This window comes from Pristis pectinata, chromosome 5, assembly GCF_009764475.1.
Source record: "Pristis pectinata isolate sPriPec2 chromosome 5, sPriPec2.1.pri, whole genome shotgun sequence".
Classification (NCBI taxonomy): Eukaryota; Metazoa; Chordata; class Chondrichthyes; order Rhinopristiformes; family Pristidae; genus Pristis; species Pristis pectinata.
In genome coordinates, this window is record NC_067409.1 from 54,666,336 (window position 1) to 54,810,514 (window position 144,179).

The following is a 144,179-nucleotide window of genomic DNA, read 5'->3' on the forward strand; positions in this document are numbered from 1 at the left end:
AAGAAATATTAATGAGTCTTTTTGTGCAGAAAGCAGTATCTTGTTAAATACTTGAAAGAATCCAAAAGAACTGAGTACTGTTTTAAAGCATTAATAATCAGGTTCAGTAATAAGCAATAAAAAAGTAATGCATCTTCACTCCTTTAAGGGCGAATTCACATGAAATCCCTGCTGATCAGTAAATGCTTCACAAATACATCACTAACTGAATTCCACTTAGGACTACAGAATTTCCCATTAACTAAATCTGATGTGCAGTCGGGGCAATCCATCATTTTACAAACTTCAAAACTAAACAATTTAGAGCAAAACTGAAGAGGTGAATTATATGCCAGCATGAGTATTCACCATCAAGTGATTTCAAAAACATTTAATTTGTATAATCTTCATGAAACAGACATGTTATTTAATTAATGTGAAATATATAATTGAAACCCGAGGAATGATGTAGTGGAGTGACTCACCATCCGAGCAAGCGAACCAGCTCGGTGGTCAGGTCGCGCGTCGTCAGAGCGGCGAGGCCCAAGATGGTGCTGGGCCTTCGTCTTCCCCGAGCGACGGAGAGAACCCATGCGCGGGAAAAGTTTGATGACGTAGCGCATACATCATTTCCATTTTCGGTGGGCGGGAACCGTTCCTCTTAAAAGGCCCACGCAAGGCGGGAAAATAAATCAGTTTTTGTTCTGCAACTCATCAACTAGTGTCTTACTTTCACATCGCGGTAGCAGCCGCTACATTGGTGACCCCGACGGTCCAAATGGATTTTGGACCCACACAATGGACAACAACGCAGCAGCCAACGCAGTGGCACTCAAGCTGCCCACCTTTTGAAAGCTTCGGCCCCGCATCTGGTTCGACCAGGCCGAAGCACAATTCCAACTTCAGCAGATCACCTCCGACTCCACACAGTACTACCACGTGGTCAGCTCCCTGGACCAGGAGACAGCTGCCCAGGTCGAAGACTTCATCCAGTCTCCTCCGGGGGAAGGCAAGTACCCGGCATTCAAAGACTTTCTTATTTGGACCTTCGGCCTCTCCCATCGCGAGCATGCCGCCCGCCTGCTTCATCTCGACGGCCTGGGGGACAGATCTCCATTGGCCCTGATGAACGAGATGCTGGCCTTGGCTGAGGGACACAAGTCCTGCCTGATGTTGGAACAGGCCTTCCTCGAACAACTACCCGACGACATTCACCTGCTGTTGGCTGACGCCGATTTCAGCAACCCACGTGAGGTAGCTGCCCGGGCAGATGTCCTGTGGAAGGCCAAACGCGAGAGCGGGTCGTCCGTCGGCCAAATCGCCAGACCGTGGGCCCAACGCCTACCTAAACCAGTCCCAGCAACCGAGCGACCACACCCCAGAAACACAGATGACGACACTGGCGACCAGCTGTGTTTCTACCATCAGAGGTGGGGCGCGGAGACCCGATGCTGCCCACCCTGCAAGTTTCAGGGAAACGCTAGGGCCAGCCGCCGCTGATGGCTACAGCGGCTGGCCACCAACACAGCCTCCTATTCGTTTGGGACAAGCAGTCTGGGCATCGTTTCCTCGTCGATACTGGAACAGAGGTCAGTGTTTTGCCCCCGACCGGCTGTGACACTCATAGCAGGCAACAGGGTCCTGCACTCAAAGCCGCAAACGGCACAACGATATGAACTTTCGGTACCCGTACAGTTCAATTACAATTTGGCGACAGCCGTTTTACCTGGAACTTTACCCTTGCCGCTGTCGCCCAGCCACTCCTGGGAGCCGATTTCCTTCGGGGCCACAGCCTGTTAGTCAACCTGCGAGGGAAGTGGCTAGTGCACTCCAGAACTTTCCAAACCTACTGCCTGGGAGAAGCCAGCCTACCAGCCCTGCGCCTGGACTCTGTTTCCCTGTCTGGCAACGAGTTCACCAAGCCCCTAGCCGAGTTCCCATTGGTTTTGGCACCTCAGTTTACAAATTCGATGCCCAAACACGGGGTGCGGCATCACATCATTACCACAGGGCCACCCCTTCATGCCCGAGCATGACAACTACCTCCAGACAAGCTCCGCCTGGCAAAGGAAGAGTTCCGTCGCATGAGGGAGCTGAGGATCGTTCGCAGGTCAGACAGCCCCTGGGCCTCCCCCCTGCACATGGTCCCCAAAGCCACCGGCGGGTGGAGGCCCTGCGGTGACTACCGCAGGCTGAATGACGCCACCACCCCAGACCGCTACCCCGTCCCTCACATCCAGGACTTCACAGCGAACCTACACGGGGCCAACATCTTCTCCAAGGTGGACCTTGTCCGGGGATACCACCAAATCCAGATCCACCCTGACGACATCCCCAAAACTGTGCTCATCACTCCATTCAGCCTCTTCAAATTCCTTCGAATGCCGTTCGGCCTTAAGAACGCCGCGCAGACCTTCCAGCAGTTGATGGACGTGGTAGGCTGCGACCTGGACTTCGTGTTCATTTATTTAGATGACTTACTAATTGCCAGCTATGACCGCCAAGAACACCTTTCCCACCTCCGCCAACTGTACTCCTGTCTCAGTGATTTTGACCTCACTATCAACCCGACCAAGTGCCAATTCGGACTCGACTCTATCGATTTCCTCGGCCACAGAATCACCAGCGAAGGAGCAACACCCCTACCCGCCAAGGTAGACGCTATTCGCCATTTTGCCCGTCCCAACACGGTCAAAGGCCTGCAAGAATTCCTGGGGATGGTCAACTTTTACCATCGGTTCATCCCTGCAGCAGCCCGTATCATGTGCCCTTTGTTCTCGCTGATGTCTGGCAAGGGCAAGAACATCACCTGGAACGATGAGGCCGCGGCTGCCCTCATTAAGGCCAAGGACTCCCTGACAGATGCCGCGATGCTGGTACACCCGAGGACAGATGTCCCAACCGCCCTCATGGTGGACGCATCCAACACCGCGGTTGGTGGGGTACTGGAACAACTAATCGAAGGCCGTTGGCAACCCTTGGCGTTTGTCAGCAGGCACCTTAGACCACCTGAACTGAAATACAGTGCTTTTGATCAGGAACTTCTAGCGCTGTACCTGGCGGTCCGGCATTTCTGGTACTTTTTAGAAGGCAGGCCTTTCACCGCTTTCATTGACCATAAGCCTTTGTCTTTCGCCTTCTCCAAGGTCTCCGATCCCTGGTCAGCTTGTCAGCAGTGACATTTGTCCTACATTTCTGAATTCACAACAGATATCCAACATGTCTCCGGAAAGGACAATGTCGTTGCTGACGTGCTTTCCAGACCGACCATCCACAGCCTGTCCCTGGGTGTAGACTACGCGGCCCTGGCTGACACACAGCAAGCCGACGACGAGCTGCCTAGCTACAGAACTGCAGTCTCGGGCCTGCAGCTCCAAGATTTCTTAGTCGGTCCAGGTCAGCAGACCCTCCTTTGCGATGTCGCAACAGGTCAGCCCCGCCCTATAGTTCCTGCAGCCTGGCGGAAACGCGTTTTTGACTCGGTACATGGGTTGGCACACCCGTCCATCAGATCAACCGTTCGACTGGTCGCCAGCAAGTTCGTCTGGCACGGCCTGCACAAACAGGTCAGGGAGTGGGCCAGGACTTGTCCACACTGCCAGACATCAAAAATCCAATGACACACCAAGGTCCCGCCACAGCAGTTTGAGCCTACCCGTAGAAGGTTCGACCACATCCACGTCGACCTCGTTGGTCCCCTGCCAGTTTCAAGAGGAGCCCGGTATCTCCTTACCATCGTGGACCGGTTCACGAGGTGGCCAGAGACAACCCCTCTATCCGACATCACGACTGATTCCTGCACCCGGGCACTGCTCACAACTTGGATCTCGCGTTTTGGTGTTCCGGCCCACATCACTTCAGACAGGGGCGCCCAGTTTACCTCCAGCCTATGGTCTGCATTAGTGAACATGCTAGGGACGCAGCTGCACACCACCACGGCCTACCACCCTCAATCAAACGGGTTGGTAGAACGTTTCCACCGCCATCTGAAATCAGCCCTGATGGCTCGCCTAAAAGGTCCTAACTGGGTCGACAAACTGCCTTGGGTCTTGCTCGGCATACGCACTGCCCCAAGGAAGATCTCCACGCTTCGTCAGCTGAACTTGTGTACGGTGCACCCCTGGTCATCCCAGGGGAGTTCATACCCGCCCTTGGGGGGGCAAGAGGAAAAACCCGCGGCAGTCCTGGAAAGACTGCGTGAGAGGCTTGGCAGCTTGGCACCGATTCCCACTTTGCGGCATGGTCAAGCCCCATCCTGTGAGCCCAAGGAACTACGAGACTGTAAGTTCATTTTGTTTGCAGGGGTACACCCCGGGCACCGTTGCAATGACCATACGAGGGGCCGTTCCGGGTCATCAGGAATAATGGGTCCACCTTTATTTTGGACATTGGGGGTAAGGAAGAAGTCTTCACGACGGACCGCCTCAAACCGGCCCACTTAGATCGACAACAACCGGTTGAGGTCCCAACACTGCGACGCAGAGGCTGACCTCCTAAGCAACGGCTAGCACAGCCCGCGAACCTTGGGGACCGTATTGCCAGTTCTGGGGGGGGCGGGGGGGGGGGCGGTGTTGTGTAGCGACTCACCATCCGAGCAAGCAAACCGGCTCGGCGGTCGGGTCGCGTGTCATCGGAGTGGCGAGGCCCAAGATGGCACTGGGCCTTCGTCTTCCCCGAGCGACGGGGAGAACCCGTGCGCAGGAAAAGTTTGATGACATAGCGCATATGTCATTTCTGTTTTCGGTGGGCGGGAACTGTTCCTCTTAAAAGGCCCACGCAAGGCAGGAAAATAAATCAGTTTTTGTTCTGAAACTCATCGACTAGTGCCTTACTTTCGCATCGCGGTAGCAGCCGCTACAGTAGACTATTTTTCTACTTCATTGCTCCTATTACACTGCCGGTCTACATACAGGAAATTTCTGCACTCACAGTATAAAATTTTAGTCATTAATATTAATCACAGACTAGGATTACACAATTCCTTGAGGAAAATATAGTTTGTACTGGCTTGGAATAAATATAAGATTGTGATGTCACTTCAGTTTAAACTAAAGGTCTCTTGTTACTATTACTTGCATCACTTGAATTCAAAATATTCTGAACACTTACATAAATAATAAGTTCTCAAAGAGCATTGGATAGTTTTTAACTCAAAACTGTTATCACCAATCAAACCAACTACCCCTGTGAACCAAAAAGTCAGCTGCAGGAAGATACTTATTTAATGTTAAGACCTATAAAATGTCATTCTTGGATTAGATTGATTCATTCAAAATAAACAAGAAAAATATGGTTACATCTGATTATCATGATGTCTATTTTTACTCATAGGTGCAGACATTAACATCTTACAACAGAATAATTATCTACTTAAGATCATGACTCTATAGAGAAACAAAATGAATATATGAACTATGGAGGACAAATTAATTGGTAATTGTTTTATTATTGTTACATGTACTGAGATACAGTGAAAAGCTCTGCATGCCATCCAAACAGATCATGCCAAACATAAGTACATTGAGGTAGTACAAAGAGAAAAGCAATAAATAAATGCAGAATATAGTGTTACAGTTACAGAGAAGGTGCAGTGCAGGTAGATAAGGCACAAGGGCCAGGACAAGAGTAGGTTGAGAGATCAAGAGTTCATCTTTATCATACAAGAGGTCAATTCAAGAGTCTTATAAAAGTGGGATAGAAGTTGTCCTTGAGTCTGTTGGTATGTGTTTTCAAGCTTTTGTATCTTCTGCCTGATGGAACAGGGGAGAAGAGAGGATGACTGGGGTGGGAGGGGTCTTTGATTATGCTGGCTGCTTTCTTGAGGCAGTGGAAAATGCAGACAGAGTCAATGGAGGGGAAGCTGGTTTCCGTGATAGAATGGGCTGTGTTCACAACTCTCTGTAATTTCTTGCAGCCTTGGGTAGAACAGTTGACATACCAAGCTCTGATGCACCTGGATACGTTGCAATCTATGGTGCATCTATAAAAATTGGTGAGGGTCAATGGGGACATGCTGAATTTCCTTAGTCTTCTGAGGAAGCAGAGGTGCTGGTATGCTTTCTTGGCCATAGCATCCATGTGATTGGGCCAGGACAAGTTACTGGTGATACTTACACTTAGGAACTTGAAGCTCTCAAAGTCAATGACCAGTTGCTTTGTTTTGCTGACATTGAGGGAAAGGTTGTTGTCTTGACACGATGCCACTAGGCTATCTCCTTCCTGTACTTGTTTGAGATCGGCCCACTACTGTGGTGTCATCTGCAAACTTGTAGGTGGAGTTAGAGCAGAATCTGGCCACACAGCCATGAGTGTATAAATTAATTATGAAAATGAAGTTACAAAGAGTGCATAAGAAAATATATTAATTGGTTACACAATAAGAACCTCAGAAGTCAATTCCAAACATGTAAGGAGCAAAAGGGGAGTCAAAGGAAATGTGGATATATCAGAAAAAATAAAGATATTTTGGAGGCAAAAGGCTGGGCTGATGAAGTAAAAACAAAACTGGCTTCTCAAAGGAAAAGGATACTATCGATGTCACAGTTAAAGAGAAGGCGGTAGACATTCAATGGAGCAGATGGACTTCTACAATTCTGTCATATCCAAATGCAAATGGATAATAGGTGGAGAAAACTCCATGAACCAACCTTCATCGGAGATGTTAGATCCCAGTTCCTGTGTGCAAAAGGCAAGGCTGAAGCATTTGGAACCATTTTCAGCCATAAGTGCCAAGCTGATGAATCATTTTGGCCTTCATCAGTGAACATGCCAATACAAATGTCAGTCTTCAGCCAATTCAGATCACTTCATGTCATGTAAGGAATGGCTGAGAGCACCGGATACAGCAAAGGCCATGGAAGCTGACAACATCCTGGCTGCACTGCTGAAGAGCTGGGATCCAGAACTAGCCATACCTCCAATCAAGCTGTTCCAATACAACTAAAACATTAGCATCCACCTGACAATCTACAAAATTCTTCAGGTATGTCTTGTCCATAAAAAAACAGGGAAAAAGTCACATATGGCTGATTACTTCCATGTCATTCTACTCCTAATCACTAACAAAGTGAGGGAAAGTACTGTTGAAAATGCTATTCAGTGGCACTTAGTCAGCAACAACTTACAGTTTGGGTTTTGCTGGGACCACTTGGACCCAGCCCTCTAAACATGGATCCAAGAGTGGAATTCCAGAAACAGTGTGAGAATGACAGCCCATGATGTCAAGGCTAAACTTGTATTGAGGAGCCTTCGTAAAACTGGGTGTTGAAGAAAACTCTGTTGGTTGGAGTCATACTGAGCATAAAGGAAGATTGGTGTTGTTGATGAAGATCAATCATTCTCGACGCTTGGACGTCTCTACAGTTGTCTTTTGGCCAAACAGCATTATGTTTCTTATGGCTGATCATCCCTTTCATCAAAAGACCAGATGATTACATGATGTTCATTTTACTTGCATTTCCTTGGATAACAAAGCAACCTGTGCCTGGAAAAATTTCAGGCTGGCACTGATAAATGGCAAGTAAGTGACAAGTGACAGGCAATGAACAATAACCAAGAGAGCATCTAACTATTCATACTCTCCTTCCTCTCCCAATTCAATCCTATTGCCATCACAGAATCCCTCCTTATCCACATCTTGGGGGACTGTACAGGAACTTATCTGGACCAGCCACACAAATATTGCACCAGAGGGCACATATCCTGCAGTTAATGTCTCATATCTTGATTCCCCAATGCCTTTCTACCATCTGCAAGATACAAGTCAGGAGTATGACTTGTCCACTTGCTTGGATGAGAGCAGCTCCAACAATACCATCAAAGGCAAAGCAATTCATCTGAATGGTACTACATCCACCACCCCTGCATCACCAGTGCCCTGTGGCTAAAGTGTGTGTCATCTGTAAGATCCACTTGGGAACTCACTAGGATTTCTTCAACGACACCATGCAAACCTGTGAGGACAGTGAGAACAAGAGCAGCAGGTAACACCATCATCTCCAGTTTACCTTCCAAGTTATATGCAATCATGCTGGAAATTTATTGTGTTTCTTTATTTTAGTACTGCTCAAAGTAAAAGAAAATCTTTATGTGCTTGGGCTTCACCCTATATTCCTGAAAGAGGAACGATAGAGCTGGTGGAGGATCTACTTGTAATCCTACAGTTTTTCTTAAATGTGGGAATGCCGCCAGAGGATTGGAACATTGCAGAGGTTGCATAACTCAAATAAAAGGAAGGTGAATAATTCTAGCAATTATGGGAGAGAGCCTAACATCGCTGGTGACAATAATCCAGCACAAAATTGTCATTTTGAAGGTTAATAACAGCCCGCACATATCTGTTGAAGACAAATTGTATTTGATGAAATTCATTTCTTTAAGTAATGGAGAAGATTGATAATGTGACTACAATATTATTGCCAGCAGGATGCATGGAGCAAGGGGTTGGGATAAGGAGGGGGCAGTAGAATAGCTGTGGGACCAAGAGATATGTAATATTTACTGAATAAATCCTTATAGATGGAAAGAATTTGAATCCTTCTTGTATATTCCAGGATTTCCTTGTCATCTTCTATTGAAATTCAGGTGGAAAGAATTTGATTTAGTCCTGGAAAATGTGGGAATAAATGGGGCTTCATTAAAAATGCAAAATGTGCCCCAAATATGTTACTTGCCAATGTTATATTTTTATGAAATACCACTTTCCCACTCCATCACATGATGTTACCTCACAAGCAGAGGCTGTGAGTATAATTGCACAGGAAAACATGATCCCACTTACAGGTGGAACTGGTCCTGCAGGTCCAGAGTCAGAACTTTAGAACAGATTTACATGGAATGTTGTGACTCACCAAATAACTTTAATGTATAATAGATGTTAAAACTCTTTGGGATAATAGGTGTTACAACTCACAGTAAATATTTCTTCTCTTCCCTTAGGCAGGTCCTTGCGTTCTGGGATGACTTGCTTACGCCGCATTTCTGTGGTGTCAAATAGGTCCGATGTGGGATCTATGGATTTCGCCATAGGTGGGGTAGATGAAACTTGATGGGGAAGGTGAGTGAGTTGTTTCAATCGTTGTATGCCAAGCTCTGAATGTTACCTAAAGTTAGAGGATAGTTGACCACAAAGAAGTATTGTAAACATTAAAAAGGACAAGTAGAGTAGACCAAAACAGCCACATGTCCATCAGTAATATCCATATATGGTTATATCAGTATCTGTTAATTGTCAATCATCTCCTGTCTCTAATTGTATATTAAAATCAGTGTATTCTAACAATTGAAAATCTCACATCAAAACTCTCCCTGCATTTTTGAATTCGTCAAATAGAGGATTAGTGTACTCTCAGTGGTGTTTGATTCAAAACAGTAGCCTAAGCAGATCAGCAGAAGCTGCCACAGATGCAATAACTGAAGCTTTAAGGACCATATGGGTGGATTGCTTGAATTGTTGCAAACTTCCTCTGTTTGTGTTTGGACTCCTTGTCCCCTAGAGTGTCCAGTTTCTTCTAAATGACTTTTTCCATTTTGCAGTGCCATGAGCTAGGAACTCCTACGAGTCAGTGAAGATGCTAAATTGTTTTTGAAGGAGGCATTGCAAACACCCTTGAAGCATCTTCTCTGTCCTTCTAGAAATGGCTTGCTGTGACAGGACTTGGAGCAGATTGCTTCTTTTGAGAATATGATGTCAGCCATTTAGAAGACATAGGCCACCCACCAGAACAGATTTTTTTTTAAATATATTCAATTTTGAGATCTGGGCATCAGCAGAAAGGTCAGCATTATTGTCCATCCCAAAGAGCTATTGAGAGGATGGTGGTAAGCCACCTTCATTAACTGCTGCAGTCCAAATGTAGTTGTATTTGTACAACTGAGTGACTTTCCAGGCCACTTCAGAGGACATTTAAGAGTGAACCTCACAGGGTAGGTCTGGAGTCACATTCAAGCCAGACCAATAAGGATGGCAAATTTCCTCCTCTGAAGGATATTAGTAAACCAATCTGGTAGTTTTCCTGGTTACCATTACTAAAGCTAGTTGCTGTGGTGGTCTTTGAACTGGGTCTCCAGATTATTAAAATTATCAATTCAGATTTCTGGATTGCTCGTCTGTCAATTTAACCGATGCTCCGTTCCCATAATTATGACAATAATCAGAGCCCTAATGCTGGTGATGTTAGCTTTGGAGGAAACATCGATAATAGTTCACTTATGCTGTCAATAGATTTGGAGGTGTTTGCAGAGACAGGATTCATAGCAATTTTCTAAACCTTTGAGGTGCCTATTGTAAATTGTCCGTATCTCTAAAGCATACAACCAGGCAAGAATTACTATTACGTGGCAGACTATGATCTTGGTGCCAGGGGAGTTTTAGAATCATACAGCATGAAAACAGGCCCTTCAGCCCAACTCATCCACGCCAACCAAGTTGTTTAACTGAGATAGTCCCATTTGCCTGTGTTTGGCCGATTTCCCTCTAAACCCTTCCTATCCATGTACCTGTCTAAATGTTTTTTAAGCATTGTAATTGTACCCACCTCCACAGCTTCATCTGGCAGCTCATACCATATATCCACCACCCTGTGTGAAAAAGTTACTCCTCAGGTCCCTTTTAAAATCTTTCCCTTCTCACCTTAAACCCATGCCCTCTAGTTTAAGACTTCCCTACCCTGGAAAAGGAATCTGATCTTTCACTTTACCCATGCCCATCATGATTTTATGCACCTCTATAAGATCACCCCTCAGCCTCCTACGCTCCGGGGAAAAACTTCCCAGCCTATTCAGTCTCCCCTTATAACTCAAGCCCCCTCAGTCCTGGTAGCATTCTCATATTTTCTGTACCCTTTCCACCTTAATTACATCCTTCCTATAGCTGAGCAACCAGAATTGCACACAATATTCCAAATGTAGTCTCACTAGTGACTTGTACAGTTGTAACATGACATCCCAACTCTTGTGCTCAGTGCCCTGAAGGTTGAAAGCAAGTGGGCCAAACACGTTCTTTACCACCCTGTCCACCTGTGGCACCACCTTCAAGGAACTATGTACATGTATCCCTAGATATTTCTGTTCCACAACACTCCCCAGGGCTCTACCATTTGCCGTGCAAGTCCTGCCCTGGTTTAACTTACCAAAGTGCAACACCTTCCACTTGTCCCAGTTAAATTCTATCTGCCATTGTTGGCTCACTTCCCCAGTTGATCTAGATCCTGTTGTAATCTTAGATAATCCTCTTAACTGTCCACTATACCACCAATTTTTTTGTCATTTGCAAACTAAGCCAACTGCATCCTCATCCAAATTGTTACTATAGATGACAAACAACAGAGGACCCGGCACTGATCCCTGTGGCACACCACTGGTCACAGGCCTCCAATCTGAAAAACAACCTTCCAGTACCATGCACTGACTCCTTCCACCGAGCTAATTTTGTAACCAATGGGCTAGCTCACCCTTGGATCCCATGTGATCAAACCTTCCAGACCAGCCTACAGTGTGGGACCTTGTCAAAGGCCCTGCTAACGCCTATGTAGACAACGTCTATTGCCCCACCCTCCTCAATCCTTTGTCACCTCTTCAAAGAAACACAATCAAATTTTCCAAGAGTTGATGGACATGTGGGTGAGACTAGGTTACAGGAAAATAACTGGGGGAAATGGGACTCATGGGAATGCTCTGAGGGCCGGCATGGACTCAATGGGCCGAAAGGACTCCTTCCCTGTCACTGAGAAATATTAACTCCACTTCCCTGTGAAGATTCTTGTCGTCGAGCTGCAACTTGGTGGCCAGACTGAGAAAACAGGGCGATGTCGCAGCCTTTGCCTGACGCCGGTCTCGGCCGAGAGCGGTTCACGGCGCGCCGGCGGCGAACGCCGGTCACCGACCAGCGGCTGCCACCAGGTGCTCAAGCCGCGTCCGTCAAATTGCCGTCTCCCTGACGACGCTTCAACATTCGGCTGGCTTCCGTCTTTGGCCCCGCCCGCTCCTGTCTCCGGGTGACGTCGGCGGCCGCAGTTCCGGGGTTGGTTGGCAGAGTTCGCGGCGGGACATGCGAGCGTGGTCGTTGTGACCCGGGGGGGCGGAGGTGGAGGTGGCTCGGTGACCGCAGGCCTGCTGCACCCCGACCCACCCCCCCGCCCCGGCGTGTGGCTCCAGAGCTCGGGGTCGGTGGCCGCTGCAGAGGACGATGGTGCTGGGCCGGCGGCGGCGCGCCAAGTCGTTCCTGCTGATCTTCTTCGGAATGATCGTCGTGGGCTTCGTGATCCTGAGCCGGAGCGGGCGGGAGGACGAGAAGGAGCGGGGAGCGGAGCGGCAAGTCCCCGCTGCGGCGGCGGCAGGAGGCGGCGGTGGCTACACCGACGCCGAGTACGAGCAGCTGAGGCGACCCGTTGACGAGAAGCCGCCGCTGGACGTGAACGCTTTGGGGGAGCTGGGCAAAGCGGTTCGCCTGGAGCTGCAGGGCGAAGAGAAGAAGAAGGAGGATGAGGCGATCAACAAACATCAGATCAACATATATGTGAGCGACAGGATCTCTCTGCGCCGCCGGCTGCCCGAGAGGTGGAACCCGCTGTGAGTAAGGAGCGGCCGGGGCTCTCATCTCCACCGGCCTTCCCAACAACTGGAGCCCACGGCTCCTCTCCCCATCATCCCTGAAGCCCACGGCTCCCCGCCCATCACACCTGCAAACCCTTAATCCCCCCCCCCTAAAAAAAAGGCTGGCAAGGAATCGATGGGCCAAATGGCCGCCTATGTTGTGACCATTTTATGCTTTGTACATTCTCGGCAACCCTCTCTGTGTTTGTATGCAAAACATTTGTGATTGTTTTGCAATTATGTTTGTCATTGAGAAATAAGTTTTATATGTCTTTGATACTAACTGAGTGGTGGTGAAGTTGGGAAAGAGAGTTTCCTGACTATTTAGAGTCTTAAAGCTTATCATTTTTTTAATTCAACGTTGTTATTTCACTAGTATATGTAGTGGAAAATTAAATTGCCTTTCAGCACTCTAATCAAATTATCTTTGCAAGGGTAAGCATAATTTGCAGTAAAACCTGGTGCATTTGTAATGCAGGTCTATATTGCAAAAACTGGTCATGGTATGTCAGTTGCTATGGTACTCTGATGCAGCCTCTTGCCAGGTTAGGATGACTTGCTTTCAATAGTGTTCTGTGATGAACAGACAAATGAGGATTAGGAGAAGGTCACTTGGACCCTCAAGCCTGCTCCAACGTTTATTAAGACTATGGCTGATCCAATTTTAATCTTAATTCCACATTCTTGTCTATGTGCAGAAATCTTTCACTTTGCTTAACAAGTGTCTACTTACCTCTCTAATAATCAAGAAGTTTACTTGCAATGTCCTTTGAGGAAGAGGGTTTCAAAGACACATGGTCCTCTGAGGAAAAGAAATTGCCTCATCACTTTAAATTGGTGACCATTTTTTTAAATTGTGATGCATTCTAGATTCTCCCTCAAGAGGAAACGTCCTCTCACTGCTAACCCTGTCAAGACCATTCAAGATCTTAAATTCCAGAGAGGTGACTGCTCACTCTTCTGAATTTATGTGGAGACAAGCCTAGCTTGTGCATCTTATTTTGAACCAGCCTGCCCATTCCAGGTGTAGGTCCTCGTTGATCTTTTCTGAACTGCATTAACATGCTCTTTAGATAATGAGGCCAATATTGTACTTGGTACTGCAGATAAGGTCTTGCCGATACTCATTGAACATGAAGCATGACCTTTCCACTTAAGCATTCACTTCCCTCACAATAAAATATAGCTTCCCAAGTTACTTACTGTTTCTGCATACTAGTCATTAGTGAGTCGTGCACTAATACACCAGATGCTCTGCAATCTCTCACCATTTAGATAATGTACCTTCCTGTCAAAATGAACAACTTAATTTTTCTGCATTATCCTTCATTTACCAGATCTTTTCCAATTCACATCATGTCTCTACATTGTTTGGAAGGCTCCATGTTCCCCTTTCACAATTTACTTTCCTCTCATCTTTTATATCTTTATCTGTCTGATATAAGTGTTTAAAAAAAAATTGGGACTCCTGTATTGATCTCTGTAGTACATCACTTGCTGCATCTTGTTAACTGGAAAATGACCTATTTGATCAAATTTCCTTCCAACACAAGTCTTTTTCAACCCATTGAGTCTGTGCTGGCTCACAGGGCAACCTCATTCTCCCAATAATGTTCCCTGTAACCTATTCTTCCCATTTTCCCATCAATTCCCCCTGAATGCCACCACTCATCTACACATGAAGGGCAATTGGCAGTGGCCAATTAACCTTCCAACCTGCATGTCATTGGGATGTGGGAGGAAAGCGGAGTATCTGGGGGGGGAAAACCGTGCAGTCAGAAGGAGAACATCCAAACTTCACATAGCACTGGTGGTCAGGATTGACCCTGAATTTCTGGAGTTGTGAGGCAGCATCTCTACTAGCTTTGCCGCCTTTTTCTGTAGGGATTTGTAGACACTGCCATAGGTGGAGCAGGTGATATTGATCAAGTGGATGCGTTGTCAGGAAATTTGGGATCAATTAGCCAGCTTTCCAGGACCTTCAAAACACATTTAAAAAGAAAATGTAAGAAAGTAAAGGAAGGGCTTGCAAAGATATTGGGAAGTAAAATCAAAGCAAATACAAAATATTTAACGTATATAAAAGAAGAAAACCATGGGGCTTATTAAGGACTACAAGGGAGACCAGTGCAGAAGGAGAGAAGATGGCAGTGTTTTTATTGGCAGAACTAGAAAAAAATAGCTTGGGGGAAACATTGGATAGACTAGAATTGTTTTCTTTGGCACAGAAGAAGCAGAAGGGGGACTTGGTTAAGGTGTTTTAATTGATTGGCTTGTTTAGAGTAAATAAGAAAGATCTATTTCCCTTTACTGAAGAATGGAAAGGCAAGCAGCATTGATTTAAAGTAATTGGTAGAAGGATTCCAGTGGCAATCAGGAAAATTTGTTGAATCCCAAGGGTGGCAATGTTCGAAACTTGAGTGATAGAGATGAAACATTTTACCACGTTTTAGAAACATTTTGGAAGAACTGTAACCTGCAAGGTTACGGTATTGGTTTATTATTGTCTTGCATACCAGTCGTACAGGTCAATTCATTGCACAGTGCAGTTACATTGAGTCAGTACAGAGTGCATTGATGTAGTACAGGTAAAAACAATAACAATACAAAGTGTCACAGCTACAGAGAAAGTGCAGTGCAATAAGGTGCAAGGTCACAACAAGGTAGATGGTGAGGTCATAGTCCATCTCATTGTATAAGGGAACCGTTCAATAGTCTTATCACAGTGGGGTAGAAGCTGTCCTTAAGTCTGGTGGTACGTGCCCTCAGACTCCTGTATCTGTATCTTCTACCCAATGGAAGAAGAGAGAATGACCCAGGTGGGTGTGGTCTTTGATTATGCTGGCTGCTTCACCAAGACAACAAGAGGTAAAGACAGAGTCCAAGGAGGGGAGGCTGGTGTCCGTGATGTGCTGGGCCTTGTCCATAACTCTCTGCAGTTTCTTGCGGTCCTGGGCAGAGCAGTTGCTGTGCCAATCAGTGATACATCCAGATAGGATGCTTTCTGTGGTGCATTGGTAAAAGTTGGTGAGAGTCAAAGGGGACAAACCAAACTTCTTTAGCCTCCTGAGGAAGTAGAGGTGCTGGTGAGCTTTCTTGGCCATGGCATCTGTGTGATTTGACCAGGACAGGCTGTTGGTGATGTTTACTCCCAGGAACTTGAAGTTCTCAACCTCAGCACCATTGATGTAGACAGGTGCGTGTACACCGCCTCCTTTCCTTAAGTCAATGACCAGCTCTTTTGTTTTGTTGACATTGAGGGAAAGATTATTGTCATGACACCATTCCACTAAGCTCTCTATCTCCTTCCTATACTCCGACTCATCGCTCTTTGAGATACGGCTTACAACAATGGTATCATCTGCAAACTTGCAGATGAGTTAGAGCAGAATCTGGCCACACAGTCATGAGTGTATAGGGAGTAGAGTAGAGGGCTGAGGATGCAGCCTTGTGGGGCACCAGTGTTGAGAATAATTGTGCCGAAGGTATTGCTGCCGATCCTCACTGATTGCGGTCTGTTGGTTAGAAAGTCAAGGATCCAGTTACAGAGGGAGGTGTTGAGTCCTAGGTCTCAGAGTTTGGTGACATGCTTGTTTGGGATTATTGTATTGAAGGCAGAGCTGAAGTCAATAAACAATAGTCTAATGAAGGTGAAATTAGGGTGCATAGCCCTTTTTTGGCTTGCACAGGCATGGTGGCCATATGGCCTTCTCTGTCATAGAATTTCTGATTCTGTTTATGATTCAATAGAATAGATCGATTGATTATAACCTTCCAAAAAATCTTTAGTTTTTGGAGTGGTACCAAGAAATTGGAAAATTGTTAATGTAATGCCCTTACTAAATAATAAAGTGGATGGAAAGAAATGTGTAAGTAGGCTTGTAAGCCTTGTCTTTATTAGAAACAATATTAGATTCAGTTACTAAGGAGGTAAAGGCAGAACGTTTGGGAAGTTATAATCTGATCAAATTGAGTTACATGGCTTCATGAATGGGAAAACAAATTTGTGTGACAAATGTATTAGTTGTTTGAGGAAGTATCAGCCAGAATGGATAGAGGGGAACAGCAAATGTAATGAATTTGGATCTTTCAAAATATGTTCAGGGTGCACGGAAAAGAGTGTAATTTTCAGGTTGGAAACTTTGGGATGTTGCACAGGTCAGTGCTTGGACTGTAGCTGTTTACAATATTTAGTGATTGGGAGGAAGGATGCAAATGTATTGTCAAGTTTGTGAATGGGTGTGTGGAAGGCAAACTGTGAGGAAGAAACAGTTTACAGAGATATCACTGAAGTAATTTGGGGGAATAAAAGTTGGCAAGCAGAATATAATGTCAAGTTTTTTTACTTTGGAGGGAAGAATGATAAAGCAAATTATTATTTAAACAGATAATGACTGCAGAAAGCTGTGGCACAAGGGGTATTGAGGGTTCTTGTTCCTGAAATGCAGGAAGCGAGTATACAGGTACAGCAGGTAACAGGAAATGCTGGCTTTTATTTCAGGTGGATTGTTTTAAATTTTCCTTCATCTACGTGTTCTCTTTCCCTCCCTCTCTCCACAAAATTGAATTTCCAAAGTTACAAAAGAACAACGTTCTGTCCATAGCTGAAATAAGAAGCAGAGGAGCCCATTTGGCCCCTTGGGCCAAAGTATTACAGCAACTTTACTCAGCACCAGGGAGACCACAACTATAGCACTGTGTATAGTTTTGGTTGTCTTATTTTAGAAAAGATGAATTATCTTTGGAGGGAGTTTAGTGTCACGAACCAGCAACAAAAGAAACACACTGAGCATGATTCAGTGTTAAAAACTATTTTATTAATCACTACTTATGATAATACGTAAAATAAAAGTAAAAATGTTAGTATGTTAGAATTCAAAAAATGTTAAACCTCCAACTTTAACCCCAAAAACGAAACTCTTCGTGTGTGTGTGTGTGTGTGTGTGTGTGTGTGTGTGTGTGTGTGTGTGTGTGTGGCAAAGTCCCAAACTCCAAGTTCCGGAATGGTTCTTAAAGTTCAGTTCCGCAAGCCATAAGGTGAAACATGAGCAAGGGCTTCTTCAACAACCACCGTTGTCTGAAGATAAGACGTAGATGTAGAGAACATAGAGAGAGTACATATGAAATCCAAATGTTCCACGATGGAACCCAAACGACACTCCAGTGTTTACTCGGTAGTGACTTCCTCCCCCCGAAAAGCATCCGAATCGTGGTCGTCCACACATAAATACCTGTTTCCTTCTACAGGTCAGCAACAAAGTGAACTCCACCGGATTACTTCCAACTTCCATACATGGATTTCAGTAGCAAACACAGTTATTGTTTCTCATCTATCGGTAGAGAAAACAAGCAGGCTGGTGTCTCTCTCCCTTCTCTCTCTCTATCTCCTTCTTCTTCTTCTAACTTCTTCAACAACGTCATTACGTCCTTTATCTTCTATTGACATAAGCACGCCCCACACACACATACACACACACTCTCTATCTTAAAGGGACTTTCACTGAGTCCGTAACATTAGAGAAAGTTCACAAGGATGATCCTCTATATGGAGGGATTGATTTATGAGGACAGATTGACCAGACACCCTGTCTGTTCATTGGAAGTTGGAAGAATGAGAGGCAATCTTATTGAGACATATAAGAATTTTGGGGGTCTTGACAGGGAAAATGCTGGGATAATTTCTGATCATTTCTAACCATTTCTGATTCTCATTGGAGAGTCCAGGGCCAATATAAGGAGACACAGATTTCAGACTTGGATGAAGATGAATTTCTTCTCTGAGGGTTGCAAGTCTTTGGAATTCCTTGCCCCAGAAAGCAATGGAGATTAAATCTTTGAATATATTCAAAGCTGAGAAAGATTTCTGATCAATAGGGGAAACAAGGGTTATGGAAATAGAGCAGGAAAGTAAACTTTAGGAAAGTTGGATTAGTCATCTTACAGAATGACAGAGTAGGCCTAAGGGGCCATTGGCCCATTCCTGTTCTTATTTCTTATGGTCTGACTCGTTGGCAATGGACAGGATGTTGTTCTTCTGCAACTTTGGAAATTCAGTTTTGTGGGAAGGGAGTGGGAAAAAGAATATATAGATGAGGGAAAGTTTAAAACAATCAACTGGTAACATCTTCCAAGACCGTAATCAGATTTCACCATAAAGATGTTACTAAACCTGCCCTGTCTTTGCTCTTCTGAAATGGTTTGTATTTACTCTGTTTCATTGCTTAATGACAATTGTACAGATCAAGGGCAATACTAATTTTAGTGCCTGAAAGTTGTAAGCTGCTACTGACAGGTGGAATACATTGAGTAATGTATCATAATTCTATACCAGGAGTTCAGTATTCTTCATGGACATCTCATCCACGATGTGATTGTTCTTTAAGCGCACTGAATTGGTTCTTTGTCTTCTTGCCTGACCTGAGATAGAGGAGAGCATGTAAATCGTGATTCAGACTGAGCTGATGGTGAAGCTTCCTGGTGAATTTTGGTGTTGAATAAAACATTTCTTGAGGGAGTCAGTGAGAGATGGGGAGAGACGGTTGCTGCATAGTAAGGAACTAAACTGCATACACATTGTCAAAGTTAGTGTGATATTTGACTCGTGTGTTGTTCATCTGGATAGGAAAACTATATCTTGGCTTCAAAATTATCAATCTCAAATTAATACACCTACCTTGTATGTGGGGTTTTATTCTAGCTTTGAAATTGGCAAAAGTTAATTGCAAATGCCAGCTGTGAGAGTGCACTCCCCCTTAATGTCTGAAGATATTGATCAGGAATGTTAACATTGACAAAATTTATAACTGAGCTATTAAAGCCAGGTGCAGTATTTCAGGTTTTCTAATGCTGCAATTGTGGCATTCTCTGTATGTGGCCAACTCACTGGATATCTTTCACAGATATATTTTACTAGGGAAAAGCTGGACATGTGACTTGAAAGGACCACTGCTAGACCAAGGGAATTGAATTTAGCAATGAACCAGTGACAATAGTGTAATATTAACATACATTACAAGAAATTTCAAATTTCCAGCATCTTCAGTTTTTTGATTGGCAAGAAACATTGTTGACCTAATGGTTCTTTAGTTCAAAGTAGTTGAGTTCAGCAAACTTACAGTTTGGGCTCAGTCAATAACGTACATTTCTCTTAAATTATGAAATTATGCCCAAAGCTCCATCTTCTCAGCAGTCCTTCAGATTGAGAATGATATATTTCCACTCTGATCATATGGGTTCTTGGGTGGCTGAGGCCATTGTGGGAACTGCAGACTTCACGAATGGGGCAGATGGTTTGGGTGGGTGTTTAGTTTAAGTGGTCTGCTTCTTCTGCTGCTTACGCAGGTGCCCTGTTGCAGGCCCTTGAGGTTCTTAATATCATCCTGAATGCTACTTCTCTACTTTGTAAATGAGACATTCCCAGAATTACTGGGAAAGAACCAAGGAGAGGGCTAGTTTTTACAAAGCCAGATTTGGCAAGATGGGCTGAATGGCTTCCTTGTATAGTATGTTTTTCTTGTTTTGCTCTCTGTATGACTGGAACAGCCTGGAAAGCCAAGTGTTCACATTACTTGTAATCATTCAGTGACTCCAGCTGGAAAATACAGCATGTGGATTTTATGGCCAGTAGTAAACAAAGCACTGTCCAGAGGAAGACTTATTCACATTTTGCAAATATGAACAGCTGCAAGGAGAATTTGTTTTATCTAACACTTAGGTTCCAGCTTATCACATCATAAGTGTTTAGCATTTGTGTACGTAATCTACCTTGTAGAGCACCTTTCAAGGTCCAGGAAACTGTTAGCTATAGTGCCTATTAATAAACGTTACATGTAATCCTGCTCAACAGTAATACCATGTAGTTGGTACAGATTGTATTACTGATAGTGTAGCCGTAAGTATTGATAATAGGAACAGATACAAGATTAAGTTAAATATCATGGATGGTAATATGGAAAGAGTGGTTATTCTGTGAAATTTGATAGTCATTAATTGAAAGCAGATTCAATGAATAAAGGGATTTCTACATATGAAACATCTATATGAGGAACTGAGTTCCAAGTGAGAAGTTTACAGGTCAGGAAAGTGGAATATTAATGCTATTTTTGTGTTCAATAAGTATTATGGTTTACTAGTAGTGGTTGAAGTGAAAAGACTTTCAAGCTATTTGAGCTGTTGTAGTCTTTTAGATGATTACTCGATTGAAAACAAACTATTCCCTACCTAAAATATCCTCTTTATTTGACACAGCAGTCCTTTAGTGTCAAGGACTCTGAAAGTAGCAGATGCATTCATTGCATGCATCATCTGTAATTTTATCATTTAGTTAATTTTTTGCTTAGTTTAGAACCATTTGACTACCCCTGTTTTTATGAAAGCCACAAAACCTGTTGTCTTTTAGAGGATGGTAGTCATAACATTGTCTACTGAAGTGCAAGATTAGTATAACTGTTCTGCACAGCAAACTGCATGGGTGACTTATCTGGTAAGTTTCTTGTGGACTTGTATTCGGTCCAGAAATTGATATAAAGATATAACAGTATATCATACTAGGAAATGGTAAATGTAGGAAATCTTCAGGAAAAGAAAATTTTGGAACTAAATGGTGATTGTCGGTAGCGAATGTTTTAAGTATGCTCACACTTTGCAGTAGGATAAATAAGACACAAATTGATCCCTTTATTTGAATTGAACTAACCCACTGGGGAAGAAAAGAGATGCGATTGAAAACTGAAACGAGTTAACCATTCTTGAAAGAAATAAAATGCAGTTTATTTTTTTTAAAAATCTGACCTGGTAATAAATAAGATCAAAGTTCATCAGTATTTATATATAGACACTGGAGGGCAGTAGTACTCTTTTTAACTCCAGTGCAGTCACTTTAGTTACAGATAAATAACTAAGCACTGTATTTTAAAAAAAATCCTCTCAGTAATAACAATTACCTGAATAAAGGTCCTATATAGATCTAGTATCAGATTTGCATATGCATTACCCTGGATTTTAAAAAAAAATCACTTGAGTTCTACAACCTCCCATGGCTTCTTAAACATTTTGCAGTGGTGCCTACTGTAAGTACTGGGAGTTTTTTTTTCTAGTGGTTAAGCAAGCATGCAAAGTTCCATTTATTGAAGATTAATAATGTAAAATTGCAAGGTCAAGAATTCAGACTAGGGTGCGGGGGCATTGGGTGGGAAAACAGAAAACCAATTTTGCAAATAAGAGCCTGCTTACATTAAATATGCTCAAACTGCTGGGTGCATCCACATGCATGAGATTCACCTTTGGTCAGCAGGTACTTTGTTCTTTTTGTCCTTGGTAATGAGTCTTAAGATAATTACTTCATCCTCTTTACAAGGTGAGTAATGCTTTTTACAAGATATTTTACAGGCAGGTACTAATGATAATGCTTCACTTAAAAAGTTTGTTGAGTCGAGGTGGCTGTATTTCCCAAGGAGCTGTATTAATCTATATGGTCTCTTTTTAAAGAGTATGACAGAGTTTTCCTCTGGAAAGCTGAACAGGGCTTTGTAGGGTAGTTAAAAGTCACTGTTGGCATTGTTAAATGATCATAATCTGTCACAAATATGTAGAAGTGATACACAACAGCCTTCTTGCAAGATCTTTCAAAGAGCCTGCCAAATTGATCCTTTTTAGCTCTGATTATATGAAAATGGGAAATGTACAATTCTATTAAGTCACAAGCGTATGACTTTCCTTCAGTTTCATAGCAACATATGTGCCAGTACTGCTCAGGGACTGACATACATGCTGCAGGATTTGCAGCTTGCAATAGAAGAATATTTGGTTTAATTCTGCTTAGAAGAAAAGCCATTGTAATATTAGCTGAAAGTCAGGAAAAGATTATTGAAAACAATTCAAACTTTGAAGGCCAAATAGTCAATTAGCTGGGTAATTAATCTTTTTGGCTTCATAGGGATGGGGCTGGATATTTTGGTAGGAAACAGTTTGACAAAAAAATTTGGCAGTGTCTGGACTCCCCCCAACCCCCAGAGTTAAAATAGCCTATTGCAATGAAGAAGCATTTAGGCAGACACGTGAACAGGCTGGGAATAGAGGGATATGGACCTTGCACAGCTGGGATTAATTTAGGTAGGCATCATAGTTGGTGCAGACATTGTTGGCAGAAGGGCCTGTTCTTGTGCTGTACTGTTCTATGCTGCTTCAAATTATAATCTGAAAATCTTGTGAAAACTTGACTTGTAGCCCAACTTTGAAATATGTGTTCATTGTCCAAAGATGAAAGAGCTTTGTTGCTGATTGTGAGGGTAGTTGTAGGAATGGAATGCAAGAAGTTGTGTTTGGAAGTATGTGAAGTATGATATCCATAGTTCCTTGGGCCTTGTAATATTGGAATATGAATCTGGTTGGAGTTGGCAGGATTTACAGCTTGTGATGAAAGGATGATCTTGGGCCATGTCACTGAGGAGGGAAATGGTAGGTATCCTGATGGATGGGAATGGTTGTGGGAAAAAGTGGCATTGAAAAAGGTAATAGTTACCTCAAGTAGTTTCTGCTTTGGACATCTTAAACACAATGTTTTTCACAGTATCAGCAATTATTTCCTTACTAAACATCAAGATCACTACTTTGAAGAAAAAATCATAGTTTTAAATAAAAATGCCAGTTGTGTAACTATATGTCTGGTAATGGAGAATTGCCAAGGAATAGTCAAACAAAGCTCTACAAAAATAAAAAAAGAAACTGCAGATTACTGAAATTTGAAATAAAAACAGAAAATGATGGAAACACTTAGCAGGTCAGGCAGCATCTGTGGAGTAAGAAATCAGGGTTGACATTTGACCATTAATCAGATCTTTGAACTGAAACGTTAACTCTTTCTTTTTCTACAGATGCTGTCTAACCTGCTGAGTGGTTCCAGCACTTTCTGTTTTTAATACAATTAATTTGTTGAATTGAAGTGAACTGTTTGCCTGTTCTCTTCAGGTAGCAGAATAAGGGCTGTATCAAACTGAAAAGTTTTGGCTGTGTCTTCATGCATCTTTAACGACTGCAATGTGAGGTTAACTAGGAAGTGAAAGGAACTGGACTGGTAGTGTAAGTCTGGGAGCACTAAATGCACTTCTGATTAGAGTGAAATTTCTTGAGTGGGGGAGGGGTTGCGTGCGGTGAGGTTGTGGTCTTGGCCCATTTTGGTTTAGCTTGCTTAGGAGTGTAAATTCAGTGTTGTGCTTAACCTGGTCTGTTAAATTTTCAAGCGTCTTTTCAATCTTTAAACCTGGTTTACCTTAGTTTAAAATTTTCAAGAATAGAAATTTCCACCCTTGGTGATCTCGGTATCTGCAACTTTTACTTTTTAAGTAAAAGAATCCTTAGGCTATAAATTGCAAATCAGGTTAAGGAAGTAATAATAAATTCAGTGAAGCAAGTTGCACTTGATATGGAATGTATAAATTTACATCCCTTTGATACAAACCTAAATGCATCAACTCAAAACTTAATTGAGGCTTTGATTTTTTTTTGCAGCCAAAATGCTTGTGCTTCATGCAATTCGTTTTAGTTCAAAACACTCACTTCACAATGGCAATTTCCCATTACCATAAGATATAGGAGCAGAATTAGGTCATTCAGCCTATTGAGTCTGCTCTGCCATTCAATCGTGGATGTTTTTTTTCAACCTCATTGTCCTGATTTCTCCTCATAACCCTTAAACCCCTTACCCCACCCCTCTGTGGCAATGAATTCCACAGATAAGAAATCCTTCCTTATCTTAGTAGATGCAGAAAGTGACAGAAGTGTCACTATATAAATGCACTATGTCTTTTGATGCTGGGGAGCAGCCTTTGTAATAGGACCCCAGCAGTAAAGAATTAAAAGCTATGTTCTTGGATATTAAAACCATTAAATATGTATTAAGCATTTAAGCTGGTGTGCTTGACAGCATGTTCAGTGAATGAAAGGTGGGGGGTTGGTGTTGGGAAAGAGGAGGAAATGGCAAGGCAAATCTTGTGTGGCGGATTTGATTTTTATAAGTCTACACAGGAGGTTTTGCTGTAGACAGGAAGACTACCTGCCATAATGACAGCTGAAAGAACCCCATGTGATGCAAGGACGTTAACTGGTAAGTTTGAGTCTTGTGACACAAAAAAGTATGGTGTTAGGATCCATGCACTCAGTAACTGTTGCTTGCTGGAGATAGACCATCTGCAAGATTTTTAAAATATTAGCTAATCTTCTATGATACTGTTTTAGGTATTTTGCAAGACACATGGATCTGTAATTAAGGTGTTGTGCCGTGAAAATTACAGTAACATATTGTGACTAAATAACATTTATTTTTAATTGCATTATACGTAGTGATTTGGTGGTTGAATCCCACAATGCCATTTTTCCATGAAAACTAAATAAAAAAGTTTGGATTTCTTTTGTGTATGTTTTCCTGACACAGTTTTATTGTGCTTTTTCTTTAACCCTACATTAGTCTTCTTGCTCACATTCAAGATGTCAAGCATAATATCTGCCCTATTTTTGTTCTGATTGGCAAGTGTAAGTTCAGAAAGCATAATCTTAAAAAAAATAAGAGCAAGAACACTTTATTATGAAACAAAAGATGGCAGAAGTTTGTCACTTTATTCCACAAGCTGCAGTCGATGCTGGGTCAGTTGTTAATTTGAAATTTGAAATTGATCAGTTTGAGAGGATACAGCCAAAGCTGAGTAAATGGAGTGAGATTGCAAATTGGCCTCATTCCTGTTGAATTTTGTGTGAGGCTCAAGGTACTGATTGCCTTGCCTTGGTCTCTGTTACTATGTTAGCAGTGTGTAGATTTTCAGAGTTATGCTTGTGTGTGGTGGTGGGGAGGCTTAGAGGGGAGAATTACACTTAGAACATAGAACAATTACAGCACAATTCAGGCCCTTCGGCTCACAAAGCTGCGCCGAACATGTCCCTACCCTAGAAATTACTAGGCTTACCCATAGCCCTCTATTTTACTCAGCTCCATATACCGATCTAACAGTCTCTTGAAAGACCCTATCGTATCAGCCTCCACCACCATTTCCGGCAGCCCATTCCACGCACTCGCCTCTCTCTGAGTAAAAAAAACTTACCCCTGACATCTCCTCTATATCTACTCCCCAGCACCTTAAACCTATGTCTTCTTGTGGCCACCAATTCAGCCCTGGGGAAAAGCCTCTGACTACCTACCCTATCAATACCTCTCATCATCTTATACACCTCTATCAGGTCCCCCCTCAACCTCCGTCTCTCCAAGGAGAAAAGGCCGAGTTCCCTCAACCTGCTTTCATAAGGCATGCTCTGCATCCCAGGCAGCATCCTTGTAGATCTCCTCTGCACCCTCTCTATAGCTTCCACATCTTTCCTGTAGTGAGGTGACCAGAACTGAGCACAGTACTCCAAGTGGGGTCTGACCAGGGACCTATATAGCTGCAACAATACCTCCCGGCTCCTAAATTCAATTCCCCGATTGATGACGGACAATACACCATATGCCTTCTTAACTACAGAGTCAAACTGTGCCGCCACTTTGAGCGTCCTATGGACTCGGACCCCAAGATCCCTCTGATCCTCCACACTGCCAAGAGTCCTACCATTAAAACTATATTCTGCCAACATATTTGACATACCAAAATGAACCACTTCACACTTATCTGGGTTGAACTGCATCTGCCACTTCTCAGCCCAACTCTGCATCCTATCTATATCCCTCTGTAACCTCTGACAGCCCTCCAAACTATCCACAACACCTCCAACCTTCGTGTCATCTGCAAACTTACTAACCCACCCCTCCACTTCCTCATCCAGGGCATTTATAAAAATCACAAATAGTAAGGGTCCCAGTACAGATCCCTGAGGTACACCACTGGTCACTGACCTCCACTCAGAATACGACCCCTCAATAACCACTCTTTGCCTTCTGTGGGCCAGCCAGTTCTGGATCCACTCTGCAATGTCCCCTTGGATCCCATGTCTCCTCACCTTCTCCATAAGCCTCGCATGGGGTACCTTATCAAACGCCTTGCTGAAATCCATATACACTACATCTACTGCTCTCCCTTCATCGATGTGCTTAGTCACATCCTCAAAAAATTCAATCAGGCTCGTAAGGCAGGACCTGCCCTTAACAAAGCCGTGCTGACTATTCCTAATCATATTATACCTCCCCAAATGTTCATAAATCCTACCTCTCAGGATCTTCTCCATCAGCTTATCAACCACTGAGGTAAAACTCACCAGTCTATAATTTCCTGGGCTATCCCTACTCCCCTTCTTGAGTAAGAGAACAACATCCGCAACCCTCCAATCTTCCGGAACCTCTCCCGTCTCCATGGACAACACAAAGATCATCGTCAGAGGTTCCACAATCTCCTCCCTCGCCTCCCACAGCAACCTGGGGTACATCTCATCCGGTCCCGGCGACTTATCTAACTTGATGCTTTCCAAAAGTTTCAGCACCACCTCTTTTCTAATATCTACATGCTCAAGCTTTTCAGGCCACTGCAAGTCCCCACTACAATCCCCCAGATCTTTTTCCGTGGTGAATACTGACGTAAAGTATTCATTAAGTACCTCCGCTATTTCTTCCGGATCCATACACATTTTCCCACAGCTGCACTTGATAGGCCCTATCCTTTCACATTTCATCCTCTTACTCTTCACATACTTGTAGAACGCCTTGAGGTTTTCCTTGATCCTGCCTGCCAAGGCCTTCTCATGTCCCCTTCTGGCTCTCCTAATCTCTTTCTTAAGTTCCTTCCTAGTGATAAAAGCACATATTCTTAAAAGCACACTTAGTGATAATTCTGAGAAATGGGTAAATAGGGATGAACATTCTTGAAAGCAGGCATGGTCAATCGAATTGGATGCATTGGTTTAGGTATCTTCAGTTTGCAGACCTGGGAAAAGGATTCTGAACATTTTGGAAGAGTACTTGCTTTTTAATGACTGGGGAGCCATTTGGCTCATGCGGTCTATACTGGCTCCTAACAGAGCAATCCCATCAGTGACATTCTCCCCCCCCCCCCCCCACCAATTATTTCCAAGTAGCCTTGCAACTTGTTCTCTCTCACCCATTAACTCTTTTTTTGATTCTTTTGCAACTTGCTTATACTGAAAGGTAATTTACAGTAGCTGGTTAACCTATCAGCATAAGTTTGGGATGTGGCAGGAAACAAGAGCACCTTGCAAGATCCCACATGGTAGGCAAACTCTATTAAGGCAACATCTGAGGTTTAAGTTTCAGAGGATTGATAGGACTTGGTGATAATTGGACTGGGGCACTATTGGAGGCTGATGTAATTTCAGTTTCTTACAGTTATTTAAACAGTTTGTGGATGTTAGCATGAAGAATAAAATGTTAATCACTGAAAGAACTAGGAATGAGCTGAAATTGTGCCCCATAACTCTAAGATAGATCAGAAAAGCTTCATGTTTTTAAAAATAAATCCCTTTAAGGAGAAGTGAATAATAATCGAGGTTGCACTGCAGTGGTTTCTGTTTAGACCTGTGGTATATAGTCATTCAGGTTCCAATAGTGTAGTTCGACACAGTTCAAACTTTTCACTATCTTCAGCAATAAGATTGAAGTTCACTTTTACCCTGACAATTTATTTTTCCATTTAAGGTATTGACTTATAACTTGGTTTTATTGCCACAAATACTCTGATGGGATAATTAACGTTAGACAGAACAAAGTTGAACTTAGAACCTTAATGGTCTCTGTGGCTCGGTTATGAACTGGATTAACTTGTTAGAAGAATTATTTCAAATATAGTTGAAGATGCAATAGTTAAGTTCCTGGAATTGCAACTGAGACCTGGAGTAATAAACCATTCACACATATGAATATCAACATAGCAATTTGCAGATCTGAGTTTACTTTTTCCAAAAAAAAGCTATTTTTATAAGGTGATCATGGAGTTCTCATATTGTGTTGCAAAAACTCAACATTTGAATTTCTTTTGAAGAAAGAATGCTGCCATCCATGCTCATCAAGCTTGCATCACAACAGTTCCAAAGCAGTACAGTTGACTTTTAATTGTACTCTGTGATAGTTCCACATTCTTGGAATAATGAGGGATGGCCTTTCATTCGAAGCTGGCTTGAATGTTTTTTGGGAAGTGGGTGGTGAATCATGCCTTAAGTGATCAGTTAAGATCGGAGAGCCTTTGACTTCAGGTTATAAATAACCTTTAGAAAGGGCAATTTTGTTGGGCCAAATGTCCTCTTGTTATGAATCTTGCAACATTGTTCATCTTTACCAATAAACTAAAACTGTTTGTTGATTAATACTAAAGTACTTGATAATGGTGTTTGCGGATTCTTGTGGTTACTGGGGTAAGAATTTCTCTTATTGATGTAACTTTTTGTAAGAGAGATGAGTAATCTTTTTGCTATCTCTGAAAAGTAAAACAAATGAAATTCTATAGATTTGTGTTCCATTTGATCTTAAAAGAATCTGTATGGTTGCAGATCAAAGCTGCACTAAGTGAAAACGATAACCGTTTTAAAAATAATTTTTGAACCAAATATTTCTAATACTGTTGAACATTTTGTCCTAAGGAAAAGAATGACAATTTATTTTTACTGAGAAAATTCTTTTCTCCAAAATAGTTATATTATGTAAGAAAAATAGTCTACGTCAGTGAATATATCAGGTTTTAGCAACGTTTTGCACTTCTACTGCAATTATGTGCTTTTAACATTTATCATGTTACATCTTCAGATGTAAAGAGAAGAAATATGATTATCGAAATCTTCCAACCACTTCTGTGGTAATTGCATTTTATAATGAGGCCTGGTCAACGCTCCTGCGGACAGTTCACAGTGTCCTTGATACTTCACCTGATATTCTATTGAAGGAGGTTATCCTAGTGGATGATTATAGTGAGCGAGGTATGTACAGCTTTATCAATTGTATTGTTTCTCTTTCTTATCTGGATGTTATGTTGAAACACATAGATGCAAGACACACATTTGATTTCTGCTTTTAAAGCAACTCAAACATTTTACTTGTATGTCCAGTCCAAGATGAATGATGGCATCTAGACTTTTTCCTCCCTCAATTTAATCCAAAAATATTCAAATAACTGTGAATGATATCTCAGGAAGTGGTATGCTTCTGTTGCCATTTTTGGCCAGCTGCAGATCTACCTAATGAAATTCACCAGTTTCCTTAATTTTGACTTAAAAATAAAATCTATATTCAGTGGATATTTGTGTAGCTTCACCCATTCTTTCCATGTCTGATGCAGCCAATTTTTCTATCATCCCCCAATATCTTGGTAAGTTCAAGGTTCTTTTAAAACTTTGACAGCATCTGATCTCTAATTATGGTTGATTAATTGTATAAAATCTCTCGCTTACTCTGCTCCAATTAACTTTGTGCTTTACTTTGCAGTTGCCCATTTTAAAGTGTTTACATTTTTCTGATAGACCTGATTTCTTTTCAAGAAGCATGTCTAATCTTTCCTTCCTTTGGGGCTTATTTTACTTGAAAAGAGATTACAGCACCAATGTTCTCGCCTGCTAGTGTACGCTTCCCAGTTTGCATTGATCTCTGCCAGTTCTACATAGCCCTGAATTCCTTCATCTTTCAAAAATTTATCTATTTCCTCTTTAAAGGTGCTTGGTGATCGAGAATTCCAGATATTTGCCTCTGTAAGAAGTTCCTTTGCACCTTGATTTTAAATGACTGTCCACTAATCGTGTAACTCTGTACCCTCATTCGAGATTTTCCTCAGAGGAAACGTCTGAACATCTACCCTAAGGATCTTGTATGATTCAGTAAGATTCTTGTGAACTCTATAGATGTAATTTCTTTAGTCATTTGTGGTAGGACAACCTGTTCATTCCAGAAATGAGCTCAGTGTATCTCTTTAGCACTGCCTCCAATACTAGGGTATCCTTTTTTGAATAAGAGTACTCCAGGTGTGTCCTCACTAGTACCCTGTACATTTGTAACAATACTGCCCTATTTCTAAACTCCAATCCCCTTGTAATAAGGGCCAATATGACATTTGCCACATCTGTCCACTAACTATTTTTGCAAATTGTGCATAAGAGCACCTATATCTCTCTACTTTGCTTATTTTCCTCCATTTAGATAATAGTCTGCCTTTAAGTTCCTCGTACTGAATCCTCTTGCTTTCCCACATAAATATCCTTTTGTCAAATGTTCACCCACTCACTCAATGCCTTGTGGGGGTCCAAAGCTGAGCTCATTTAGCAAACTAAATGAGCTCAGCTTTGGACCCCACAAGGCAATGTTTTTTTTGTGCCAAACACCAGGACATAAGCTGATAACATGAGCAAGTAACTTATTTTCAAAACCAGCATTTCGATTTTGTCATCTTTATTTCCCCAAAACTCAAATGGTCTTTCAATATGCGCACTCCAGAAATTTAATCTTTTTCAAACTCTTGTTTCATCCTTATTGTGTCTGTGCATCACCCGTATGGTTGTTTTTTAAAATATATATTGAACTTAAAGTGTATACAAAGACCTGCATGGTCACCACCCACGCTACTGCTACACCTTATTCTAGCCCTGTGTATCTAATCTCCAGCCTCCTGTTCTCCTTTGTTCCGGCATTGGCTGCCTCAGGACAGACACGTGAATGTTTGTACTTCTTCCTTTGTCATTAAATTATTTTAGAAGACTTTTCTCTTTACTCCCTCACTAAGTCTGGCCACCCAACTCTTTTATTGTGTAGTACCTGGGGAATTTATACTGCTTTGAAAACTTATACATGCAGATCCTCCCCAGGTTACGAAGCCTGAGTTATGGACAGCCTGTACGTACAAACAAGTGTTTGGGAGACGAGTGGGGATGGATTTGCTGGCTGCTGTGGGGAAACACATTCCTCCTTCTTTCTTCCTGCAGCACCCCCTCCCCTTCCCACCACCACCACCCCCCCCCCCCCCCCACCTGCTGAGCTGCAACAACTGAGTGGAGCAGAGCAGGGAGCGTTGATAAGATTCAATCACTCATTCACTGGTGGCTGCTGTTCCCGCGCCAGCTCACTCTCCCATCACAGCTGTTTCTGTGATCCTCTCCTACACACTTCTTGTTTGTTTCTGATTTAAGAACAGGATCTGTACAGTTGTGTGCAGATGTTTGTAAATGTAGTTGTTGCAGTTGATGGTTGCTGTATTACAATAATATCAACATGTAGAGAAGGCTAATGACAGTCATCTGGGACATTAAGTGTTCTGTTCTAAGTATGACACCCTAAGTTATGTCCATCTTTGTTCTTGAAGAGAAGAATTCATTTTTGTTGTTGTAAAACTGGGTTGAATTGTGGTGGCCCTGCAGTTCCAAGTAAAACATCATCATGTAACTACAACCATCAAAACTGAAGTTATTGCAGACTTGTGCACATTTAAAATTGCATTTAAATGGAGTTATTGGGGCACAGATTTAGGAGGCAGTAGGGATTCTAAGGTAGCTATAAAATCATTTTGCTGTTTTACGGAATCCAGCCTGATCAGTAGGATTTTTTACCTTCCTCCTCAGATCGTCAGAAATTTGTAAATGGAAATTTGTTTGCCACAAGTCATCCTCTTTGCACAATGAAATAGAAAACTGTAATGGAAGAATATTTTCTAAAAGGATTATATGTTGTTGTACATAGCATGGTACTAAAATTATGCAAAATATTAAACAAAAATAGAAGTCCACAAGCTCAACATTTTTTTATTCTTTTGACAGAGCACCTAAAGAAGCCTTTAGAAGATTATGTTGCTAATCTTCGCAAAGTTCGATTGATACGTGCACGAAAAAGGGAAGGCTTGGTTCGTGCACGATTGCTGGGTGCATCTATAACTACAGGTGATGTCTTGACTTTCCTGGACTGCCACTGTGAGTGCCACGTGGGTTGGCTGGAACCATTACTAGAGAGGTAAATTGAGGCCTCATTATTGGATATCACCACATGAAAGTGTTTGTCTTGCTTTTGGGATGATAATGATTTAGAATTGCATAGCATATATAGCACAGAAATGGGCTTTTTAGCTGAATCGGTCCAGGAAGGCACTTAAGCCTTCTCATGTTTTTTTCCTTGTAAAACTATAACCTTATTCCTTTATCTCGTGTCCCCTTTTGGATTTGGAGGACCATTTTTGGGTTGGAGTAGACGATATGTGCTGAATTTGTCAGACTTCCCTGTGCATGATACGATGGTGCACGGAGCCAGCAGAGTATGTGTGGTGACATCAAATGGTGTAAAAGCTTGTTTAACATTTGTGAGAGCTTCTATTTAATGAGCCCTGTGCAAGACAATTGGACTCCAGATAGAGAATTGAAGCCTAATGACATGAGGAGTAGACGCAAGTGTAGGACATTCTGCTCGCTGTGCTTACTCCACTGTTCAGTAAGATCATTGTTGATCTTTAATATCACACCAACTTCTCTGCCCTAGCAACTTGATTCCCCTAAAATCAAAGTCAAAAGTCAAAGTCGAGATTATTGTCATATGCACAAGTACATGTATGCACAGGTGCAATTAAAAAAAAACTTGCTTGCAGCAACATCACAGGCAAGTAGCATCATATAAGCAGCATTCACAAGAAAAACATAAATTATACACAATTTTTACAAGAAAACACAATTAAAATAAAACAGTCCATTTTAGTGCAAAGTAGTCAAAGTGGTCATAGTATCGCTAAACTGTAGTGATTAGGGTTTTGCCGGTTGGTTCAAGAACTGAATGGTTGAAGGGAGGTAGCTGTTCTTGAACTGGTGGTGTGGGACTTCAGGCTTCTGTACCTCCTGCCTGATGGTAGCTGCAAAAAGATGGCATGGCCCAGATCCAAAAATCCAAAAACCTTTTGAATATACTTCTCATTGGAGCCTCCAAAGCTTTCTCAGGTAGAAAATTCCAAAGATTCACTACTCTGGGATGAAGAAATTTCAATCTGTCCTGAATGGCCAAGCCTCAATTTTGATATTGAGAATTTGGTATGGGACACCAGCCAGGGGAAACATTATTCTTGCATCAATCATGCCAAGCTGCATAAGAATTTTGTAATGTTTCAATAAGATTACCTCTCATTCTCCTAAACTCTACACCAAGTCTGCTTTATCTTTCATCCATAGGACAAATCCCTCCATCCTGGGAATCAATCTGGTGGGTCGTGGTTGCACTTCCTTTATCACAAATAAATCCTTGGGTCAAGATATGGGATCTTTACATGCTATTCTGGCTGTGGTCTCACCAGTACTCTATCTAGCTGTATTAAGAGGTCTTTTGCTTGTACTTAAAATCCCTTACAATGAAGGCCAATGTTTGCCTTCTGACTTATTTGCTATATTTGGAAGTTAACTTTAAGTGATTCATTTACAGCGATACCCAGACTCTTGAACACCAACATTTTTCAATATCTTGTAAGTTTGAAAAGTGGAATTCTTTTCTATATTTACTTTCAAAGTGGATGCTCTTACAATTTTCCTCATGATATTTCATTTGCCTTGTTCTTGTCCGTGCACTTAGCTTGACTGTACCTTCCTGAAGTCTCTGTATTGTCCTCAAACTGACCCAGTTTTGTACTATCTGCAACTGAGGTATTACGCTTGATTCTCTCATCCACATCATTGTTATAGCTTGTGATCCCTGTGGCATATGATGTGCTCCTTGTCATAATTTTCTTAGGTTTCCCTTTACAAGAGCTTCAATTCCCATTCCCTTCAAGTTTATCAACAGTGGTGTTTATTTTAAGCCATTTCTTATGAACATACATACATAGAAATGAATGAATTAGGCTCAGGAATTGATCACCCAGCCCTTTAAACTTATTTTACCATTCAATAACATAATGGCTGATTTTGATTGCAATTCAATTCTGTATTCCTCTCTCTTCACCGACCCCACCCCAAAAGCCCTCGCCAGGAGTTATTTTCTTCTTAATGCTAAAGTATTCCTAGCCAAACTTACCTTTTAAAAAATATGATGTATAATAACTTGGATCAAATTCATCTGACCTGTCACTTTTCATTGGTGCTGATCGTGATGCCATATTGTGATTTTTACTCTGAATTTGTTTAACTGCTAGACTTGATTGCTAGACTACTTTTCAATTGTCCCAGATGCTAAATGCTTCAAAACTCTGAATCTGGCATTGTTCTCTTAGTAATAATCATTGATCTTTATTTGTCCTACCTTCTGTGTTCTATGTGAGCTCATTTTATTGTCAAATAAGTTGGCATATGCATTAGAGTTACTGTGCTTTGACTAATGACTTGCTCATTTTTGTCCTGTTTGCTTACAGTTTTAGTGTCGGTGTTGGCTCAGCTGGTAGCACCTTGCCTCTGTTTCAGATGGTTGCAGGTTCACTTCTCAATTCGGAGAGAGTTATTCTTGTATGCCATTATTTATTCCCTGGCAAACATCACTAAAAACAGTATCTCATGTTATCTTTGGGATTTGGATGCATTGTGGGATCTTGCTGTCATATTTCTTTACAACAGTGCCTGCAATTCTTTTCTAAAAAAATAGTTTGCTGGACTGCAAATTAAGTGAATTCTAATACTCTTCTGTAGTAGAACAAAAGTACCCTGTACACAAACTCAGCAGATGATAGTTTGCTAAGATTCTTGCTTGGGAGAAGGGTACTGCTGACCAGAGTTGCATGTGTGGGCTAAGCAGTGTGCATTTCTGGTGGATGCTACCAGTTTATTGTGGAAGGTACGTTACCAAAAGAGAGAGTGGTTGACTGAACGTCATCATTGGTTTCTCTCTTGTCCTACGGCAACTCTTCACATGGCAGAATTACTACAACAGACACAAGATGAGAAACAGGAGCAGGAATCAGCCCCTTTAAGCTACTCTGCCATTCGGTAAGATTGTGGGTGATCCATTCTTGGCGTTGCTGCTTTCTCTTGACTCCCTCCTGGTTTAAATGCCTGTTAATGCCTTGAATATATTCAAAGGCTCCCACCTCCACAGTTCACTTGGGTGGAGAATTACAATGATTCGCAACCCTTTGAGAGAACCCTCCCCTCTCCACAGGGATAACTCCCTTGACTGCTTGTCTCTCCCCACCAATTCCCCCTCCAAGCACTTATCCCTGCAATCACTCCAAATGTTCCCCCTGCCCCTACACTGCCTCCCCCACCACCATTCAGGGCCCTAAATGGTCCTTCCAGGTGAGGCAGTACTTCACATGTGAATCCATCGATGTCACTTATTGCATCTGGTGCTCCCAATGCAGCCTCCTCTACATCGGTGAGATCCAACATAGACTGAGGGTTTGCTTCATCGAGCACCTTCACTCTGTCCACTGCAACAGCCAGGATTTCCCAGTGGCCAGCACTTTTAATTCCACTTCCCATTCCACACTGACCATGCCTGCCTCTACTGCCAAGTTGAGGCTAGATGCAGATTAGAAGAACACCTCGTATTCCGTCTTGGTAGTCTCCAACCTGACAGCATCAACATCGCTTTCTCTAACCACTCTCCTCTGTTTGGTCCCCCCCCACCACCCTCCTCCATTTTGTTTTCCCTTATCCCTCTGACCCCTTTGCCCTTTCTCTTTCCTCTCCTCCACCTTCACGACCTGCCCATCACCCACACCTTCCTTCCTCTGGTTCCCCACCTCTTTCCCCTTTATTCCATGGTCCACCATCCTCTCCTATCTGATTCCATCTTCAGCCCTTTGCCTCTTCCCCCCCCCCATTACCTCCCAGCTTCTTGCATCATTCCCACTTCGCTGCCCCCATCCCCTACCTACCTATCTTCCCCCTCTCACCTGGATTCACTTACCACCTGCCAGCCCATGTTCCTCCCCCTCGCCCTCCGCCCTCCCCATCTGCCCTCTTTCTTTCCAGTCCCGATGAAGGGTCTTGGCCCAAAATGTCGACTGTTCATTTCCCACCATAGATGCTGTCTGGCCTCTGAGTTCCTCCAGCAATTTTTGTCGATTTGCTCCAGATTTCCAGCGTCTGCAGACTTTCTTGTATCTTCCTTTTGAGAGATGAAATTTGTCCTTATTCTGGAAATATGCCCCCTACTTCTCGATTTCTCCTATTTTCTCCAAATAATACTCCATCAGCCAACTTCTTGCCCGTGGACTTAATCTAGCTACATCCCTTTCCAGCCTTGTTATGTTCATCTCGTAGCTTGCCAACTCACCCATCTTTGTATCATCGGCAAATTTGGCTACAATGCACTTGGTCCCTCCATCCAAGTATTAATGTAAATTATAAATAGTGGAGGACACAGTACAGATCCCTGTGGCACCTCCCTGGTTACTGGTTGTCAATCCAAAATAGGCCCTTTTATCCCAACTGTTTATTGTTAACCCTTCCACTAACTGTGCCAAGATGTTACCCCTTAGCCTATGCATACTCGTCCAATAACCATTTATGTGGTGCCTTATCAAATGGCTTCCTAAAATTCAAATTTACTACTTTCAGTTCTCCTTTATCTGCACAGTTGCATTAAAACTCTAGCAAATCAGTCCACAAAATCTTACTTTCATAAAAGGCACATTGAGTCTGCTTAATTCTGATTTTCAAATGTCCTGCTATTATCTCCTTAATAATTTTCCCATTGACAGCTAACTGGCCTATAGTTTTCTGTTGTCTGTCTGTCTCCCTTCCTCTCTGTCTTGAATAATACCATTACATTTATGCAGTGTGAAAGTGATTACAAATTTATTGGGTATTGATTTACATACATTCTACTCCTGCACATCCTAGGTATCTATAATGACCTATATACAGGAGAATGTATTATGACTTTTAATGTTTTAACATGGTCTTAAGACTGAGAAAGATATTGAAAATGATCTCAAATAAATGGGAATTGCCTGTTCTACACATTGTTTTTAAAGTTGAGAGCCTTCATTTTTACCTTGGTCAGACAAATGTTTCATGAATGTTTGATTGTATCCTGTAAGCTTTATTTCCTTGCACTATATTTGACTCGGTACAAATCAATGCCATTTTTCTATACACTGGTTTATGTATGTAATGGAGCAGCTGGTGGAAAGGATGTTTTCATCATATTAACTTCACATACTGATTCGGTTAATTTGTTTCTCTAGTTCAGCTGCAATGCTTCCATCCCACATAATGGACTATATATTAAATATGCAGTGGTTCTAAATATTACATAAGAAATGGTAGTAGAAGCAGATCAACTAGCACTTCCAGCATGTTCTATATAACAAAATCATACCTGATCTTCTACCTTGTATTGTAATGTTATTTGGCAGTACCATAATTCAAAACAAGAATGTTTGCAATGTTTGAATGATTTACAGACTAATTTTGGAACATGTAATTTGAGTTTTTTTTCCTGTCAGAATCCATGAAGATGAATCTGCTGTAGTATGTCCTGTGATTGATGTCATTGCATGGAATACCTTTGAATTTCTGGGAAATCCTGGAGAGCCTCAGATTGGTGGGTTTGATTGGAGGCTAGTTTTCACCTGGCACACAATTCCTGATCATGAACGAAAACGAAGGCGATCTCCGATTGATGTTATCAGGTGAGTTTTAATCACTGGTCAATGAAGGTAAATGTCAAAGTTGATTAATTCAGTACCTTTTGTACAAGTCTAACTGTGTGATGTTATCCTCAAAAACAAATCAATCAGAATTTATTTTGCTTGGTTCATTTAAAAGAAAAGGCAGTTTTCTATAAATTATAAGTGCTTTGGACAATGAATAAAGTAGGATGTCAGCCTGAACACTTGACAAAATCCAGTTAATTTCAACTGCAAGAACAGGTATACTTCCAGATTAATTGTGCTGGGTTGCAAAGCTTATAATAGCACTGGAAAATTTGCTTTACAGGTCTAAAGGGTAAGGCTGTTGCCTTCATTAAGCCTGTGGCATCCTTCAAGGAAGCCCTTAGTGTATGAATAACTTTATTTGAACTTTTATGTAGCAGAGACCATTCAGACTGACTAGAAGAGTTTCATTTGCAGGCAAAATGGGGTTCACTGCTGCTGATGGGTGAATAATTTTTGATGAATACAATTGTAGAAAATGTTGTATTCCTGCCACACACAGGTATATTCAACCTTGAACAGAGTGAAAGTTTGTGATGGGTGTTCAGTCATGATTTTCTACAAGGTCAATACTTTGACTCTAATATAGTAAATTTTATCTGATGAATTGTATCTTAATTTTAGGCTTGCAGATAGTTTTCTTCTTGTAGTAGAACTACAAGTTGTTTGTTCAATATCCTATTAAATTCAAATTTTTCCAAACTGGAATGTGTTAGAACTTCTAAATATGAGCTTGATTCTTCAGAGAAATACTAAGCATTTTCTGTGTAGTGCAAATTTATTTCAGGGCTTAAGAGTAGCGTAAATGTGCATTTTTAAAAATGGGGTATCTTTGACTTCTAAGATTTTAAAGAAACTTTATTCTGGTTTAGTTGACTGCATGAATACTATTTTAAAAGCTCAATGAATTTCATAGTAAATTGTGAAAATGCTCAGCAGGTTAGTCGGCATCTGTGGAGAGCAAAACAGGATTAACTTTTCAGATCACTGACCAGTTTCTGATGAAAGATTTTTGTTTCTTCATAAATGCTACTTGACTTGCTGAGTTTTTTTATAAAATTCTCTTTATTTCAAACTTTCGCTTTTTCTTTATTTAAAGATTTGTAGAGTTATACAGCACAGAAACAGGCCCTTTGGTCTAACTTGTCCATGTTGACCAAGATGCCTATCCAAGCTAATCCTGTTTGGCCCATTTCCCTCCAAATCTTAACAATCCATGTACCTGTCCAAATGTGTTTTAAATGTTATGATTGTACCTGCCTTTGGCAGCTCACTTCACATACCCACGAACTTCTGTGCGAAAATGTCCCCTGGAGTTCCCTTTAAATCTTTCCCCTCTCGCAGTACTTGCCATAAAAACTCAAAAACTGAACCAAAATGGGAATTTTTAAAAACAAATTATGATACTGTATATACTTGTACATTTGATGTCAGTCTCAGGTTTTGCTGAATCTTGACGAAATGGGCAAATTACATTAACCAGGTAATTCCTTGTTTTATGAGTGTTCGATTTAAGAATTTTTGCTGTAATGCCATTGACTTTTTGGAATGCATGTTCTTGATTTCCAAAGCTATTTTTCACTATAATGAATAATACGCCACTCTCCATGCACAGGAATACACTGTATTGAAATACCCATGATGCTTTTTGTCCAGGCTTTTCGAATTACAAAATTCCACATAACAAAACATTTTCCAGCAATGCTTCCCTTTTTGTAAATCAAAAAATAATTATAGTTTTGTTTTTGTATCCTCCTTTGAAAAGTCTCTGACAATCAGCGAATGAGGACTTCTAATCTGTCTTTTGTGCAGCTTTCTATTCTGTCCATTGCGATAGATGTGGCCAAAGATACTTAATATAAGTTCTTAAGTACATCATCTTTTCCTTGTGTCATGAGGCCATTTTTGCTCAATAAGCATGGTTGTGCTTATGGAATACTGTTTATTGTGTTGTGCTCTGCAGCTAGGGTTTGTGGGTTTTCAATAAATGCCAAATGCACTTTATATTTATTGGATAGAATATAATTTGTAAACTTGTGTTTTTGTCAGCTACGTTTAGATTAGTACTGTAAATTCTATTTATTATTTAGTAGTTTAGAATGAGACCTTGTTTATTTAGAAAATATATCATTTCCAAAGTTGATGTGTGACAATTTAAATGAAATAGTAATAGTCATGGGTTTGTGCCACAACGAGGTCAATTCAGAGGATTACTAAACTTGCAGCACACCAGAATTTCTCATTGTCAGTGGCTACAAAGTGGTACAGACTCATGCAGTTTACTTGATGAATTGGAGAAGTAAAGATCAATAGATAGAGGAGGGAATTATTTATATTAAAAAAAAATTAAAACATTCATGAATCTGCTGAAAGCATTCATTTTAACTTGAGGTACCCATTTCTTAAAACAAAAGTCAAGAGTATGTCAATGTAGAGACTTGTAAAATAATAATTATCCCTCAAGCAATGTATGTTCAAACTATGGTCAGAAACTTGATTTGTACTATATATCCATTTGCATTGCTTAGATGGGGGTGATGTCAATTCATTTCAGATTGACTGTTGGTCAACTGGGAAAGTGGGCAGAGGAATGGCAGATGGAATTTAACTCGGAAAGGTGCAAAATAATTCATTATGGGAAGTTAACTGATGGCCAGGACCTACACACTGAATGGCAGGGTTGTTGAACAGAGACACCTGGGGGTACAGTACATAGTTCCCTGAAAGTGTCAATACAGGTAGGCATGGTGGTGAGAGAAGTGTATGGCTTGCTGGCTTTCATTGGCTGTGGCATTAAGTACAAGAGTTGGGATGTCATGTTACAGCTGTACAGGATGGTGGAGTAATGTTTGCAGTTCTGGTCACCATATCATAGGAAGGATGTGATTAATTTAGGGAGGGTGCAAAAATGATTCAGAAGGATATTGCTGGGACTGGAGAGACCGGATAGGTTGCGACTGTTTTCCCTGGAGCAAAGGAGCTAAGGGGTGATCTTATAGAGGTTTATAAAATCATGAGGGGCATTCGATAAGTTGAATGGCCACAGTCTTTTCCCCAGGGTAGGAGAGAGCCTATTTCTTAATGGCATTTTCTGATTTCTCTTTTGGGGACGTATGCTTTTGTTACCAGAAGTTTTTGTGATCATCAGTGATGTTTCCAATTTTATCCACATTACTAATTTATTTATTTTAATACTTCCTAATATTTGAATTCTTTTGGTAGAAGGGAAGGGGCAGATTATACAGGACCCCTTCTGTGGTTGTCCAAGCATAATAGCCCTGCAGGTTTACTGAGCTTCTGTGGCCATGGAGTTTCCAACAATCTTGAGTCATTGCCACCATGGCAGTTCTACGCAGTGAAGTGATCTGCATGTGGTGACTGGAACTTGGGCAGTGCACAGAAGTTCTGCTCACAGGCCATCCTGATGGCCTTTTTGTAGATTGTTCTGTCAAAAGGTTTTTCCACTGATTTCAAACATCTTGAAAAACAAGTGGGAAAAAATGTGAAAGATTATTTTTTTAAAAAATAAAGTACTAATAAAAAATTTTCATTGAAATATATTTAACAGAAGTAAATTAACTAAAATTTATAAATAACTATAAATAAAAACAAACCACTTAACATTTTCATGGGGTATATAGTTACTCTACTCAAATCTCTGGGACCACACATCTGACCTCCACATTGTCTTCCACAATGCAGTTTGCAGGGGTGCATTGTAGAGCATACTGGCATTAGTCCATGGTTCTGTATGTATCTAGTGCTAACTATCAATGTGATTCCTCCCATCATGTTCAATCCTAACACAAATTAAAATGCATCTTAATCGAAAATGAACTGTATATCTTTGTGTATACAGCATTAAGATCAAATCCATATAAAATTAACATCTATGATGGGGGTGTGTGTGAGAGAGAGGGAGGAAAATTTGTATTCTGAGCTGCAATGATGTCCCAGCAAACATTTGAATTTGATACTGTAATGGTGAAGAAAATAAGGTATGCACACAACAGTTCATGATCTTCACATAAAAAGCACATTCTCCAAGCAGCCTTTAACTAGAATGGCTAACATTTTAAATGAGTATTTAAAAATGAATAAATCTTGTTTTTTTTCTGGTATTTGTGCATTAATGATGTGTTTACTTGTACATGTTAACATTAATTTTCCAATATTTGCAACAATGCTGGAAATTAGTTAAAATTTACCTTTGACTTTTAAAATAGGAAGTGCTTCCTATGGCTGTACTATTTGCAATTTTTTATATTCAGAATATTTTCAATAGAAATGCAGTGGAACATTTTCTGTTTAAAAATAGAACACAGCCCACTAATATTAAAAAAAATAGAATATTTGCCTTTTTTATGCTATTGGATTGGGGAACGTTACAAGCCAGGAGAGTAGTTGAAGGTCTTCATGGAATTTGTTACAATAGTTAAAGTTAACTGGTTTATTTTCTGGTATTGTAATTCATTTCTATTTTTCTTAAAAGGTGATTTCTCTTGTAATGCATTCACATTGAATTTAGCATTAGAAGTTGTAGAATATAAAAATTTGTGGCACAGTTTAAAGCTATATGCTTCACTGGACTAAAGGTTAAACACACTTTCCGTCTATTGCCCTGCAGGTTATGCATCTTCCAGTGTTCGATGCTGCTTGTTAACAATTTTTTAATCTGTTTAAGGAGAATTGATTGCTTTATTCAGGCAGGTCCCAGTTAGCTTGCAGTGGATGCCTTGCCATTCTGGCACTTCAATTTACAGTAAATTTTGATGATATAAATCTCATTAAAAGTCTATGGCCTTGATCTTTGTCACTGAGAAAAAAAATGATGCTGCACATCAAGGCTGATGGTTCAAAAAGTCCTTCAGTTGAGTTTGACCATCCAATCCATCTCTACGTATCTGGTGGTGTTTGAATTGTAGATATTGGATCATTTTCCATTCCACCTACTGATTTGTGTTTATTTGCTGGAATGGATAAAGTGGAACACGGATTACATTAAGTGTAGGTCCAACCTTTTTAAAGCTATGCAAAAGCATGTAGAATTTTCATGAAAGGAATTGTGTTCTTTATTCTCCCTTTACATCTTTTAAGGAGTAATGGGTGGACTACAGTCACTCCCCTGCCCAATTTTTACCTTCTGTATATTAAGAAATGATCTCCAGTTTGTCTTTCATTGTATGAGGTTAAAACAAACTTTGGTTCAACTGGTTAGGATTTCTGCTTGTGCCAAATAATTGCTTGTAAAACTATCTCAAACTTTCTGTACACCTAGATATGGGATGACAAACACATTACAAATGTAGTTTTTAATCGAACATTAAGTTTGCCCTTTAAAACAAAATAATTCTAGGAGAAACAAACCACAATTTAATGGTTTTGGAAAAAGTTGAACCAAGCTTTCCATGGTTTCTATATCCATTTTATAATGTGATGATCCAGGTATGCTCTAGCTAAGGTTTAACAGAAACGTCATGTGCCAAAATTACTCTTCTAAATTTTATCCCTAACCCAAGGAATTGTTTACTTTTATTTACCTGATCTGTGTACTCATTTGTATTTCTAGAGTCCTTTACTGCACTTCCTCTTTTAGATTCTGACATTCTTATTTTTGTGCAAAACTTTAATACCTCTCAGTATTGAATTTCATGTGCCAACTTGCTGGCCATTCAATGGCTTCATCTGTATCTACCTATAATTTATTGTAGTTGTCAAAAGTATCCTAGTATTGATTGTAACCACACAATTTAGTAACACCAACATTATTGTGCTAATAAAAGCTGTGTACATTGGTGGTCACAGTACTGACTTGGAGGACCCACTTTCAATATGCTCTATCTCAATAATTACCATTCAAATCCACCTTCTGTTTTTGGTATTGCAGCCAACTTCCTGACAATTTTGTTACTCGTCCCCTGACTTTGCATGCTCCAAGATTCATTAGGATATTATGGTACCATACATTTGTGATACAGTATCAAAATTACATAATCTTATTGATTTCACTCAATCATAGTGTGCATGTATTTGCTCTTGTCTGTTAAATATAACCTAAAATTAACTATGAAATTAATATTTAAAAATATTCAATATAATCAGCATAATATATTCTTTGAAGGATTGGAATTTATGAACTTGCTCAACCAGGATAAAGATGGTCTTAAACAGATCAACAACACTTAGTTATTGTTACCTTGCTTTTCCTTTTTAGAATCAAGATCAAAAATTATTCCTAAATTATTAAAATATCTCTGTTTTAACAGGTCTCCAACCATGGCAGGTGGGCTGTTTGCTGTCAGTAAGAAATACTTTGAGTATCTGGGCACATATGATACTGGGATGGAGGTCTGGGGAGGAGAGAACCTGGAGTTCTCCTTCAGGGTAAGACTTTATTTTTAAAGTTCACGTTGAATGTCTAATTGAAGGTTTTTCCTTAGTGACGCTTTGTATGAAAGGTTTGGGCAGTCTTAGATTAGTTCCCTGGAAGAAAAGCCTTTTGAAAGAATACTGCTTTGATAATTGTCATGTTATGCATTTCATTTGCCTGTACAGTGCTGTATGAGGTAATGGAAAAAAAATGAAGGTGTTTAAATTCATTGCAAAATATCAGGTTGAAGGCTAAAACTGGTGATTATTTTTACCAATTGTGTTGGTAAAAATGGAACAAGATCTCTAAATTCATTTTCAGATATACTTTAATTCATTTAACTGTTGTCCCACTGATTCAACAACAAAGTTTTGAATAAGTCTTGTATATATAAAAAAATAATGAAGCATGCTAGACTTAAGGAATGAAAGTATAAAATAATCACTCTATACTCTTAAAACAACTTACCTTTTCCCTTTCCAGATTTGGCAGTGTGGGGGTTCCTTAGAAATACATCCCTGTTCTCACGTGGGCCATGTTTTCCCTAAACAAGCCCCTTATTCTAGGAGCAAAGCCCTGGCAAACAGTGTACGTGCTGCTGAAGTCTGGATGGATGAATATAAAATTCTGTACTATCACAGGAATCCACATGCTCGTTTGGTGAGTAATAGTCATCGGTAGAGTTCCTATGTGAAGAACGTACAATAGGGAATTTTAAAAATTGAAGCATTGTACCACTACTTGTTGAGAAAACTACTTTCTGATTCTGGATGATGATTTAATCTTTAAAATGCAGAAGCTAGAATCAACACAGGTCATAGTAAAACAAAAGTTTCCTTTACTACACTACTTTGATGAAGGATGTACTCTCAACACACCAGTCTCGGGTCAAAAACCTAAATGCAAATAAGGTTTTTAAATTTAAAAAAACTACAAAATAGTTTAGAACTGAAAGGAGCTATCAAAATATAAAGTTAGTTGAACAAATATATTAACCTGACTTTTTTAAAGGGCTGAAACATTTTTTCTTGTATACCTTCATTTGAACTTGATTATAAATATGCCCATAAAAAGGCATGGTTATTGTGTTAGAATTTTGTCTTGGATTTAATTCTTTTAACTACTCCAACAAAGCAGAAACTTATTTAAAAAGTGTTAATTTTGCAATTATCACATTTTGTTTCCCAGCAGTTAATTATATTTTTGAATTATGCATCCAATATTTTAGAACTGCTGTTTTGGAATGGTCTTGTTCTAGATTTTTGTTAAATATTCATTGCATCCAGGATTATTTCCTTGTACAGTCATTAAGAAATCTGGGCAAACTTGTTAAAAAAATGATAAGTTGTAGAAGAAAAGAGATTTTGGTTTTCAGTGAAGACTCTTGAAGTTACTTTGATATGGTTTTTGTTTTTTTTTCCAATCCTTACTGGTTTACAGGAGCCATATGGTGATGTGACAGAGAGAAGAAGACTGAGAGAGAAACTACAGTGTAAAAACTTCAAATGGTTTTTGGAGAATATTTACCCTGATATACATGTACCTGAAGACCGTCCAGGTTTCTTTGGAATGGTAAATATATTGTGCTGTATTTAGCTTAACCCCATCCCTAAATGTGAGGTAGTTTTCACCATCTGCTGTTGTCTTGTCTGAATCTAAACCCTTGCTTAACTTTTGCAGTGAAACTGTGTAAAGGACGGACTGCACTAGACTTTGGAGTGTTTGTCATCAACATATACTCTGCCCAGGCTAAGGTCTTGGTGTATACCATTGAGTGCTGAGCCATTGCCAAAAATATCTTCATTTTTTTGTTAAAAACTAAGCTCTTTGAATTCAGCCAACCACTAATGTTTTGATGGATTGTTACTGAAAGTTATTCTTGTGGTCCTGGGTAATGTTGCTCCTTAAACAGCACAATCCATCTCCCAAATACCCTTGCATTACCATTTTAGGAAGAGATTACTGCTAATTAATTTGTTTGAATTATAGTTAAATGAACTATCATAAAATTCTGCAATCTTTTATGTTAAGTAATAAGTTATCATCAACAGTATCATGACATTTTCTCAGGTTCAGCATGTACTTACCAAAAAAAACAGCTATTCATTCACGTTATAATTCTATAGTTTGCATTGTAATGTTAACCCATCTGGTCTCATAGAAAAAAGCTTGATCACAGTGTATGAACAATATAGCAAGGCTTCATTTGTGATATTTCCTTAAAGGATGAGGGTCCACTGCCTCAAACCATTACAAACTTTTTGATCATCCTGTAACATCTTTCTGCAATTAACCTCATATTGTCTATGTATGATTGCCTCTACAGAATTTTTTTAATATTAGTACAACTTCCTACCATGTTTTCTATGTTAAGTTGGAATAATATAGTCACTCTGTATGTTTTGTTCTCTTGCTATGCTCTTGGTTCTTTCCTTTTAGGAAAGATGATGTGACAGAGAAAGGAGATTCTCAAAAATGCAAGGTGCATTTCCTGTTGAGATTTGTAGGAAATATGTGCCCTTGGTTAGCTGGCTATTTCATCATATTGACAAGAAAATATAAATATTTTAAAAGCTAACATATCCTGAAGAGGTAATTTTTAAGCATCACACTATTTAAACAGTTGTTTTCAAATTGCCTCTTGAAGTTGAAATATCTCTGTTAAAACTTCATGAAGCCCTTATTTCATAAATGCATTAATAATATTCACCATTTTACAATTGTGTTTGCCTTTGGAAAGTGAAAAGCACAACAAGATCCTGACATCAGAGCTGCTATTAAACATCAAGAAACAAAGGACTGCAGATGCTGGAATCTAGATGAAAAATGCTATGATGCTAGAGGAACTCAGCAGGCCAGGCAGCATCCATGGAGAAAAGCAAGCCCTCTTTTCCTATCTTTAGTCCTGAAGAAGGGTCCTGACCTGAAACATTGACTGCCTGCTTTTCTCCATAGATGCTGCCTGGCCTGCTGAATTCCTCCAGCATCATAGTGTTTTTCTTGCTATTAAACATCAACTTAACAAAGAACACTGCAATAGAAAAGATTAATTTTTTTCATTTTCTAAAGCAGGATGCTTAATTTTACTGTCTTCTCTCCACAGCAATATAATCTAATATCCATGTATTGTATTTTTCAGCTAAAGAACAAGGGGATGTTGAAGTACTGCTTTGATTACAATCCACCAAATGAACACAATGTTGCAGGAGAAAAAATTGTTCTGTACCAGTGTCATGGTATGGGACAAAATCAAGTATGTAGTCTGTGACACAGTTTTTGACCTGAAATATTAACCCTCTTTCTCTTCTCACGTATGTGGCTCAACCTACTGAGTTTTTCCCAGTATTTTCTGCTTTTAAATGTGACAGCTTGTTTATTCAGTGTATAGGTGGATGGGTAGGATTATTGTCCACCCAATGGTCTCAAATGCTGTGGCGTTGTACTGATCTTCGAAATGTGGGTATAAGAATGTGAATCTCCAGTGCAAATTCTGATGTGGTTTAGATAGGATGTTATTCAGGGTTGTCTGGTCTGTTAACATTTGCTGCAGAGGAGGACAAATGACTATTGGACAGCATGGAAGCTATTGGTTTTTATTTAAATTCAATAAGGACTGCTCCATTATAGACAATTTAGTTTTGAAATGTTTAAGCCCTTCAGCTTTTTAGGTGGGTTCTTGGGATGATGGAAAGAGCTGGGCCATGAAGGGACTCTGCAAAAGATGAGGATTTTTACTTTAGGCAACTGGAAAGCCAGATTGGAGATATCAGAACTAGTGAGAAGGGAGATGAAGAAGTGAAAATGCTGCTGGATTAAAAGGTAGGGAGCAAGGTTTGGTGTCTAAGAATGGAAGATGGAATGCAGTTAGGAAAATGCTAATTTGTGTACTTTGGGAAGAATAAGAAAATTTATTTTGAATTATGAGAAACTCGTAAATGTTAGTGTACAGAGTGAACTTGGTGTACTGCTTCATGAATTGCATGAAGTAAATATTCAGGTACAGCCAGCAAATACGAAGTCAAGTTGTATGTTCATCTTTATTGCAAAGAGGTTGAAGTATGGTTTTGCTGAGATTGTACAGGCTTTGAAACCATATTTGGAATACTGTGTATAGTTTTAGCATGTGTATCAAAGGAACCATAGAACCATACAGCACAAAACAGACCCTTCGGCCCACCATGTTGTGCTGTCCATCAAACCACCCTCACACTATCTAACCCTTTCCTCCCGCATATCCCTTTATCTCACATTCATCCATATGCCTATCCAACAAACTCTTGAACCTGTCCAATGTATCTGCCTCCACCACCACCCCAGGCAAGTGCATTCCATGCACCAATCACTCTCTGGGTGAAAATCCTCCCCCTGACATCTCCTCTGAACCTCCCACCCATAACCTTAAAGCTATGCCCTCTTGTCTTGAGCATTGGTGCCCTGGGAAGGAGGCGCTGACTGTCTACTCTATCTATTCCTCTCAATATTTTATATACCTCTATCATGTCTCCTCTCATCCTCCTCCTTTCCAGTGAATAAAGCCCTAGCACCTTAAGCCTCTCCTCATATTCCATACGCTCTAATCCAGGCAACATCCTGGTAAATATCCTCTGCACCCTCTCCAACGCCTCCACATCTTTCTTATAATGCGGCGACCAAAACTGAACACAGCTACTCTAAGTGTGGTCTAACTAGAGTTTTGTAAAGCTTCATCATCACTTCGCGGCTCTTAAACTCAATCCCACGATTTATGAAAGCTAACATCCCATAGGCCTTCTTTACTGCTCTATCCACCTGTGAGGCAACTTTCAGTGAACTGTGAATATGAACCCCCAGATCCCTCTGCTCCTCTACACTGCCAAGTACCTTGCCATTTACCTTGTACTCTGCCCTGGAGTTTGTCCTTCCAAAGTGTTCCACCTCACACTTCTCCGGATTGAACTCCATCTGCCACTTGTCAGCCCGGCCCTGCATCCTATCGATATCCCTCTGTAAGTTCCGACAGCCCTCCACACTATCCACACCACCGCCAATCTTAGTGTCGTCCGCAAACTTACTAACCCAGCTTCCACCCCCTCATCTAAGTCATCTATAAATATCACAAAAAGTAGAAGTCCCAGAACTGATCCCTGCAGGACACCACTAGTCACTGCCCTCCAATCGAGGGCACTCCCTTCACCACAACCCTCTGCTTTTCTACAGGTAGGCTAATTCCTAATCCACACAGCCAAGCTTCCCTGGATCCCTTGGCCTCTGACCTTCTGAAGAAGCCTACCATGAGGAACCTTATCAAACGCCTTACTAAAATCCATATAGACCACATCCACTGCGCTACCCTCATCAATCTTCCTCGTCACCTCCTCAAAGAACTCTATCAGGCTTGAGAGGCAAGATCTTCCCTTCACAAAGCCATGCTGGCTATCTCTAATCAGTCCATGATTCTCTAGGTGTTCATAGATCCTATCCCTTAGGATCCTTTCTAACAGCTTACCCACCACAGACGTGAGACTCACTGGTCTGTAATTCCCTGAACTATCCCTACTACCTTTTTTGAATAAGGGGACAACATTCGCACCCCTCCAATCCTCCGGCACCATCCCCGTGGACAACGAGGACTCAAAGATCCTTACCAGCGGTTCAACAATCTCCTCCCTCGCCCCTCGAAGCAGCCTGGGGAAAATCCCGTCAGGCCCCAGAGATTTATCTGTCTTGATATTATTTAACAACTTCAACACATCCTCTCTCTTGATATCTACAACCTCGAGAACATTACCCTTACCAGCACTCCCTTCCGTGTCATCAAGACCTCACTCCTGGGTGAATACCGAAGAGAAGTATTCATTGAGAACTTCTCCCACTCCTGCCGCCTCCAGGCACGTTCTCCCACCTTTGTCTTTAATCGGACTACCTTTACCCTAGCCATCCTCCTACCCTTACGTACGTGAAAAAGGCCGTGGGATTTTCCTTAACCCTACTAGCCAATGCCTGTTCATGTCCCCTTCTAGCTCTCCTCAGCCCTTTCTTAAGTTCCTTCCTTGCTACTCTATATTCCTCACAGGCCCTGTCTGAACCTTGCTGCTTATACCTTATGTATGCTACCTTCTTCTCCCTAACTAGTCATTCCACCTCTCTCGTCACCCATGGTTCCTCCACCCTGCCATTCCTTCTCTGCCTCACCGGGACATATTTATCCCTAACATCCTGCATAAGATCCCTAACCATCGACCACATCTCCATGGTACATTTCCCTTCAAAAAGGACATCCCAACTTACACTCCCAAGTTCTCTCCTTACAGCCTCATAGTTCGCCCTTCCCCAATTAAATGTCTTCTTGTCCTCTCTGCACCTGTCCCTGTCCATGACAATTTTAAAGGTTATGGAACAATGGTCACTGTCCCCCAAATGCTCACCCACCAATAGATCCTTCACCTGTCCCGGTTCATTTCCTAAAACTAGATCTAACATGGCATTCCCTCTAGTCGGCCCTGTTGACATACTGCGTCAGGAATCCTCCTGGACACATTTAACAAATTCCGTCCCATCTAAACCTTTGCACTAAGCAGGTTCCAGTCTATATTTGGGAAGTTGAAGTCTCCCGTTATAACAACCCTGTATTATTTTGCTTCTCTCCAAACACTGCCTGCCAATCTGCTCCTCTATATCTCTACTGCTACCAGGGGTCCTATAGAATACTCCTAGTAGAGTAACTGCTCCTTTCTTGTTCATTACTTCCACCCATACGGACTCTAGAGATGATCCTTCTACAACATCCATCCTTTCTGTAGCCGTAACAGTGTCCCTGACCAGTATCGCCACCCCTCCTCCTCTTCTCCCCCCTTCCCTATCCCTCTTAAAACACTGAAAACCAAGAATATTCAATATCCACTCCTGCCCTGATGTCAGCCACGTCTCAGTAATAGCCACAATATCATAGTCCCCATACTTATCCAAGCCCTCAGTTCATCTCCCTTATTCCTGACACTTCTTGCATTTAAGTAAACACACTTCAGTCCATCTACCTTACTATTTTTATAACCTGTATTCTGCTTCTCCTTCCCCAAAGCCTCTCTACCTGTTTGATCTAACTTTTCCCCATCCCCTTCTTCCTCTGACCTACTCCCTGGTTCCCTTCCCCCTCGCAAACTAGTTTAAACCCTCCGAACCACCGTAGCAAACCTAGCTGCAAGGATATTGGCCCCCTTCTGGTTCAGGTGTAAAACCGTCCTCTCTGTACAGGTCCCACCTTCCTGAGAAGAGATCCCAATGGTCCAGAAATCTAAAACCCTCACTCCTGCACCAACTTTCTCAGCCACACATTTATCTGCCACCTCCTCCTGTTCCTGCCTTCACTATCACGTGTCACCGGCAGCAATCCCGAGATGCTACCCTTGAGGTCCTGTTCTTCAGTCTTCTGCCTAGCTCCCTGAACTCGTTCATCAGGACCTCATCCCCTTCCTACCTATGTCGTTGTGCAAACATGGACCCCAACTTCTGGCTGCTCTCCCTCTCGCTCAAGAATCCTGTGGACCTGATTAGTGACATCCTGGACCCTGGCACCTGGGAGGCAACATACCATCCGGGATTCATGCTCACTGCCACAGAACATCCTATCTGTATTCCCTGACTATCGAGTCCCCTATCACTACCACATGTCTCTTCCCACCCTTCCCTTCTGAGCAGCAGTACCAGTCCCAGTGCCAGAGACCTGGTTTACTGCAGCTAGGCCCCTGCAGGTCATCCCCCTCAACAGCCTCCAAGGTGGAAAACCTGTTACTGAGGAGAACAGCCTCTGGGGTTCCCTGCTCTGTCTGCCTGCCTGACTACTTCTTCCTTTTCTCTCCCCTGACGGTCACCATTCTATCTGCATCCTGAACCTCAGATGTACCTGCTTTAAGGGGGGTGACTGTCACCTGATGGACCTTGTCTACATAACTCTCTCCCTCCCTTATGCTGCGCAGTGTTTGTAGCTGCGACTCCAGCTCATCAACTCTGAGCCGAAGTTCCTCCAGCCTCAAGCACTTACTGCAGATGTGGCCATCTTGGACTGCAGCAAGGTTCACGAGTTCCCACATCAAACAGCTGCAGCATATGACCATGTCCTCCATCTGACTACCTTTTTTTTTCCCTAGTTAATCCCACCTACAAATCTATAATAGACAACAGGTAAACCTTACCTTTACCTACTTACCAGCTACTTACCCTCCTTGCCCCTTCACACCAAAGCCCAACCACTCTGCTGCTTCTCACTCCGCTGCCTGCTCTATAGGCTGTTTGCTTTTTTTTTTAAGCTGCCTGTGCAGTCCAGCCCCCACTCGACCAGTTAGAAAAAACTTTTAAACACTTACAAAAGCAAGTTATAAAAATCTAACTCTTACACTTAAAACCCTAACAAAAACTAACCCTTACACTTAAAACCCTAATAAAAGTGATAAACTGAAAACACTTAGCTGCTCCGAAGTCCTCCGAAGTTTTTTTTTCCTCTCTCCTTTTTTAACCTGCCCATGCCGCGCCTGCGCAGTCCAGCCCCCACTCGGAAGGATTGTATTGATTAGGAATCAGTGTAGTGAAGATATGCCAGGTTGAATCCTGGGATTGATGGTTGATTCCTGGGTTGATGGGTCAGCCAGTGAAGCAGGAATGAGGAAGCTAACCTGTACTTAAGTTTAGAAGAACAAGAGATGGTTTCATTGAGACGTACAAGATTCAGAAAAGGATTCAGTCCAAATTAAGGGTCTAGACCTGAAATGTCAACTGTCCATTTCCCTCCACAGGTGCTGACTGACCTGCTGAGTTCCTCCAGCAGCATTTTTTTTTGCTCTTGTGTATCCATCTTCAGAAAATGGTTGAGAGGGGAGATATCATAAAGCTATTTTGTCCAGATCAAGAGTATGGAGCTAAGGTGTATAGTTTCCGGGACAGAACTGAAGAAATTTTTGTTTCGAGGGTTGCAGATCCTGGAATTCTGTCAGCTAGTTCCCAATTCTTGCCAGTACATTACTCCAAATCCCTTGTGCTTTCATTTTGTACATTAACCTTTTAATGTGTGATCTTTTCAAAAAACTTTTTAAAAGTCAAATACATCACATTCACTGATTTGCCCCTTATGTATTCTACTAGCTACAACCTTAAACAAAAAAGCCTCCTAGATTTGTTAAGTTCTATTTCCCTTTCATAAACTCATTCTGTCCAATCCTGTTAATGTTTTACAACTGTTCTGTCATTACATCTTGCTGGTCAGTAATTCCCTGTTTGTTTTTCCCTGAGAACTATTTCTTTACAAATAAATGACAGAAGTTCATGTCTTGCCAATCCTGCTCCTACTATTTTTGTCCTAAAGAAGCAAAATAATTTGTCTGGTCTTTGTAACTGTTTACCTCATGCAAAGTGATTGCTTATAGATTAAAATTATTTACTTGTCCATAGCAATTAAATCCTTTGTGTATGAGGATCTCACTTATAATTGTCTTCAATAATTTTTTATGAAATTGTTTGGGGATTGCTTTTTGACTATTCTAAAGCTTGCACACAGTGACAGAGATTACATTGTATGTGCTTGCATAGCAATACAACACGATCTGCCAGTACTAGGTGTTAAAAGTTTTATCAGTGGATTCAAATGGCAGTTGTCAATTAGATTCTTACTGGCAATCCACTGTATTTTACTTTGAATGACATTTCTTTTCACTGGCTATGTGCTTATTTAAATATCTCTTCTAGTTAATTTGACAAAAAAAAATAACATATTTGCATTTTTTATATTGTCTTTTGTTTCATAATGCCTTGTCATAGTCCTTGGTTAAGAAGGCACTAATTAATTAACCCCTACCTTGAATAATCATTGACAGAAGTTTAGAATCCTTCATAGTGTCATCTAGTAGTTATAACAGTGGACTTTTTGTTATCACAAATTAAGCAAAGTTTATTTTTCTTCTTGTAATTCTAGTTTTTTGAATTCACTTCACACAATGAAATCCGTTATAATACTCGGCAGCCTGAGGCCTGTATTGCAGCAGATGCTAGCAATGATTACCTGACGATGTACCTTTGCCGAGAGAATAACCAGCCTGTGCCTGAAAACCAGCAATTCATTTTTAAGGAGGTAAAACTCATCTTAAACTATTATTAATGTACTCATTTGTAAATACAAATTTTACAGATGCACCCATGTTATTCATAGTGCATCTTCAAAATTGTGATCATTCATTTTTTTTATTTTTAAAAACTTTTCACTTTCATTAAGTGACAGCTATCTATGTAAAATAAACTGAGATTAACTATCAGATGTGGTTGATGAAAGACAAATGCCATACATAAGCAGTTATCCAGGATAAAGACTGTCAGTAAACTATACTGTTTTGTACAATAGAAACAGAAAATCATAACTCAAAGAAACATGCAGTCATAAAATCTGGGTGATGCAGCAGAATTATGACTTTTGAACACTTGCAGCATAGGCTGTGATTGCAAGACAGTATTCTGTTGGAACTATTTTAATTAGCTTCTGATCTTGATTATTGTTGCTTTTAATTTTTCTTCTCAGGATGGTTCTATCTACCACGTCCAGTCAAAGAAGTGTATAGAAGCTGTAGCCAATGCATTCAGTAAAGGTCATCCAGGGCCATTACTGCGACCGTGTTCCGATATTGATCATCAGAAATGGTTCTTTCAAGAAAGAAAATGATCTTTTTGTTTACGTCCATTAGCAGCCAGATGAACAGGAATCCATTGTCTTCAATAGTTTCAGAAAGCAACTATGACCAAAAAATGTAACAGATTTTTCTTGTGAAAAATGGGATCTTAATTTTTTAACATTGCCTTTAGAATTTAGTGTGGGATTTTAATATTTGTGTAATATTATGGCATATTTGTACCAACTTTTTCATTGAAGTCAATTTATCTTTAGTAATAATGCCTCAAATTTATATATAAAAAAACTTTAAATTTTCAAAGGATAATTTTTAAGTGCGAACTTATGCAAGTGGTAAGGAATCTGACTGCAAGTGTTTGTGTTGAATTTAAATGAAGAACCTCTGGGGTTTAGACTCTCCTTTGTGAAAGGCTTTAATGAAATCAGGTTTGGAAATGAAATTTGGATTTCATAAATGTTATTACCATTTGTGATCTGTGATATCACAGTTACAAGAAAGGATACAAAGTTGCCATTCTAATTCATTTAGAGTATGAGCAGAGAACTTTTCTTCACCAAGGATAAGGTTAAGGAAAGAGTAAGAAATTTAGGTGGTTTACTTATAACACTGCAGTTTTGATCTTATCTTTGTTCGGTGTACTTTAGGGAATATCATATTTTTTTATGTGAATTTCAAATTCTTTCTATTCCATAATCTTACCTCTCTTGTACTTCCAGTGTGTTATTAAAACTGACACTGATTGCAAGCAATCGGGTTTAAGCTAAAGATGGGGCATATCTTGGAAGTTCTTGTAAGACTTATTTAAAAGCATGACTTGAAGTGTTTAAAAATATCTTGGAAATATACATAGGGAATACAAGTAGAGAAAAATATTTCCAAGTGGTGCTGAATTTCTTTTATTGCTGAAATTTAACTGTGGGAAAAGGTTTGCCTTATTACGCGAATAAAAAAAAGTGAGGTCATGCACTCAGTGTATGGGACCAAAGTGAGCCCAAGAAACATTTGATCTGGTTTTGTAGGCTCAGTGAAATTTGCATTTATATTTTGTACTGTGCTTCATGATGAGAATTTTTTTAGCGCAAGCATCAGAGATGGATGATCTCTTAGTATTAGGACTGAATAGAGGGGTAAAGTTGGCCAGGATGTTGGGGAAAACTGCCAGCTGAACAGAGGTGAAGCTTTGAATGCCTTTTCTGAAAAGTAGCCCTCATGGTTGTACAGGAATATCAGTGTAGATTTCATGTTCAATCCTAGGATGAACTTGAAATCTGACTCAAAGGCTGCTATTGAAACAAGCCAGCCATTGAAATCTGCCATTGAAACAAACCAGCACTATTGCATGCATGAACTTGGCATCTGTCCAGCTTTTTCAATGTTTTTAACCTTTTTTAAAATGAAGGATCCCAAACTAAATTAGGTTGGGACGCTGGTGTAGCTAGTACAGCTGCTGCCTCACAGCCCCAGTGACTGGGGTTCAATCCTGACTTCCAGTCTTGTCTATGTAGAGTTTGCACATTCTCCCTGTGACTGCGTGGGTTTCTTTTGGGTTCTCCACTTTCCTCCCACATCCCCAAACATGTGCTGGTTGGTAGGTTAATTTGCCACTGTAAATTTCTTCTAGTATATAGATGAGTGGTAGCATTTGGTGTGGTTGATGGGAACGAGGGGAGAATAAAATGGGTAAGTGTTGGATTAGTATAATGGTGTTTACTGGTTGGCTTGGACTTGGTGGACTGAAGGTCCTGTTTCCATGTTGTGTATCTCTGTCTGAGTTAAATTGGGGCATGCATAATCATTATAATTAAATCTTGCTTTCCCATATTGCTGAATTTCACTGCACCGATTTGTCTTTGATTTAGAAATGACTATGCAAATGGGCATTGGGGCAAAATTTCAGCAGTGGACAAATTTTACATTTTTAAATAAGTCTGTACGTAGTTGTGGGTAATAAATATGATTCCTCCTGATGAGGTTATCTTTTTGAAATGCTTCAAAAGACTTTTGAACATTGAGTTAAGGTTGAAAGTCAAGGTTCATTTTGGGTGAATTTGTTTATATTCCCTCTTGTACTGGCTCATTCCTGCCAATGTAGCTGTGATATCATATGTTGCAATGAAAAGCAAGTGTACAATTGTTCATTTGAATACAGAAGTCTTTTATTTTGTTATAAGATTTGAAGGAGCTCTATTTTTGCACTCTAATTGCAAAATGTGATTTTTAGCAGCCTAGTATTGAGGATCACAATGTAGAAAATATGGTCTATTTTGTTTTTTTCAACCACAAAAAAGGCCAAAAAAGGTATATAAATTTACAAATGCTGCATATATGCACACATGGTCACTAAACTGTAGTAATACAGCAGAACACAGATGGCTGAATGGCTTCCCTGATCTATATATTTGACATACTAACTTTATCCTGAATGTGGGGGAATATAATTTTAAGTTGTTTTTGATAGATCCAGACAACAAATCACTGGAATGACTAAAGGGCCTTTAACTTTATAAAAAAATGTAATTATCTCTTGGGCTTCCATAATGTGTAATATTTGACTAAAACTATTTTTACATTCCTTTTGAAGGAACATCTTTTAATCTGTTCATGTTCCTGCAATGTCTTGACTTTGTAAGCATTTTTACGGGGTTTCTGAAGTTGAAGTGATAGATATATATAAATTCAGTTACTGCTGCCAAGCAGCCATGTAGGCTTTGGAATTGCATCCGATCCCAGTTGTTGAGAAAAAACATACTTTGGATATGAACTCAAAGGATTTCCTCTCAAATAATTGGTATTATTTTTGATTACGAAAAGGTAGATTAGAAAATTATTAGTTTAAATTATTGCATCATTGCTGTTCTCCAGCATCTTACTTGAGTCTCAACAAAGTGAATGCATAGAATGGTGGCTAAATTGTATATCACCTAGTTGCCCACAAATGCTTTGACATCAATGCAATGAAATAGGATATTTTTTGTTCTCCACTTGCTAGCTCGCTGGCGGGCTAACTAATTGTTAAATGCTGCTCAGAAGAAAATCATGTGACATTAATTTCTTCAAAAAAAGATTTTTCAGTAACATTTTGAGAATAGTCACAACAGCATTATCTGCTTCGTGTTGGTGAGATTTAAGAGAACACTCCTGAATTATCCATCTTACAATTTTTTTTCCAATAAGGCGTTGCTTGCACTTTACAAAATCCAATGCTCCTGAATCTGTTCTTGTGATGCTTTTGAGTATGTTGGTTGGACCTCTTTTATGGAAATTATTGTAATAAACTTGTAAAACACTGAATTTTTCTTCAGCAATAAAATTGTTGCAGGGAATTGTATGAAACCTTCAAAGCTGTGAGCTCTGTTATTTACCAGGTCTGTTGTGTAATCATGGGGATACTCTGGTGAACCTGTCTTTGTTAACTGCAGCTGAAATACTCTGAGCAAGTTTGAGTAAGGGGGCAATAGATTTGGGGCAATCTTACTTACCAGACTCAGAAATAATGCAGTCCAAGTGTTAACAGAAGAATTGCAAACAATGGTTTGGCAAAGAACTTAGGCTTGTTTTCATTTGAAAAGACTTCGAGCAATTCCCAAAGCAGATAATCTATTCCAGGCTCTGTCACAGGATGAGATTTCCAGGGGGACCAAGGAAAAGGTTCAAGGATGTTCTCAAAACCTCACTGAAGTGCAACATCCTACTAAACTGGAAATCCCTGAGCATGACCAGTCAGTGGAGAAGGAGCATTCAGAATGGCACTAGGAAGCTTGTACCTGGAGTATAGGGAAGTCTTGCATAAATGGTGGAATGAGAACATAACCTCACAGCCAAACCACTTGCCTGTCACTTTGGGCACCTCCTGCCCATCCATGATCAAGGCTGTGGGTTCCACAGTGGTCTCATCAGTCACTGCAGAACCCACAGAACTAGAGTGGAAGGAAGTCACCTTTGATTTGAAGGATTGCCTAAGAAGGAAGAGAAGTAATTGTCAATATTTTTTCTTCCAGTAAGAGAAAACCAAGATGAAGGAGCGATTCCAACACCAACAGCGGTTAAATCCTGCCTATAGATACGAAGACAATAGTCTCTCTTTCAATACATATTTCCCCTTGGAATGTTATATAGATTTATATTCTAATGAAGCTAACAGAATTGTTGATTTGCCCAATATGATTTCAGTTTTGGACAATCTAGGGGTTAGCATATTTTAGAGTAATTTGCACGTGCAATTTTGGATTGATGATGTTCTTTGAGCGGAATATATATTCTAGCTGATTGGATGGTTGCAAGAAGGAGCAGAGATTAAACACTTGCCCGTGACAGACAGTTAAGATCTTTATTAGTCACATGTACATCGAAACACACAGTGAAACACATCTTTTGCATTGTGATTTTTTGGGGGGGGCAGCCCGCAAGTGTCGCCATGCTTCCGGCACCAACATAGCATGCCCATAACTTCCTAACCTGTACGTCTTTGGAATGTGGGAGGAAACCAGTTGTTTGCCTCCAGGAAGTTTTGACCATGGCAAAGAAAAATGGGCAGAGGGAACATCATACAATGTTTTGTGACTGTTCAGTGGTAATGACGACTGACCCTTGGAAAAGTTCGATCTGTAATGTTTTTTTTATTACATATATGTCACAAGTAATAAGAATAAGTGAATCCTTTTTATAAGTCCATTTCATGCTTGTGTGAATTATGTTCATTGATTTGTTGGTGGGGAATCTTTGGGAGAAGTACCACGTGTAATCTCTTTACTAAAGGATATGGAAGCTATTGAGTTTAAGTGAGGGAGCAATGATATCTTGGAGCATATCAGCATTACGAAGGAAGTGTTAGAGGTCTTGAAATGAATAAAGGTGGGCAAATAACCAGGCCCTGAACAGGTGTATCCTGGGAATGTTATGGGAAGCAAGAGAATAGATCGTTAGGGCCTTGGCAGATATTTTTGTATCTTCATTAGCCACAGTTAAGGTGCTGGAAGATTGGAGGATAGCTAATGTGCCTTTAAGAAAGGCAGCAGGCATAAGCCAGGCAACTACAGACCGGTGAACCTTGTGTCATTGTTGGGAAAGTTGCTGGAAGGTGTTCTGAGAGACAAGGTTTATTTGCATTTGGGAAGTCGAGTACTGATTAGGAATAATCAGCTTGGCCTTGTGCATTGGAAATCATGTCTCTCAAATCTGATTTGTTTTTTTGAAAAGTTGACCAAGAGGATTGATGAGGATGTTGTTCACCTGGACTTTAGCAGGGCCTTTGACAAGGTCCTGGTAGGCTGGTCTGAAAGTTTAGAACACATAGGATCCAGGGTGAGCTAGCAAATTGGATATAAAATTGTCTTGGTACTCAGAGGGTGGCAGTGGAGGGTTGTTTCTCATTATTGGAAACATGACTGGTGGCCTGCTAAAGGAACTGGTGCTGGGTCCACATGTTGTTTGATGTATATGCTGACGATTTGGATGAGAGTGTAGGTGATATGACTGGGAAGTCTGCAGATGACACCAAAATTGGTGTAGTGGACAGTGAAGCAGGTTGTCTGAGGTTACAGCGTGATCTAGATCAACTGGGAAAGTGAGCAAGGGTATGGCATATGGAATTTAACTCTCACAAGTATGAAGTGATGCATTTTGGGAAGTTAAACCAGGGCAGGACATACAGTGAATGGTTGGACCCTGGGGAGTATTGTTGAACAGGGAGACTTAGGGGTACAGTACTGAGGCATTGAGTACAAGAGTTGGGATGTCATATTACATTGTACAAAATGTTGGTTAGGCTCACTTGGAGTTTTGTGTGCAGTTCCAGTCACCACACTATAGGATGTATGTGATTAAGCTAGAGAAGGCGCAGAAAAGATTCACAAGGCCATTGCCAGGATTGGAGGGCTCGAGTTATAAGAGACTGGACAAGTTGGGTCTGTTTTCCCTGGAGCGAAGGAGGCTGAGAGGTGACATGAAAGATGTACATAAAAAAAATAATGAGAGGCATAGATGGGGTAGATTGCCAGTGTCAGTTTACCATAGGAGGGATATCTTAAAATTAGAGGACATAGGTTTGGAGGTGAAAGGGAGGAGGTTTAAAGGAAGAGTGCAGGGTAAAATTTTCCGAGCAGTTGGTATCTGGAATGAGCTGCCAGAGGAGGTGGTGGAGGCAAGAACAGTAACAATATTTAAGAGGCACCTGGTCAGGTACTTGTCCCCTTGTTCAAAAAAGGTAGTAGGGATAGTCCAGGGAATTCCAGACTGGTGAGTCTCACGTCTGTGGTGGGTAAGCTGTTAGAAAGGATTCTAAGGGATAGGATATATGAACACCTAGAGAATCATGGACTTGATTAGGGACAGCCAGCATGGCTTTGTGAAGGGAAGACCTTGCCTCACAAGCCTGATAGAGTTCTTTGAGGAGGTGACGAGGAAGATGGATGTGGTCTATATGGATTTTAGTAAGGCGTTTGATTAAGGTTCCTCATGGTAGGCTTCTTCGGAAGGCCAGAGGCCAAGGGATCCAGGGAAGCTTAGCTGTGTGGATTAGGAATTGGCTTGCCTGTAGAAAGCAGAGGGTTGTGGTGGAGGGAGTGCCCTCGGATTGGAGGGCAGTGACTAGTGGTGTCCTGCAGGGATTGATTCTGGGACCTCTACTTTTTGTGATATTTATAGATAACAGATGAGGGGGTGGAAGGCTGGGTTAGTAAGTTTGCGGACGACACTAAGATTGGCGGTGGTGTGGATAGTGTGGAGGGCTGTCGGAATTTACAGAGGGATATCGATAGGATGCAGGGCCGGGCTGACAAGTGGCAGATGGAGTTCAAGCCGGAGAAGTGTGAGGTGGTACACTTTGGAAGGACAAACTCCAGGGCAGAGTACAAGGTAAATGGCAAGGTACTTGGCAGTGTAGAGGAGCAGAGGGATCTGGGGGTTCATATTCACAGTTCACTGAAAGTTGCCTCACAGGTGGATAGAGCAGTAAAGAAGGCCTATGGGATGTTAGCTTTCATAAATCATGGGATTGAGTTTAAGAGCCGCGAAGTGATGATGAAGCTTTACAAAACTCTAGTTAGACCACACTTAGAGTACTGTGTTCAGTTCTGGTCGCCGCATTATAGGAAGGCTGTGGAGGCGTTGGAGAGGGTGCAGAGGAGATTTACCAGGATGTTGCCTGGATTAGAGCGTATGGAATATGAGGAGAGGCTTAAGGTGCTAGGGCTTTATTCACTGGAAAGGAGGAGGATGAGAGGAGACATGATAGAGGTATATAAAATATTGAGAGGAATAGATAGAGTAGACAGTCAGCGCCTCCTTCCCAGGGCACCAATGCTCAAGACAAGAGGGCATGGCTTTAAGGTTATGGGTGGGAGGTTCAGAGGAGATGTCAGGGGGAGGATTTTCACCCAGAGAGTGATTGGTGCATGGAATGCACTTGCCTGGGGTGGTGGTGGAGGCAGATACAATGGACAGGTTCAAGAGTCTGTTGGATAGGCATATGGAGGAATGTGAGATAAAGGGATATGCGGGAGGAAAGGGTTAGATAGTGTGAGGGTGGTTTGATGGACGGCACAACATGGTGGGCCGAAGGGTCTGTTTTGTGCTGTATGGTTCTATGGTTGAATGAGCAGGGTAATAGAGGGAATTAATGCAGGCAAGTGGGGTTAGTGTAGATAGACATGATGACAAAGATGTGACGGCGGAGGATCTTGGGTGAGAAATGAGAAAGTTAAAAATGAAAAGTTTCAAACTGCAGAGAAGTGGGGGGGGGGTGGGTGGGGGAAGAGAGTGAGGATGGAGAGAACAAAAAGGACTGTGTGAGTGAGAAACTAAGTGATTAAATCACACAAGTGGTGGTGCTGCTGGCTGAAAGGATAGATTAATATCTGAAGGTGGTATAACTAGGAGGAGATGAATGAAATCTGAAGTATCAGAATAGGTGTGAGGGGGAAATAAAAAGCTGGATGCTGGAAATGAGAGATGTGTGGAATTATTATGTAAAATTGTTGAGCACAAAGTTGAACCCTCTCAGCTGTAACGTGCCTAGTTAGAAGATGAGCTCTTCCTTGGGCTTATGTTGAGTTTTGTTGGAACAGGCCAAAGATGAGTCAGAGTGGATGTGGAATGAGGAATTAAAGTGATATGCAACCTTTGCTGACTGACTGGAGATGCAATGTATAATCTCATTATCTGGTACAGGAAATGATGGATCTTAATATTGCAGTCCTAAATGACTACTTCTCATCAACATTCAGCAGGGAGAAGGGTGTGGAGACTGGAGAGTTAAGGGAGGGATATGCTGATTTTCTGGAGTATGTCTGTATCAGGAAGGAGGAAGTCTTAGAAATATTCAAGCACATTAAAGTGAATAAATCTCCAGGGCATGATGCGCTGTATCCCAGGATGCAAGGGAGGAGATGACTGGGGCCCTGATGGAAATTTTTGCATCCTAGTAAGCCATGAGTGAGGTACCAGAAGAGTGGAGGATACCTGATGATGTCCCCTTGTTTTTCTGACTGGAAGTTTGTAACAAGTGGTATAGCACAGGGATCAGTGCTGGGACCTTTATTGTTTGTAATACATAATTGACTTGGAAGAGAGTAAGGCTGATCTGATTAGTAAGTTTGCAGATGACATGGAATTGGTGGAATCTTAGACAGCGAAGAAGGTTGTCTAAGCATACAGCGGGACATAGATCAGTTAGAAAGTTGGGTGGAATGGTGGCAGATTTTAATCCAGACAAGTGTGAGGTAATGCACTTTGAGAAGTCAAATTCTGGTAGGACATATAGAGTAAATGGCAGGGACCTTTGGATCATTGATATACAGAGGGACTTTGGTGTGCAAGTCCCTGACTCATTGAAAGTGGCGACAGAGGTGAATAGGGTAGTAAAGAAGGCATTTGGTATGCTTTCCTTCATAGGTCAAGCTTTCAGTAAAAGAGTTGGGATGTCATGTTGCAGTAAAACAAAACATTGGTTAGACTGCATTTGGGAGCACAGTGTACAATTCTGGTAGAAAGAATGTGATTGCATTAGAGTGCAGAAGAGATTTAGCAGGATGTTGCCTGGAATGGAGAAGTTGGGTAGGCTGGGTTTATTCTCACTGGAATGTAGGAGGCTGAGGGGTGACCTTATGGAGGTTTATAAAATTGAGGGGAATAAGTAGCGTAGATAGTCTTCTGACAGGTGTGGGGGAGCCTAAAACTAGAGGATATAGCTTTAAGGTAAGAGGGGAGAAATTTAAAGGTGATCTGAGGAATAGGTTTTTCACAAAGAAAATGGTGACCAGCTGCCAGGGGAGGTGTTTGAGGCAGATTCAGTTATTTGGACAGGTACTTGGATAGGAATGGCATAGGGGAGTATGGGCCTAATTGCAGGCAAATGGATTCGTGTAGATAGGTGTCTATGGTCAGCATGGATGAGGTGAACCGCAGGGCCCATTTCTATGCCATTCAACTCTGATTCTATGACCCTGAATCATGCAGTTGCACAACTAAATTGTATGTGTGTAAATGTGAGAGATCCTTTAATAAATTGAGAGAAGATACTAGGCACAAATTATATCTGCAAAGTAGTTTTAACAGATGGCACTTCTTCAGAACCTTTTGTGAAATGACAATCACATCTGCTATGTAATTAGACACTTTTTGTCTTTCCTGATTTTTCTGTGGTTCTGTTACAGTCAATAAGCTTTTCATTTATAGCATATCCTTCTAATGAAAGATTAGTGACTTAAAACATTAATCCCACATTCCACACTCCACAGATGTTGCCTAAGCTGCCAATTGTTTCCACCATTTTCTGTTAAAGAATTATATAACTTGCTTGATTTGTTATGAAATCAGGGAGGCAAATTCCTGGCTGAAGTACTGCTTACCAACAGCAATGTTTTTTCATGGTTGAGGATAGCTGGCCATAATATCTAACCTTTTCAGTAATTAAAATGTGCGCATTAGTTGCATGAGAACATAAGAAATAGGACCAGGAGTAGACCATGTGGTCCCTCAAGACTGCACCATAATTCAATAAGATCAGGATCTTGATTCTACTTTCCTACCTATTCCCCTTGGCCCATAACTCCCCAGATAAAAAAACAAACTGTCTCAATCTTTTATTCAATGATTCAGCTTCCACAAGTCTCTGGGGCAGAGATATCCAAAAAATTGCTGTTGTCTGAGAGAAGAAATAACTCCTTTGTCTTAAGTGGGGAATTATTCAGAAACTGTGCCAACTTGTTCTGCATTCCTGCAGAAGGGAAAACACCTTGGTGACTGCCACATCAAATCCCCTCAGATATTACATATTTCAGTAAGGTCATCTCTCTCCCCAGTGAGTATAGGTGCAGTCTATTCAACCTTTCTTCGTTAGACAGCCTTTTATTCCCAGGATTCAAGTTCAAATTTATTGTCATGAGCATACATACCCAGGGCATAAATGTTATAAAAATTAGCTTTTTGCAGCACAGTACATTACAAACATAAATTACACAAGCTTAAATTCATAAAAATACATGAGAAAATAAACAAAAGTAAACACAGCAACATTAGTGCAGTTTATAGACCGCCTTGAATTTGTCTGTTCCCCCTACCCTTTATCAGTGTAAGGGGGGGTGGGGGCGGGGAGGGGGGGAAGGGAATAGTGAAATCAGTGTGAAAAGGAGTCATTCCAGCATTATATATACAGAGATGTATTAGTTACAGTGCTGCTGCCATATCAGGAACCTGGTGCAAACCCCTGCCCTCCCTGCTGCTGTGTCCCAGGGCCTGGGCATTGGCAACCAGCAGTGAGGCCTTGCCCTCCCCACAATAAAGAAGCAACCAGGACTCAGTCTGGTAAGATTGCCCATGAGGGCTGGTTTTGAGTGGGGTGGGTAAGCAGTACTGCCATTTGGCAGTGAGATGGGGAGGGGCTCAGGGCTGTAGCCTGGTCTGTACAGTGAGTGTTGCTAGGGATCGGCAGCACCTGCTGGCAGACTGCCCAAATCCGACTGTGTCATTACCCTTGTTGGAGGTGATGTAAGCTGCTGTCTACAAACCCCTCCTACCTGCCCTTTGTTTGGCTGCACAATTCTCCTTAGCCCAGGGATTTATCTCAAGTGCAATGGCCAGGGACAGCAGCTGACCTTATTACCATTGAGAAACCTCTGAGCTGAAGCAGCGGCAGCATCCATCGCATCCATCACATCCATCAGTAGATGATGAAAAAGCCCATAGGGACCATGTGGTCTGTCAACGTGAGCAGCCATTGCTCATCCCCAGCAATAGATGACACTCACTGTGCTGACCGAAGCTCTATGTTTCAACCCAGCCCACCCAAAACCAACACTTGAAGATGATGCCCCTAGTGTGTAAGTGAGTTTGAGACTGGGGGAGTTGAATGGAGTTTGGAGAGAATAAAAAAGAAAATGGGATTAATTTAAATGGGTGGCTGGTGGCTGGCATAGACCTGATGGGCCAAAGGGCCCATTTCCATGCTGTATGTCTGTGACTCTACCAATGTCATCAACTCATATCTTGTGCACCTTAGCAAATGCCTTTCTGGAAAGTGCATCAGATCTACCCTCCTTGTTACATCCTCCAAGAATTCTCAAGTAATGAAGTATAATTTCACTTTGTTAGTGCAAAATTGACTTAAAGCCTGAAGATAGATACAAAATGCTTTTTCAAATTCTGCCATTCTCTTACTTATTCTTCTCTCATCTGTTTTACTTCCATACTGATACATGTAATTGGAGCGGGAACCAAGGGATAATGGACTAACTTTGTATAAAATACAGAAGGAGAGGAGGCCTGAGACTTGTATGAGCTGAGCTGACAACATTTGAAATGTGCAGGGATTGAGAAAACGATGCAGTGATTCAATTCAGGAATGAGTTGTAAAGTGAAAGATTCACAATAATGAGCTCATCATTGGGAGGATTAAACCAATTTGCAAGGGGCAAAGCATCAGAACACAGCATCTTGTGTTGGTTGAATGTAGAAGATTAGGGGTGGTACTTTCTTTATTCATTCATAGGCATGGCTTCTGTAGGTGTATTGTACAGCCCCTCCCATTTTTGTTAAAGAAGGCAGTGGCTCAATGATAATGAAGAAATGATACACTTACAAATCTGGATGGTAGGTCACTTAGAGGAAAACGTGGACGTGCTAGTGTTCCTGTGCACCTGCTGCTTTTGTCCTTTAGGTGACAGGTTTGGAAGATTTATTGATGAAGCCCTGGTGAGTCAATATGGTGCATCTTGGTACAGACTGCAGCCATGTTGTTCCAGTAGTGGAGCAATTGAACTTTCAAGCAGGTGGATGGGGTGCCAATTAACCTGGCTGTTTTGGACTGGATTGTATTAGGTTTCTTTAGTATTGAAGCAGTACTCATCCAAGCCACTGAAGAATATTCTTCCACATGCCTGACTTGTGGCTTGCAGATGGTGGAAAGGCTTTATACAATCAGGGGATGAATCTTCCTTTCGGATATCAACATTTGACCTGGTTTTGAGGCCACAGTTTTTACTTGACTGGGCCAATTGAGTCACTTGTCAATGGTGGGGATTTGGCACTGATAACATTCATTGACAGTTCCAGGGTCATGTGATGAAGCAGTTTTCACCCAGGTGCACCAAAATCTGTACAACATACAAGCTGGGGCTAATGTGAATATTACTCGCTCTTGAACAGGCTGCATGTTCTCAAAAGTGAAATGGTCAACCATCCAGGAAAAAGCACCTGGTCTCTTGGCAACTCACCCACTGCTTGAGATGTTCATTCCCTCCTGAAAGTTCTCTCCCTTCATTCATTCCCTCCCTTCAAGTGAGCATGTTGGTTACTTGATTGAAAAAAAGATGCATCACAATTAAATCCAATCTACCCCTCATCCAATATTTAGAAGTTTATTGACAGATATCTGTACCAGGAACTCAGTCTAATTTCTATTTTAGTACTAATTACAGCAATCCTATTAATCTTTTGGCTCAGATTCTCCAAAGAAACCACTGCATCCGGGCTCTTTATTTGTAATAAGATGATTCAAATACACACGATGAACAGTGGAGCCATGCAACTTGAAGGTGACTTAGATGCAGTTTCTGGTCTCCACTGATTACAATTAACTGAATTGATCTGCATTGTCCAGGGTTTAGATGGGTGAAAGAAGAAGCAGAGCTCCTGCTAAAATTTCAATGACATTGCAGTGACCCCTGCTGGAAATGTGCATGTTCGTGATAGATAAAGATTGCCTTTGGCATGCTTGTGGTGGCCATTATAATGAACTAGCCTGAAGATATTAACTTGTCCAAGGCAGCATAGGATGACTGAAACTGAACCCCATTCAAGGAACCAAATCTCCAGGGCATGAGAAAAAGGAGGGGGAAGTAGATGGAAGATATGACTAGGATTCTGATACTAGACAGTCTCAAGTAAATCTGATAAAATCTAGTTGCAAAAACTCACTAATTATTTTTATGATTGGAGGATTAACTCCTGGGTGTCTTAAACACAAACCCTACACAGATTTGCATTCCGTTTAAAAAACCTCTTTCCATTTCAAAGGAGATTCTCTTTCATGTGTTTGCAGTATTTTTGAACAAATGTATAACATAAAGAATTTTGTCCGATAAATTATATTATGAGTTTAATCTGCAGATCAGGTGACTTAATCTGCTCTGCATTTATAAGTAAGATATTAGAGTCTGGCCTTGATGTGAATATTTAAGAGTCATTCATCTTTTGTTGATTGATGTATTGCTATTGCAAACACTGAAGAGATTCTTGAGTTTACAGCAAACAATAAAGGAAAATTCTAGAAATGCTATCTGCTGGTTTCTCTGCAAAGGCTTTTTAATCAATACACCTTCAGTTAAGTGATGGTATCACATTTGTCGAACATTATCCCCTCACTAGTGAGGCAGGCACATAATATTGTTTTGCTAGTAGCTTTGACATTTAAGAAGCTGAGAGGAAAAATGCAACCTGTGGATCCACAGTGCTCAGTTCCAATGTATTGTTATTTTGGAACTCAAAGCTCTAGCTAATGCCCTTTCTTAATCTTTTACAGGTGAGCATATTTTCAGTGGAAGGAAAGAACCACTATGCGGGCTATTTAAAGGGGTCATCAACTACCTTTAGACTAACAACTGATTAGAATCTACTGGCTATTGCTAAAAGTCCACAAGCTCTTTTTTTAAATTTGCCAAAAACCACAGACAATGATGTGGCAGCTGCTGAAGGACATCGAATTTCAAGGCTTCTTTATAAGCTAGCCCCTCCCAAGCACAGGTGTATCAGTAGATAATTTCCTTAGAGCACTATATGATCATGAAATTAAGATAGGGGAAACTGCTGGAAGTGAGAGGAGAAAGTGTGTGCTTCAACTAACCATACCTGCCCAGGCTGTGAGGGAACAATTCACCTATCTAAAGTTAAGCAAGGAACACTGAGATGTTTGCACTTTGGCAGTGATGTAGGGCAGTGAAATCCATCATTCGCTATATCCACAACCACAATCTCTGAACAAGGTAAGGACTGCATCACCAGTGTCTGTCAGGTTGTCCTGAAGCTCAATTGTTCCACACTGTCAAGATTTGTGACTTCCACATATTGGTCTCTGGGGTTGCAAGTGTGGATGTTTGGAACAACTCACAGTTTGCCATCTGCTGTGGTTCAAGGGAGGCCATCTCACTTTCTTCTATCTTGCCAACATCCAGCAGATGGAGTGAGCAAGAGGCTTTGCAAGAATTACAGGCTTCCCCGTGGTGCAGCGTGACATTGACTGCCGACGTTGTTTATGGGTGCCAGATGCCAATTTTGAGATGTAGCACAACTAAAAGGGATTTCATTCCCTCCGCATTCAGTTGATATGTGACCATTGGCAGTGTATCAGACAGATCAATGTCTGGTATCCTGCTGGCAGTAAATGATACCTTTATTCCGCAGTGGTTTCCAGTGCCAACTGCATTTGAAGTATTGTGGCAAAGAAAAGAGCGACTATTAAATGACCAGGGCTATCTGCCGATGATATGGCTACTGACCCAAGAGTACAGTTCTTGGATACTGCCCGCTAGTGGAAGTCATGTGAAAGTCTTGTGAAAGTACACAAGATGCCATGTGAAATGTGAGAGAGCAAAACACTGGGCTTGGTCAAGCAAGGAATTCATTGCCTGAATTGCTCTGCAATGATGCTGCAACACTGGGCAAAACAGACGTCAAAATTCGTGGTGGTTTGCTGTATGCAGTGCAACCCAGTCGCGAAGGGTCATAGCCTTTACCAGCAATCAAATGGTTGGCTGCTGTGGAGTAAGAAGAGCAGGGGGAGAGAGAAGAGAACAACTTGGGAAGTCAACTGAAACATTCATCTTTGGCTAGCCTGTCCATGATCTCACCAGAGTAAAGCACCAGTAAATGTAACCTCAATGACCTGTTCCCAGCACCTTATTTTCATCCATTGCTGCCATCACAACATTTGCTCAGTCATAATAGGAACATTAAACCAGTACAAAGTAAGCATTCCAAACCAACTTTATGAATCCAAGTGTGATAACTTGTCCAGGACTGTTAACCAATCACCCTTGTGGTTATGGGTCTTTCCTGTGCCTTTACTGTTTTAAAGGCTGTAGCCCAGTTGTTGGATTACTGTTGACTTTCAACAGCAAAGGCTACAGAAGCCATTCTAGTCCTGGGTTTATGATTTCAGTCTGCATCTTCTCGCCATGAGTGACAGCTTAGGGTGGCAGGCAGACAGGCTACAATGAGGGCAAAAATGGATTGGTTAGTGGTGATATCACAACTGCTGTCATTGTGAAAAGGGACACCCATTTGTCTTTCGTGGATCTACTGCCACTGCAGTTCTGGCTGGCTGGCTGACTGACAGATAAACGGGACAAGTAACGAGTGTGGGAAGATGAATGTTATCTTTTTGAGAGAGGAGAGCAATTGTCTGTTCAGTGAAAGCCCTACCACTCTCTTAGGATGGGATCTCAGCAGTCCTATTAATCCACTGGATGATAGATTGTCAAACTGCAGTGAAACATTGCAACCCCTTCAGAACACCCGTATTCACTGTCAAACAGCAGCAGTCTGAGTGTGTATGGCAGCAAGCTAAATTTGTCCATAGAAGTCTGAGCTTCCATAACAGAACCCAGATATTGGGTGATTTCTGCAGTGGAGCTGTGACATTGGCTGACAGATGCTGCATCATGGGTGGGTGCGTGTATCCTATTGAAAATGACCACCACCCTCACACTGGGAAAAGATGGGCTACTGTCACCGCCGTAGTCCTGCTTAAAGCCCTGTGTGGAGTCAGTGCCCAACTCCTTCATATTCCTTGACAAAACACACTAGCTTTCTGGCAGGTCTTGAATATTAAGGAACTTGAGGGATATGGATAAAGATGGGGCTGAAAATATGGTTTTGAGGTCAAAGATCATCCATGATCTTGATCAAAGGCAGAGCAGACTTAAAGGACTAAACTCCTGCTCCTAATTCTGATGTTCTTATTCAGTAGTTTCTGAGACTAGTGATGAACTTGCTGTAATATGATATTTCCAGATTCATTCCCTGACCTTGACCACATGTGTCACAGTCCTCGGGGAGTTTGTGATGTTGCCGGTCTACCTTTAGAAAGCCTGTCTGAAGAACCTGCCATTGTCCAGACTGGCCCACTCCACTGTTGTCACAAGTGCCCCATCTGAGCAGCTGGCTTTCTCCCGTGCAGTGCCATTCTTCGTGATTTCCCACGTCAGATTCAATTAAAGAATAATATCAAAGTATGGCAGTTGCTTGAAATCTGAAATAAAGCCAGAAAATACTGGAAAAATTCAGCAGATCAGGCAGCATCTGTGGAGAGAGAAGCTGAGTTTACGTTTCAGGTCAGTGACATTTCATCAGAACTGAGCTGCAGATAGCCTCACAGCAGCTGCTGCACCTTTTCAATAAGTGAGGCTGGCTTTAAATAATGCAGTATAGCTTTAAGTGGTGCTAACTTCACAGTACTGGCTTCCTTCTGGGACATGCTGACAAAGAGCTTCAGTGTCAGTTTTGACTGCATGCAACAAACAAATAGAAAAACAGGCAGCATGAAGCTGGATTGTTAACTGAATTAATGGTCATGGGTTAATCTCATACAGCAATTTGTACAGCCTGTTTTCATTTTTTTTTTGGTGGCTGTCAGATTTAGCCACCTGCATGCTTAACTTTCCAAGATGTGGAACAGAATCCAGGTATGATATTATACACATGCAGATTTTGGCCCACTAGAAATATTTGCATTTAGAAAATAACTAAGAAATGTCACAATATTCTATTAAGCCATTGGTTTCCAAACAGGGGGAAATCCTCCATGGGGTTGGGGCTGGAGGCAGGATAGTACGAGAGGGGAATGTGAAATTATTGTTCAAAATTCTCATGAAGAATGAGACAAAGGGTATGCAGAAAGATCAAATCACTTGGAAGTGGGACTCAAGAAAACAAGTTTGGGAGCCAAAGTATTAAAGCTTTAATATCTCTGGACACTATTACCATAGTATAAAAAGTCAACTGCAAGCAATGAATATTTATTTCATGTTAAAAGTTGTTCTTGACAGTGTCTTTTAAAATTATTCACATTTACATGCCCTCTTCATGGTAATAGAATTTTTCAGTTAATTAAACTTGAATTTTGTAATTGCCCTTTGCAACATGGTCTTCATTGTACTGCTTAAAAAAATCCAATCTTCATTGTTAATATTCATAACAATAAAAGTAACAATAGCATCAAATACTGCTTTAAACATGGACATGCCACCTTGAGTTTCTAGGCAGATGCCACATATTATCAGAGCAGAAATGCCCTGTTAAGTGTTCAAGTATGAGGCTGACATACTTAGAAGTAAATAAAATAAAATGTATGAAAGTTCTGCTCAATATAGAAAGTAAAATTGTTATTAGCCATCAAAGAAACTAACTTGAGGAAACAGAAACTTTTCATTTTTGAATCAATATTACAATTGTTCATCTTGATCTATCTTTTGATTATTTTGTGTCAGTTAAGACTGAAGGTTCTGGGTATGGTTCCACTTCAGAACTTTGACCTTAAGAATCTAGACTATATTTCTGTGCATAACAGAGTGAGTGTGACACTTCCGAAGTTGCTTCCTGCTGGTCTCTCGGATCAATGTAAAAGATCCCACAGTACAATTTCTAAGAGCAATACACTTGTCCTGGCTAAGATTTGTCCCTTAACCAACATTATCTGGCCATTATCACTTCATTGTTTGAGAGAGCTTTTTTTTCTGTGTTCAGTTTGGCTCTCATGTTTTCTACAATGACAATGTTCCAAAAATATTTCCTTGGCCATAAAGTGCTCTCTCTCTCAATCTACCTTGTCATGGCCCATGCACCTTATTTGTCAACCTGCACTGCAGTTTTTCTGTAACTGTAACACTATATTCTGCATTCTGTTATTGCTGTTCCCTTTATACTCCCTCGATGCACTGATGTTTGGAATGATCTGTCTGGATGGCATGCAAAAACAAAGTTTTTCTCTGTATCTCGGTCCATGTGACAATAATAAACCAATTACCAATTATAGGGTGTTTGAAAAGGTGCTATTTAAATAAATGTACATTTTTATTTGTTTGTTTTTCTATTCTATTTTTGAAAAGTTTATTTGCTGGTGTTAATAATCTGTAATGAGTTTCTGATCTTGTTACTGTGGGAAAAGTGGAAAGGGCTGGATATGTCTGCAATGGAAGGAAGGAAGGAATACCAGTGGTGGATTTAACTTGGGCAAGCTGATACTCAGTGTGGGTAGCCTACAACCCAAACGTATGAACACTGGACTTTCCAATTTCAGGTAACCCACTCCACTATGTTCCTTTCCCACTCCCACCAGTCCAGCCAGTTTCTCTCTCCCTTTGTTCACCTTTACCATCCCTCCCCTCCTCATTACCAAGACTCATTACCTACCTCCATTTAATTCCATCTGCCCATCACCCACATACACATCCACCTGAGTTTCCTCTCCCTTGGTTCACCTTTCCTACCCCCTCCATCACCTGGTTCCAGCCACCCATCATCCCTCCCTTATATTGTTCCACTTATCACCTACCAGCCTCTGGTTCACTCCTCCTTTTCACTTCTATATATTGGCTATCTTCCCTATACATTCTCAGCCCCGATGCAGGGTCTTGACCAACCCTTCACCTCCACAGATGCTGCTTGACCTGTTGAGTTCTTCCAGCAGTGTTTTTTTGCTCCAGTTCTCATTATATACTGGGGTGAGGTGGTCTTCATTAAGACTAGACCTGTAGTCTCGAGGCCCAGATTAATGATACAAGCTTCTGTATTATTGAAATAATGGGTTATGATTTCAAATCCCACTTTTTTTAAGTGGTGGAGAATTCTATCAACGACTTGGACTATTTCAGTGAAATCAAGTGTTGTCTATGAGAGAATGACAGCTGCCAGCTGCATTTCTGACTCCTGTAACCTGGAGGCTTTGGTAATTGGTACTTCTGCTGGGATTGTCAGGATTAATACTGGCGAGATACAAGGTTGGTAGAGAACAACCAGAATTATTGACATGAAGAAGAGAAAATGAATTCCATGAGGTAAATCAATGAACAAGAAACAGTGATCCAAAAATTTCCAGAATGTGGACTAGCAGAAGATCTTGTCAATCAACTTATGCTACAAGTATAACATCAATATAGCAAACATTGCAACATTGGTCATTTTGACTATTACAATGCATTAGCTAAACCTTTCTGTCCATCTGTGCACTCCGCCAACATTCCTGCTGCCCAAAGCTTTGGCACTAATTGTCCCAATGTTTCCATCTCCCCTCCATGATCTTTGCTTAGTCCCCTGTGGTTGCTTTATTCCATTAACAATGCTACACATGAGAGATATAAGGGTAATTAGGTAGTCAATGTTTTAGATTAAGTTAAAGAAAGAGGGAGATGGACAATATTATTCATAGAGGGCAAGAGGGGAGATATGAGACAAACAATATAAGGGTGTAAACTCAGGACTAGTGTGCTAGGAACTTTGGAGGAAATTTAGCCCTTGGTGTATGGCAGAAAGAGGAAAATGTCAGAAGCAGCTCATCAAATGGTTTTCATCTTGGTGGCAATGTTCTTCATGAGCTCCTTATCATTGGTGGTGAGGAAGGAGGGAAGCGGAAGAAGATCTGAGAAGGTGATTAGTGCCAAAGTAGCTGGTCTTACCTTTAAACACAAACTGCTCCATTCTTCAGGGAGGGTGTAGTGCACACAGTCTGGTTTTCCCACCCTTTCTTGGACTCAAGGTGAGAACTCTGGTATATAAAGCTGGTTTTGAAGCTAATAGTGCATGTTATCTCTGGTCTCTGTTTCCTCTGCTCTTCTTTCTTATCTACTTGTTTCGCAGCTGGTTGAAGGAATCAGACCCTAACAACGGTGAAATAAAAAAACAGAAATGCTGGCAGTGTCTGTGGGGAACAAAACAGAGTTAACATTTTCAGTTGATGACCTTTCATCATAAGTGGGAAAGTAAGATAACAAGCATGTTTTAAGCAGCATGGAACAATGGGACTATCTGTGATAGAGTGGCAACTAGGACTGATGGCATGGATGTCACTTTTTCAGACACAAGCTGTATAGTCCTTGCCCTATTCTGAGTTGCAGTTGTGTCAGGAACAAAAGGAGATCTGAGAGTAGATTACTGAATGGAAATTGGTCCATTCATCTCAACCAGTGTCCCTCCCTCAGGTTCACACAGAATATTCCCTCAATATCCTGGGAAGATATGGCTTCCGCTGAGTGCCCTTTTTCCCCATCATTTTGATCCGTCTTCCAGCAGCCTATCCTGGTCTATGTGCCCTCTGTTCATTTTCTCATTGCTGTAACACTGCAGTCCCGGGGAATGATTCTTGATACATCCATTTCTGGGGAAAATTGGTAGTCTTAGAAGACTTGAGTTCGCAAAGACTCCTTCAGCACTTGCTACAACATTTTCTGTAGACTTCAGCAACTTGAACCTAGGAAATAATTGGAAAATCACAACAAAAGCAAAAAGAAATCAACAATTAACAAGTTCATGCATGGAGGATTTCCCACTTCTGACAGTTAACTAATTTAAATCTTAGGGAGCGACATGGTAGTGTAGCGGTTAGCATAAAGCTATTACAGCGCCAGCGACCCAGGTTCAATTCCCGTCACTGTCTGTAAGGAGTTTGTACGTTCTCCCTATGTCAACATAGGTTTCCTCCGGGTGCTCCAGTTTCCTCCCACATTCCAAAGATGTACAGGTTAGGACGTTGTGGGCATGCTATGTTGGCGCCAGAAGTGTGGCGACACTTGCAGGCTGTCCCCAGAACACTCTATGCAAAAAGATGCATTTCACTGTGTGTTTCGATGTACATGTGACTAATAAATAAATATCTCATATCTTATCCACTTTAGACAGGGCAGATTGAGCGTACAGATATTCAACAGTGATTGTTCAGGAGAGGTAACGGGCAGGAGCATTGAGCTCCACAGTTGCGGCCTCTGGCAATGAACTAGTGTTGCAGGCTGGTCGTTACCTTGATCTGGTTTGTCTGCATTGTTCCAGCAGGTGTTTAGAGCATTGCTAATGTTCTCACAAACACCCCCTGTCCAGTCTGACTCATGCCTCAATGCTTCCCACTAATTTTTTTCCCCCTATAACTAATATCCTTGCGTTTTCATTAATTCCTGTCCCACCACTCACCTCCACATCCTACATCAAAATTCTATCCCTCATCGAAACACTAGGGGCAATTTACAGTACCCAATTAGTTTGCTGACTTGCATGTCTTTGAGATGTGAGAGGAAACCCACATGCCACAGGGAGAACGTGTTAGCTCCACACAGACAGCACCACATGTCAGAAATGAACTTGGGTCACAGGAGCTGTGCAGCTCTCCTAACTGCTTGATTATAAATGAGCTTAATTTATCACTATGGCCTTTCCAAAGGTTACCTTTCAATGCAAAGGGTCTCTTGGACTTCACAGATCAGAAACTGACACTTAATCCAGCAGATAAAGGGTGTAGTAACCGAAATGTAAAGGACAGGGAAAGAACTTAATTATACAAGAACAGTTATTAGAGAGTCTGAATCTAAAGATGCAATTTGTAACATTAATACTGCATATTGGAACTGATGCTGTAAAATTCAACTCAAAACATCAAGAGCTCTATTACAGAACCAAATCAGTTGAAAACAATTGTACTTTTTTTTAGCGATGGTCGTGACTTCTTGCTTTTCTTTTCATACAATTTTTCCAGTGATGGAATGCTGTTCTTTTTGTGCGTGTGTGTGTGTGTGTGTGTGTGTGTGTGCGTGCGTGCGTGTGTGTGTGTGTGTGTGTGTGTGCGTGTTTATCACACAATTGTTCATTCATTATATTTATAAGAATGCCTTCTATGGATGGCTCCAGTCTCTGGTCTGCTGCTGCAGACTTTGGTAGCTGAAGTGTTTGGGATTCTGCTGTGTATATTGTATGCATTATTTCCCTCTGGTGTTTTCTTCAAGACTCACATAAAAAGCTGATAATAAAAGGAACTTTAAATGACAGCTGAGCTAAGATGCTGTGAAAGACCTTGAATATGATTGTCAAAGTTTTATTGATCTCAATTCATATCAGTCAAAAGTCATTCGTTCAATCAAGTCAATCAATTTTTATGTAAAATTTTGCATTTGCCCAAGGCTAAAATATCAAATCTTTGTTTAACACTAAAAATAGTGAAGAATTGTTTCAAGTAATGTAATTATCACAAAAGACACTTGTTCCTTTAACATTGACTAACATAATAAAAATAGTTGGAAGATGAATAATCCAACTACAGAGAGGCACAAGGATCCTAAAGAGAGGGATTTGTAGAATAAGGTATTGTTTATTATACTGGAAGCTTCCTGTCAAAATGAAACTTAACCCTTTAAGTTTAGTTTGATGTGTGTAAATGCCTTATATTGCCATCATTATAACAAAAAATATTCATTTTCTTTAGAAAGACTCAGGTGGCTAGAAGTTCATTCCTTGTCAGTAGTGCTAAATGCATTGTACACTTGTGTCAGCATGTCCTGTTCTTTCAAAATTAATTCCATTGGCTCCAGTGGAATAAATTTTAGAGGAACAGGACAAAATGCTTATATTAATAATACAAAACTCCAATAACCCGCTGTCTGACTCTTCAGAAATCCCAATGGTTTGGCATCTGGCTCACCAGTTGCTGATTCTCATGCTTCCATTCCTGTGATCCCTTAAAACTCACTGTGTTCATTGGAAAATTTATTATAATACTGCATATCATCTAAAAGGAAAGTGAATTAAAAGTGTTTTGGAGTATCAATTGAATAACATCCAACAGTCTGTAAATTCTTCCAATCCAATACCACCAACATCCCGAGCATACTGGATTAACAAAGTTTTACTAAATATAGTGCAAATAAGTGGAGATAAATTTTGAGGCAAATATTTTGAATTCTATGACAAAGCCCTGTGATGTTGCATAAAAATATTAATTACTGGATAATAAAGAAAGGATATGTTTATGTGATATATTTCATTAACTGAGAAGATCCCAAAGTGGTTCACAGTTTATGAAGTGCTTCTGAAATACAAACAGAAAATACTGTTACTACTTGGGTCAGCCAACATCTGTTGAGAGTGAGAATTAATGTTTTAGGTTAATAATCCTTCATCAGAGTAGATTTTGAAATTTAGTCATTGTCGTGCTGTAGGTAAATGCAACAGCTGATCTGTTGGCAGGATGGTTCCACAGGGAGAATTGAAATAACAACCCAGATAATCTTCTTTAATGTTACTAATTGTAGGGTCATTGTTTGCCTGGAGTCCCTTTCCATTTTAACGTGTGCATTGAACAGAATATAATGAGATGATATGATCTTCTCTACATTGGATAAAAGAAAAGCAGATTTTGTGGCTCCTTTGCACAACACCTCGTTCAATTTGTAGGGATGATCCTGAGCTTCTAGCTGCTGATACCTATATTCTCTCTCCCATTCCCACTAGTCAGGTGGAATGTGGTGATTAATATTGTACTAAGTACTTAGTGATGGTCAATAAATACAGCCTAGCCAGCAAAGTTTGCATCCTGAACTGAAATTAATTCTTCATAAAACACTCTTGTTTCGTTTTCATTCATTCTTTAGGATGCAGGCATCACTGGCAAGACCAGCATTTATTGCCCATCCCTAATTGCCACCATCATGAAACACAGCAGTCCTTCTGGTGAAGCTATTCCCACTGTGCTTTTTGGGAGGGAGTTACAGGATTAAGACCCGACAATGGAAAGGTGATTATATTTCTTCGTGAGGATAGCCTGTGACTTGGAGAGGAACCTGCAGGTGGTGGTGTTCCATGTATCTGATATCTTTGTCCTTCTTGATGTAGAGGTCGTAATTTTGGGAGCTTCTGTCAGGGTAGCCTTGGAGATTAACCACAGTGCAATTTGTAAATGGTATACACTGGAGCCATTGTGTATTAGTGTTGGATGGAATGAATGTTTAGAATGATGGGTGGGGTGTTAATCAAGTATTTAATTATGCTCCTGACTTGTGCCTTGTAGATGGGGTGTCAGAAAATGAGTCACTTCCAGCAAAATAGCCAGCTTCTGAGCTGCTCTAGTAGACACAGTATTTACATGATTGATCCAGGTAAACCGTGACTCCCAGGTGGGGGAATCGGCAATGGTAATGTCATTGGATGTCAAGGTTAAAATCTCTCTTGTTGGAGATTGTCACTGTTTGGCACTTCTGTGGCATGAATATTACTTGCCATTTATTGACCTACACTTGAGTATAGTCTTGGTCTTGTATGCAGGCATGGGCTGCTTCAATTCCTGAGGAGTTCAGAATGGAATTGAACATTGTGCAGTCATCACCAACGGTAGTGTAGTGGTTAGCGTAACGCTATTACAGCGCCAGCGATCAGGGTTCAATTCCTTCCCCTGTCTGTAAGGAGTTTGTATGTTCTCCCCATGACTGCATTGATTTCCTCTGGGTGCTCTGGTTTCCTCCCACATTCCGAAGATTTACAGGTTAGTAGGTTAACATGGGTGTAATTGGGCGGTGTGGGCTCGTTGGGCTGGAAGGGCCTGTTACCGTGCTGTATAAATAAAGCTTAAAGTTATAAAAAAAGTTTAAACATCCCCTCTATTAACCTTATAATGGAAGGAAGATCATTGATGAAGCAGCTGAAAATGTTTGGCCATTGGACATGTTTGGACACTGCCCTGAGGAACTCTTACAGTGATCTCCTTGGGTTGGGATGATTGTCCTCCAGCAACCACTCTTGTGAGAGGTATGACTCCAAACAAGTGGAGTGTTTTCTTCTTGAAGCTCATTGACTTCTGTTATACCAGGGATCCTTGATGTTATACTCAGTCAAATACTGTCAAGGAAAACCAAACTCAGTTTACCTCTGGAATTCAACTCTCTGGTTTGGACCAAGGTTGTAATGAGGTCTGGAACTGAGTGCTCCTGGCAAAACCTAAACTGGGCATTGGGAGTAAATGCCTTCAAAATACTAGTGAAATTCTGAATTTTAATGGTACTTTCAAATCTTACTACATTTCCATTCCTTCATGCCTGTGCCCTTTCAATGCTGACCTTAGGGAGTTGGTTGGAGTTCCTGGAAGTCAGCTTCTAAAGGAACTACTCTATTGCTGTTTGTTAGCTTTCTTTTGTACTTTTTTTCATCTAACTGTAGCGGCCTGTACTCACGGAACTCGAACCGTCATCGGCGGCCGCAGGCAGACGCGCAGGAGCCCGTTGCAGTCTAACTTCGGGGCGGGCTTTCCCGCAGGAATCTTACGTCACGTCCGCCAGAGAGGATCTCAGGTACTTTTGCACACGCACGCGTTTTGCTTGTTACAGTAAAGTGTGCTCCGTTTCAGCCTCCACGTCTCTGAGTTTTCCTTTCAGCAACGCGCCGCGTTCGGCTACATTTGGTGACCCCGACGCTTCCAGACGGCATCTGGAACCCGCGACATGAATTCCAACGACTCGCACAACGCAGTCTAGCTCAAGCTCCCGACTTTTTGGGCCGCTCAGCCCCACATTTGGTTTGAGCAGGCTGAGGCCCAGTTCAGTATCAGAGGCATTACAGCCGATGCCACGCTGTACTACTATGTGGTCAGCGCGCTCGACCAGGACACGGCAGACTGGATCATCGACTTCCTGCACCATCCACCAATGGAGGACAGCTACGCTAAGATCAAGGTGCTCCTCATCTGCACTTTCGGACTCTCCCGCCGCGAACGAGCCGCGCGGCTTCTGCACATGGACGGCCTGGGCGACCGCAAGCCATCTGAGCTGATGGACGACATGCTGGTGCTCATGGATGGCCATAAGCCCTGCCTTTTATTCGAGCAACTGCCAGAGGACATTCGCCTCCTCCTCGCGGGTGAAGATTTCAGCGACCCACGCAGCCTCGCGGCCAGGGTGGACATTTTGTGGCAGAGTAAGCAGCGGGGAGCGGCTTCCATGTGCCTAACCACGACCGCGCAGCCTAAGGACAAGACTCCACAACCGAAGCCACTGAGACCCACAGGGGACAAGGATGAGGGTTTAGATCAATGGTGCTTTTACCATCATAGATGGGGGTCAAACGCGCGCCGCTGCCGTCCACCGTGTGCCTTTCTGGGAAACGCCGGAGCCGGCCGTCGCTAGTGGCTTCGACGGCTGGCCATCACGACAGCCTCCTGTTCCTTTGGGACCAACACTCCGGGCGACATTTCCTGGTGGACACTGGGGCCGAAATCAGCATCCTTCCCCCCTCGAACATGGACACCCGTACCATGGCCCCAGGCCCCGACCTCACCGCTGTGAACAGCACCACCATCCGGATGTACGGCTCGTGTACCATCCTGCTGCGTTTCGGGCCCAGCTGTTTTACCTGGACCTTCACGGTAGCAACGGTGTCACGGCCGTTACTAGGGGCGGATTTCCTATGGGCTAACCGTCTTCTGGTCGACCTGAAGGGCCGGTGTTTGGTCCACGCCGAGACGTTCCAGACCTTCCAGCTCGGAGAAGCCCAGTTCCCGGCTCTCCACCTAGACTCCGTCACACTCTTGGGTGATGAGTTCGCCAGGGTGCTGGCAGATTTCCCCTCCATCATCACCCCACAGTTCTCCACTACTGGTCCCAAGCACGGCGTGTAGCACCACATCCCCACACAAGGACCACCGCTGCACGCCCGAGCCCATAGGCTCCCACCCGACAAGCTCCACCTTGCCAAGGAGGAGTTCTGGAAGATGGAGGAGATGGGGATTATCTGCTGCTCGGACAGCCCTTGGGCATCCCCGCTGCACATGGTGCCCAAGTCCACAGGAGGTTGGAGGCCCTGCGGGGACTACAGGAGACTCAATGATGCCACAACCGCTGACTGACACCCGGTGCCCCACATCCAGGATTTCACGGCGAACCTCCATGGGGCGACCATCTTTACAAAAATCGATCTGGTCCGGGGGTACCATCAGATCCTCGTGCACCCTGATGGTGTGCCCAAGACAGCCCTCATCACCCCCTTCGGTTTGTTTGAATTCCTAAGGATGCCTTTCGGCCTCAAGAACGCCGCCCAGACTTTCCAGAGGCTTATAGACTCGGTGGGGCGAGGCCTAGATTTCGTCTTCGTCTACCTAGACGATATCCTGGTGGCCAGCAAGTCACGCAAAGAGCACCTGGCACATTTGCGCCAACTCTGCCAGCGCCTGAGTGACCACGGACTGGCAATCAACCCAACGAAGTGCCAGTTCGGGCTGACGGAGATCGACTTCTTGGGCCACAGGGTCAACCAGCACGGAGCTGCCCCTCTACTGGACAAGGTCCAGGCCATCCGCCAGTTTCCCAAACCCAGCATGGTTAAGGGCCTGCAAGAGTTTGTGGGGATGGTAAATTTCTACCATTGGTTCGCGCCGGCGGTGGTGCGCATCATGAGACCCTTGTTTGGTCTGAAGGCCGGCAAGGCCAAAGAGGTGGCATGGGACGCAGAGCCACGGAGGCTTTCAAGCGGGCCAAAGAGGCGTTGGCGAAGGTGGCCCTCCTAGTACACCCGAGAGTCAATTTGACGCTTCCGATACGGCAGTCAGCGGAGTCCTGGAGCAGCTCGTTGAGGGCCAGTGGCGACCACTCGCCTTATTCAGCCGACACTTGCGACCACTGGAGGTTAAGTACAGCGCTTTCGACAGGGAGTTGCTAGCGCTCTACCTAGCTATCCGGCACTTCCGGTATTTCCTCGAAGGAAGGGATTTCACCATGTATACAGACCACAAGCCCCTCACCTTCGTCCTTGCAAAGGTATCGGACCCATGATCGGCTCGGCAGCAGAGGCACCTTTCGAAGTTCACCACAGATGTCTGCCACATCGCAGGGAAGAACAACGTGGTCGCCGACACGCTGTCCCACCCCCACATCCACTCAGTGACCACCTCAGCCCCAGGGATCGACTACACGGCGCTGGCGGAGGCGCAACAGGTGGACACAGAGATCCTGGCCTACCGCACCACTGTTTCGGGACTCCAGTTGGAGGACGTCCCCGTCGGCCCGACAGCGGTTCGGCTCCTGTGCGACACATCTACTGGCAGACATTGGCCTGTGGTACCAGCAGCATGGAGGCAATGGGTGTTCGACACGCTACACGGCCTGGCCCACCCGTCCATCCAGGCGTCTATCAAATTGGTAATGGACAAATTCATTTGACACGGTTTGCGCAAGCAGGTCGGACACTGGGCCAGGGCCTGCGTACACTGCCAGACCGCCAAAGTCCAGTGGCATATGAAGGCTCCCCTCCAGCAGTTCCAGCCAACGCTCGGGAGGTTTCAGCACATCCACGTGGACATCGTCGGCCCCCTGCCCATCTCCCGGGGCGCCAGGTATATCTTTACCATGGTCGACAGGTTCACCAGATGGCCGGAGGCCGTGCCGTTAGCGGACACGTCCACCGAATCCTGCACCAGGACGCTCATCGCAAACTGGATCGCCAGGTTCAGACTCCCAGTGGACATCACCTCCGACAGAGGGGCACGGTTCACGTCAGGTTTGTGGACAGAACTGGCGCAGCTCCTGGGCACCTGGTTACATCACACCACAGCGTACCACCCACAGTCCAATGGTTTGGTTGAGTGGTTCCACAGGCACCTCAAGTCAGCCCTGATGGCACGCCTCAGAGGGCCCAACTGGACAGATGAGCTCCCCTGGGTTTTACTGGGCATCCACACGGCCCCTAAGGAGGACCTGGGCACCTCCTCGGCGGAGTTGGTCTATGGCACTCCCCTGACGGTCCCGGGCGAGTTCGTGCCAGAGGCCCAAGGTCCAGCGGGGATGCCGGCAGAAATGCTGACGAGGTTGCGGGACAAGGTAGGGACCCTGGCACCGGTTCCGACCTCCAGACATGGCACTACACCGTCCTTTATTCCTAAGAACCTCCGGGATTGTTAGTACGTTTTCATTCGCAGGGGCATGCACAAGTCACCTCGACAGAGGCCGTACGAAGGACCCTTCAAGGTGATCCAGCACAACGGATCTATGTGTGTCGTGGAGGTGGGTGGTGGGTGGCCATGAGGAGATTTTCACAGTGGACTGCCTCAAGCCAGCGCATTTGGACATTGAGCAGCCGGTGAAGGTACCCTCACCGTGCCAGCGGGGCAGGCCACCCAAGAGGGACACACAGACTGGGGGTCCCATGACCCCGATGGACGTTTCTGGGGGTGGTGGGTGGTGTAGTGGCCCGTACTCACGGAACTTGAGCTGCCATCGGCGGCCACGGGCAGACGCGCAGGAGCGCGTCATAGACTAACCGTGGGGCGGGCCTTCCGGCAGGAACCTTACGTCACGTCCGCCGGAGAGGCTCTCGGTACTTCTGTGCACGCGTGCATTTTGCTTGTTACAGTAAAGTGTGCTCCAGTTCAGCCTCCATGTCTCTGAGTTTTCCTTTCAGCAACGTGCCGCGTTTGGCTACATAACAACTACATGTCCTTACTATCTAAGATAAAAACAAACCGTGAAATCCAAAACCACCTGAAGAATACAACATTGTGATCATTACCGAGCAATTTAGTATTAATAATTTCTTTAATCTATCAGCTCTGATCTTTTACTCCTGGCTGTGCACTAGATGGTGCTGTACTCTGTGATAAAATTCAAACAACTTAGGGAGGTCTAAGGATTAATTTCAGGCATTGACACTGGTGTGTTTTCCTGTAAGTGGTGGCAATTTCAAGTACAAAAACTGTCATGACATTTCCTTTGCTCGCAATTCAATACACTTCCTTTTGGAGATATTGCTGGCAGTATAAGGCATCAAAACAAATTTTTTCTTGGATGTATTTAGAAGGAGAAATCTACTGCACTCTACAATGTCATTACAGCTTGACAAGTTGTAATATCATAAAGAATGTAGCACTAAAATATCTAAATGCGAGTGATCCATCTGCAGCCTCTTTGGGGAATTATATCAAGTTCACATCCAATTGTTTAGGCTGATCTACATAAGGCAGCTTTAAATCAATGAATGAACTACATTTTGCTTCATTCTCACTTTCTCCTTTCTTGAAGGCAGTAACTCGAGCTGGTATACTGTTCCAGCATTTTGGTACCTTGCCCAATTGACCATTTTAACTGCAAGAAGTCGATAGCAAGTGTCAGCTGGCAGGCCATCAAGTTCACAAGGTGTTTATTGCCAAGCTCACTGCTGACCTCAGCAAACATCTGCTCCAAAGCATATTTTGCACAAACTCAAGTTTAACTCTGGCTGCTTTTGTTTCCTTTCTCTATTGGGCAACTGAGACCAGAGTAGTACTTATTTTAACATCATCTTTGCACACCTACATAGAAGCTTTAACACATTGGAAAATATCCCAAGGACTCTAGCCAACATAACCACAGCCAATAAATGAAAGGGGGCAACAGAACGCTTGAGCAGAGAGAAGGGTTTCAACAAGGAATGTGATGGTGGAGATGTGGAAGGTTTTGGAAGAATCTGTAATGTGTGGTCTAAGCAGCTGAAATCATAGATACCAATGGTAGGTCATAGAATAATACAGCATAGAAACAGGCCCTTTGGCCCAACTCATCCATGCTAACCAAGATGCTAGTCCCATTTGCCTGCATTTGGCTCATATCCCGCTAAATCTTTTCTATCCATGTACCTATCCAAATGTCTTTTACATGTTGTTATTGTACCTGCCTCAACCATTGCCTCTGGCAGTTTATTCCATATATGCACCACCCTCTGCATAAAGAAGTTGCCCCTCAGGTCCCTTTTAAATCTTTGCCCCCCCTCACCTTAAACCTATGCCCTCTAGTTTTTGATCCCCTCTTCCTGGGAAAAGCATTCATCCTATCTATGCCCCTCATGATTTTATGCACATCCTGTAAGGTTATCTTTCAGTCTTCTACTTTCCAAGGAATGAAGCCCTAGCCTGCCAACCTCTCCCTATAACCCAGGCCCTCGAGACCTGACAACATTATCATAAATCTTCTTTGCACTCTTTTCAGCTTAATGACATCTTTCCTATAACAGGGCGACCAAAACTGTACACAATACTCTAAGTACAGCCTCACCAACATCTTGTACAACTGCAACATTACGTCCCAACTCTTATACTCAGTGCCCCAAATGAGGAAGGCCAATGTGCCAAATGCCTTCTTCACCACCCTGTCTACCTGTGATGCCACTTCAGGGAACTATGTGCTTGTACTTTTAGGTCCCTCTATTCTGCAACACTCCCCAGGGCCCTACCGTTCGCTGTGAAAGTCCTACCCTGGTTTGACTTTCCAAAACTACAACATATTGCACTTATCTGAATTGAATGTCATTTGCCATTCCTCAAATAAAACATAAGGAAAGGCACGCAGAAATAGGATTCTTACTAGAGAATAGATTTAAGGGGGATAATACTTTATCATATGCATTTCACTAATGTATAAAGTGTTGCAGAGTTATAGCCATTAAATCAATCAAATTAAAAGTAGAAACTGCTCCTATTCTGAGGTTCAAATATGCAGAAATTGATCAGAGCTATGGGAGTTCATATAGAATGGCAGATTAAATGAACACGAGCATAATTTAAACAGGTAAATTCAGAAAAGAGAGAGAAAATATATTTCCCTAAAATGGGCAAAGGAATTGTATATCTTAACTTTATTGGGACAAGTTTTGGCATTTCAGGCTCAGGTCCACATTGAATGCTTTAGTTAAAGTACATGAGTTATGAGCTTCTGTTCATTACAACCATTTGTTATATGTAACTATAACAAAATACATTGGCCAAAATTTCAAATGGGAATTATCCTGGAGAAGCTTGTAGAACATAACTGTTTACATTGTACCTTGGAGTCTACTACAACAATGTGGGGGGTGGGTGGGGAAGAAATGAGGAAATTTAGCAGATAAATATGAGGAGCTGGGTATTGCTGCAATTGTATGGTAGGTGGTCTGGGCTTGTATGAGATCATGACCTTCCATCAGTGAATTGAACACTGCAGTACTTTTGGCTTCGGAAGCAGTTAAGCTAACTACAAACTGGTATCTGCCCAGGCTGCTTAAATAAAAGTTATACTCAATGCTGACCTTTATATTGCTTTTACACAGCTTAAAGAGGCAATTCAGTATTAAAAATGTATTACAACTGACTCCAATGGGCTGAGTGGATCCAATTCTTGGATGCCAATTCTGGTTGGACATATTCCTGAAAGCTTGATCCCATGACATTTTGACCTGTTGTTTTCAGACAACATGACTGAAGTCAAGATCAAATGAAATTGGGTCTAAGACATCCGATTGTGTGACTTCCTGATCGTGTGATTTTCCTGATGATGGATCCCATGTGGATGAGATTTTCAATCCTGATATTGTAGCAACAGGCTGTTGTGCAAAGTGGATCGTGTGCTGGTTTGTTTGGGTTCTGAATACACATAAAGTTTGTGCATGATTTATATGTTTAATCGGTGCTAATCGACATCTTTTCCCATGAGCACACAATAATGGGCAGCGATTTCAGAAGCCCTACACACCTGTTGAAGTTATTCCTGCATCTCTTCGAGAGCAGGTTCCTACCACATTCAACTAGTCAAAGGCCTTACTCAACTTGAGGATCTCTCAGAGAAACTAAATCTGGCCAGGCATGGCAGATGGCACCTCTTCTCAGATGACCTTGAAATTCATGTGGGAATGATTGACACCAGCGCACTGAGGCTCAGGAAATCACTCTGGACAGAGGTAAAGCAACAATAGAGAAAACCGCCAGGGATGTCAATGCCAATAGTGATCTGGTTCCAGTGCCACAAGAAGATCCAACATGTGTGGTCAGGGTCAGCGAAAACATTACCTTGTTCTATAATTGCACTTCTCAATGTACTACAGATCCAACACTGATCCAGTAAAAATGTCATTAATTACTACTTCTATGGATGTAGATAAAAGATATCTTTATTAGTCACATGTACATCGAAACGCACAGTGAAGTGCATCTTTAGTGTAGAGTGTTCTGGGGACAGCCTGCAAGTGTCGCCACGCTTCTGGCACCAACATAGCATGCCCACAACTTCCTAACGCATACATCTTTGGAATGTGGGAGGAAACTGGAGCCCCAGGAGGAAACCCACGCAGACACAGGGAGAACGTACAAACTCCTTACAGACAGTGGCTGGAATTGAACCCGGGTTGCTGGCGCTGTAATAGTGTTATGCTAACTGCTACACCACCGTGCCTGCCTAAACATACACCAACACACATGCACACCTTCAGCTCTTTAATTTTGGCAGGTATGTCACACAGACACATTGCCATTTTTCTTTCTCTCCAACAGAAGATGATGGCACAAACCCCTTTCCTGCAGCAGCAGACTGGCAGGGCACACTACCTTCTGCATGAGCTTGGTCATCTTGAGGAGAGGGTGTCACCAATCCATGAGTTTGGCTGTCACAGAGACGATGGCCAGTGGAGATTTTGGACAGTAATCTCACTTCTAATCTGCCTTCTCCCTCATCCCACATGTCCCATACTTTACACCTGCTCCTTTCAAATGCTCAGCAGTTCCCAGTTACACAGTCCCTGGCTGATGAACTGTAAGAAACTAAAGAGAAAGGCAGCCCTTCACTCCATCTGACAGACATAGTTCAAAAACGGACTCACCATGGGAGGAGAAATGGAATCCATACATGGTGATTCACCGAGCGTGAGTGGATTGCAGCCAGGCTGAGAGGAGAGGGTTGTCAGCTCCTCGGAGGGCGAGGCCGCATTCAAGTCTGTCCCAAAGGACTCAGATGAGAACTGCATCGGCACATCTTATGGATGAAAAGTGAAGTACAATGAGATGCTTGAGGCTATGTCAGGCCTGCATCCAACCCTTCCTGAAAATAGAACACATGGGAAAAGTCCAGATGCAAATTTGCACTGGGCTTTGCATGGAATCTGTTGGTCATTCTCTTCAGCATAGGCACAGTAGTCAACTCCATGTCAGTACTCACGCACCCAACCACAGACACATTACAAAGTCCCTGATCTGGCTGCATGGCAGCAGAAATTTGAATTGCTGGTTTCCTGGGCATTTTAGGAAAGACAAGGATAAATGAACATCTTTACAGAAACTTTTCAGAAGTTCCCCTTGTCAAAACAGATGCTATTTTTGTTTTCAAGTGTCCGTACATTGGGTACTTAGTGATCACACCCTTTAATTTGACAAGTATATCTCAAGCAGGAAAATCACCAGAGAAGTTCAAATACTGTTTGTTTTTTTTCACTATAAATGTAATGTGTCACACCAGCAAAGAAATTGAACCAAACTTTTTCACATCTACATTTTAATATTCAATGGGTGACTCATGACCAAATTTTTAAGGATAATTAGGAATGGACAATAAATATTGGTGTTGCCAGCAACACCCACATCTTGACAGTGAATAAAAATAAATCCTGAAATATTTTATTTCAAACATAAAACAGTACAGCACTGGTACAGGGACTTCAGCTCACTGTGTCTACACTCCTGATTAATCTCATCTGCCTGTACATGGTCTGTAATCTTCTGTTGTCTGCCTGTTTGTGCATCTGTCTAGATGCCTCTCAAATCTTGCTATTGTATTTACCACAGACACATTACAAAATCCTTGATCTGGCTGCATGGAGCATGACACCTCCCTTGGCGCACATTCCAGGCATCAACCACACAGTGTTTTTAAAAACAGAAATTCCCTCACAAATCTCCTTTAAACTTTCCCCCTCTCACCTTAAACCTATTCCCTCCAGTATTTGACATTTCCACCCTGGCAAAACACTCTATCTATCCTATCTATGCCTCTCATAATTTCATATATACTTCTATCAAGTTGCCGTTCAGCCTCTGACACTGCAGAGAAAACAATCCAGGTTTGTCCAACCTCTCCTTATAGCCATCTACTCTGATCCAGGCAACATGCTGGTGAAGCTTTTCTGCATCCTCTCCAAAGCCTTCTCATCTTTCCTATAATGTGCAACCAGAACTGGACACAATGCTCCAAATGTGGCCTAACCAAAGTTTTATACAGTGCAACATGCCTTCCAGCCTTTTATACTCAGTTCCCTGATGGATGAAGGCAAGTATGCCTTATTCCTTCTGTACCACCCTATCCACATGCGTTGCTCCTTTCAGGGAGCTATGCACTTGCAGCCCAAGATCCCTCTGTACATCAATGCTCCTGAGTCCTGCCATTTACTGTATATTTTCCTCCTGCAATTGACCTCCCAAAATGATTCACTTCACACTTATCAGGATTTAAACTCTATCTGCCGTTTCTCCACCCAAATTTCTAACTGATCTATGTGCTGCAGTATCCTTTGACAACCTTCCTCACTATCTACAACTCCACTAATTGTCATGTCGCCTGCAAATTTAATCATCAGATCACCTACATTTTTGTCCAAATCGTTGATACATATTACAAACAGAGGTCCCAGCAGTGATCCCTGTGGAACACCACTGGTCACAGACCTCCAGCCAGGAAAAAAAATACAACCACTAAGACTAAGCCAATTTTGTATCCAATTTACCAACTCACTGAGGATCCCATGTGACTTGACCTTCTGAAGCAGCTACCATGAGGGACCTTGTCAAATGCTTTACTAAAATCCAAGTAGACACCATCTACTGCCCTACTCTCATCAATCATCTTCATCGTCCTCAAAAAAAACTCGATCAGATTTGTGAGATCTGACCTTCCCTGCACAAAGCCATGCTGACTACCCATGCAGTCCATGCTTTTCCAAATACGAGTAAATCCTGTCCCTGAGAATCTTCTCCAATAATCCACCAACCACTGACGTAAGGCTCACCAGTCACGTAGAAGCCACGGCCAAGAAAGCTCACCAGCGCCTCTACTTCCTCAGGAGGTTAAAGAAATTTGGTTTGTCCCCTTTGACTCTCACCAACTTTTACTGATGCACCATAGAAAACATCCTATCTGGATGTATCATGGCTTGGTATGGCAACTGCTCTGCCCAGGACTGCAAGAAACTGCAGAGATTTGCGGACACAGCCCAGTGCATTACAGACACCAGCCTCCCCTCCTTGGACTCTGTCTTTACCTCTCACTGTCTTGATGAAGCAGCCAGCATAATCAAAGACCACACCCACCTGGGACGTTCTCTCTTCTCTCTTCTTCCATTGGGTAGAAGATACAGGAGCCTGAGGGCACGTACCACCAGACTTAAGGACAGCTTCTACCTCACTGTGATAAGACTATTGAACGGTTCCCTTATACGATGAGATGGACTCTGACCTCACGATCTACCTTGTTGTGACCTTGCACTTTATTGCACTGCACTTTCTCTGTAGCTGTGACACTTTACTCTGTACTGTTATTGTTTTTACCTGTACTACATCAATACACTCTGTAATGACTCAATGTAACTGCACTGTGTAATGAATAGCCCTGTACAATTGGTTTGTAAGACAAGCTTTTCACTGTACCTTGGTACAAGTGACAATAATAAACCAATACCATTACCATCCTATAATTTCCTGGATTATCCTTATTGCCCTTCTTAAAAAGAAGAACAACGTTGTTTACTCTCCAGTCTTCAGGCACGTCACCCGTGATTAAAGAGGATACAAAGATCTCTGTCAATCTCCTTCCTTGCCTCCCTCAGTATCCTGGGATAGATCCCCTCGGGCCCTGGGGACCTGTCCACCTTAATGTTTAGCACTTTTACCCAAGGACCAGCCCTATCCTCATCACAACCATCTTAAAACTTATGGAATTATGATCACTGTTTCCAAAGTGTTGAATGCACTGAAACTTTGATCACCAGACTACTGATTTCTGTCATAATAATTATGGAATACATACATTCTTGTGGAATTTTGAAATTTATCCAGTGAGAAGTCAAATGTACATGATTTTCACAGTTTTCATTTTCTAACCAGCACGTTACTTTCCATAAATGACATCTTGCATGTCCATTAATCAGGAAGCATCATGCTCCAGAGGGTATTGATAATCCCATTCTGTAGCTATCCCCATAAGCATAAATCATTGATACTAGGCCACTTTGAAAGGGTTAACTTTAATATTGAAGAAGAAGCTAAAGTGAAAGGACAAAGGCCATAGTGCAGCACAGCAGAAAGACTAACAGAAGTGCAAGCGAAGAGTCAAATCAGAATTTAATTGGATCCCAAAAATAGCAGGAGAAGGGAGATAGTTGAGAGGCCCTTGGAAAGAATATTGCATATTAGTGAACTGTCCGATGATATCATTTGATTTCAACACATTGGGACATGGGCAACATGAAATATCTTAATGACCAGAGCATTTGTGCCACAAAAAGAATTCATTTGGGAAGTATAGACATAGTGGTATTAATGCTTGTGTGGGTGAAAGGAAGAGAACAAAAGGGTTGGTTGAATATCAGATAGTCAGGAATGCGACTGTGGTATTTAAGAGTAATTTCCATGTTCAAGCCCTGTAGGAACTTGTGAATGAGATGCTGAAGAGAAAAAGAGAGAGAAAAAACACAAACATTTTAAAAGCAGCTTTATCAACAGGGGACATAATGAAATTCCACAAATTCAGTGCTAAGAGTGAGGTAGAGGATATCAATAGAGAAATAAAGGTGCTGATATCACCAGGAATTAAAATTTTTTAATTTTTAAAATTTTATTTATGGCATGGTAAATCAGTGCAGTGCTAAATTTCCAGTATTCCAAGGGCCAAAAGGGCCTCAGCTTTTCAGAAGTATGTTACTTTTGTACCTGCTTCCTCCTGCAGAATATTCTTAGTTATGAACTTGCTTCTGCTAAAATTACCTGCACACCAAGCCCTGAAACCCCTAAACCATGTTTCTAGTCTCTTTTCCTTACACAAAAAGAGGACTGAGACATGACCTCCAACCTCATTTCTCAAAGGGATGCACATCCACATTGATCCAACAGCTGGTATAATAATGCTAACTCTTGGGGAAGGTCACAGGCCAAAGGAAAAATAACCTGCCATATATTTCTAGAAAAAACATTTCAAAATTACTCTCCATTTCCCAGCTGTAAGTCAAGAGAATGTTACCTCTGATACATCATGAGATATACTTAACTAGGACCAGAGGACCAAATATGACATTTCAATTCATCAAGTTAGTTAAAAAAGTGCTCAGAATTCTCTTAACTCTGTTCATCTTTCATACCCCTCAAATGTCTGACAGCCATCATCTATTAAATTTATAATAAACTCTACGTCGTCTGCCTCATAGGATTTTGCACAGGCATATAGGACGAGAGTTAAAGTCGGTGTCAACAAGCTGATGATTTTTTTTGTTTTTAAAAATGAATGATACAGGTCAGGCTGCATTTGTTACCCATTCCTGCTAACATTGAGGTTGTGGTGAGGTGAATCTTGATCCACAACACTGTGTGTAATAGTATTGCTGAAATTGTCACAGAAAATATTTGCCCAGCATGACATACATCCTAATTAAGATGGTAAGTGATCTGAGGGAACCTTGAAGGTAACAAAGCACTAATTGTGAACAAGAACAAATGAAAGACTCCAGTTTGAAAATAATTCATCCATTTTATCACTGAACCTTTATCTAAGTGTCTACAAAACATTACAGATATAACACAACACATAAGCAGATCGACCAAAACACTGAAAGCATTTGCGGAGACAGCATTGGTGCTTTATTTCCTGTGTTTTGAGGTGCCTGCTGTAGGTAGTCCAGGCCTCAGAGCATATAACAGGGCAGGGATCACTGCTGCTTGGTAGGCCATGAATTTTGTGCCAGACCTGATATCTTAATCTTCAATACTCTTTTCCTGAATTGGCTAAAGGCTGTGTTCGCTCAGTGAAGGTGAGGATAAATTGATAGGTGAACTAATGTCAGCATCCTCTCCCAGGCCAACATCCCCAGCATTGATACCTTAGTTACAAGCCACATCATTTGCACACTGACACCAGCCTCCCAAGACACTCTATTCTGAACTTGGCTGTGGGAGGAGATTGCCAAGCAGACAGAGGAAAAGATTCAAGCACGTGCTCAAAGTTTCCTTCAAGAAGTGCAACATCCCCACTGACTCTTGGGAACATCTAGCCTATGACCTGCAAAATGGAGAAGGACCATTCAAACCTTGTATAAGCAGCAGAAGGAGTTCCCCACCCCACAAACTACCCACCCACTTGCCCCATCAGGCATCTCTGCCCCATCTGTGGACAAGTCTGTGGTCCCCACATTGACCTCATCAGCCACCACAGAATCCATAAAACCGGAGTGAAAGCAAGTTATCCTCAATTCTAATGGTTCTTCTTCTAAGCATGAGAGGAAGGTATTTGATTTTGAACTTCCTCATAAATTCATAAGTACTTTGAGTTTAATTTTCCAGCAGTGCAACCACAATAGTCAATCCATGCTTTAACCTGTGGAGCACACAATTTTTCAGAGATCCTCAAACTTCTTGAGAAAAGCCAATGAAAATGTAAGTAAAGTGAGGCAGTGTATTTACAAAATCTACAAATGAAAACATTTGAACGTGAAATTTAAAGAAGAGGAAGCAGACAGAAGGGATCTAGAAAATTGAGCCTATTATCATTTGATCTTCCAGCATTTACAGTTAAGGCTGACTTCAACGGAACTGAAATGTGGAAGTGAAACACGATGTTCCTCCATTACTGTATAAAGTACAGAAAATGCAGAAAATACTCAGCAGATCGGACAGCATCCATGGAGAGAGTCAATGACCTTACATCAGAACTTGGAAAAATTAGAAGTTAAACAGAAGCTGCAGAAGAAAGATTGGAGTGGGGGCCTGGGTTGGTTGGGAAGAGGAGAGAGCAGAAGGAAACTCCTGTTTGAGAGACGTGTTCAGGGGAATTTAATAATTTCACTATTAAATGAAAGAAATAGTGGTTATGGCAGCAGTATGGTGCATGGGTGCTCAGTTTATGAGACTCATACCATCTGATGATACCTCCTCCTGGTGTTGAAAGTGAATTTATTAGGGACAGTATTTTGAGGTTCCAATCCTGCTGAATTAGGCTCTAGATTAATAAGTTTTCATGCCTGGAATGTAGCTTGCTAAATTTTCCTTATAAATTAACTGTATTGGCTTCTAATAACTTGGATGTTATTTGATTAGCCTAGAATTCTTTAGTTTACTAATTAGCCTTTAGCTGAATAACATTTCAAATAATCAGGAGATATAACAGCAGTTGTGTTATGAATTTTAATATTATTATATGTTCTAATGGAGGACCATTGTGCCTTTAAAGTAATTATTGCATCGAACAGCAGATGTAATATTAAACTTTGCCAAAAGCGTCAGTCTTCATATTTCATTATTCCTCATGTCATCTAGAGCAGAGTTCCTTCTCCTCCTGGCCCCGCGTGACAAAACCTATGGAATTACCTTTAGTTGTCTTGTTGACTCCCCTATATTTCCTTGGAGGCATGGACTAAAATGCAGCTGGAGTACAATTTGGGTTCATTTCCGACTAAAGTGGGGAATCGGTGGCAACAGAGCAGGAAATAACGTTGCTCTGTTTTAACTTCTCCCTGTTCCTTTCCTGCTGCGGGCAAGTTAACATTTTTGTTGCAATCCTGGTTATACCATCTCGTAGTAACTAGTTGCAAATAACTTAGGCAATAACTGACCACTCCATAATTTTGGCAGGGAATTTGTTTCGAAGTAATTTAAACAGAGCAACACATTTTAAAATCAAGTGTAATCTCAGACTGACTAAAGTTAATGAGTTTTGAAATAGAACTACAAATCCTCACTCTGATATATCATTCTACTTTATTAATAAAGTGGTACAATTTACCATTGGGAATTCCTCCTCTTATTGCTGTTCCATAAGTGCTTTAAGAATGGATATACTTAATATTAGGTTTTCAATTAATAACATATGCAGATTTTCTAATGACTATTTTGGTGAAGGATGCAGCTCCAGAGATTAGGAGGAACCTTAATTGAATCTGCTCACGATATCAAACAGACAGAAAACAAGGTTTCACTTTAAGGAGATGTGGATAGTTGGTCGGACAACCATCACCTTATTATCATGTTTCAGAAAGGCCCTTCAGCCCATCTTAATTCATCAGTCCAGAGCAGTTCTTCCTTCCCCCTTTAGGGTATCAACTTTTTTTGTAAATTATTTCATAGATTTAGATACCACCATTCAATTTAGAAGCCCATCCATACATTATTCCAAAGAACTCTCTAAAATTAAACTTGTATTTTTTAATATTCATTTTGTGGATTTGGCGGATAGGGTTCAGGCTGAATTTATCCATTTTGTGGGGAGGTTTGTATGGGGGCTTGTACTTGAATCTTGGTAATGGCTCTCCTGCAATGGTGTTGGCTAATGAATTTCACTGCAGCGTCCAGCACAGCTTCTTCAATAGGTCTTTGAAAACTAGAAGGATAAGGGCAATAGGCATCGGAATCCACTGCAGATTCCAGCCATAACCCATTCAGTTCTGACTTGGAGATGTATCACTCTTCCTTTATCGTTGCTGGATGAAAATCCTGGAACATACTCCTCAACATCACTGGAGAGAGTTTCACCACAAATTCAAGAGGGCAGCTAACCACCACCTTCATATGATAGTTAATGGTGGGCATGAAATGTTGACATTTCCAGCAATGTCCACACACGGTGAATGAAAAAAATGAAAATCAGCTTGGTATTTATTTTGAAGGGGAAGTGTAAGTGTTGATGCCACCACAGCACTTCCATTGTAACCTAAAGGAATAGAAGCTGTTGTTTGACGAATCTCAGTGAGTAGTTTCAGTGCATCCTGTGGATCTTATACACAGCAGCCAGAGAAGGTAGAGAAGGTGATATTGAGTCCACTCTTAGAAGCATCATTGAAGTGAGCAACACTACACAGAATGTTATTGAGCACCAAATCTACTGAGCACCAAATCTACTGATTTACCAATGATTTGGTGCTCAGTACTGGTTTATGTTTCTGCTTGGTTTGAGCCTTATCCCTCCTTACTACATGAGAGCTTATCAATATAGCCTTCTGTATGGTTTCCCCCTTGCACTTAGTTAGCTTCCCTCAAATACATTGATTTACCTTAGTCACTTAGTCACTCCATGTGACAGCAAGTATCAAGTTCCCTGAGTAAAGAAGTTTGTAGTTCTCAAGGACTTCCACTGGAGCCTTTTTGTTATGATCAAAATTAATGACTTGGAAAGGGATAGCAGGAATCATGGAATGATACAACAAAGAAGATAGCCCATTTTGTCAGCCCATCTTGCAAGTGCTGGCTCTTTGGTAGAACAATCCAATTAATCCCACTTCCTTGTCCTATCCACATATCTTTGTAAATATTTCACTTCTAGAAATAATTCATTTCTCTTTTGAATATTATGATTGAATCCAGATCCCAACTACTAAAACAACTAACTGTGTAAAGAGTTTTCTTGTTGTCTCTGGTTTAGCTGCCAATTTGTCACCTCCTGTTATTGATATTGGAAGATCTGGTCAGCTGGCAGGCCTTGCTATGGCAGTCAGACCCAGCTTCTTTCTGTAAACTCATCTGGGGGAACTGCATGAGGTGAGTCTGAGCACTTCTTATCCATCAGTGGTGAGTACAAGTAGCTTGCACTGACCACAGTTTCTGAGCTGATGGGACATTAAGCAGTCGTCCATTGTCAACTAGATTGAATTGTGAACCAGAGTATTCCCAGATTATATATCTTTTTTCTCTCTTGTCATGTCATGGAACAATTTGTCATCCTTTGTTTCTGAATGGGTAGTTCTCAGCATTTGAAACCCCTTGGCAAATGAAGCAGTCTATGCCCTCAAACAGCAAGGCCTAGACAACATTCAGTCTTGGGCTAATAAGTGACAAGTAACTTTTGTGCCAGGCAACAGACATCTCTGACAAGGAAATGTCTAAACACCCAGCTCTGATGCTCAATGCAACATTTAACAATGCTGGGTCCTCAACCATAACTCTCTGGAGCTCAGCGTCAACCAATTTCATAAAAACTGCAGCTTCAAGAGCAAGTCAGAAGCCAGATTCCTTGCAATGAGTGATTCACCTCCTGATGCCCCTTAGGCCTTTCCGCCATCTACAAGGAGCAAGTCAGGCATGTGTTGAAATATGTCCACTTGTCTGGATGAGAACAGCTCCAACAACTTTTAAGAAGCTGTACACCAGCCAGGACAAAGCAGTCGGTCTGAAAGTCACCCTCCTCCTCCTTTCACCACCATAAGTATACATTTCCTCCAGACAGTGGCTGCAGAGTATCCATCTGCAAAATGTGCTGCAGTTATATACCTAGGCTACACCAACACTTTCTAAACTGTCAAGAAGAACAAGGGCAGCAGGCATTTGGGAATACCAGCACCTATATATTTGTCTCCAATTCACACACCTTCCTCACTTGGAAATGTATCACTGTTCCTTCAGTGACACTGTAGCTATCTCCTGGAGCTCCCATTCAATATTACCCAAGAGCACAGTAACAGTACCTTCACCAGAAGCAGTGCAGTAGTTCAAGAAGCCGGCTCACCAGCAACTTCACAAGAGCACTTAGGGGAGGGAAATAAACTCTGACCTTGCAAGCAACATCCACAAGTTGAGAAATGAGCAAAAATGTATCTCAGGTGAGTGTTGTCTCATTAAAGATTAATAACGAAAAGAGTCTGTTTTGTCCCAGTGCTGATTAGTTTCCCATTCTCTGCAGAGGTTTTAACCTGTGGACCTAGAAAGGACTGGCAGGCATCTGAAATTTTTTTAACCCACTTTACTGTGGGGGTAGGAGGAGTGCCCCCACCCATCTTGATGCAGCTGGCCTGTACTTGGCCACCTCTCCTTTTCAGTTCCCACTGGTTGCTCTGCTTCCCAAGCTGGCTGAAATTTGTAGGGCTTGGACTCGTGAGCTACACACACTGCCTGATTGTTCTTTGTGGCTAGCTTGACTTACGTCTGGATTGAACTTAAATTCAGAATGGTTTTCGAGCCTCTCCATTCTGCTACCTTGTTCGTTCAAGTTAAAAAAGGAAAGATAAAGGCTTGCATTTATGAAGTTCCTTTCAGATGGTTCCATAGCACTTTTACAACCCTAAGGTACTTTTGATGTGTAGACACTATTGGAATATCGGAGATGCAGCAGTAGATTTGTGCATGGCTAATTTCCACAGTCAGCAAGGTAATAGTGACCAGATAATTTGTTCCTTGAGGGATAAGCACTGGCCTGTCGGCTGGAATCTTTCTCAATGACAGGTTCTAACAAATGTAGGCCACAATTGGAGCTAAATTGGTACATAGAATTGGTGCATAGATTTCCATTGAGTGGTCTACATAATTGGGAATAAAAATAACGTAGTACATTTGTGCAATCAAACTAAAATTACCTAAAGATGAAAAGTATCTGCAGTCTTAAACATATCATTCAATGAATTCTAAATCATTCCATGTAGATGTTTGGTATTAAGTGTCATCTCACATTCTTAACTAACACATTGAACGTGCATTCTTCTCATTTGTGAAACTGTAACCCAAATCCTCACAGTGAAATACTTTATCCATCCTATGTGATCTCAACATATTCATATGTACTTTGTGCTCTCCAATGTACATTGTTCCTGTAATCAACTATTTTCAAACCTGGTCAACATATGCATTACCTGTCTTATAAATAATTCTGAAAGCACAGAGAACAAATTGTTTAACTTGCTCGACACATATCAATGATAAAAGGATGAACTTTCCTCCATCAGACGCAACTGAAATCCGATGGGTGCTAGTTCAATTTCCATAGTAGGAAGCAGCAAGAAATCATTAACGTCCTTCTAGTTGTGACAATGGCTCAGTTGCAAAGGCAGAGTTTGAATAGTCAGTAAAGCTTTACACAAGTGAACTAAAAACATCAATTAGACCAGCTACTGTGAGGGAGATCAAATTACATTTAATAATACTGTAATTCCAGAATTTCATCTGGGATTATGAAAGACACTCAGACCAGGCTTTAATTTAATGTAGGATGAGTGAAGTCGGTGCAGCAAAAGTGAACGTTAATTATGATGCTGAATGCATCTGTGAGAAAGAAAGACCACACTGATGTATTTCTCAATTACTTCAATGGACTGAACAATGGGAAATGAAATTTGATGCACAGAGGAAGGATGAATAGGCACCATCCATGTGAAATGCAGCTGACAACAAAGATGAAATAGATCTCAGTGTCTCAGTGGACACAGCACTAAGTATGGCCAAACTGTGCTGTCTCGTAATCAAACGAGACTAATAGAATGCTGTCCTGTATGATCAGTTTGCACTTTGAGTATTGTGTCTGGCTCAGACCACCAAGCTACAAGGCAGAGATTCAATCTTAGTCATTGGTGATAGTGCAGGGAAAAGCCAGAAAGCTAATTGCCAGAGCAGAGGTTAATTGTAAGGATGGGTGGAAGTAGTTTGGACTTTCTAGCTTAGAAAAGAACCCAAGTGGAGGAAATCTCATGGCTGTATAATAAAAAGGAAATTGGTGAAAATGTACCAAAGGAAACATATTGTGCAAGTGAAACAGGTTTGGCCTCTGGTGATAGCTCGATGACGTTACATGTAACTCCCTGACAGCAGGAAGTTCCATCACTGTGGTTCAGAGTAATCAATCTCAATTTAAAATGGGTAGGCTGTTATCAGAAAATTTAAAATCCCAAGCATTTATTTTAGTTAGCAGTCATGAATGCATGAACCAATAAGGAGCTGGGCATGTTTCTGTTGCTATTTGGACAAAGGAAGATGGTACTTTAAATTGAACCTCTTTGCACCCATCTTCTGCTTGGGAAACAAGCACAGTTCTGTATTGTGTTCAGTTCTAGTCTTCCTGCTATAGGAAAAATGCTATTAAGTTCGAAGGAGTGCAGAGGAGATTTATGAGGATGTTGCCGGGACTTAAGGGACTGAATTATGGAGAGAGGTTCAGTAGGTTGGGACTTAATTCATTGGAGCGTAGGAGAATGAGGGATGATCTTATAGAGGTGTAGAAAATCATGAGGGGCATAGATAGGCTGAATGCACACAGTTTTTATTTCCCAGGGTTGGGGAATCAGGAAGTAGAAGACATAGATTTAAGATGAGAGGGAAGAGATTTAATAGGAACCTAAAAGGCAACTTTTTTACCCAGAGGCCAGTCAGTAGAGAGAATGAGCTCAGAGGAAGTGGTTGAGGCAGGTACATTGACAACATTTAAAAGGTACTTGGACAGGTACATGGATAGGAAAGATTTAGAAGGACGTGGGCCAAACGCAGGCAAATGGGACTAGCTTAGATGGGAAACTTGGTTGGCATGGATCAGTTGGGCTGAAGGGCCTATTTCCATACTGTATGACTCTATGACACAGGAAGGTCTGTTTTGCCTTCTGCCTTTCAGTAACTCTAGGTCTCTGCTATTCTATCGCATTAAACATTTTACCAATATGTTACTGAGGAGATGATGCCTATCCCCCCCAACAAGAGCTTTAAGTAAAGAGTTGGGGTGCTCATATAATCATAATGAGATATGACACAGAACCAGGCCCTTCAGCCCACCAGGTCTGTAGTGACCATTGACCACCCATTTACTCTAATCCCACAGAAATCCCATTTTTTATTCTCCTCACATTCTCATCAACTCCCCTCAGATTCTACCACTCACCTACATACCAGGGACAATGTACAGCAGCCAGTTAACCTACCAACTGGAATATCCTTGGGATGTGGGAGGAAACTGTAACACCCAGGGGAAACTCATACAGTCACAGGGAGAATGTGCAGACTCCACACAGACACAACCTGGGATCAGGATTGAACCCGGGTCTCTGGCACTGTGAGGCAGTGGCTCTACTAGCTTATGATTTGGGTCTGCATCTAAACATAATGGATAAAACAACACGGTAGTGTAGTGGTTAGTGTACCGCTATTACAGCACCAGCGACCCAGGTTCAATTCCGGCCACTGTCTGTAAGGAATTTGTGCGTTCTCCCTGTATCTACATAGGTTTTCTATGGGTGCTCTGGTTTCCTCCCACATTCCAAAGATGTACAGGTTAGGAAATTGTGGGCATGTTATGTTGGTGCCGGAAGCGTGGCGACACTCACAGGCTGCTCCCAGAACACTCTACTCAAAAAGATGTATTTCACTGTGTGTTTCAATGTACATGTGACTAATAAAGATCTTATCTTATATTTACTCTGACCTCGAACATCAAAATACCTGGTGTTTAGGGAAAGGTTACATTAATTCCCTACTGTTAGGGTAAGCTCAATGCTGGGTGCACTAATTTGCAAAATCTCTCTTGTGTTTCCCTTATTAGATCTTCATACTTATCTATGTAGAGTGACATTTGGCCCAGATCTATCCACTGCCCGACAGACAATCATGCAAAGGATTTTCTTTGTGAAGGACGTCAAAGGCATGGTTCAGTTTTTCAAGATCTACTTGAGATAGTATGGTAGATAGTATGGAGTATGGGGGTTGGTGATAAGTAGAAATAAAAAAAAAATTGCAGATGCTGGAAAATGGAAATAAAAGCAGAGAATGCTGGAAACACTCAGCAGGTCAGGCAGCATCTGTGGAAAGAGAAAAAGTTAATGTTTCATGTCCGACACCTCTCATCAGAACAGAAAAGGAGAGAAAAAAGTTAGTTTCAGTAGCGGAGAAGGTAGGGGAGGGTGATGGGTGGAATTTCTCAGAAAGGTTGAGACCAGATGATTTGACGTGGTGGTTAAGATCAGATGAAGTTTCTTTGTCCAGACTGTGCAATAAAAAAGAAAAAACTGAGGCAAAATGATGGCAGGCAAAAATGGCTAGTTTTCATCCAAACAGAAAGAAAGAGTGATTTACCTGAAGTTGTAGAATTCCATATTATGTCTTGCAGGCTGCAGCATGCCCAGGTGGAAGATGAGTTGCTGCTCCTCAAGCTTATGTTGGGCCACATTATAATAGTGCAGGATGTTGAAAGGGGAGGGAGGGGAATCTGGTGGTGAAATCTAAATGGAATGGTTATAAAATGGTTGGCCTTCTTTTATGTAGTATGGCTCCTTTCTCTCTTTCCACTCCTTATATTAAGGTACAAAGCAAGGGAATTGAAATAAAGAAACCTGCACTGTTCCATGGCATGTATTACTGTAGGTAGGTGCCTAAAATACATTGCTGAGCAGAGTCTGATACTTAGCCAGATTGATATACAGATCAATAGTTCCCCACAACAGGAAGCACCACCTGTTGTGGGGAGCTGTTATGGGTGATTTAGGCAGAGGTGAGATTACCACTAACCTGGCCATCTCCTGGCACAGGTCACGTCAGTGAATTGGAAATTATGTCTAATGGGGATGTAAGCAAATGGAACTCGATTTCTTTAAGCTCTTTTCAGGTGTATGAAGGGCAGCCACCTTCCTTCTGGCCTGCAAACACTAGCCACAGCCCCCTCTCCCCCATCCTGGCCTGCAAAGACTAACCACAACTCCCTGTTCTCCACCCACCCAATCCCTTATTTTGCGAAGTTCTAGAATAGGAGTAGCTTTGAAGAAATTCATGACCAGGATTATCCGGCCTTTTCTTGGAACAACTCCTATCTATTCCCTGACACAATTTTCTAATACAAAGGTTTATGAAAAAATTGCAGATTAGTACCTATGTCATTATGAACCAAGAAGACTAATTGATGTTATGCACTTCAAGTGAGCAATGAGGGACATACAAATAATGTTTTCCCTTCAACTAATCTGTCAAAGCTATGTTGTGGCTTTACAGTGTTAGAAAAGATAATGCAGTGATAAACAGGAAGATTCAGGATCAGGTATAAAGCAATATCTGCTGATGGGAGATGATGAGAAGCAGTTACAGTAAATCAGAACACGCAGGTTGACAATCTCTGCCTTTGGAATTTTTAGAACTTTGCCCTTGAGTGATTATTTTCAGATTCTGATAATGTGGTCCGCTCAGCTTGATTTGAAACCGGTTGCTGATGTCTCTCTGATGATGTTCAAGAGCCATCCCTGATGACACAAATAATTTTCTACTTTATTGTTCTGCAAGTGTAGCTGGAAGAATACTGAACCGTTATTTTCTATTTTGGTTGCATCCAATAAATTAACTGATTCTGTGGAGTTATTTAAGTGAACTACCTTCTGGCACAGGCTGTGCAACTGTAGTCAGAGAAGACTATTTAGCTGCACTAATAATTTGCAACAGACACTGTAGGAATAGCAAAACTTTTCCAGATTACTTTATTAAGAATGCTACTATATATTTTCACTTCTTGCCTTTCAGGTGCTGTGATCAGGTTTATAATTGTCCTTTCTTGGCTTCTTTTGCAGTTTTGGATTTGGGAGAGTTGTGTTTTCTCCATTAAAATCTACATTTTTAAAAATTACAGCAGGCTCCAAGCCTGTTACATTTTTGTTAAGGAACAGTATGTGGCCAGAGTTAGTCAGGCAAGGTTTGTGGTCTAGACATGGAGCTTTGATTGGCTCTTGGTTGATTGACCTCTGGTCTCCTACATGTTTGAGGTGACTGCTTAGTTGTTCCATTGGAACAGCTTGCCCACAAATGAAATCAAATTTGGCTCACATACTTCACTGCTCTTGGCTCTGGGCTAAGCTCTGGGCATGTTGCGCAGGAGGTATTTTCTCCTGGCTTCTGCACACCTCTTTCTGTAAGGTCATTTCAGGGTTGTGATAAGAGCCAACCATATTCCTGTGGCTCTGGATTGTGTAAAGATGGAAGGTTATTAGTGAAGACATGACCGAACCATATGGGCCTTTTAAAAAATAAAAACAACTTCCATGAAGACTTGCCAATGATAGTAATAACGGCATCCAGCCATGGCTTAATGCATTGTACACGGGCTGGATACTTCAGCAGGGAGCCAGTAAATGGGTAGGTTAAAGCTTTGCTTAAAAGTGGTCTGTATTTATTCAATGGGAGAGGAGTAGATACCTGCAGAAGTTCTGCAATTGAAGCTGACCTGAGAAACTGTAGGAGGTTGCAACACAGAGAGGGGGAAGGGCAGTTTCTGCTGTTGTCAGTCAAGCACTACTGGCTTCCATTGAGGAGGTGCAAAGTAGGAGACTCGTTCTGTACTGGCAGGTGATTCAGAGGCCTACCAGATACACATTCAGAAGGCAGAAGGAGCACATAGCCCTGAAGGCCAATGACAGGTGTCAAGACTGGAGACCTGGGTGCAGTGCATGCTAAGTTCAATGACTTTATGTGAGAAGTCAGAATCGTTTTTCACTGGGGTGTCCTACCAACTACACTAGCCACAGGCAATAGTCAATTCAATTCATCATGCCTCTAACAAAGACTTACCAAGAATTACTATCAACCAGAATTCATATGTGCAACTGTACTCTCACATGCAATAAACTCCTGCCATCTTCCATAACCAAATATCACAGCCGGCATACATTTGCAGCTATTCACTGTGACAGCAGGTCATCCTTCAGTTTCATTGATGCGCTTTATTTTTCCTTGCTCGACAAGGGGGTGCCCAACAGGTACAGAAGCACTCTGTCCTGCTCATACAGGCTACACCTCGATCAGAAATGGTTCTAGTGATCCAAAAATCTAAAGCCCTCCCTCCTATACCATTTCTTTAACTATGTATTCATCTGATGTATCCTCCTGTTCCTATACTCAGTAACATCGCAAGTAATCCAGAGATTACGAAATCAGAGATCCTGCTCATTAGTCCATGACCTGACTCTCTAAATTCTTGTTGCAGAACTTCATCCCTCTTTTTACAGGTCATTAGTACTAACATGGACCATGACCTTTCACTGTTTACCCTCCGTAGCAGCCACTCTGAAATATTCCTGACCCTGGCACCAGGGAGGCAACACACCATTTCAGAATCTTGTTTGCGGCCACAGAAGTGTTTGTCTGCTCCCCTTACGGTCAGATCACCTTTCACTGTGGTTCTTCTAATCTTTTTCTCCATCTCCTGTGCAGCAGAGCCACCCATTGTGCCCTGTTGTTGCTTTCCCCTGAGAAGCCATCCCCCTCCAACAGTATCCAACACAATACGTCTGTTTGAGAGGGAGATGCCACAGGGAATGCTTGCACTCCCTGCCTACACATACTGCTCAGTCTGGTGGTCACCTAACATTTTTTTGCCTATGCAGCCAATAATTCTCGGGTGGCCCTCTCACGAAATGTGCTGTCGACATTGACCTCAGCATTATGGATGCTCTATACTGAATCTATATGCAATTCCAGCCTCGTAATGCAGTCAGTCAGGAGTTGCAGTTGGACACACTTCCTGCACACATGGTCACCAGGGACACTGGAAGTCTCCCTGACTTCCCACAGTTCTCCTGCCATGGATTGTCCCTGAATTATTTTTTCACTCTATATTAAAGGGAGTAACTAACAATGAGAGGGGCTTTATTCCAATCTGAACACAACCTATTTTACTTTTATTTCGAAAATTAAAGTAGAAAGGAATGGTAGAAAAACCCACCTGTTGCACCTCACCAATTACCCTCGTCACCGGAGGCTTCTCACTCACCAAAGCCCAGACCCTGAGATTCACAGTATTCTGAGATCTGCAGTACTTTGAGATTTGCTGTGCATAACTTGCTGGCTTTCAATGCAGGGCACCATCACCTTCACAAACATAATCCAAACTTCTGCCCGAATTTAACAACCTAAATGGTACCCATAGCACCTGAATTGTGCTAATCACCTGAAGTTTGTGCTGTTACAGTGAGAATAGGGAAGACTGAGAAACAAAAGTAGTTGGACACAAGCACGTAGAGAGCACAAGGAGTAAAACATGTGAGAATCACAGAGAAAGGATGGAAGACCAACAGAAAGACAAGAAGATGAGTAAAATGCAGTAAAATTTCTGTTGGATTCTTCTGTTCTCCAAATGTAAAGTTGGCAGAAACCCAGTGAAACAGTGCTTATAGTCATTTACTCCACTTGCCAGGGTTTCCACTGATCTGCTGCCAAAGTTACCGCGGAAGTCCAGTCGCACATGTGTGGTAATTCTATCTCAAAATATAATCACATAAACTGTAGTTTGTATGACAAATTCAGCCTTGCAAGTGTTGGGTGTAGATAAGACAGTAATGCCATGGCCCTGATTCTTTTGCTCCATCTAATGAGGCTTACTGAATTGATGCATTTCTGTGCATATCCATGTAGAGTGATTATGCTAATATATGAGTTAACGGCATATTCTGAGTTAGGTAATATACATGTCAACTAAATTCTTACATGTATGCATAAATTAGGAGCTTTTGCAGAATGTAGATGATAATTAGCATTATTATAGAGACATACAGATTCATGCATGAAGTATGCTGTAAATATATTTTACAGGAGTGAATATTTAGTAGGGGTGAGGGTTATAATTTGAAAATGACTGTAGCCTTCAACTGAAGAGTCATTTGTAACAAGAATTTGAATAAATGAATCATCAAAACTCCAACCACCTACTCATCATCCTACAGCACCTAATCATGGACACTAATCATAGCAGTGCTTGTTGGCTGTCTGTGCCCTCTGATGCTGAGCATGTCTGGATGCTGCATTCATCTCCAAAAATAAAACCTGAGAACCTCTTGTGTAAGAAGTGCAAGCTGCAGACTGGTTTTCCAGCTTGGTGTCTGCCTCCCATGTCAGACTTAACCATGTGACTGTAACCCTGCTCTGAGTGTGATGACATTAACCCAACTGTACCAAGGTCTATAAAAACAAGCAATTTAAGGAGAGATGTTGAGCTCAAAGCTGAATGAACTTTATAAATGTTATGGCCCAGATATTATGGGAAACAGAAGAGCTGGAATAGGTTTGATCTTCCTTTATGTGGATTTAAAATAAACTTGCTTGCAGTTACATTGTTGCTTAGAAATTGATCCTAGGTTTGTAATGCCGAACAGATTATAAGGAAGCAACAGCAAACTGCTGGAGGAATTCAGTGGGTCAGGCAGCATCTGTGGAGGCAAAGGATTGGTGCACACTTTGGGTTGAGACCCTGCATCAGGACTGGGAGTGTAGAGGGCGCATAGCCAGTATAAAGAAGTGAGGCGAGGCAGGGGCTGATAGGTGATAGGTGGAACCAGGAGGGGAGGGGGATGGTGGAGAGGTGGAAGAGGGTGGGAAGAGTTGGGAGACGGCGGCCGGTGGGTGAGAGGTGGAGACAGGTAAGGAGGGAGAGGAGGGAAAAAGAGGCAGATGAAGCCAGGTGGGAAGAAGTGAGGGTGGGAGATGGATACAGAGACTGGAAGGTGTGAAGTGGAGACAAGAGGCTGCAGATGCTGGAATCTGATAAATGGATCCAGATAAGGCTGGGATGATGGGCAGATGGAACCAGTGGGGGGAGGGGGATGAGAGACCCAATGGGTAATGTGTTTGCGTGATAGGCTGATAGAACCAGGAGGGTGAGGGGAATGAAACTGGGTGAGGGTAGGTTGTGGAGGAGGGGTGTGGTGGTGGTTAAGAGAACCTGGGTGGATCAGAAGGAGAGAGAAAGGAGAACACAGAGAGCGGTTATCTGAAATGTGAACATTCAATGTTCATGCATCAGGTTGTAGACTACCCAGGTGGAATATGAGGTGTTGTTCTTCTAGTTTGCATTTGCTCTCACCCTGGCAGAGGAGAAGGCTGAGGACAGACAGGTTGGTGTGGGAATGGGAAGAGGAGTTGAAATGTCATGCAAGAGGGAGCTCGGGATGGCCGTTGTGGACAGAGCACAGGCGTTCCGCAACATGGTCTCACCGAGGTAGAGGAGGCCGCATCAAGAGCCCTGAATGCAGGAGACGAGGTTGGAGGAGGTGCGTGTGAATACAGAAGTCTGTATAGAAGCATTAGCTTCTTATGTGCTGCCTGCAAAGTTTTTTCCATTGGCATCTTTAGCCTGGCTACCAAACATGAATTTCCAAGCAAGCACTTTTTATGACCATAGGCTTCATCATATAGTGCACTTCATGACGTTTGGGCAGCTCTGTGGACTGGTGTACTTGATAATTAGGTTTGTTCGCTGCTGGACACCTCAAAGATTTAACAGCTTCCTCAGCTGGTCCCAGTGGCATCAATGTTTTATTCACAAGGTATTTTACATGTAGAATTGGAGGTTTACTACTGTTCTTTCAGGCATCACTGAGTTCCCTACCATTGACTAGAAATTCAACTGGACCAGATACGCAAGTACAGTGTAGCTACAAAAGCAGATCAGAGGCTGAATATCCTTGTTGAGTGACACTGTCTGACACTGCAATAACCCTTTCCATCACTTACAAAGCACAAATGATGACACACTCTGCACTTGCTTAGATGAGCACAGCCTCAACAAGAAGCTCCACACCATCCAATATAAAGCAGCCCGAATTACTCTTACCCCATCCGCCACCAACCTACACATTCATTCCCCCCACCACCATCACACCATGCCTGCAATGTCTACTAAGTGCAATGCTACTCTGAGAGCACCTTCTATATCTGTGACCTCTAACACCAGGAAGGCTGAAGGCAGCAGGCAAAGGGAACACTGTTGCCAGTAGGTTTTGCTCTAAGTCGCACACCATCCTGACTTGTAAATATATCACTGTTTCTCCTTTGCTCAAATCCTATCCAGACTAGTGGATTGGTGTAGAGTACTGGTAAGAAATTCAGTATACATTGGTTAATTCAGCAATGTTAACAATATGGCTGTACTTTTATCCCTGCCAACAGCACTGTGGGAGCATCTTCAGCAGAAGCACTGCGGCAGTTCAATCTTTGTGATTTTTATAAATGACCTGGATGAGGAAGTGGAGGGATGAGTTAGTAAGTTTGTGGATGACATAAAGGTTGGGGGTGTTGTGGATACTATAGAGGGCTGTCAGAGGTTACAGCGGGACATAGATAGGATGCAAAGTTGGGTTGAGAAGTGGCAGATGCAGTTCAACCCAGATAAGTGTGAAGTGGTTCATTTTGGTAGGTCAAATATGATGGCAGAGTATAGTATTAATGGTAGAACTCTTGGCGGTATGGAGGATCAGAGGGATCTTGGGGTCCAAGTCCATAGGACGCTCAAAGCAGCTGCACAGGTTGACCCTATGGTTAAGAAGGCATATGGTGTATTGTCCTTCATCAATCGTGGAATTAAATTTAGGAGCCGAGAGGTATTGTTGCAGCTATATAGGACCCTGGTCAGACCCCACTTGGAGTACTGTGCTCAGTTCTGGTCGCCTCACTACAGAGGAGATTTACAAGGATGCAGAGGAGATTTACAAGGATGCTGCCTGGAATGCAGAGCATGCCTTATGAAAGCAGGTTGAGGGAACTCGGCCTTTTCTCCTTGGAGCGAAGAAGGATGAGGGGGGACCTGATAGATGATGAGGGACATTGATCGGGTGGATCGGGTGGATCAGAGGCTTTTCCCCAGGGCTGAAATGGTTGCCACAAGAGGACATAAGTTTAAGGTGCTGGGGAGTAGGTATAGAGGTGATGTCAGGGGTACGTTTTTTACTCAGAGAATGGTGAGTGTGTGGAATGGGCTACTGGCAACGGTGGTGGAAACAGATACGATAGGGTCTTTTAAAAGACTTTTGGATAGGTACATGGAGCTGAGTAAAATAGAGGGCTATGGGTAAGCCTACTAATTTCTAAGGTAGGGACATGTTCGGCACAGCTTTGTGGGCCAAAGGGCCTGAATTGCGCTGTAGGTTTTCTATGTTTCTATGTAAGATGGATCATCAAGCCCTTGCAAGGGCAATTAGGGGTGGGTACTAAATTTTGGCCTTGCCAGCAATGGCCAGATTCTTAAAAATAAATTACATTCAGGTCATAACAACTGGCTGTGTAAGAAAGTCTTTCTGTAAACTAGGTCATTAATTTTGAGTAAGCTGGAAATTGTGTTTGGTTCTGGACAAAGTATGTCCAGAAGGATGTGAAAACGAATTACCTTATATTTATGTTTTCTGATTACTGACTATTCTGTCAGTGGAAACAGTTCGGCTCTTTTTAAACAATTCATGATTTTGAGAATATCTTTCCACATAATTGAAGTCCTTCGTCTTTATGACAATTCAACTAAGTCTCCACACCATCTTCAACACCTTACAATTCTTCCTAAAAGTGTGGTGCCCAGGGCTGTACTTAATTCTCCAGCTGAAGCCTAGCCAGTATGTTATAAAGATTGAGCATGGCATTCTTGTTTTGGTATTGTATTCCCCTTCTGACCCTATGCCTTCTCAACTTGGTTTTCAAACATCTATTTACACACATGCCCAGATCGCTCTCGTCCTGTCTTTCTTTAACGTTGTACTATTTATTTACATTGCCTCTTCTCATTCTTTTTTCCAAAATGTATCTTTTAAAACATCTCTGCAATAAATAAAATTGGCCATATTGGACTTTTCAGCAGTCTATCTGCTCTTGCTTCTTTCCTCCCTACTGTTTTATCATTTTGTAAGCTTTACATCATTTGCAACCTTTGAAATTATTCTAGATGAACTGGGGAAGTGCGCAAGGAATGGCAGGTAGAATTTAATTTGGACAAGTGTGAGGTGTTGCACTTTGGTAAGTTAAACCAGGGCAGGACTTGTACAGTAAGTGGTAGGACCCTGGAGAGTGTTGCAGAACAAGGAGACCTAGGGGTACTAGGTCAGGGCATTGAGGAGAGCAATTGGAATGTGATGTTGCAACTGTACAAGCCATTAGTGAGACCACACTTGGATTATTGTGCACAGTTCTGGAAAGGGTGCAGAAAAGATTCATGAGGATGTCACTGGGACTGAAGGGCTTGAATTATAAGCAGAGACTGGATAGGCTCAGTTTTTTTCCCTGGAGCATAGGAGGCTGAGGAGTGACCTTATAGAGGTATATAAAATCAGAAAAGGCATAGATAAAGGTGGTGGATCAAAATCTTTTTTCAGGGTAGGGGATTCTAAAACTAGAGGACATAGATTTAAGGTGAAAGGGACCTTTGTCACACAGAGGGTGGTGGGTATATGGAACAAGCTGCCAGAGGAAGTTGTAGGGGGGTGGGTACAGTTACAATGTTTAAAAGACAACTTCATGGATAGAAAAGGTTTAGAGGGATATAGGCCAAACGCAAGCTAAACTGACTAACTCGGATAGACATCTTGGTTGGCATGGACGAGTTGAGCTAAGGAGCCTGTTTCCATGCTGTATGACTCTATGTCCTGGCCAAAGTTGTTAATGTGCAACAAAAGAGCAGTAGCTCTAAAACTACCCACTGTCTACCTCACTGTATTTTGAGAGCCAACCATTCAGCATTACTCCCTATTTTCTATTGTTTTGCCTGAGCCTCTTTAATTTTTGTAATTCATGTAATGTGACCCTTTTATACATCAACTACACCACCTTCACTAATCCCTTAATTACCAATATGCTGGTAGGTTCAGATGAATTAGGATCAAGTGGAGCAGAAACATTTGGGTTCCTGCTCTGATGCAGGTTTTATGCAATTAGATCTATCATGTTGGAGAACACCCATAGCAAATTTTGTCATATAAATTTCTTAAGGCAACTATACTTCAGTCTACAATACTTTTATGTGAACCTTGGTTGCAGCAAATGTCAGCCTCACCTTGAAATTATCTCTAAAGTTAATTATATTTAACCTGAACTGTTTGAAATAATCCAGCCTCAATCTCAGGAAGGATAGGTTGGGCAGGGGGAGCACATTACTTCATCCAAAACAGAGTACTTCATCCAAGACAGAGCAACTGCTACCACGCACACATACAGATGGACAGACACACTTCAGGCTTCAAGGTAAAAACTATCTTATGATTCTGCTCTTGAATGACAATTCCCCAGTTTTCTTGCTTGGATGTCCAGGTGACAGGATTTGGCTGAATACATAGGTTTAATGAACTGCAGGGAGCCCTATGTAGTCAACTGGAAACAGGTTCCTTTCTTTTATTATTTAGAGCGAATTGGATACAGGGAGAACCATAACAGCAAGACGTAACCCACAATGGTACAACAGCTATCTATTTTGCTTTTCAATTAATTCAGTGCTATCTCTAGACTTGCCTAAAAACAACTGACTATGATTTCGAGTCCTTTCAAAGCTTTGATTACTTTAGGGTGATTTAATCTCATGTTGTCAAGCTGTATCACTTTGTACATTGGTTTCATAAAACTCAACTGCTGCAGAACTGCATTAATTCAGAAGAGCAATCATCCCAAACAGATTGATTGTTACTTCAGTATGGGTCAATCTTTCTGGAGGCTTCACAGGAAAATGATTATATCTTTGATTTTTCAGCCAGATAGCCACATGAATCTAACCCTTACACAGTCAGAGTGGGAAGATGCCGCTCTGAGCCCAGATCTCTGTTGTTGTCTGGATGTAATTACTGAATGGTCAGAAATTCTAAGTCCTTGTGTTTATGTCAACAGAAATGCATTTGTCTTTCTTATCACCTTATGTTTGAATCAATTTACAAAATATTGGATGTTTAATGTAGAAGAAAAACTAAACTAAGGACATTCAGAAACATCAGAAAACAAAAGTGGTAGACCAAAAGTGTGGTTCAAGTGGTGGGTTTTTATCAAAGTCTTTGAACGGTACTGCCAAATCATCATTTGTTCTGCTGCAAAGTGTCCAGTATTAACAAGGAGTGATAGTGATTAGCCAGTCATTATTAATTGAAATTTTAATCATGTGTTGGCTCTCCAGATTTCTGGTCAATTCTACTTATGTGCATTCTCATTCAATATACTTTTGTTTGTTTTAATAAAACTGAGTTTTCCCTTTTTCATTTCTATAGCAATATCTCTGCTAGGGAGTAATTTTCTATGAAGTGCAAAGTTTTTGCAGTCCAGCTTTAATTCTGACAATGAACAGATACTCATTCATTAATTCGCAAATTTTCTGTTGGTGTTTCCCCAATGAAAACAGTACCATAAAATCTTGCAAAACTGTCCAGGAATCCCCAATGATCATAAACATATGCCTCAAATTTGTTTTTATTACATATTGAATTTATTGCACTTAAGCACTGCATTTAATCTTATATGTTCACTTAAACTAATTGAGCTGCTGAAAATAACTTGTGCTGCATTGTGTTAGTAATGTTGGGAAAAAGATCCTAAGGTATACTGTTAGTGTTGCTTTTAAGGCTATGGAATAGGGTCATAGAGTTGTACAGTACAGAAACAAGCCCTTTGGCCCAAATTGTCCATACTGACTGTGATGCCTATCAACATTATTTCCTTTTGCCTGCTTTAGGCCCATATCCCTCTTAGACCATAAGACGTAGGAGTAGAATTAGGCAACTCGGCCCATCGAATCTGCTCCACCATTTGATCATGGCTGATTTATTTTTCCCTCTCATCCGCAATCTCCTGCCTTCTCCCTGTGACCTTTGGCGCCCTTACTAATCAAGAATCTATCAACCTCTGCTTTAAATATACCCAATCACTTGGCCTCCACAACCGTCTGTGGCAATGAATTCCACAGATTCACCACCCTCTGGCTAAAGAAATTCCTCCTCATCTCTGTTCTAAAGGGACATCCTTCCATTCTGAGGCTGTGCCCTCTGGTCCTGGACTCTCCCACTACTGAAAACATCCTCTCCACATCCACTCTATCCAGGCCTTTCAATATTTGGTAGGTTTCAGTGAGATCCCCACTCATCCGTCTAAACTCCAGTGAGTACAGGCCCAGAGCCATCAAACACTCCTTGTACATTAACCCTTTCATTCCTGGGATCATTCTTGTAAACCTTCTCTGGACCCTCTCAAATGCCAGCACATCCTTCCTCAGATATAGGGCCCAAAACTGCTCACAATACTCCAGATGTGGTCTGATCAATGCCTTATAAAACCTTAGCATTACATCCTTGCTTTTATATTCTAGTCCTCTCGAAACAAATGCTAACATTGCATTTGCCTTCCTTACTACTGACTCAACCTGCAAGTTAACCTTTAGGGAATCCTGCACTAGGACTCCCAAGTCCCTTCACACCTCTGATTTCTGTATTTTCTCCTCACTTAGAAAATAGTCTACACCTTTATTCTTTCTACCAAAGTGCATGACCATACACATCCCTACGCTTTATTCCATCTGCCACTTCTTTGCCCATTCTCCCAACCTGTCCAAGTCCTTCTGCAGACTCCCTGCTTCCTCAACACTACCTGACCCTCCACCTATCTTTGTATCATCCACAAACTTGACCACAAAGCCCTCAATTCCATCATCCAGATCATTAACATATAACGTGAAAAGTAGCGGACCCAACACCGACCCCTGCGGAACACCACTAGTCACTGGCAGTCAACCAGTAAAGACCCCTTTTATTCCCATGCTTTGTCTTCTGCCAGTCAGCCAATCTTCCATCCATGCTAGTACCTTTCTTGTAATACCGCGGGCACCTGTCTTGTTTAGCATCCTCATGTGCGGCACCTTGTCAAAGGCCTTCTGAAAATCCAAGTGAACAACATCCACTGACTCTCCTTTGTCTATCCTGCTTGTTACTTTCTCAAAGAATTCCAGCAAATTTGTCAGGCAAGATCTCCCCTTAAGGAAACCATGCTGACTTCGGCCTATGCTTCCAAGTACCTCGAAACCTCATTTTTAATAATGGATGCTAAAATCTTACCAAGCACTGAAGTCAGGCTAACTGGCCCATAATTTCCTGTCTTTTGCATCCCTCCCTTCTTGAAGAGTGGAGTCACATCAACAATTTTACAGTCCTCTGGAACCATTCCTGACTCTAGTGATTCTTGAAAGATCACTGCTAGTGCCTCCACTGTCTCTGCCCCCTAACTCTCTCGAATTTCTGGCATGTTTCTGGTGTCTTCCACATGAAGATTGATGCAAAATATTTATCCAGTTTGTCCGCCATTTCTTTGTTCCCCATTACCATCTCTCCAGCTTCATTTTCCAGTGGTCCAATGTCCACTCTTTCCTCTCTTTTACTCTTTATATATCTGAAAAAACCTTTTGTATCCTCTTTTATATTATTGGCTAGCTTACTTTTGTTATAATATTTCATGTTTTCTCCTCTTATTGCTTTTTTAGTTGCCTTCTGTTGGTTTTTAAAAGCTTCCCAATCACTTAGCTTCCTGCTAGTTTTTGCAATATTGTATGCCCTCTTTTTTTGCTTTTATGCTGTCTTTGAATTCCCTCGTCAGCCACGATTGCCTCATCCTCCCTTTAGAATGCATCTTCTTCTTTGGGACAATATGATCTTGTGCCTCCTTCTCCTTTCCTATCCAAGTATCTGTTCAAATGCCTTTTAAATGCTGTAATTGAATCTGCCTCCACCACTGCCTCTGGCAGCTTGTTCCTATACCCACCATCCTCTCTGTCGAAAAACACCCCCCAATCTTTAAATTTCTCCGCTTTCACTTTGAACCTATGCCCTCTAGCTTTAGACTCCCCCAGCCTGGACAAAAGACTCTGACTATGGATGCCCCTCGTTGCTGCATTGAGGAAAACACACCGGCCAATCTGTGCACAGTATGATACACAGTATAAGAGTGATTCCAGGTTGTCCAGATAAACCATGTAAGTGATAATGAATGAGGGATTTCCCAGAGTACTTGGGATTTCTCCTCTATTCATTTTTCGAACATATTGTGGGTCATGTTTACTTCTCTTTATTTGACTTAGGGATCAGGTCAATGCTGGTCCAGAGCACCTGCAGATCAAGTGACTAACTCTAACTACATAAACAAGGGCTCAGCAAATGTACAGTAACTGCACCCTGTGCTCTACAATGCCAGAAATTGACCAAAACTCCAGTATCCCAGCTTGCTCTGACAGAACCAGGGCTCTTCAAAGTGTACAAATCATGAGGACAGAGAGAGTTATAGTGTCATACAGGGATCCAGGTGGAAATAGGTGCTTCGGCCCACTGAGACTGTGCCAACCATCAACCACCCACTTTACACTAATCCCAGCGACCTGGGTTCAATTCTGGGCACTGTCTGTAAGGAGTTTGTACGTTCTCCCCGTGTCTGCGTGGGTTTCCCCTGGGTGCTCCGGTTTCCTCCCACTTTCCAAAGACGTACGGGTTAGGAAGTTGTGGGCATGCTATGTTGGCACCGGAAGTGTGGCGACACTTGCAGGCTGCCCCCAGATCATTCTATGCAAAAGATGCATTTCACTGTGTGTTTTGATGTACGTGTGACTAATAAAGAAATCTTATCTTAATTCCCTTTTTTTTAATTCTTCCCACATTCTCATAAACTCTTCCCAGATTCTACCACTCACCAACATACTAGGGCCAAATAATCTACCAACCCGCGATGTGGGAGGAAACCAGAGCACCTGGAGGAAACCCAAGTGAGTACAAGGAGGAGAGGAGAAAAGAGCTGACGTCTATTTGATCAGGTCAGGAGTGTGAAACTTCTTTCAGTCATAGGGGAAGCTGCAATTAGAGGCGTTAATAGCAAACGAGTTTAACCTTAAACATAAGACCTCACAGTCACTACAGTCAGGAAGGATGACCTGTTCAGTCACCAAATGTCATGAATTGTCAGTGGATTAATCCATGGGGCAGTCATGACTATATGCAGGTTTCAGTACAGCATAGAGGGGTAGAGAGAAAAGGAAGGGCATCTAAGCATCTGCTGTTACATTAAGGATACCGTAATAGCTCAGCCTCAGGTATTTCACCACAGAATAAAGATTCATTTACTAAAAATATTTAGTAAGGACTTTTGCACAGCTGCAGTAATTCAATAACTGGCCCATTGTCCACATAGGGAGGCAGGCACAGACACCAGTCCTACAATGACAAGCCCCGCATTTATTGCCCATCTATGCACCCTTCTGGTAACGGGATATCCACAAGGTAATTGTAAAAGGAGATCTGAGATTTAGATCTAGTGTCGAAGAAGAAATGGTAATATATTACAAGTCAGGATATTGTACAACTTGAAAGAGAGTCTTCAGTTAGTGGTATTCATATATATCTTCTGCCCTGTCCTTCATGCTGGCAGAGGTCATGGGTTTGAGAAGTACTGTAGGAATAGGTTTGATCTGCAGTCTAGATAAGGGGTCTTGACCTGAAACATTGCCTGTCCATTTCCAACCACAGATGCTGCCTGATCTGCTGAGTTCTTCCAGCATCTTGTTTGTTGCTGATAATTAACCAGATTGAATTTGCTCTTCCCTTTGAGAGTTAAACATTCCTGGACTATCCTTTATATTGTTGTGTAGCTGTCTGCATTGTAACTTACTGGGACAGTTTGATTCGAACCACTGCCAGGTTGTCTGACCTCTGGTCACTGCAGTAGGGCTGTGAGTCACAACCCGACCCAAAAGCAAGGGTCTGATATACCGAGTTACTGTTGTAACAGAGAGAAAAATAATGGATAACTCAATCAGGCCTCCTTCCAGCAGCTCCCCGTCACGTACAACAAATTTCTCACACTGGGGAGGAATTGATTGGAAGAGCAATGTTAGAATGAGTTTGAAAAAGTGTCTTTTCCTGTTACCTTGAAGAAAAATCAAATATTTCTGGCAATTTTAGAACTGGAATGGATTGGCTTGTGGCTATGGTTACTTTGTGAATCTGAGTTGTGACAACAGGTATCTTAAGATGTTACCAGAAAACTGAGAATTTTTCTGAAGTGTAAGACATTTCATTTTAAGTAATCTCAGCACATCTAGTCTCTGATAAATGCTATTTTTAAATCTGAATCGGAAGAAAGAGCACGGTCCTTCTGGATAATATAATCATCTTGATACAAAGCCCCAGAGAAGAGAAAAGCACAGAACTTGCAGCTAACCAGAAACCATTTGCTAAACAGGATGCCCATCGAGAGAATTATAGGACACTGATTTGAAATTGATGTATAGGTGATGATTGCAAACTTACTCCCTTTAAAATAATCCACTGCAGCTTTAAAATGGGAGCAAAGATTTCATATTGAGGGACTAAACATGCATACATGAAAAAAAAATTCACTAGGATCAATCCCACTAAAACACAACCTATCATCTGAATGGGATCTTGTATCAGCAATGAGCCTGAAGCTATGTATAAATTAAAATTTGTAGCAAATGACTATAATCTCAAAGTGCGCATCTTTGGCAAAGAATGGAATATTTTTAAAGAAGGCTCACAAATATATAAAGAAGAATATTTTTCTGTAACACAATGCACAGGCTTTGGATATGCCATAAACAATTAACTATTTTTAAAACATAATCATTTCTGTTATGGAAACAAATACAGCAACTAGTTAGTACATAACAAGATCCCACAAACCAATGAGATAAAAATCTATTTTTGGTAACTTTGATTGAGGATCAATCAAATTTATGATCAGTGCATCAGAAGAACTCTGTTCAGCAACAAAGAGAAGCCTTCAGATATTTTGCACCCAAATAAACAGGTGTATGGTACTTCCTTTTAACAATTCATTCAAAAAATAGTACTTAAGCAATGTCACACTTCCTCATCACTGAGGTGTGAGCTTGATTTTTATGCTGAAATTCCTGGAAGTGGAGTTAGAACCTTTGATTTTCTAACTACAAGATGCATGGTAAAGGTTTATCACTGAGCTTATACATATTGACCAAATATATTTTGTTTAAGTTAAAACAAGAACATCAAAACAGGTGATTAATTATTACTCAGCAATGCAATAATAAGAATCAAAATTGGTTTGGAATTAAAACTTAAAGATCAGATAATGAAAGTGTTTATTTTCTTGGCCTCTCATAAGTCCATTCACAGACAGCTTGCATGCTTCTAGTGGGACACAACCAATGCAAAAGTTTGCTCTGGTTTAATGCCTGGGGCTACAAGTGCTTTTACTCAGTGCGATGTTGTGCGCTGCACAAAGGAGCTTAATTTAGAATCGTATTGCTGAACTCAGTTGGGTGCTTTGTGAATGGGCCATGCAGTTTGGAAAGTTTTCTCCACATCCTCAGCCTGATATGCATGTGGAAGAAAGCTGCTTGGCATGAGTGGTAACACCAAGTTGCATGTATACTTTGACACTTGCTCATTTGTGCGCGGAGGCTCCTAGGCAGCACAGGACAGGCCCATAGCAGGAAGCCTTAACTGGAGAATCAAAGCCTGCTTCAGCCTCATATGAAAAGGGCCTGCATTAGCTAATCCATGGCCAGGCTATCAGGGCGTTGACCTTATGTTTTCTGCGTCTTCAAGAGTTTTGCTTGCTATTCGCTCTGGACTCCCATCCCCACATTCCCCCCCCCACCCCACCCCCCGCCAACCTTGCTGATGAGGTTGCCCGATCATAGAACATAGAACATTATAGCACAGTACAGGCCTTTCAGCCCACAATGTTGTACCGACATTTTATCCTGCTCTAAGATCTATCTAACCCTTCCCTCCCACATAGCCCCCCATTTCTCTATCATTCATGTGTCTATCTAAGAGTCTCTTAAAGATCATAAGATCACAAGACAAGGGAGCAGAAGCAGGCCATTCGGCCCATCGAGTCTGCTCCAAGGAAGGGGAAATAGAAATGAGAAATGGGGAATGGGGGAAGAAGAAGAAGAAGAAAAAACTATTCTAATCCCAATAACCGGCCTTATCCCCATATCCCTTGATATCCTGACTATTTAGATATCTATCTATCTCCTCCTTGAACGCCCCCACTGATCTGGCTTCCACTGCTGTACGTGGCAAGGAGTTCCACAAATTCACCACCCTCTGGCTAAAGAAATTTTTCCTCATCTCTGTTTTGAAACTGTACCCTCTAATTCTAAGATTGTGCCCTCTGGTCCTGGACTCACCCACCAAGGGAAACAGCCTAGCCACATTTACTCTGTCCTTTCCTATCAATATTTTAAATGTCGCTATGAGGTCCTCTCTCATTCTTCTGTACTCCAGCGAGTACAGTCCAAGAGCCGACAAATGCTCCTCATACGTAAGCCCTTTCATTCCTGGAATCATCCTCGTAAATCTCCTCTGAACCCTCTCCAACGTCAACGCATCCTTCCTAAGATGTGGGGCCCAAAACGGCGCACAATATTCCAAATGAGGCCTCACTAGTGCCCCGTAGAGCCTCATCAACACTTCCTTACTTTTATACACTATACCTCTCGAAATGAACGCCAACATAGCATTCGCTTTCTTTACCACCGATCCGACCTGGTGGTTAACCTTTAAGGTATCCTGCACGAGTACCCCCAAGTCCCTTTGTACTTCCGTGCTTTGGATTTTCTCTCCTCCTAGATAATAATCTGCCCGCTTATTTCTGCTTCCAAAGTGTACAACTGCACATTTCCCTACATTGAATCTCATCTGCCATTTCCTTGCCTATTCTCCTAAACTGTCTAGGTCCCTCTGCAACCTTCCTATCTCTTCAATACTCCCTACTCCTCCCCCTATCTTGGTGTCATCCGCAAACTTAGCCACGAAACCATTTATTCCATCATCCAAATCGTTAATGTACAAGGTAAAAAGGAGCGGTCCCAACACCGACCCCTGCGGCACACCACTAGTAACCGGTAACCAACCAGAACGAGATCCTTTTATTTCCACTCTTTGCTTCCTGTCAACCAGCCAATGCTCCACCCATTCTGTTATCCAACCCGTAATTCCATGACCTCTCATCTTATTAATCAGTCTCTTGTGAGGCACCTTATCAAAGGTTGGTCAGGCAGGATCTTCCCTTCACAAAACCATGTTGGCTAGGACCTATCCTGCCCTGCGCCTCTAGGTATTCTGTAACCCCGTCTTTGAGGATAGACTCCAATAACTTTCCTACCACTGACGTCAGACTAATAGGTCTGTAATTTCCTTTATGCTGCCTCCCACCTTTCTTATACAACGGAACTACATTTGCGACCCTCCAGTCCTCTGGAACCACGCCGGAATCTATCGATTTCTGGAAAATTATCGCCAATGCCTCCGCTATCTCTAAAGCCACCTCCTTCAGAACCCAGGGATGCACCTCATCCGGTCCGGGAGACTTATCAGTCTTTAGTCCATTTAGTTTTCCTAGCACCTTCTCCCTAGTAATCTTAACTGAACTCAATTCCATTTCATGAGCCTCCTGACTAACCGGCACATTGCTGATGTCCTCCACGGTGAAGACCGATGCAAAATATTCATTCAATTCCTCTGCCATCTCTCTATCATCCATTATAATAGCTCCTGCACCGTTATCAATTGGTCCTATATCAACCCGTGTCTCTCTTTTACACCTTATGTATTTAAAAAAACTCTTTGTATCCTTTCGAATGTTATCCGCCAACTTCCTTTCATAATTCATCTTTTCTTTCCTAGTGACCTTCTTAGTTTCTCTCTGCAGGTTTTTAAAAGCTTCCCAGTCTTCTGTTTTCCCACTAATTTTTGCTTCTTTGTACGCCACCCCATTTGCTTTTATTTTAGCCTTCACCTCTCTCGTTATCCACATTTGTGCCTTTTTTCCATTAAAAACCTTCTTTTTTCTTGGAATATATCTATCCTGTAATTTCCTTATTTCCTGTAGAAATTCCTTCCATTTCTCCTCTGCCGTCCCTCCAGCCAGCTTACTCTTCCAATCAATTAGGGCCAACTCCTCTCTCATACCATTGTAATTTCCTTTGTTCCACTGAAATATCGATACACCAGTTATCAGTTTCTCCTTCTCAAACTTGAAACTGAACTCAATCATATTGTGATCACTGGTTCCCAGTGGTTCCTTTACCCTTAGTTCCCTAATCACCTCTGGTTCATTACACAGCACCCAATCCAAAACAGCCGATCCCCTGGAGGGCTCATCAACAAGTTGCTCTAGAAAAACATCCCTTAGACATTCCACAAACTCCCTCTCCTGAGTACTACCACAATTCTGGATTTCCCAGTCCACCTTCATGTTAAAATCCCCCATAATTATCTTCACATTGTCACTCTGGCACGCTTTTTCTATCTCAAACTGCAACTTATCATCCACTTGCTGACTGCTATTAGGGGGCCTATATATGACTGCTACCATTGTCCTTTTACCCTTGCTATTTCTTAGCTCCACCCACAAGGATTCCACCTCCTCTGACCCAATATCCTTCCTTTCTATTGATTTTATATCATTACTAACCATCATGGCCACACCTCCCCCTCTGCCTACCCGCCTATCCTTCCTATACACTGTGTTCCCCTGGACATTCAGTTCCCAATCACATCCATCATAAAGCCATGACTCGGTGATTGCCACAATGTCGTATTTATTAACCTGTAGTTGTGCCACTAGGTCATCTACTTTATTCCTAATGCTACGTGCATTTAAATATAGTACGTTTAGTCCGGTATCTGCTATTAATTTTGTTGTACTTATATTGTTCAGCAGATTATCCTGGCTTTCCACCTGTCTATCCTTCTTAACATCTTCACTACATACTATCTTAGACATGTTCCTATATACCTCATCCCCTATCCTAACATTCTGTACCCTAACATCCTGACTTGTTGTACTTCTATTATTCAGCAAATTATCCTGACTTCTCACCTGCCTGTCCTTCTTGCCATCCTCATTGGACTTGTTTCTATAAACTCCCTCCTTTACCTTAGCATCTTGTAACCTAACATCCTGGTTTCCATCCCCCTGCCAGATCAGTTTAAACCCACCCCTACAACTAAATCAAACATTCCCACCAAGATATTGGAACCTCTGGAGTTTAGGTGCAACCCATCCTTAGCGAATAGGTCATGCCTCCCCCAAAAAAGGTCCCAATTATCCAAAAATCTGAAGCCCTGCCCCCTGCACCAGTCACTCAGCCACGCATTCATCTGCCAGAGCTTTCTATTCTTCCTATCATTGACACGTGGCACAGGTAGTAATCCTGAGATTACTACCCTTGAGGTCCTACTTCTCAACCTTCTCCCCAATGCCTTGTATTCCTCCTTCAGGACCTCTTCTCTTTTTCTACCTATGTCATTGGTACCTACATGTACCAAGACTTCTGGCTGCTCACCCTCTCCCCTCAGAATATTCTGGACCCGGTCTGTGATATCCCGTACCCTGGCACCAGGGAGGCAACACACCATCCGAGACTCATTGTCGCTATCGCAGAATCTGCTATCCGTACCCCTTATTATAGAATCCCCAATAACCACTGCATTTCGCTTCCTCCGCTGGACCACAGTACCAGGCACGGTGCCAAGGTCCCGGTTGCTGAGGTCTTCCTCTATCAGGTCATCCTCTCCAACCGAATCTAAAATGAGATATCGGTTTTTGAGGGGGACCGCCACAGAGGTGCTGTCTACAAACTCTTTATAACTCCTGTCTATTTCCTGCTCGCTCTCCCTAACCAACCGAAGGTCATCGAGCTGCAGCTCCAGACTCTCAATCCGTTCCTTGAGGAGCCGCATCTCGGTGCACTTTGCGCAGATGTAGTTATCGGGGAGTCTGGTAGTCTCCCAGGGTCCCCACATTTGACACTCCAAACATAAGACCAACCCTAGATGCATCTTGCTGAATACCACTGAGTTCAACAAAGAAACTAATAACTTACCCCCTCTCTATTAGTCTCGCCTCTTTCCCGCTCTCGCCGAAGCCCGTTGAGCCAAAGCCTAACCCACTCTGCTCCCTCTCACTCAGCTGCCCGCTCCGACGCTGCCCGCTAGATATGTTGGTCTGCTATTTAAATCGCCCGCGCGCTTCCGAGTGACGTCACGTGCCTGCGCAGTCACTCGCCGCTATCCCGAACGCTAGAAAGAAAAAAAAAATTGCTCCTCGTTAATTTCCGACACTCTCCGCTCTCTGGTCGCTGGAAAGTCCCTAATGTATCTGCCCCCACAACCTCTGCTGGCAGTGTGTTCCATGCACCCACCACTCTCTGTGTAAAAAAGTTACCCCTGACATCCCCCTTATATCTTCCTCCAATCACCTTAAAATTATGTCCCCTTGTGTTAGCCATTGTTGCCCTGGGGAAAAGTCTCTGACTGTCCACTCGATCTATGCCTCTTATCATCTTGTACACCCTTATCAAGTCACCTTTCAACCTCCTTCTCTCCAAAGAGAAAAGCCCTAGCTCGCTAAGCCTATCCTCATAAGATATGCTCTCTAAACCAGGCAACCCTCCTGGTAAATCCAGGCAACATCATGTATCTGAGAGGCTCTCTCCACCACCACCCTAAATCCTATCTCATTTGCTGGTCCAACATCCCACTTCAACCCAATCCCATCTTCTAACCCCAGTGTACCTTCTCTCAATGTCCCCTCCCCGATATTGCCTCTTCTCTTGATGCCCTGGCCCTTCATTATAATAGTTTTTGATCGACCCTCTTAACTGTTTCTCCTAGCGCACTCCACGGCCCAGTCTCCATCCCTTCTGATTTCCTTTGCTGTCTCTGTGATTGAATACTGCTGGCTGGAGGGCCCCCATCCAACTTGCACAGGTCCCAACCCACCTTGTCATGGCATTTGTTTAAAGTTCCATTTTAAGTGCTAAGGAATGTCTCGGCCCTAAACGAAACTTGTTCTCTTCCACTTGAGTTGAATGCTATTATAAATGGCAGCTGCACCTTGTACTTCATTTTGAAATTTTGCCCCATCAAATTTCTGAATTTCTACACAAATTGAGCTACTATGTAAATGAATGGTCAGCACAGTGACTGAGGCTGAATTTCTTCCTGGGTTTATGCCTAACAAGGAAGAACATTTGAGATCACACCCAAACAACACAGAATGATTCCTAAGTGACTTTTCATGCCAGAACTATGCAACAGTCAGTTAGTATCAACAGAACAACAAAGATTAATATGTCAGAGAGACACCTCACTGATTTTTGAAGATCGTCCTCTTTCCTTAAAGTATGCAATATTTCTAATTCACTTCACATTTCCATCCAGTTGTATATTTTAAAACAATGCATTTAAAGTATAGTCAATTTCTTCTAAGCAATCTATCATTATAGTTAATGTAGTTAAAAAGCTCTTTACAAAAGGTTTGCCATAATGTGCTTTGCAAAATATCTATGATATATGCATAAAGTCCTTTGTCAATATTTCACAGCTGAACTCAGTCTGCATATCTTATTTATTGCCTATCCAGCATTCTTCAGTAATTCTTCTTTATTCCCAAGGTATGTGTGCTTCCATTGTAGCCATTTGTGGGGTCATAACAATCTCAAAGGTTGACACTTTGAGAGAAGCACAATTGGCAATTTTTCTAAGATCTGTGATCCATAGTGAGCAAGCCAACTAGACACAAAATTCGCTTGGTGGAAGGAGTCCAGAGTGTGGTAGTGGAGCGTTGTTTATCAAATTGAAAGCCTGTGATCAGTGGTGTGCTACAGGGATTGGTGCTAGGTCCATATGTTGTTTGTCGGATATGTCAATAATTTGGATGAAAACATAATTGGCATGATTGGTCAGTTTGTAGATGACACCAAAATTGGTGGTGTGGTGGACAGTGAAGAAGGTTGTCTGAGATTATAACAGAATCTAGATTAAGTGGGAAAAGGAATGGGGGATGAAATTTAATTCAGACAAGTGCAAAATGATGCATTTTGGGATGTTAAACCAGGGCAGGACATACACAGTGAATGGCAGGGCCCTGGGGAGTGTTATTGAACAGAGGGACCTAGGGGGTGCAAGTACATAGTTCCCTGAAAGTGGCAACACAGATAGACAGGCTGGTGAAGAAGGTGTATGGCATGCTTGCCTTCATCTTTTGGGGCAATGAATACAAGAATTGTGACGTTATGTTACAGCTGCTCAGGATGTTGGTGAGACTGCACTTGGAGTATTATGTGCAGTCCTGATCATAATGCTACGGGAAGGATGTGATTATGCTCGAGCAAGTGCAGAAAAGATTCACAAGGATGTTGTCGAGACTGAAGGGCTTGAGTTATAAAGAGAGACTGGAGAGGCTGGGACTGTTTTCCTTGAAGTGAAGGAGGCTGAGCGGTGACCTTATAAAATCAGAGGGCACAGAGATTTTAAAATCACAAAGGGCATAGATAAGGGAGATGGTCACAGTCTTTTTCCCAGGGAAGTGGGCTAAAACCAGAGGGCATAGGTTTAAGGTGCAAGCTGAGAGACAGGCTTTTTACACTGAGGGTGGTGGGTATATGGAAAGAGCTGCCCGAGGAAGTGGTCGAGACAGATACAATTACTGTATTTGAACAGGTATTTTGGATAGGAAAGGAGTAGAGGGATATGGGCCTAATGCAGGCAAAAGGAGTTTGTACGTTCTCCCCATGACTGCGTGGGTTTCCTCTGGGTGCTCCGGTTTCCTCCCACATTCCAAAAGACTTATGGGTTAGGAAGTTGTGGGCATGCTATGATGGCGCCGGAAGCGTGGTGACACTTGTGGCCTGCCCCCAGAACACTCTATGCAAAAAATGTATTTCACTGTGTGTTTTGACGTACATGTGACTAATAAAGGTATCTTATCTTAAAAGCCATTAGCGCAGATAGGCATCACTGCCAACCTGGATGAATTGGGCCCAAGGGCCTGTTCCCATGCTGTATAACTTCTTGACTCTATGATTATATAAACTGAACAGTTGTGGTTGAGTAAAATTGATCCTAAGTAGTGGTGTAAACCATCTGATCTTGAATTTGTCGATCATTTAATATCCCAGTGGAAGAGAATGCTCAATTACCAATTCTCCGCTAATTCTCAAGACCAATTTCACCCAGAGTACTTCTTGGATCTTCTGACTTGTGCATGGGCTACAATGGATTTCCTTGACTTTTTCCACTGGAAGCATGTTCCCTAGGTGCAAAAATCAGGGAAAGATGCTGGAAACCAGCAACTTTGGACTTTCAGTGCCATGTATTAGAAACTCTCCCAGATCCAAAGAAGATGCAATGTTCCTATGGTAATGTGGCAGGGAGAAGGATTCATGGCTATTTTGTCTCATATTCCTATAGCAATAAACATTGAATTCCCATTTCCTGCAGTTTTCCAAGAAACTACCTCCAGGGTGAGAGAGTCCAAGGAGGGAATCCAGTGGCAAACCAAAAAAGGATACGAATATAAGTGGCCTTGCTTTTTACCAACAGACCATGAAGTTTGTTGAATCCTGCACCTTTTGACCATACAAGTGGTGGGACTACACATCCTGGTGTACTGTGTACAGTTCTGTTCTTTTGTTAACGGAGGGACATAGTTGCTTTGGAGTCAGCTCAGAGAAGGTTCACTTGGTGGATTCCTGGGAAGAAAGTGTTGGCTCGTGAGGAAAGATTGAGCATATTTGGCCCATTCTCATTGGAGTTTAGAAGAATGAGAGGCAAACTTTTTGAATCGATGAGATTTGGAGTCTTCATGAGATAGATGTTGTGAGGATATATAATTGAAGGTCATGGGAGCACTGGTGCAGAAGAGGACTTGAGGTCAGCATTGATCAGCCATGATCCTATTGAATGGCAGGGCAGGCTTGAGGGGCTGAGTGGCCTACTCCCGCTGCTATTTTCTTGTGTTCTTGTGGAGCAACCTGGAACTAGAGGGATAATTTTAGGGTAAGAGTTTGCCCATTTAATAAGGAGAATTTTTTATCTCTGAAATAACTGTGAATTTTTGGAATTTTCTACTCCAGACAGCTGGGGAGCCTGAATTACTACATTCAAGGATGAGTTAGATAAATTTTGGGGCTATATGAAAATGAAGAGTTAGGGGAACGGCCACAAATAACAGAGTATGCTCGTGGCATAAGGCATATTCCAGCTCTTATTTCTATATTCATATGTTCTTATAATGATCTTTCCCCTAATTACATAATGCAGGGTTTACAGAAAAACCCAAGCCCCTTTGATTACTTTTGGTATTGGTATTGTTTTATTATTGTCACTTGTACTGAGGCACAGTGAAAAATTTGTCTTGCATACTGTTCGTACAGATCAGTTCATTACACAGTGCATTAAGGTAGTGCAGGGTAAAAACAATACCAGAATACAGAGTAAAGTGTCACAGCTACAGGGAAGTGCAGTGCAGGTAGACAATAAGATGCAAGGTCAAACAAGGTAGGTTGTGAGGTCAAGAGTCCATTTCATCATATGAGGGAACCCTTCAATAGCCTTATCACCGTGGAACCTTCAGAATTAGTGTTTGCCTTCTTCCACCAAACAGTGGTGGCAGATATATTAGCTACTGAATAGGAGCTGCTCAAGATCCAAGTGAACAACATCACTGTTTGTGCAATATTGTGTCTTTCGCAGAATACCTGGGGTTTAAATAACAAAATTCTTATCACAAACCTGAAATGACTCTGAAGCATTACATATTAACTTGCTTGCATTTTGTCTTTCACTTGGAAGTGTGGCAGTATTACAAGGAGCATGTAAGCTTAAAACAAATAATTCCAAAGACTTTGACGTGAAGTTAGTGGTGGTGTCATTGCATATGGCAGTTTTCTGTGGGTTGCAGCAAGTTACAAACTCTTCTCATGAATAAATGTGTGAATTGTGACCCATGATGCAACTGTGAGAGAGGAATAGCTGGTGGATGCCTATATAACAACCTAGAAAACTAGCAAAAATAAATTAATGCTTTGAATGAAACTGACACGACTTCACCAGCAGTATCACCATAAAGACACTCTGCCTCATCCAAGACGCAACTTCAAACCATCAGGTCAAGCTGACACTTTTTCTATTCCTTGATGCAACTTGGACCGTCAATTGCATCTAAATAATTCATGCCGATTCTTTCTCTGACCATGTGTTCTGAGGAGCCAAATACTGCATACTTTTGAAGGGAATGTCATTAGTCAGCTTGTAGGAATATGCTTGTCCGCTCATCCTTCTATAAAGTGAGGCAGCTTGTCTGAATATCATTTTGCCTTTAACTACAGAATCTGGTTGACTCATCAACACCAAAAGAGGAGCTGGTTGGTAAATCATAGAGGAAGCAGTTTGTGAATGATAAATTATTTAAACAATCCTTCTGAGGACCATAATAGATAAGAGTATCTGTGCCAGGTGCTGGAAACAAGTTGTTAAGGCATCAGGCCTAGTGTGGAAGTATGTATCTTCTGAAAGGGAAAGATGGGTCTCTGGGATTAATGACCTAAATTGTCAAGGAATGGCTGCATTGTTGGTTGAGCATGACTCAGAGCATTAGGGTATGGGGTGGAGTGCTGTTAGAAGAAGGGTCATGGCCCATGCTGATTTATGTCAATGAATGTAAGTGATTTGAGATTGGGGAGTACTTGCAGATGCCAGGACATATTCACTATTCTGTCCAGACCAAGGTCAGAAAGAAGTCAACAGAATACTGTTTTTGAGTGGGAAAAAATAAGGAGTTATATTGATTACCCAACAAACTGTAGGCTCTCGGGTGCTTGGAGGGAGCGGAGGCTTTACTTGTAAAGGGGGACTATAGTTGAAGGCAAGCTAAATGTAGGAATGTTAGAAGCGTGGAGCAAAAACGGTGGTAACCATTTCTGAGCAAAACCTATAGAAAGGTTATCAGCTGAATAATGTTTGGCCTGTTTTGGGAAAGAAGGTCACTCAAGGTAGGACGAGAATATAGGACATGGTGGATATTAAGGGAAACCAGTGTGCTCAATGGCACTGAAAAGTGAAAGAAACTGAAGAACGCAATCTGGGGACCACTCTGGAATGGACTAACTTCTTCTTGCTTCCTCGGTGTTGAACTTGCAATCAGTTTTGTCTTGGAATTGGTATTTAAGCGATTTTCAGGTATTTGGTTCTGAGCACTGAAGACCATCCTACAATGTTGAGAAAGATGGATCTTTTAATTCACACACACGTGCCATTATCAATTCAGCTTTCAGCTTTGTTATCAAGCATAAGTTCTCCCTATAGAAGGTGATGATTGCCACAAATTTATTTTTATTTTCTGCTGAAATAATAATTAAGAACATAATTATTAATATCCATTTGTTGACTGTCCTGATCCACAGGATGTTGTGTACATTTTGCTATGAATGCTCAGCAAAATATCAAGAAATGTTTTCAAATACCTTACATGTCGTTCACAGTCAAAAGCTCAGCTGAACTTCCTGCTTTAGATCTTGTGAGACCTTTCTGGCAATGCATAAAAGATGACTGATCTGTTTGCATTCTGTAAGAAGCACATTGCAAAGCAGCAGAGTATTGGAAAAAGCAACAGATGGGCTCCCATAATTTAGCTTTTCAAGTTTTTGTAAGATTTTTTTTCATGCTGGTGATTTAGATGTCTTCAGCATGTGCCGAGTGTTTCAGCTGATGTTTAACTGCATGAATGTGATCTGCTTTTTGCCCTTTTATTGATCCACTTTGTTCCTTCTTAAAATCCCACTTTTCCAATGCCTTTTATTGATGTATGAATTCCAGATCCCAATTTATTGGTATTTGCCAATATGTAGATAGATTGAAGTGGTCTATGTAAAGTTAGTGGTGTAGAACATAGAACATGAAACAGTACAACACAGGAACAGACCCTTTGACCCACAATGTTTGTGCCGACCATGATACCAATTTAAACTAACCCCATCTGCCCGCACATGGTTTATATCCCTCCATTCCCTTCCTGTTCACTGTCTGTCTAAATGCCTCTAAGTGTTGCTGCTACCGTATCTGCTTCCACCACCTCTACCCCTGGCATCGCGTTCCAGACACCTACCACTCTCTGTAAAAAAAAAACAAACTTGCTTTGTAAATCTCCTTTAAACTTTTTCCCTTTCACCTTCAAGCTATACCCACTAGTATTTGACATTTCCACCCTGGGAGAAAGACTCTGACCATCTACCATATCTATGCCTCTAAATTTTATACATTTCTATCAGGTCGCCCCTCAGCTTCCGATGCTCCAGAGAAAACAATTTAAGTTTGTCCAACCTCTCCTTATTGCTAACATGCCCTAGGCTACCAGCATACCCCTCCCTGATTTCACTATCCTCTATGTCCTTCTCCTTGGTTAATACTGATGTGAAATATTTGTTTAGTACCTTGCCCACTTCCTCTGGCTCAGGTATAAATTCCCTCCTTTGTCCTCAAGTAGTCCTACCTTCTCCCAAGCTACCCTCTTGTTTCTAATATATGTATAAAATACATTGAGATTCTCTTTAATCCTACTCTCTAAGGACATTACGTGGCCCTTTTTAGCTCTCCTGATTCCCTATTTTAGTTCTCTACAGCTTCTTCAAAGTCTCTGTCTGATTGCAGCTTCCTAAACCTTACATATGCTTCCTTTTGCAGTTTGACGAAATTTGCATCATCTCCTGTCGTCCAAGGTTCCTGAGCCTTGCCATCCTTATCTTTCTTCCTCACAGGATCACATTGGTCCCAAATTCTGATCAGCTGGCCTTCAAACAACTCCCACATGTCAGATGTGGGCTTAACCCAATCTACTCTCCCCAGCTCCTGCCTAATACCATTGTAATTAGCCTTTCCCCAATGTACCACCTTCCCCTGAAATCCAGTCTTATCCTTTATCCATAACTATCTGAAAACTTATTGAGTTATGATCACTGTTCCTAAAATACTCTCCCACTGACACACTGATCACCTGACCAGGCTCATGTACTAGATGAAAATCTAAACAAAACCTGCAGACGCTGGAAATCTGATATACAACATATTAATGACATTAACAGAGAAATTCTCGGGTTCTTTAGTTACTAATTGGATTTTTAAGTAACTAGTTAATATTTTTGTAAGATAACAGAAAAGAATTTAATGCAAACACATAAATCTGAATATTGCTAATATATAGATGAATGCTTTTTAAATCCTTGTTTCTGAAGTATTTGATATTCCTCTCCCTCACCAAAATATAATGTCTCTTTCTTCTTCTGAAGACTGTCACATATGCTGTGATTATGGTATCAGTGAAAACCATTTATGTTTATGTGGTCACTTTTTATAGTAAATGTTATAAAACAATTAGCAAGGTTGAAAATTCACTCTAAACAATGGGAAGAGAAGAATTAGGGGAATTTTTCTAAAACAAATATATTTTTGAAGAGGCTTTTAACAGAAAATAAAGAAAAAATGTAAAGAGATTTTAAGATAGTTTCTAAGCTGTAAACTTGCTGGAAGCTCTGCATCAGTGGGAGAACAGCTCGGGAATGTCAGAAGCAATGCCCCCAGGGCAAAGAATGATAAAGCACAGAAAGAAAAATATGGGTCTCTGCCTCCTCATTGGTAAAACAATGCAATTATTCATACTCTTCCATTCTTTCCTTTTGGCTCTTCAAGAACATAAGACACAGGAGCAGAATTAGGCCATTTGGCCCATCGAGTCTGCTCTGCCATTCGATCATGGCTGATTTGTTTTTACCTCTCAACACCATTCTCCTGCCTTCTTCTCATAACCTATCTCCTGCCTTCTTCTCATAACTAATCAAGAACCTATCAACCTCCGCTTTAAATATACCCAATCACTTGGCCTCCACAGCTGTCTGTGGCAGTGAATTCCACAGATTCACCACCCTCTGGTTAAAGAAACTACTCCTCATCTCAGTTCTAAAGGGATGTCCTTTTATACTGAGGCTGTGCCCTCTGGTGCTAGACTCTCCCACTACTGGAAACATCCTCTCCACATCCACTCTATCCAGGCCTTTCAATATTTGGTAGGTTTCAGTGAGATCCCCACTCATCCTCCTAAACTCCAGCGAGTACAGGCTCAGAGCCATCAAATGCTCCTCATGCATTAACCTTTTCATTCCTGGGATCATTCTCGTAAACCTTCTCTGGACCCTCTTCAACACCAGCACATCCCTCCTTTAGATATGGGGCCCAAAACTGCTCACAATACCCCAAATGTGGTCTGACCAATGCCCTATAAAGCCTCAGCATTATATCCATGCTTTTATATTCTAGTCCTCTTGAAATGACTGCTAACATTGCATTTGCCTTCCTTACTACTGACTTAATCTGCAAGTTAACCTTTTGGGAATCCTGCACTAGGACTCCCAAGTCCCTTTGCACTTCTGATTTCTGAATTCTCTCCATTTAGAAAATAGTCTAAGCCTTTATTCCTTCTACCAAAGTGCATGACTGTACACTTCCCTACACTGTATTCCATCTGCCACTTCTTTGTCCATTCTCCCAACCTGTCCAAGTCCTTCTGCAGACTCCCTGCTTCCTCAACACTACCTGCCCCTCCACCTATCTTTGTATCATCTGCAAATGTGGCCACAAAGCCCTCAATTCTGTCATCCAGATCATTAACATACAAAGTGAAAAGTAGTGAGCCCAACACTGTCCCTTGCGTAACGCCACTAGTCACTGGCAGTCAACCAGTAAAGGCCCCTTTATTCCCACCCTTTGCCTTCTGCCAGTCAGCCAATCTTCCATCCATGCTCGTACCTTTCCTCTCATACCATGGGCTCCTATCTTGTTTAGCAGCCTCATGTGCAGCAGCTCGTCGAAGGCCTTCTGAAAATTCAAGTAAACAACATCCATTGACCCTCCTTTGTCTATCCTGCCTGTTACTTCCTCAAAGAATTCCAATAGATTTGTCAGGCAAGATTTCCCCTGAAGGAAACCATGTTGACTTTGGCCTATTTTGTCATATGCTTCCAAGTACCCTGAAACCTCATCCTTAATAATGGACTCTAAAGTTTTGCCAATCACTGAGTCAGGCTACTGGCCTATAATTTCCTGTCTTTTGCCTCCCTCCCTTCTTAAAGAATGGAGTGACATTTGCAAATTTCTAGTCCTCTGGAATCATTCCTGAATCTAGTGATTCTTGAAAGATCACTACTAATGCCTCCACAGTTTCTTCAGCTAACTCCTTCAGAACCCTGGGATGCAGTCCATCCAGTCCAGGTGACTTATCCACCTTGAGACCTTCCAGCTTCCCAAGCACCTTCTCCTTAGTAATAGCAGCTACACTCACTTATGCCCCCCGACTCTGGCATGCTGCTGGTGTCTTCCACAGTGAAGACCGACACAAAATACTTATTCAGTTTGTCCACCATTTCTTTGTTCCCCATTACTATCTCTCCAGCGTCATTTTCCAGCAGTCCAATGTCCACTCTTGCCTCTCTTTACTTTTTATATATCTGAAAAAACTTCTGGTATCCTCTTTAATATCATTGGCTAGCTTACATTCATATTTCATCTTTTCTCCCTTTGTTGCTTTTTTAGTTGCCTTCTGTTGGTTTTCAAAAGCTTCCCAGTCCTCTAGCTTTCCGCTAATTTTTGCCCTCTCTTTTGCTTTTATGCTGTCTTTGACTTCCCTTGTCGGCCACGGTTGGCTCATCCTCTCTTTAGAATGCTTCTTCTTCTTTGGGATGAAATGATCCTGCATCTTCTGAATTACTCCTAGAAACTCCTGCCATTGCTGCTCTACCATCATCCCTGGTAGGGTCCCCTCCCAATCAACTTTGGCCAGCTCCTCTCTCATGCCTCTGTAGTTACCTTTACTTAACTGTAATACCGATACATCTGATTTTAGCTTCTCCCTCTCAAACTGCAGGGTGAATTCTATCATATTATGATCACTGCCTCCTAAGGGTTCCTTTACCTTAAGCTCTGTAATTAAATCTAGTTCATAGCACAACACCAAATCCAGAATTGCTTTTTTCCCTAGTGGGCTCGACCAAAGGCTACTTCAAGAGTTTCATCTTCAAGCATGTAACTGGTTGGCACTTGAAAATGACTGTGATACCTACTTCCATCACCCTTTTTCACAGTGCATTCCAGATTGTAAGGCCAAACTGAAAAAAAAAGAAAATTCTTCCCTTCTGGCCTTTAGTCCTTTTGACAAATATTTCAAAAAAAATTCTATTTTCTGATTTTTCTCCCACAGTAAACAGTTTCTACATAAATACTCCACCAAAGCCTTCATCACTTTGGACGTCTCCATCAAATTTTCACGAGGGAGAACAATCCCATCTTTTCTCTTGTATCTAAATTCCTTCATCCCTGCTACCCTTCCAGCAAACCTCCATGTGATTCCTTCCAGGACCTTCAGATTCTTTCAAATGTATGGTCCCCCCAATTGGACATGTTACACTATTGACATATAAGGCTTAGCATAACTTGTGCTTTTCTATTCTTTGGCTCTACTTATAAAGACAAGGTTCCTGTGGGCTTTTTCTACAGCCTTCTCAAATTGCTCTGTCCTCTAAAGAGGATGGTGTACACAGACCAAGGTCTCCTGCGATACCACCATTAAAATTGAACAACTGAGTTTATGCTACCTGCCCTCCAATCAAAATGCACTCATTTTCTGCATTAAATTGCTAAAGTTGCGTTGAAAATCCAACCACCAAAGATGAAACTGCTACTGAGGATTTTCAATGCTTCTGATCTACTTCAGGTCTATAAGGGAACAATTTTCTTAACTTTTTCCCCATTCTTCAGAAGCAAGGGTTTGGGCAATAGTACTTTATTCCTTTAGTCTTCCTTTAACATTTTCTGCTTTATGGAAAACAGTTTTTCCAGTGTCTCTACATAAGTCATATGATGCCGTCAATGATACCATTCTAATTAATCTCCTTTGAACCCTCATTAATGCTTTGATATCTTTCCTTAAGTATATGCCCAGAATTGGCTGTAATATTCCAGCTAGGGCCTAATCAATGTAGGGGTACCAGACAGAATCCTCATAATAAGATTAATGTAAAACCTATATCCACAAATTATAGATTGATTCTGCAGCAATTGCTGTGGATATATGGAATCAGGATAATGGGAAACCTAGCCTTATTAGCTTTTCATGGGAAGAGATAAGAATCTATGCCACAGATTAGTTAAGAATGCAAAGGGACAACAATGTTATAAATAAATTTGTGTTATGGATGTTCTGGGAAGAGATAAGGACAAGGAACGAATAAGCAGTAACACATGGTATGTTCAAAGTGTAATAAGTAACCAAAGGTATAAGAAGCAGGGAAATGGGGATGTGTAAAGGAAACAGAGGGGGCGGAGTTTGTAAGGTGTGTCCAGGAAGGATTCCTGACACAGTATGTGGACAGGCTGACTAGAGGAGAGGCCATTCTGGACCTGGTACTAGGCAATGAGCCTGATCAAGTTTCAGATCTCTCAGTGGGAGAGCATTTTGGAGATGATGAACATAACTCCTTAACCTTTACCACAGCCTTGGAGAGGGATAGGACCAGACGATTTTGGAAAGTATTTGACGGGGAGGTGGAATAATGATGCTATTTGGCAGGAACTTGGGACCGTAAATTGGGAACAGATGTTCTTGGGGAAGTGCACAGCGGAAATGGGGAGGTTGTTTTAGGGAGTACTTGCATGGGGTTCTGGATAGGTTTATTCCACTGAGGCAGGGTAAGGATGGTAGAGTGAAGAAATCGTGGTTGACAAGAGATGTAGAATATCTTGTCAAGAGAAAGAAGGAAGCTTATCTAATGTTTAGAAAGCATGGATCAGACAGGGCTCTGGAGAGTTACAAGGTAGCCAGGAGGGAGCTTAAGAATGGACTTAGGAGAGCTAGAAGGGGGCATGAGAAGTCCTCGGCAAGTAGGATCAAGGAAAACCTCAAGGTGTTCTACACATACTGTATGTGAAGAATAGGAGGATGACTCAAGTGAGGGTAGGACTGATCAGAGATAAAAGAGAAAACATGTGCCAGGAGTCAGAAGAGGTAGGGGAGGTTCTTAATGAATACTTTGCTTCTGTATTCACCAGGGAGAGAGAGACCTTGATGATTGTGAGGATGGTGTACAACAGGCTGATATGCTAGGGCATGTCGATGTGAAGAAAGTGGATGTGCTGGAACTTTTGAAAAACATTAGGATAGATAAATTACCGGGGCCAGACGGAATATATCCAAGGTTATTACGGGAAGCGAGGGAGGAGATTGTTGTGCCTTTGGCGATGATCTTTGTGTCTTCATTGGCTACAGGAGTAGTGCCAGATGATTGGAGGGTGGCAAATGTTGTTCCTTTGTTTAAGAAAGGGAGTAGGGATAACCCTGGGAATTACAGACTAGTGAGTCTTACTTCAGTGGTGGGCAAATTACTGGAGAAGATTCTTAGAGACTGGATTTATGGGCACTTAGAGAAGCATAGGCTGATTAGGGACAGTCAGCATGGTTTTGTGAGGGCCAGATCATGCCTCACGAGCCTGATTGAATTCTTTGAGGATGTGACAAAGCACTTTGATGAAGGTAGAGCAGTGGATGTAGTGTACATGGATTTTAGTAAGGTGTTTGATAAGATCCCTCATGGAAGGCTCATTCAGAAAGTCAGGAGGCATGGGATCCAGGGAAACTTGGCTGTGTGGATTCAGAATTGTCTCGCTCATAGAAGACAGAGGGTGGTGGTAGAGGGAGTGTATTCTGCCAGAGGGTCGGTGACCAGTGGTGTTCCACAGGGATTTGTTCTGGGACCCCTGCTCTTTGTGATTTTTATAAATGGTTTGGATGAGGTCATGGAAGAGTGGGTTAGTAAGTTTGTTGATGATACAAAGGTTGGTGGTGTTGTGGATAGTGCGGAAAGTTGCTGTAGATTACAACAGGATATTGATAGAATGCAGAGCTGGGCTGACAAGTGGCAGATGGAGTTCAACCTGGAAAAATGTGAAGTGGGAGATCAAATTTGAAGGCAGAATACAAGGTTAATGGCAGGACTCTTAGCAGTGTGAAGCAACAGAGGAATCTTGGGGTCCACATCCATGATCCCTCAAGGTTGCTGTGCAAGTCAATAGGGTTGTTAAGAAGGTGTATGGTGTATTGGCCTTCATTAGTCAGGGTATTGAGTTCAAGAGCTGCCAAGTAATGTTGCAGCTCTATAGAACTCTGGTTAGACCACACTTGAAGTATTGTGTTCAGTTCTGGTTGCCTCATTATAGGAAGGATGTGGAAGCTTTAGAGAAGGTGCAGAGGAGATTTACCAGGATGCTGCCTGGATTTGGGAGCCTGTCTATGAGGATAGGTTGAGTGAGCTAGGGCTTTTCTCTTTGGAGAGAAGGAGGATGAGAGGTGACTTAATAGAGGCGTACAAGATGATAAGAGGCATATATCGAGTGGACAGTCATATACTTTTTCCCAGGGCGACAATGGCTAACACGATGGGCATAATTTTAGAGGTGATTGGAGGACGATATAAGGGGGATGTCAGGGGTACGTTTTTTACACAGAGTGGTGGGTGCATGGAACGCACTGCTGGCAGAGGTTGTGGGGGCAAATACATTATGAAATTTAAGGAACTCTTAGATAGGAACATGAATGATAGAGAAATGGAGGGCTATGTGGGAGGGAAGGGTTAGATAGATCTTAGAGAAGGATAAAATGTCGGCACAACATTGTGGGCTGAAGATCCTGTACTGTGCTGTAATGTTTTATGTTCTATATTCTATAAAACAAATGGTAGCAGCCTCAACCAATTAGTTTATGCTAGTGCCCAATAAGCTGATTCACAAGTTGAAGTATAATGTCCCAGTCTCCCAGCTAATGAAGAATACCAGTTGACACCTTTTGGCCAGAAAATATTGTTGCAGATTCCTTCCACTAAATGCTATTCTAATGTAACCCCCATAGGCCAAGAAATAATGGGGTGCTTTAATATATGTTGTTCAATTCATGGAGCTCCTGTGTTCACTTGAGCTGAACTAGTGCCACATGTTTTGTTTTGCATCTTGTAGATAATATGAAGGGAAATGGGCATCTGGGACTGAGTTCAAGTCAGTGAGGCTGGAGGTCTTAGGACTTGGAGGAGAGGAGGTGTGTCATATTGGGTATTGAGGTTCTGAGATGGGCTTGCAGGAAGAGTCAGCCTTTGGAGAATTTGAGCCCTGGGGTGGAGGGTACATGAGGGACAATCACTCAGTGATTAGAGGCCTGTTTGAGGCCTCAGGTAGGGGATGTGGGTGTCTCCACTGAGAAGCTGAGCCATCTGGGCCTTGGGGCATCTTAAGGCTCAAGCTACGAAAGCACCAATGGTCAGGGACATCATGGAGTTGACTGATCATGGGGCTGACGCCTGGGGTGTTGAGGGAAGAACAATGGATGAATGGAGGGCTTGTACCTGAAAGGGGAGCCTGAAGAATAGAAGGTAAGTAAAGGGACTTCGTAGGGTGTCAGTGGATGCTGTAACATGAAAACATTATTATTCTTGAAGTTCTTGGACCATTCTTTCTTTTCCAATCTTTTTATTGAATTTCAAATTAATTCAAATTAATAATTATACATATGGTGCAAAGAGATTGAGATAACAATAATAACAGTTAGTATTTATACTCCAAGGAGTAAAATATGTAATCTGGACCTCCTGCTCTCTTGCTAAGTGAACATGATACAAAAAAAAGAAACTGAAAAGAAATTTGATTATATTAAAAGAAAACCTCCCAAATAAAAAAAAAGTATAATAATAAACAAAAACAAACCAAAAACTTCAAAAACAAAACTGGACTGATATTTCTTCAGTTAAAAGAAAATTATTATGTTGTCAGCGCCGCTCCTCTGTATTCAAAGGTTATTGAAAGGGATTTGAGAAAGGTCTGCTTATATCATATGGAAATATTGAATAAATGACTCCAAACTTCCTCAAATTTAAGTGAAGGATCAACAGTACCACTCCTAATTTTTTCTAAGTTTAAACGTGTTATAGTTTGAGAAAACCATTGAAATGTGGTAGGGGGTATAGGGTCCTTCCACTTAAATAGAATGGATCTCTTGGCCATTAATGTAACACCTTGGACCATTCTGAATGAAATTATTCCACTCTGCCTTCTTCAAACATGGTTCCCCCAAGGTAAAGTGGAATAATTTCATTCAAAATGCTCCAAAGGGAGTATTGCACAGGAAATGGCACTGTTTGATGCATGTATGATGCAGAAGGGCCCAAATGATTCCCAGAGCAAAGCAAAATGATCACTATTACAATTCACTCCATCCAAAGAGCACTTTCAATCCTGTAGCATCGAAATAAATAGTGACACGTGATAGGATTTCTTGGTCAGAGAGCTTAAATTTGATTAACTTGTTGAAATGGCTTAAAATTATGACATATTTGTCAGTTACGTTACTTCACTCATTTCTAATTTTGTCTCAGAAATGTTTTAAAGACGTATCGCTTCATTGAAAGAATGAAAGGCTTGGATTGTTATCGTCCCTTTCACAATCTCAGAATTTCTTGAAGCACTTTATAGACTGTGAAAAGGATTTGAAATGTAGTTCCCATTGCAACATTGGAAATGAGGCAACCAATTTGTACTCAGTAGCTGCTACACGCAGCAGTGTGATAATGACCAGGTTATCTGTTTTTAGTAATTGAGGGATAAATGTTCCCCAGGATACTGACGACAGCTCACCTAGTCTTCTCCAGAATAGTGCCAAGGAATCTTTTACAATGACTTGTGAGACCACACCTGCCTTGATTTAACGTCTCACCTGAAAGACAGCACCTCTAATAGAGCAGCGCTTCCTGGAATGTTCGCCTTGATTTTTTTGTGCAGGAGTGGAAGCTGGATTGATAACTTTGTGCCTCATATACAAGAGTGCCTCCACAGCTTTCTCTTCCTGGTAAACTAATGAATATTATTGCAATGCAATAGTGCAATTACAATGACACAAAAGTATTTTTTTTCAAAATGGGTTGAAGCAGGTAATGAGGTATAAAGAATATTATGCTAATGTTGTAAATAGACTGATTTATACATAAGTAACTCAGTCACCAAAGAAAGCAGTTTATTTCTATGAATGGATGTTCTCCTGAATTTCGTTCTGCTTGGCATTTTCATTCAAATACAAATTTCATCCATTCATGACCTTCATTAATTTATTCTCTTCTCTAATTTTCCACTCTTTGCTGATGATACTAAATCTGGCTGCTATATTGCTTCATCATTGCTAGGCAACATCAGCAACTATTCTCAAGTGGACATTTGGCAATACCGACCTGATTTAGATGGTGCGATTCAACCACTTTACAACAGCAACCATGCTTCACTTCACCGGCCGGCCATAAAACACTTTTGGATATCTGATGATTATGAAAGATGTCGTAGAAATGCGAGTCTTTTGATTTATAATGTAAAAAGAATTCAGCTGTTACACCACAGACGTGAGAATAAAATAGTCACTGAGACAAACATAGTGGGGTTAGACAAGGTGACAAAAAACTTGGTTGAAGGTTTGCATCTTAATATAGATCCTGAGGAGGAGTGGAACATGGATAGTGAGGGATCTTATTGAAAGGATTTCAGACATTTGGATTCAGGTCGTGGTAGGGATGGTTACAATAATGAGGCAAGATGTTGGGTCGACATGACAGAGGTCACATTTACGTTTTGAAGACCTGAAACAAGCATGAAAGATGGGGAATTACCATGGTATTTGTGGATCAAAATTGTCAAAGTATTGTCAAAAGCTAGTAAATAAAGTGTGAAAGGGCTAATGGGTGAGCAGGACTTAGTGTGGGATTGAACATGAGCAGCAGAACTGTAGGTGAATGGAAGCAAAGAATAAAATAAAAACAAAACTGCTGGAAACACTCTGACGTTCTGGCAGCATCGATAGAAAGAGAAACTGAGGTAATGTTTCGGGTCTCAGACTCTTTCTCAGAACGGTTTTAACCAAGGGTTATTGACCTGAAACATTAACTCTGAATCTCCTTCCACAGGTATTACCAGTCTTGCTGAGTGTTTCCAGCATCTTCTGGTTTGTCATCACATTTTGAAAAAGGCTTGAAAGAAGTTTTCAGCTGCAGATGTCTTGAGGTAAATTTGGAGGGACCTGTGGTTATGGAAGTGGAGGTGTACAGTTTTGTGACAGAATAGATGTGTAATTGGAGTCCTGGCCTGTATTCGCCATCATGTGACACCACCAGAGCAAATTACATGGATTACCCCTTCTTTGTTGATTGATTGTGAGATTTTGCTGTGGACAAATTGGCTATTGCATTTGCCTATGTTACAACAGAAACTGTACCTCAAAAACATCCTATTAAATATTCAAAGATGTTTCTCGGAGATAAAATACAGTAGTCCTTAAATTAAAGTTTTGATTTATCACAGTCCTCATTGTGATGTTCACAAATGTGCAATTCCCGATAAGGGTCACAGTAATTCCGGCTGCAGTACAAAGCCTGAATAATTATTCTCCTGCTTAGCCAGGGGTCAATTGTATCTCCACCACCATACTCTGACTGAGATTAATAAACCAAGACACATTTTGGCATTAAATCTAAGACCAAGTAAATCTTAGACTTATTAACCCAAAATACTGCAAAACTTCATAACTTTTTGCTTAGTGCCTCTTTTAAACCTCATTTCTGCTCTTCATCTGTGCTATATCCCAACCGTTTACAGATTGGCAGAGATCAGACTTTTCTTATTAGTAACATGTTTACATATCATTTTGAATGTGCAAATGATGAAATAATGGTATGGTTGATCTGTATATCAACTTTCGAATAGCATTGGATGCATAACGGATTTGTGAATACAATCAAAACCCCTCGTGAATGGTTAATTTTTAGGTTGGGGAAGAAATAGACAGTGGTGTTCCCCAGGGACCAGTGCTTAGCTCTCTGCTCTTTCTGATGTGCATCAGTGACATGGACTTCGATGTACATGGAATAATTTCAAAGTCTGCAGAGACACAATATTCAAAGAAGTGACAGACTGCTGGAGGTTCAAAGAAATATTTATGATCTGACAGACATGTGACAGGTGAAATTTAATGCAGAAAAGAATGAAATGGTACATTTTGATAGGAAGAATGACAAGAAGTAATTTAAACTGCATATTACAATAAAGGCCAGAATGCTCAACTCACAGCCAGCAGCTTTTGCCACAATTGTTGGTACCGCCCTGCTTTATGGGTGAGGAGTTGGGTGGCTTGACAGTGGCATGTACCAATAGCTGAACTGCTAACCTTCCCACTCCCACTCCATG

At 41.9% G+C, this 144,179-nt stretch overlaps 1 protein-coding gene across 1 annotated transcript; it reads left to right on the plus strand.

Annotated features, from left to right (window-relative positions):
- The first annotated feature begins 11,983 nt into the window (after positions 1 to 11,983).
- Positions 11,984 to 58,435, plus strand: galnt12 (UDP-N-acetyl-alpha-D-galactosamine:polypeptide N-acetylgalactosaminyltransferase 12). Its single transcript, XM_052016743.1, has 10 exons — positions 11,984 to 12,546; positions 29,294 to 29,463; positions 32,281 to 32,470; positions 37,875 to 38,060; positions 44,351 to 44,468; positions 44,938 to 45,114; positions 45,895 to 46,026; positions 47,594 to 47,707; positions 54,392 to 54,547; positions 54,989 to 58,435. The coding sequence occupies exons 1-10, from the start codon at positions 12,164 to 12,166 to the stop codon at positions 55,127 to 55,129; spliced, it is 1,767 nt and encodes a 588-aa protein (XP_051872703.1). The 5' UTR covers positions 11,984 to 12,163; the 3' UTR covers positions 55,130 to 58,435.
- The last annotated feature ends 85,744 nt before the right edge of the window (positions 58,436 to 144,179 follow it).

Bases quoted from the DNA above. Each gene is read 5' to 3' on its own strand.
- galnt12 (XM_052016743.1), top strand. From the start codon at position 12,164: ATGGTGCTGGGCCGGCGGCGGCGCGCCAAGTCGTTCCTGCTGATCTTC. The intron at 38,061-44,350 runs GTGAGTTTTAAT...CTGTTTTAACAG, and splicing joins TCTCCGATTGATGTTATCAG to GTCTCCAACCATGGCAGGTG. The intron at 46,027-47,593 runs GTAAATATATTG...TGTATTTTTCAG, and splicing joins GTCCAGGTTTCTTTGGAATG to CTAAAGAACAAGGGGATGTT.